General features: G+C 38.7%; 4 protein-coding genes and 1 non-coding gene across 8 annotated transcripts in view; 2 read left to right on the top strand and 3 right to left on the bottom strand.

Annotated features, from left to right (window-relative positions):
• The window catches only part of LOC139744473 (E3 ubiquitin-protein ligase MYCBP2-like), a gene marked incomplete at its 5' end in the record, with an annotated part of 43,516 nt that extends 43,127 nt beyond the window's left edge, over positions 1-389 (top strand). Inside the window, 1 exon segment of the mRNA XM_071654907.1 lies at positions 1-389. This exon segment is cut by the window's left edge and continues 2,821 nt beyond it.
• Positions 390-5,829: 5,440 nt separating this feature from the next.
• Positions 5,830-20,723, bottom strand: LOC139744475 (histidine--tRNA ligase, cytoplasmic-like). The gene is made up of 13 exons (XM_071654911.1): positions 20,610-20,723; positions 17,066-17,152; positions 15,605-15,820; positions 14,181-14,306; positions 13,272-13,379; positions 12,713-12,811; positions 12,077-12,170; positions 10,725-10,852; positions 9,727-9,799; positions 8,909-9,018; positions 8,065-8,247; positions 7,360-7,506; positions 5,830-6,294 (listed from the first exon to the last, which is right to left on the bottom strand). The coding sequence occupies exons 1-13, from the start codon at positions 20,721-20,723 to the stop codon at positions 6,229-6,231; spliced, it is 1,551 nt and encodes a 516-aa protein (XP_071511012.1). The 3' UTR covers positions 5,830-6,228.
• A 17,989-nt stretch (positions 20,724-38,712) lies between these two features.
• Positions 38,713-38,784, bottom strand: Trnaq-cug (transfer RNA glutamine (anticodon CUG)). The gene has a single exon. It is a non-coding gene; the product is annotated as a tRNA-Gln (tRNA).
• Positions 38,785-39,217: 433 nt separating this feature from the next.
• On the top strand, positions 39,218-114,280 carry LOC139744474 (uncharacterized). Of its 2 annotated transcripts, XM_071654909.1 has the most exons (10): positions 39,218-39,367; positions 81,246-81,332; positions 83,160-83,304; positions 102,882-103,016; positions 105,329-105,442; positions 106,751-106,828; positions 107,721-107,891; positions 109,622-109,696; positions 110,096-110,288; positions 112,850-114,280. In XM_071654909.1, the coding sequence occupies exons 2-10, from the start codon at positions 81,267-81,269 to the stop codon at positions 112,950-112,952; spliced, it is 1,080 nt and encodes a 359-aa protein (XP_071511010.1). In that variant the 5' UTR covers positions 39,218-39,367; positions 81,246-81,266; the 3' UTR covers positions 112,953-114,280. The 2 variants fall into 2 exon arrangements, with proteins under 2 accessions (XP_071511010.1, XP_071511011.1); XM_071654910.1 differs by lacking the exons at positions 39,218-39,367; positions 81,246-81,332; positions 83,160-83,304 and adding an exon at positions 87,574-87,759.
• A 14,853-nt stretch (positions 114,281-129,133) lies between these two features.
• The window catches only part of LOC139744471 (nocturnin-like), a 25,874-nt gene continuing 10,828 nt past the window's right edge, over positions 129,134-144,179 (bottom strand). Inside the window, exons 2-4 of one of the 3 annotated variants that reach the window (XM_071654904.1) lie at positions 144,088-144,159; positions 131,493-131,767; positions 129,134-130,410 (exon numbers count right to left, since the gene is read on the bottom strand). In XM_071654904.1, the coding sequence (XP_071511005.1) occupies positions 129,575-130,410; positions 131,493-131,767; positions 144,088-144,152 (1,176 nt within the window). In that variant the 5' untranslated portion in view covers positions 144,153-144,159 and the 3' untranslated portion in view covers positions 129,134-129,574. Of the gene's footprint in view, positions 130,411-131,492; positions 131,768-133,954; positions 134,017-140,813; positions 141,083-144,087; positions 144,160-144,179 lie in introns of those variants that run through there. The other 2 variants (XM_071654905.1, XM_071654906.1) reach the window with 2 other exon arrangements.

The raw sequence follows: 144,179 nt of genomic DNA, 5'->3' as shown, positions 1-144,179 counted from the left end.
GAAATGTTGGATTAGCACATGTAAACCTTTTACAGAGAATTGTTTATCATCTTGAAGTCTGTTTTTTGATGACATATTGTCATACACCCTAGTGGATGTGCTATCACCAGTGAGCTGATTGTAGAAATAGATGAATAGATATAGAATATGAAAAACGTGGACTATAATATACCCAAGTGACTCGTAGGTATTATCGCTATCAGTCAGTCCACGGAGTGGATGCTTCGAGTCAAGTTTACGTAAGAAAAACTAATTGGTATTGACTTCGTTTGTATTGTAACATGTAATGAGCAATTGCTTGGTAGATTGATGAAATACTTGCGATACATTCTCTGGCAGTGATATAGTTGACAGAGATTCACACAGTGCAATCCATGTTTTGTTTGAGTCCCTTCACCCCCAGCCCCCCCCCCCCCCCCCCCCCCACCCCACCCCTAAATGAGGAGTGTGACTTTGGTGGTGAATAGTCAGTGTACACGTTTTGTTTATTCTAGTTGGTTGGTGTAGTTGTAACATGAAATGTGTGTTTGGTAGTAGTCTGGAGTCCAGCAGCATTTTGTGTGGTTAGTAAGTAGACAAACCTCATGACAAAAGAAAATTAGAAGCCAAAGACTTTGTTTATATTTGTCTACATATATCTATTGTAGATGTGAGAGTGTGAGGCAAGATATATCTGTGCTTGTGTGTTTAGTGTCGTTAGTGGTCAACAAAATCAGCGAACAAAGAGGTCTTTCTTTGCTGAGTCAATATGCATGCAGCCATTCAAAAATAATAGAAATTCCATTCTGTTCAAAAGTGAGCTCATATTATGGAAAATGCATCTTTAGCTTAGGTTTTGTAGTAACTCTGGTCTGTGAAATGCTGAGGTTGTAAAAAGGGGAGAGCCCGAAATGTGGAAATGTGCAAACTACTGTAAGCCTGCATTGTATTTGTAGAAGAGAAGCTGTAGCAGAAAAGTTCAAAGGTGAATGTAATGGCCTACATTTTTAAAGGATTGTCACCGAGCTCAATATGGGTTGTTAACTAGACCTAAAGGTTGTAGGTCGCTTGACAATTGGTCTGTTTTCCAGCAGACAACTTTTAATGTATATGTGATCCTTTTTGTCATGTCTATGAGAGTTTCCTTGTAGCGTTCCTAAAACCATGTCCCAAGAATGTATGAGAAACAGCCAAACATGCATACCATACTTTGAATCAACTGCTTTTATTATGATAGCAGAGCAGACTTGAATTGTAGTTTGTTAGGCATATTAGGGCAAGGCTTATTTGACAGCTCAGTTAAAAAGAAAATTATGAATATATACCAGCGTCCTTTGTACCCAGAGTTACGAGTAGTGAGAATTTCATACATTGTATATTGCAATACATAATTTGTGTACTTTACTTTTCATATCATGAAGCTTATAACTCAAAACGAGGTGTGTTTTGCAAGTAATTTGCTGACTTTTACCAGGTCTTGTATTTGTGCTAGTTTTCATTTAGAATGTCATGCTACAACCTAACCTATGATGGTCAAGAGTTCATTCAATACATTGAAAGCGACATTCAGGGATCGGCGTTTTTTATGGGACATTTGATGTTTGCAGCATTTCTCTGTCGCTGCAATGGTGTTTAAAGGGACTCGTCACAAAGGAAGACTGCTAATGGTTTGTGATGTTGCTGCAATATGCCACCTGTTACAGAGAGGCAACCATCTTGTGTGCAAGTTGCTCTCCATTCAGTGAAACTATTGCCATGTATCGGTTGTGTTTGTGTTTTGTTTGTTCTTGGATGGTTTCTCTGCTTCATTTCACCAGTCGCTGGCTGTTTAACAAAAAGAAAGAAGTATGGATGAAGTTTCTGTATTGTAAGCTGAATTCGCCATGGACATTATGTCATGTTTGCTGCATGGTATTGCGTTTGTTGTGACAAACGTCTGAAAAGATCGCCACCAGTCAGCTGTTTTGTCGCCTTTAGCATTGAAGGCACAGATGTTGCCGATGACCGGTTTTGTTTATACGTCTTGTTTCCACATGTCGGGTGTATTTCACGTTTTGTCTTGTGCCCAAGTTCTCCACTGTGCTGTTGCACATGTATCGAACGATTACTCAAAAAGTATGCATACGTACATTATATAGATATATTATATATATATCTGTGCTGTAGCCCATGTACAAACTGAAACATGATTATGGGAATGGAGGACGTACGACGTGAGACAGAGAGAGAGAGAGAGCAGTGAGTGAGAGATTCTTTATATCTGTATCTTGGATACGAAAAGATACAAGAAAATAAATCATTAAAGTCTATCATAAATGCACTTCTGTGATCATATGTCATATGTTTGTGTATGAATAAGTTGAATGATTATGTCATGTAAATCTCAAGTAGAGTATTCTAAACCGGGGATCACCCCCCCCCCCCCCCCCCCCCCCCCCCCCCCCCCCCCCATATTGACAAGGTTATGATGCAAAAGACTACAATGCATTTTTAGTGCAGTCACACCATTCAAACCTCCATTCACTTTCTGGTGAGTAATCCAGTCATATTGTCACTTTAAAGCACAATTTCATGCTAATTCCAACTACGTTCATTGTTTGGCTTCCTACTGGATACCCAATCATACACCCAGAGTGGCTAGGATCCCCCTATTTCACAGTCTTAATAATTGTTCAATGTATTTTGGTGCAGTGACAAAGCTCACACTGAGGACCTCCTCCATGTCTAACTAGGAATACAAGCCACTCACCCAGAAACATCTCTACCCTAATAAAATCTGGGTCTCATTTTATAATAAGATCATCTACTCGCTGCCTGCAGTACACCCTAAACATGCTGGGAACTTACAGCAGTTTGCCAACTAAGTGTGCCAAGTTGGGTGGAAATTGGTTATCACTGGAAAACTGGCAGCCAAACAGAAATCAAAAAGCACTTCTGCAGATAAATATTTTCTATTTTGTTTAAACCTGTGGTAGGTAAATAATCTTCAATGTCCAAAGTTTCACTATTTTGCCAACTGAAAAAAAAAGTATATTGCCACAAATACATTAATGAATATATAACTTAATTGGCAACGGAACTGACTATCTTTTTTCTTTTTTTAAATGAGCGCTCCTTCGCCAATAGAATTACACACAAGCAAACATAGCATTGGAACGATGAATGTACAGATGAATGCATACACACACTTATCCCACACACTTGTATGCTTATACAAAATTAGTACACATGTATTTTACGTGAGTACTGCCTGCCTTACTTTTCTTCACACTTTCTTCATGAGAGAAAAAACAACAACAAACTGTCAAACAAAAATCCACACAAGGGACAATATTGAACTCTTTCACATGTATATGCATAATTTATTATGTTTTACACTTCACAATAAATGTGCAACACTTTTCTGACATTGGCACAACAACATTTATACAGATGGCTACACTCGGCAAATACCATGTAGTAGCCTTCATAACAGGAAACTGGCAAGTGTCTTTCCCACTCGTCTTTTGTAGAATTTGTCACCTTGGGTATCATGTTAAAGGTACAGTCTTCCCTTCTCACAACCTTTTTAACTTATAACTCCCACTGCATTTCATAGCACCTTACCACTGATTCATGAGAAAAAACAAATCATACAACCAGTCTTTGACATGACCGAGTCAATCTCATACATACCATGCTATCCAGCCTGGACTTTTAGGAGATGGTATAGCCTCACGCACTTCGACTTACAGTGTACAAACATACTTTGGGAGTTAGACTTGCCGCTGTGACAGTGATAATGGCATTTTGGAGGAGAATCAAATCTCAAGTGGGCATCAAACCTTAATCATGTCAATCTTGGGATGTAGCTGCAAAAGACTGCCAATGGTACAACACTGCAATGTAGCATAATGGTCTACAGACAGTAAAGCAGTAAAAGAGTTGTCTAATCCTCAGTCGCCGATCTCCTGTGTTCCCAACAAGTGTTTAGTTTTGTTGAGACAGCCATCATGAAACTTGACATTCAACCACCAGTGCAGCGAGGTTATAAACATGCCATCATATTCCAAAACAAGATATTTTTATTGGTTTGAAAACTGAAAGCATGGTGGTTGTAACAACACATTCACTGGACCAACAAGCTCTGTCTGACACAATCTCAGTAAATGCCATTTCCTAACAATGACCAGCATCTACTTTATGATCGTTGGTCTCTCACTTTTGGCAATGTGCTGGTGCTATCACCTTTCTAAATGATGATGCTGGTGTTATTACCTTTCTTTATGATGGCAGCATTTTGAAAACTCTCAGACAAGAATTAAAAATCACCTCTTCTTTCAAGGTTGGGGGGGGGGGGGCAGATACTATGTTGGCATGGAACAATGTTGGCATGGAACAATGTTGGCACTCCCGGTTGTGATCAAGCTTGCTACTCATGGCTATATCATGTTAATATTTGTATAATTGTCCTTATAAAGGAGAAAAGAATAATCTGGAGTGATGAGAAATTATTCCACCTAATGTATTTCGTGAATTCCATACATCTCTTTGACACCATATTTTCTCAAATGCATTATTTCTTACAAGTGCTGCTGTTCTATCCAAGGGTTATCAAGAAGGTCCCTGTGTGTGCACAGAATATGCACGACAGGAAAAACACCATTAAATGATGGCTGTCATCATTCCTGGCTATGAGGACATTTATAACTTTTTTTTTCAATCCACCAATACTTTGAATGGCTGTGGATTATTCCTCACAGCATGCTGTTTGCCCAGTTTAGTTGTCCACACTCAGAGTGCTACCATAAGGAAAGATCATCCTCTTTTTCTCTCAAAAAGTTAGTGTGTGTACTGCGATCACTTTCACATGCGCATATGTAATGCCAAGCTACATACATTGTACCGGCAATGCAATGCGTTTTAAATAAACAAAATACCAATTGTTATTTGCGTTACAAAAGGGAAATGATCGCCTTCAACTCTCACAAAGCAAATTGCACTCTGCTATCAGCAGTGACAGTACATCGATATGAATAATTTATTACACTTAGATCTGGTCAGAGAGATATTTGTGGCTAAATATTCTGGACAAAAAACAATGATTTGGATAAGTTGCAGACTAAGCCAACTTTTAATAGCAAAACAAGGTGTGTACTCTGCAGATAACCCAGAGTAAGAATGGCACTTTTTAGAGGCCTTTGTGCCACCAATACCCAAATGTGATATGGCCTTACAAATTAGATAACATTTCCCCTTACATTTATGACCTAGACACAAGCCAGCCACAGGATCTGTTCATTGCACATGTGCATGTGTTTTTGTTAGTGATGTGCACTAATTCAAAACAAAAGTAGCTTATCTAAAAAGAAAAATCACAATGGATCTCTAGATTTGATCTCTTCCATTATAAATATATTTTTCTTTTCTCAATAAGCTTTCCCCTCTCAATCTCAGGTAGTGATCTTGTTGTAAATGATCAATTTAGAAAGCAGTGACACATTTTCATTATGAAAGAAATTGCTTATGATTTTGAGGTTTTAGACAGCTCTTGATTGAACTGTTGGAATTGAGCTGTATGCAAAGGCAATAAAAGATAAAATCACTGGACAACGTTTTGGCGATTTGCCTAACGGTCCAGCTTTATCGAGGGTTATTACAGTCACTTTAGTTGCTCAACATGAAAGTGACTGACTTAAGTTTTGCAAAACAAAACAGAGCCAAGAGATTTTGACATAGTTGAAGTCATCACCATCTAAGACCTGAAGAGTATGAAAGTCCTTACATGCTCACATCCAGGATCACCGAACAAAAAATGATCACAATGACTCTGATTGGTGGTGTATCAAAAAATCTATGCTGTGAACAATAGTCCAGACCACTGAAGTCACAAGGATAAGATATATCAACCTGATGATTACTTTGCATCCACAATGACTTCAACCATGTGATGCTCCACTGTAACGTTCCGATACACAGCCGATTCTTCAAACTCACGATATGATCCCAAGCCCACAGTTACTCTTGCAAGGTTGTCGAGGAATGAGAGCTTGGTATGAACCGACGATGCAAACGAAACACAAGACACTTAAGTGTGGAAGAGAACTAAAAAAATACAAACAAACAAACACAATAGATGTTGGAAGAGTTAGCGTAACGCCATATGCCTCACAGTGGTCCAGTCTGGTATGAGTCCTTTGAAATATATAGTAGATATGCCACGGTCAACAGAGCTAAGAAAATTATTGGCAGGCCCGCCGTCCTCAAGGGTTACCAGTCTCCTGCAGCACATTTCTCCTTGATGACACGTATAAAATCTGCTCTTGGTATCTGCTCCTGTGGATGGGAGAAGAGCACAAGAGATTGAGGTGAAAGAGGTGAGATGATTCATTGGCTTGGCAGTTTGGCAACTGGGTGAGACGAGAAGCTGGTTCCAGTGGGATCAAGAGTAGTTCAGCGCTTATTTACTAGTCCTACCCTGATTACAATTACCCAATCTTTCTGGGGATGAGAGAAGAGACAAAAGGATGAGGTAAAACAACTGTGAGTTATCATCCAGGCATCTACATGCTACTCTACTGGAAGTGATTATGACTGATTTTAAAGGGTGTGTACAGGTCTGGTTGAGGTGAGGATTAAGCTTTTAACGTTTTGCGAGATATTCAGAAACCACTCTGAGATGTCAAAGAGCATGCAATTCTAATGGGTATTCAAAGTTTATTTGATGGAAATCAGTTTTGAAATGGCTGAGATATCCAAAAACAAGGTGAAACAAAGCGATCCTAATAAAAGGCGTGGCCTGTCGTCTTTTATTATTATCATTTTTTTGAAAACCAATTTTCATCGAATAAACGTTGAATCCTTCTTAAAATTACACGTTCTTTCAGATTTCATATGAGGTTTCTCATTATCTCACTCAGGAATGTCATAAACCTGAATCCCCACCTCAACCAGTACTGTACAGTCCCTTTAACAGAAACAAGACACATTTACTAAATCTACAAATAAAGTGTGGTTTGGGTGTTTATGATTCGTTTCACTACCTTGAATAATATTATACTGCTTTACATATTTCAATGAGTCAGGGGGGCATTTCATGAAGCATTTTGTCTGACAAAGTTGGCAGACAAATTTGCTCTCAACCAATCAGATGCAAGGATTTCAGTAGCTTGTAACAGTTTGTCAGAAAAATATCCGACCGAAACGTTTCATGAAATGCCCCCCAGATGTGCAATAAGGCCTGCATCTTCACTGTCTACTTGTGGATGAAACACACCTACTGTAATGCCACGCATTGACCAACGGGGGATGACCTATTCTTTTTTACCTTTAAAAAAAAAAAGTATTCAGAATGTCATATTTGAGGTTTTTGTCTGTTAGAAGACTTTCAGATGACCTTACCTCCACTCTGGTGGCTGTGTTCCTCAGAGTGACCACACCGTCCTTGAGCTCTTGCTCACCAATGACCGCCAAGAGGGGGATGCCATATCTCTCTGCCTGCTGGTACTGGTCCAGCATCTTGGGGTTCTTCTTGTATGACATTTCAGCCTACAGAGAGATGGAGCAATGTGCAACCAGGAGACCATGTAACTCTTTTGCAAGCATCACAAAAACTAGCCCCCCCCCCCCCCCCTTGATGAAGGAAGAGTCAATTAACTATTCAATTCAATGCAATTCCATACTTTGGAATACTTAGCTAGTATTCATCAGTTCTAGATGTAGAGTCTTGATAGAGAGAGAGACAGAGAAAAATTTCACCTTCAAAAAATTCCTTAAAAATTCATCTTTTTCCCCTGATCATTTCATCCCATTCCTAACACCTTTCCCACCCCAATGGACCACTTTCACCATCTGAACTGAGCTCATTTGACTCAAGATTGATTTTACTCCCACCTGGATCTACACGTATAGCTATTTTGAAGGAGATAGACATGTGACATTGAAGTGTTCACAATTGCTTACTTGAGCTATACCCCTGATAAGCTAACAAAAAACAAACAAACAAAGAAAACAAAGTAGAACAAACGCATCCCCAAACAAACATATGGTAAAGTGGAGGGCACTGCCTCCAGACCACCCCCACACCTCGGTCTCCTCCAATCTCACCTTAATGTCTGCCACCCAGAGGTCATTGCACAGCTTCATCCTTTCCACCAGCATGTTGGGCTGGGCGGAGGCCACCAGCACCTGGGTCTCGATGGTGCGCACCACAGCCTCTGACTGCTGGGCCTTGGCTTCCATGATGGAGAACACCCTCTCGATACCGATACTGACTCCCACACAGGGGACCTTTGAGAGAGAGAGAGACAGACCATCAAGTCATATCTCACGTCAAACTTGACTCCAAGCAATGTAGCATTATTTGTGAATGATTACACACCCAGCACATCATCTAAATCAGCTTGTGCACACTTAGCTCCTTGGGTCATATTTCTGCCACTCACACCATGTTTGGATAACTTTAATAGAGTAAAGTAAGATGAGGAAAATGGTAGAGGTTATAGAATTTTTTAAAGTTTCACATTTACATGAAATAGTGATAATGATAGCAAAACACAAATGGGGAGGTGACGATGCTATCATGTCACCTTTTCCACTGACCGGTACACGAATCTTCACTTTATGACTTCCTTTTTTTTCTTTCTTCTTTCAGTAAATATGGAATTCAACAGTCTAAGTTGTATACTCCTCATGAAACTAGTATCGTCTCTTGGCGGCATTGCAATTACTTTAAAGGAGACAAGGATGTAGTTGCTGAATTGTTGACCTAAAAACATCAAAATATATTTGTGTGCAACCTGTTTGAAAGAGTTTTGAGGTGATGACTTCCAACGCCCCTTGTTATTTGAATTAGAAAAAAACAAATATGATATATGTACGAAACTGTAACGAGAGCAACTCGATTTCATTCAGAGAAATTCCAAATATTTATATGACATTCATATCATACCTTCTTGTTCTTTGCATCAAACATGCCAACAAGGTTGTCATAGCGACCGCCTCCAGCCACTGAGCCCACTCCTACCTGTTCCCCAGTCTTGGTAGGGAGAGTTTCAGCACCTTTGAGAATAATGAACAAAGTAATAAAATATTTTCCTTGCAGCCATGACCCAAATGTCATTCCAAAATAACTGAAAAATACATAAAACACACAAAATTTGAAAGCTAGCTAAATTCTAATTTGCACAGTTGAATGCTACCCAATAAATGTTTCAATACTACCCACATACATGCTACATACTACTCGCAAACGATATTCCATTAGCACGACAAGACAATGCATGCACTGGAATGCAAACATAGTGTGCAACTAGATTGAGGAATTTGAACTAGTCATTCATTCTCTGTGAAGTATTCTGTAGCAGAAAAAGATGTATATTGCTATAGTTTGGGTCTCATTTATTCCAATTCATCAAGACATGCACAATATCACGAGGTCCCTAGTCAAGAGTCTCCCAACTTCATCAGTTGTGTTCCTATGCAAGACATTCTAAATCCACATTGCCTAGTCCCCTAGAGGGGACTTCAAACTGTTGGTCCTGTGGTTGCTTGAATACAAGCATTTATTGCTTTCTTGGTGGCCACATGAAATACACCAAATCAAATGATATGTGATACAGCATATGGACTACAAACAAGACAACACCTGTCAATAACTACTATAAGTTTGAGGTAGTATCTTAGTGTGTGGTGTATTGGAACTACAATTCTTTATTATCAACCCTTCTCATCTGAGTATTTGGTGATTGTGGCTAGAACTAAATTCACCTTTCAACACTGCCTCATAGATGACACCAGTGTAGTAGTCCAGACCTCTTGCTAGACTCATGTCAAATGACACCTGTTAATGAACATTAAGAACTGACATGAGGAATTGATATTTGATCTTTTCCATTACATTGGATGGGATATAAATTGTCACTAAAAACGACACAAATGCTACAATCAACTACTGATGAAATGCTTTACATAATCATGCATTCCAAGACAATTCATGGAGGAATGCTTCAATGGCAAATAGATCATTGAGAAAATTTTACATTGAATGAAATATATGTTTTATTTTGTTTTATAATTGTAGTATTGTTTTACTCTGTTTTATAACCATTTTATAATTGTAGAAAATAATTGTTCTGTAGCTATTTTAAAATTGTACGAAAATACTGTACAACCACTTTCAATCTTAATTCTATTTATCTTGAAAACACTGCATATTTCTTCCCTTGTATTTCACCTTAGGGAAAAAAGATACATGGCACCTTCATGGCATTGCAACATCTGTTAATTCTTCCAGTTTATTTTAACTATTTTGTTTGTTTTTGTTTTTGAATGTGTGTTAGTTTGTGAATGTGCACCTTACGGATTATCATAACAATGTTTTACTCTGAGAAGATAAATGCACACTGCCTGACAGGTGCTAACTATGATTTCATGGAGGCAAAAATCATCATCAGGGTTCCATTAATTTCATTTTTTAAAATTTGTTTCATCTATTCATTCATATGTCAATAAAAAAGAATATCAACCAAGTGGAGATAGTCAGCTAAGATAAAACACATACAGTATAGCGCGTGACCTGAGAAGCAAAAAGAAAAGTAGGCACAAGACTCGTAAGGGAACCATCAAAATATACCACCAATGACTAAAGAAGATACCACGAGCATCATGTCGGACCCCCCTTGTTTTTTTCTTCATTGCAATATTATTTATTATTGGTTGTTAAACAGTCAAATCAAATCAAGATCCAAGCCCTGTCAGAAACCTACCTTATCACTGACACCAAAGATTTCACAGTACTGGAGCAGGAGTTTCATCGCCTCTAGACCCTGCATCGCTGTCTTGCTTTCTTTCAGGGTTGTTTCACTACTCAGTCTGTCGATTAGCTCAACACCACCTGCGAGAAGAAGAAAAAAAATAATCAAAAGTATTCTGACTAGCTCAAATTTAGTTAACAACTACATTTCTATCTTCATTTATGATGCACTAATTCTATAAACACATGAATTTGAATATCGCCGCTGTAATCAAATTAATTACACTTTCTGTGAATCCTAAATGGGTCATCTTTCCAAGAATAAAATAATGAAGCCCTGTTCATCGCAAGCTTGTTGTCGAAATTTTCAAAGGTTCTGTTGTGGTAGCATCAAAGTTGTGCCTTATTTAACTTACTTACAAGCGAATACATGAAATATAAGAAATCCATTGAAAGTCAGGCATTTTCAAAGATTTGAAGCTTTCATTTCAGCATCTAGAGCAAGCTGCAAGAGTGAACCGAGCTTTTGTCTTTTTCATCCTCCTGTCACAGCTGATTATTCTTTGTTTATTACGGGAGAGGAATGGTTGGGAATAAATCACTGGAAACTTAGAATGAGGCTTAGGCACAAATTGTTATGACATAAGAAATTAACACTCCCTGATGCTGCTTTGCTTCTCAGAAGTGATTTTTTCTGCAGTCCCTCCATTTGAACACAAGGTACCCAGCACCTTTATTCCACATATATCATGCATGTCAAACAATGTATCAAATTATATTCAGAGAGACAAGCACAGGATTAACTGTTGCAACTGAAGTGCAATCATATTTCTCTCCCCCCCCCCCCCCCCCCCCCCCCCCAGGTGACAATAATGCTTAGTTTTTCTCAGGCGGCCATGGAAAATTTGGCTTGTGAGTGTGTTCCCCATCAACTGCCTTCACTTCCCTATCATTAACACTGTCAACCCAGCTTTGGTTAAGGGTTGAAGAGAGTAACTTGATTCAGATTCAGAACAGCTACACTTCAAGATGCCTTTAATATGAATGACTTTCCAAGGCTTATACTGTAAAAGCTGTAATTTTCGTGAGGGTTTAATTTTTGCGTATTTTGCCAATTGCTGTTGGGCCGCATGCAAAATAACAGCATGAAAAATTATCACCTCGTAATCCTGATCACATAAAATTTGCAGAGTGAACAAATAGGCATTTGTGCACTATGAAAGCCTCGGTGTCAAATCATGAAAATAACATCTTGGAAGAATGTCTAAGACCTCCTCCCGAGTGAAAATATCTCTGAACATAACAGCTTTTACAGTAGTATGGATCAAATGATCTTTTAAACACTCTACATGATGAATAACTCACCACTCTGCTGTACAAAGACTCCAATCTTGTCAGCAGCCAAGGGGTCAATGCCCTTCTCGTCCACCATCTCTGCTCGCACATCTTCCCAGAAAGTCTGTACGTTTCAGTTGAAGAAAAAACATACACAAGAGCAATTATTAAAACTGACCTACCTTTTCCAGAAATGGAGGGAGAATGAAACAACTATCTCACAGACTTACATACACCTTCTAGCTTCTCACTGTCTCTTGGATTCAACACATGGGGCTTCATGTCAAAAAGAGGCTCGCAATCATCGCAAAGTGCAGAAAAAAATGCAGTTATAACATCACTGACTGACGAGTGTTATGAAACAGAACCATGATTATTTTGGATTGTTCCCAATGAACTGCTGATAGCCCAGCAGCTATGTATCATAGCAGTGCCATTAAGGGTGATCAAATTCTTTCCACGTAAACAATGTAGATGATGAGTTGCATTCTTACGGCTTGCATACTGTGGGATCTGATCAACACAAGGGATGGTGTAGAGAATGTATTGCCTTTCCCTTACTCATTGCAGTCGCTTATCAAAATCAAACACTGGCAACAAAAATGTTATAACTTCCTTCACATAATGCAGTCAGATGAACTATGCCGTAAACTCAGACCAACTTACCTTGTCTAACTTGTCAACAGATGAGCATGCTGTTCTAAATTTGTCCTCCGGGACCCCGCAGACCTCGAACATTCCGTCAAGGATCTGCCGATGGTTAACCTGATGGAAAACAATGCAGCAGAGATGACAAAAGAAATTTTTAATTTGAGGCACATGTATTAGAAAAAAGAAAATCTAAACAAACAAACAAGACTAAGGGTTGCTCAAGGAATTCAACAAAGATCATGGATTTGGTTTCTCAATTACTGTGAGCAACTTCAGAAAATTCTCTGTATGCAACATCCTTTATACATACAGGCACAATCCTAATCACTCTAGTAGAGAAAATATTCACATGAAGTCTTCTGGTAAATTATGACATTTCAGACTTTGACAAGTTTCTTCCTATTAGTGGAAAAGTGAGCAAAGAAAATGGGATTTCTTCCTAACTAGACTAAATAAAATAAAAATACAAAGCATGTTGGAATTTAGTCAGGAAAATGTACAAGGGCTTCTGATTTCATGATCACAAAACTATACCTTGATAGGAAACTAATATCTCAATTAATATTGTACTTACCTTAATGACAAAGTCACCAAGTTCAAGGTTTGTAAGAATTTCATGGACAATCTTGATACATTCTGCATCAGGGATCATTGGGTCATATTGACCTGCAATGTCAAAATCCTGCAAGGGTTGAAATAAAAGAGAAAATATACAAAGGCTGCTGTCAGAGCAACATACACAGAAGGTCCCACACTTGTCATTTGCTTGAACTTGAAATTTCCATTCCATGAAATCCAACACAGAGATTTTATCTCTTTTGCAGCACATCAAGTCATGAAAAATTGTTACCTTTGTGTCGGTAAGTTAAATATGTCAGATGAGCATCACAGTGGATTATCATTGAAATGTTTCATCCTATATTTCACAACCTTTTTCTGAGGAAAAAGCTAGATCCACCCCTGAACAACACTGACAACAACATTGATCATGATGATGTCAATCAGGATGATTATAACAATCAGATGTGCTTCATACTATGCTTCTAAGGCCTGGATGGCAGTACAGTACTAGGAAAGCCACTGTAGATGGCAGGCCAAACATAACATAATAACAAGGTACTTGGAAATAACAAAGCAGGAAGGAAAGATACACACTTAATATGTGTGATACTTCATACATAAACTACCATGTAGTAAGGTTGTGATACATCTACTATTTGTTAATACATTACCTACATTGTGACTGAGTCATTTGTCATCACAAAATCAATTCGCCAAGTATGCAATCTCGTCATGTGTAGAAAATGGCAATGTTTTAACTCAGAAATCCGGTGTGTTTAGATGGCAAGGTCAAGTCACTCTGCCTTGCAACAAGCAGGGGCTTTAAATCCTTGAAATACTGAGAATCAATACATGCTCTCCGCCAGGTATCAAGTTTTATCCAATGGCAACGACGCACGAAATGATTAACGGCATTACTTACACATTGGTAGAACTCCCTATACCGTCCCCTGGTCATCGCTGGGTTGTCTCTCCTGTACACTTTGGCTATGTGGTAGCGCTTGATCTTGGCAATCTTGTTCATGGCTACATAACGTGCAAAGGGGACCTGAGTTACCACAGGAAGTAAAACAATAAGACTGTAGTAGTAAAAAAAATATACTTATTTCCAACAAAACATCTTTCAAGTAGCATACATAAACATGATTCAATATCAGTGATATACACTGATATTCATTCCACTACCACATCAAACCATTTCAAACTTCCATCAATGCTAAAGGCACTCAATCATGGCGAGTGGTTTGTGCGGCACGGAGACGAACGCAACACGCTGCCTCCCCCATTCTGTATAAAATGTAGTGACCCTGAATGAGAATAGCGCTGGCTCAATGGGTCAGCGAACAACATGCTAGACTACAAGAGCTCTGTGCTACAAATCTCCTAACCCAAAATGGCTGTCCGAGCGAGCCACGAGAGCTTTCGAATGGACGCACAATCTCAGTGCGCATGCGCATGAAGAGAGGCCAAAAGAGCCACGCGTCTTCTGGCCTCTCTCCTCCAATCACCGCAGCTCGCGGTGACAATGTTTGTGTATGATGCGTACACACACACGCACACACACACACACGTGTCTCAGTGGCAGCATTGTCCCACACATTTATGGATGTAGCACCGAGTCTGGCATTGCGCAATTGCATGCACAAACTTCGGTCGTTCGGAGTTTACGTACCATAAGGGATGACGATCGTATGCCTTTAATAGTGTCTCATCGACAAGCACTTTTTTTTTTCACAATTAGGCTGATTATCAGAGGAGATGAGTCAATGTGTAATGATGGCATGATACAACATTTGCACGAGAAAATTTCATTAAACTTTGTGACAGTATGGCCTAAAAACATCTGCACCTCATACACACAAGGAAATATCTTAGGGACACCCACTGCAGACTTTAAGACATCACAAGATTAATCATACATAATGATTAATCATAATTAGACACATTTTTCCATCACATACGCAGTTTCCTCCTGATAAATTAACATGATTAATTCATAGAGGGGCATGAAAACTAATCTCTCTCTCATTTTTTTCATGGTAAGATTTATGATGAAATATTTGCTTGCGGGTCCACAAAATTGGTCATGCTCTCCCCTCCCCCCACCCAAAATATACACATAGAGAAAAATGAAGAGCATTCAACTGAATAATCCTATCACCGTATATAAGGACATTACGATGGGAAATCACCAAAAAGAAGCATTGCAAGGACTTTTGTTTTTGCTCTATAACCTTGATGTGAAGTTTTCTTTCTTCAAGATGTTTGCCGTGCCGTGTATGGTTTTGATTTTACTGACTACAAATTTATGAAGTAAATCAAATATATATAGAGAGAGTCACTCACTGTAAGATCATATCTGAGTGAGAGCAACTCTCCGCCCTGGTCCTTGAGGTCGTAGATGAGCTTGGAGTCCTCTCCGTACTTTCCCGTCAACGTCTCTTTCAGCTCGAAGACGGGTGTGTCGATCGTCTCGGCCCCATGGCGCTTGAAGCAGTCAATGATGACTTTGAAGACGCCTTCCCTGATGGCCATCTGCTTTGGGGTGTAGTCTCTAGTACCCTGAACATTGGAAATTACAAATCATTGGCATCAACACCTCTCTCCAAAGGAAACAATCATGACTATTTCTGAAATAATAGAAAGACGAATACATATTACCATCAGGTTTGACTTACTTTATTGAATGATTCAAAACATCTGGCTGTTGTCTGCTTCACTAAAATAATTTCATGCACCTTAAAAAAGCTCTTTCCCCTAGAAAAATTTACCTTGACATATTCCATTTTAAAGCAATACTTACTATACTCTTAAACATTACTCCTCTGAGTGGCACATATCAGTTACACTGTCTTTACAAAACTTTCCTTGACTATAGGTTGTATATTGAATCAGACAATTGTACGTTACACAAAAAGCAGAAATTTTTGTACGCATGAAACTTTCACGAATGTCACGAGGAGCCAAACTGGCAAAAATAAAATGCATGCAAAAGTTTTTGTCTACACAGTATATTGAATGCCAGTGGCAACTGGCAAAAGTTTGATGCCGCGAATGTCTCTGGTTTTAAAGTGTGATGTTTCCACTGAAAACTAATAGGAATGATAAAGTCTTTCAAAGCAAGATGCAATCCAGTATACTTTTCATATCTAATGAGGATATTATTTGTCTCAAGTCATTCACTGTGGATGTAGTGACATAGATCAGATCTTACAGAACTTGTCTAGGACACCAGAGTGTCCTGCCATTTGGGTGATCCCTCTGTACCCACCACAATATCAGTTAGACAGAACCTCTCAAGTGTCACAAAGCCACCGTTCCACATGAACCCATCTGACAATTCAAGGATTAGATGATTATGTAATCTACATCAATCCTGACTTGATTTGTTAACACCTGGGCCCAACAACAACTAGGGCATGTCAGCAGATGACCACAATAGTAAATACTGTAAATACATAATACAGAGCTAAATACAATTTTTTTCCCTCTGGTAGCCCATTCAGGCCACTAAAATCTTTGAATTTGAAATTTGGTGGTTTGAAAATGAAAAGTAGCGTTCTGAAATAAGAGGGAAAAAAATAGTTTTGAATGTTAACAGCCCGACAAGGCCACCAAAAGATAACCTTTTTGGAAGTTTGGTGGCGCGACACAAACTTTTGGTAGCCCCGGCCACCGCTAATGTCGAGCACTGCAAAATGAGCTAACCACAGGTGATGTAAAAAAACAGAACAGAAAAACAAGAAGAAAAAAAACAAACCAACGTAATCATATCATAAAAATTGTGATGGGGCAACAAATGATTACCTTTGCGGTCTTGAGCACATATTTCTGGGTGGGGCCATCTCCAAGCTGGGCCTTTAGGGCAAGGAGCTTACCCACCTCCTCTTTGATCTGAAAAAAAAAATCAAATCAAATCAAACAAACATGTGTTATTGCCAATATATCCTTGCTTTACAGCTTTAATGTCAAAGTACAGTACAGGGGATGATATTTTTATCTTCACAGACAAACTGTGCCTGGTTTTAACAACATTTTTCAGTTTCTAAATGAATCACTCTTGTCATGGACAAATGTCGTGGATTAGGGTTCCTGATTCAACATGAACCTAAATCTCACGCCATCCCATGGGGTCATTACTGTCGTACACCGTACAAATATGTATATGTATATTCAAATGATTTTTATTATTGAATAAATGCCTGAATTGTATTGAATTAAATCTCCACTGAACAGAGAAAAATCAAAGGCAATGACATTATCTTAAATCTTATTTGCACTAATAATTGTGACTAATAACCCATTTTGTAAAAACATGTGCCAATCTCTGTGTAAATTCCATACAGAATATTTCCCATTGTCTGACTTTCATCAAGCTTTCCCAACTTGGATTATGTGAATTGGACTAATCCTTTTTTCTCTTTAAGTAAACTTGATCACGGAATGGGGTTTCCCTTTAACTGTTTTATCGGTCCATACTTGCACTTTGCTCCTTCTTTCCAATACTTAACATATTAAGCGCAATACACGTACCAATTGTTTAATCCTCTACACTCAACTGTTATATCATCACTGCCAAAACAGACACCCCCCCCCCCCCCCAAAAAAAAAAAAAAAAAAACTCACAAGGGCAATCACCTCTACAGTTAAACAAAAGGAAATCACCTGAACAGATAAAGCATCCATGAAGGTAATATTGTTGACAGATGACAGAACTACAGTGTATCAAGGTGATCTTGCTGCAGTGCATTCAGAGGATGACATGAACATAGTGCATACATGCACATCCTTATACACTGTGTATTATACACAACCATACATTAAATACATTTATACACTCATTCCAACACAAAAACACTCAAATGTTAATGATACGCTTATTGTCATACATATCTTCTACACACAAACACAGACACCCATTTCACACACACACATGCACCCCTCAAGGTCAATGGTACCAGTATAGTATTGATCATAACACTTGCATGCACCTTCACTAGACATTGTCCCCATCCTATGTAATATGATACTGGGCCAACCTCTCTCCTTCAAAGTGACGTCAAAAAGAAAATCTATCCCAAAAGAGAGGTACACTGTAAATGAATAGTAAATCTGCATTCGATGATGTATTCCATTACTAGCCTCTTCCTAATGGGTATTCATATTCCATGTGACAGCTCACTTTTTCATGATGCGTACCTTTCACAAATTGTGATACCTACTCTTCTGATGTCATACCTAGTAATAGCAACACCCCTAAGACTTTAGATTTTATCAACACTTTCCATACTCTGTTTTCTTTTGTCTTAATCTTCTCTTTCTTAATGGGAAAAAGTTGGAGAAGTTACATCAGAGATACAAGTAGCACAGTGTACCTGGTCATTTGATGAATCAGACCACAATCCCATTGCGGTTGACAAGCCACGCCATGTCAGGGGAAGCGTGCGACGGTAAAAACAGCACAATTTGGTCCACGTCAGGGCCATTATTCAACAATTATCATAATATCGTTTGTTGTTGTTTCAGAGGGTTTGTGGGGGTTTTTAACAGCACAGAATGGCCCCAGATGAATCAACAACACAGTTTCCAAAACCAGGTATCAGCATTCAAGTATCCAGGCGTCACGTTGGGGTCACATTTAGACGAGCACAGAATCCACATCCGTTTGAGTGGAGGGAGGTGAGACAGTTCCCGATTTTTTTTTTCACCAGGTCAGGCCAGGAAAGATAACAGGGTAGTTTTCAGTTGCAGCGGCAGATCCGTGGTTACCAGGTCGCAGAGTATCCGTTTACCAAGGCCAGTTCCACAGAAGGCAGGTTTGAGCGAGGCAGCGGAAGAGCGCCAGAGGAAAGAGGGAGAACAATTGGAGAGTAATTCCTTGAGAGCTCAGAGTTAACATGGCATGAAATACACAATATTCAGAGAGACAGACTGCTTTGATAGAATATTCCTACTTGATTTTAAGACAATATTCGTGATAAATGTGAGCGATGCAATACTCTCCATTAAAGTCAATTTCTTTCCATTTTGCACACATTAAAATTTCACAACTACAATGTGAGTCAGCATTCTTTTTAGAATAATGAATACCTCATATGTCCTTAAATGCCAGAATTTTTTCTTTCAAATATATCTTGACGTTGTTAAGTCTAAGTGACTACTGGCTTTCAACCACTAGAAATGGCCATTTATCAAAGAAATAATCACGGCGCTCTGCAAGTTAAAGTACCAGGTATGTATCCACTTTATAGCAGAACTGTGCTACTGGTTAAGGCATTATTTGCCTTGGCCTACTTCACTTAATGAGCTTTTCATATGACCTACAGAATCCAGTGATTGCAAGACTTGCTGCAAGCAGAAGTAAAGTAAAACACAGAAAAGGGAAAAATTGTTCCAGAAAACAATTAAACAATGTAATGACTTGGACTATTTTCTTGAAACAAAATACTTAATCAATAAATAATAAAGAACTTTTCACTTTACATTTCAAGTCAGTTTTATACCAGATCGAACTGCGATCATCATGATCAAGAATGAACATGAGTCTCCTGTGTAACTTGCAGAAATAAACATATGACAGAAGTGGTAACAGTAGAATCAGTATAAATATGCCGAATATATATTTCATGTAGATAGAAGAGTGCTAGGAAACAAGTAAAAGAACAAAAGACCTCAGAGGGAAGAAGATGTATCTCATGGACACCCCCCCCCCCCCTCCCCCATTGAATGTAGTGTTGAAATAAAAGTGACAGATCAGTGAAAGCATATTTGAAATGTACCAGAAAAGCCATTACAACTGGAATGTTAGTAAATCATTATCTATTGCTTTTTGCCAGAATACCTCTTGAGCTCTCTTGGTCATGACGCTAACTGGTGCTGGCACTGGAAAATTCTTTCAATGTTATCAATCTAAACCATGATAAATATATATTTTCATTATTTTTTTTTTTCTATTTATTGTATCATTGATGTCAATGGCCAGAGATTCACTGTGAAATTCTATTCTTCCTCATCCTCGCCAACATACAGACAGACTCAACTCGCATAAGATTTAATGAAAAAATCACAACTTAAAATCTTCCAGTACCACTACGTATAAAAATGATACTTCACACAAGCAATATTTGGGTCATCTGACAAATGAAACTTGAATAAATACCCATACTGTAGAACATTATGTCACATGACTTTGTGATATTCAAATTGTTGCTGTTGTTTTTTAACTCATTGCTTCTTGCCCTACATCCCTCACACTTTCACTGAACTCTAGCTTGGACAGCATTGATTATATCTATTAAAAGCACAGTCTATGCAAGCATACGAGTAAGTCCCCTTCCTCCGAATCCCCTACCCGCTGTCTGTAATCAAGCGGTTTGTTCAATTTGAGCTCCTTAATCTCACAGCCGATGATCACAATACTGCGGTACATATTGTACTGGCGCCTCAGAGCATCTTCCGAACTCATTGTGGCACAGTTCACAGAAATTCTATTCCCGTGAGAGGTACGTGAACGTATTCATCAATATTTTGTGTCCTCCCTAGTAGTACGAAAATGTCACAAATCATGGCATGCTCTTCATTTTCGTTGATTCTTGCAGGTGACGTTCAGCCAGAGTGACATTTGGTCTGCTAGTATGAGGGATGGACTTAAAAATAACATTCCAATAGCTGAAGCTCAACCACTGTTTTCACAGCAAAGTAGCGACAAATCAGCTGCTGAATAAGCTTGAATCATGTCTCTCACAAAACATGTTCTGGTCATCTACAAAAATGAGGCATAAGGAGACGTCCATGTTTCTCAGGCTCTGCGGTTCTTGCCGGTCAACTTGTCACACAGGTATCGCTGACCACACGTGTCATACAATCCAAATCATGCTGCAATCAGTGCACAGTGCCATTTCAAAAGAGAGCAGCCAATTACACTGACCACAAACAAAAGACTGCTGACTTCAGTCAAGGACAAACTAACAAGATAATGCACAGATCTTGAAGTCCATTATGAGACATGAAGATGGAAAATTCAGAACTTGGTTGAGAACTGTTCAATACTTGCAAAACCTGAAGTGTTCACTCTACACCTTATATTCTACAAAATGACAGAATCTGCTGCATTTTGAACAGTACTGCCTACCCCAGAATTAGGAATCAAAGTGCATCACCCCATACCAACAGAGAGGAAAGATAACCTTCATTGTTATCATAGACTGCCAGTTGCAGGAACAAAGGCCATTGCAAAACAGGTCCAGGGTCCACCAAGTGACTACACCTGGGTTGACATGACTTTAGGGAGTGCTCAGTACTTTTGGAATTATACCACATATGCTGAACGCATGACAAGCCATTATCAAGCATCACATTAAGTTAAATACTGAACCTATAATGTAACCTGAATACGGGCAATACTATTACCATGTTAAAAAAATTTATTTGGTTATAGTCAAACACTGATATTGAATGAAGTTAAAATAGACAAACAGAAAGGGAAAAAATATCTCAGGAAATACATGACAGTCACATGTGATCTAGACACCATACAGAAAAATTTGGTGACTTAAATTGTATTTGGATACCTTGTAGACTTACATTGTACCTGAATTATTCATGTAAACAATATCAAACTGTGTATGAAACTGTGTTATACTATCAACAGGTTTCCATGAGTTTTCTGAAAATAGTTCATTGACCTTGCTTGACAGACTGATTCTTTTGACAGAACTTTAAACCAAAATCAGAACTTCCAAAAGTGTAAAGACCTTTGGCTGATTTCATTCTAAATTCTTTGATTAGTTACATTTGTACTTGCAATAGCCCATACCGAATGACAAAAATTTGCCTGCAATGCTCACAGCATCACAACATCATACACAGAGTAAACAACTCTGTGTGGCAGTAAATTAATACGCAAGTCTGCACATCAAATTACTGAATACATGGGACTATAAGATTGGCATGGTGCGTCTATGAGTGGTTGCTACGTAAAAGGGCTTTGCAGATTATGACTGCAAAATATGTAGTATCATTTGACTCAGTTCCCAAATCCTTGAGCATGTTGGCAGGTTTTCAATACTCAGGTTTGCCCTCTTTTGAAGTCAGTATGATTTCTTAAAATTCTTTGAAGATTTACCACCGTATGCTCTACTATTTACTACTTACAAATGGAGACTATAAACGCAAAATGTAACACTTAGCAGAGTCACTCCGACTTTGTATCACCTGAGATGTAATTTCTTTGCTTCAAACTTTTACAGTGAATAAGTACCAGAGAACGCAAGCTGTTCTGTGCATCATTCTGATATTCCCATCTTCTGTGACATTAATATTGAGGGAAGGTACATCTTTTTCATGCTTTAGGTATAATTGGCAGAGTACTCAGATGAAAGTCACACTGTCAGTTATCACTTGGTGAGTGTAATTGATGTTGTCTGCCATCCTCGAGCAACATCATGAATAACTTCATACAAAGACAAGGTGAAAGGTAACAAGGTTCATGAAGTATCCTGTTAAATCCAGCTAGCTGATGTACAGTCCATGACTGTTCACATTACTGGCAAGGTCTAGTTCTCTTGAGGTAAACTTCAACACCACGATCAAGTTGATTTTCAACTAATAGCAAAATCAGACGAACAGATATGCATCAGACATGAACTACAAGTAAGAGAGTTACAGCATTTGAATTTTGATACGTTTTAACAGAATACTGTTTTTGGCATACCGGTACATTTTGAGAGTCACTGTGTAATATTTCCCAATTAATAGATTGGGACTTGCCAAGACAATGTCGCTAATAGTTGAATTCCAGATCAAGGCCCACGGTGACAGAAAGAGAGGTAAGATTTATCCTTTTTCAAGAGAAAAGTCAGTGATTTCCCACCCTGGAAACGATATATTAATGTATATAGCGCATTTCTATTATGGGAGGCAATATTTTCACAAGTATACCCATTTTTGTGGATATCAGTTGACTTGCAACTTTGTGAAACTTAAACACTACAAAATATGCATACGGCAGTACTATCTTTCACAATCACATACAGTGGTAATGTATGAAAACTAGAGGAAAAGCAAGGATATCATATCGTACCCTCACAGCTCTTCCACTGGTTTGCACAGAAAATCATCTTTTCGGCTAATAATTTAGCAACTGCAATGCTCTTCTGCCATTCTCTAATGATTTAATGTTTGAACAGGAAATTCAGTGAAGATTTGTTTATAGTTCAATGGAAGACTTGTAAGACGGCACTATTACCTCTGCCAATATGAGTAGTATACAGTAACGTTAGTGGTCGCAACTAACCTCACTTATGATATAATCACTGATTTGTGAAAACATGAAAAACTTTAAAATTACACAACACAAGCATACTAACGCCGCATGTATACGTGTATGATTGACTGCCTGTGTGCGTGCATGCATGGTTGTTTTTGGTTTTTTTCTAAAAACATCCCCCACAAGGCCCCAGTATAGGAGTACCCTATCGATGGGTAAACTCGGCCTAGTTGGTAAAGTCGGCCCCCAGCGCACGCATTACAAGTAGCTGTACTGTGCGCGCTGGGGGCCAACTTTACCCACTAGGCCGAGTTTACCCATAACTATGGTACTCATTGACGTCCGTCTGTTTCTTTGGAGAACCATCAATTGCAAACATCGAAGAAAAAAAAAAGGAAAAAATGTCATTAAACTCATCCGAACAGACAGATTTTTGTGCGTCACAGAGACTCCTACTCTCCCGTTTTCGACGGGAGATAAATCTCCCGCCGAAAACAAATTTTTGCAAAATCTCCTGTTCTCCCGCTTCTGATTTAATTTCTCCCGCCCTGGCTCTGTGTCTCCCATTGGAAAGGACTTCTTACCTATTGCTATCCGCCTATCGTATGTTGAAAAAATAAGCCTTAGATAGCACCAGAGAGCATCTAGAACCCTGGGAATTTCGCGCTTCGCACACATCAACCTGGAATCTCCCGTTTGGTAGACTAGGGGTTTCAGGCGGGAGAATCCCCAGATTTGCTTTGGGTTGGAGTCTCTGGCCTCATCGAGCCTCTCCCGTCGGCGCCCTCCCGTCCATCCAAGTCCAGCCAGAGGCTTTGGCGGCAACAGAAGCAACTAGCATACAGAGCAGAGAGAGTCGAGAGCAAAACTTCACCAAGACCGGCCGGCCGGCCAGCCGGCTGGGCCTCCTGTAACAACGTTTATAGGCTGAGAGCCCCTACACTGCATGATGCATGCAGCATGCCTAGCATGCATGCTATAGCAGCCAGTAGAATCTACTTACAGCACCATCTATCTCCAGCTCCAGTTGTCTACATGCAAGTGGATTATACTTAAAAATCAAACGTACTTCATGCACTCGTTTCATCTGATAGCTACCTTCTCTTTATCTGCATTCTCTGCTTTCAATTTGCGGACAATCTCTCCCTGAGTCCTGATTTTCTCTTGAAGCACCTTCCTGTCTGCAATCTCATTGCCGTCAGCCATGTTTCTCACGCAAGTGTCTCTCTCGATCTTGATCAGTACCTATCGACGGTACGTACGCCACACGTACGTACCATCAACGCACTGTGAGCAATACCTACGACGTATGGCGTCACACAGCTGATGCAATCAAGCTGAGATGCTCCGTAATCCACGTGGGACCTCCAAAGTACAAAGTTTGGTAGAATACTGCACTACTACTACTAGCTGTCTGGTCGTGCTCGTGTAATGCAAAGAAGTCGAGTGTACAATCAATCAATGGCTTGTTTGATATAGAACGATTTGAGCATGATGTTCTTAAGAGAGATTGAAGCTGCAACATTGATGAAATCACTGCCCCAAACGTAAACTGGCACACACGGTTCTGGTTGAGGTGAGGATTTAACTTTTAAAGTTTTGCGAGATATTCAGAAACACTCTATGAGATGTCAAAGAGCATGCAATTCTAAGGGGTATCAAAAATCTATTTGATGAAAATCGGTTTTGAAATGGCCGAGATATCCCAAAACAAGGTGAAACGAAGTGATCCTAATAAAAGGCGTGGCCTGTCACCTTTTATTATTATCGCTTTTTTGGATATCTCAGCCATTTGAAAACCAATTTTCATCAAATAAATGTTGAATCCTTCTTCAAATTACACGCTCTTTCATATTTCATAAGAGGTTTCTCATTATCTCACTTAGAAATGTTATAAACCTGAATCCCCACCTCAACCAGTACTGTGACGTGCGTACAGTCCCCTTCGAAGTGGAAGTGCCCCTGGGAGCCGGGGGTGCTGGGGGTGCTGCGGCACCCCTGACTTTATGGAGAAGGGGGGGGGGGGGGGAGGCATAGCACCCCTATGAAAAATAAACCCCCAACTTATGCGTGCCCATCTATTAACTAGTATCCTAGTACAAGAGTACTGTAGTTGACTATAATCAGGCATGTTCATTTGTATGCTTATGCAATGTCTCTGAAGAAGAAAAAAAAAGATACACTTGGTTCAGTGAAAATTTGGCCAAGTTATTATATCAATTACAATAATGAAAGGAAGGTCTATAGAGAACCTTGACTGAGCCCATTGATTGAAAGATGGTGTGTGTGTGTGTATGTGTGTGTGTGTGTGAGAGAGAGTACAGTTTAAATGCCTGCACCATGAAGCTACAACAAAATTAATGTGTTATAGCTCCATGCCTGCACATAGGCCTACTTTTATATCATAATTATACAAAATTGTATGTGCCTGTTACAGTATGCTGGAGCAAGCCCTAGCTGTTACACCTATCATCCTATCAATTCTTAGCTAGAGAAGAAAAATTTTGTCCTGATATAAGACATTAATACAAGATATAACATAATTGTTTGATTAGTCAATCGTGGTAATAATGGCAAGGGCATGGCCTGGGGTTAGGGGTATCCAAGCAGTATACACTTTATGGCATTCACATATGCTTAGCCGAGGATGCTGCACTCCGGCCAGCATCAGCCAGCCGGGGGTTTGCAAACAAATTATGTTTAATCTTTTTATAGTTTGTCTTCGATCTGTAATTATGAAGGTGCTTATAAATGACAGTTTTGAAAAGTCCCCCGCCCGGAGGAATAAGTGTGATACTTTCAGTAAATGTTCATATAGTGGATGGCTGAAGGTCCCTTTTTTGGTATGACATAAAAAGAATCTGAAAATGTCTTGTTATGATTTGGCGAGCACAAGCCCGTTTGTAAAGGCTATGAAAATTATTTTGTGCCGGAGTTTTTGATGTGCATTTTGGCTGTCCCTTTTACTTTTTACTATTAGTTTTTCAAACTTTTTTCAAAATTCCGCTTTCGTAGACACTCAGCAGATTCTCAGTATACATATTATAGTCTCTCAAAAACAAGGAATCTGATTTCAGGACAATATGACGCATCATAATCATATCCAAAGTATATAGTTACGGCAGACTTGAAGAAATTTTCATAAATTCAGTGAAAAGTTGCCACCCCCTAAAAAAAAAAAAAAAAAAAAAAAAATCAAACCACGTTAAGTTTTCAAATAATTCACGCAACAATTTAAAAGTTAATGTAGTTTTTGTAATTGTTTTGTCTTGTGATTTCCAATTATTTTCTCATTATCCCCGGTGTGAGAATACACATGACAAGATATGTATCGTGATATCCAGGGACGAATCTAGTTTTTTGCTGGGGGGGGGGGGGGGGGGGGTGAAAACCCAATGATGATGGGTCATGACGAGCTAAAAAAAGTCTTTACATTTTTTTGTTGCTATAAACTTCTTTCCCCCAAATCTGCTGATAAGCAAAAAAAAAAAAGCAAAAAAGGGGGGTTATAATTATTAAGCCCACAAAAACAAAAAAAAGCATTAAAAAAGGATCCCAAGGGGGTTAAAACCCCCTACCCCCCCCCCCCCCCCCCCATCCACCACTGATATCTATCACATCTCCATGCATTTACTACCGTTATTTTGTCATAGCTGGTGAGTGGTGTTAAAAATTTCAATAAGTTACACAAAAGGTTCTCTCACGTGGGAGGGGGATACACCCCCTCACCACTCAATCCACATCCATAGACTTAGTACACAGTGAATAGACGCACACGTAGAGAAGAGGTGACAGATTTAGCCATCAACACTGGGCCGTACGCATAAAAAAGTAGCAATAACTTGCAAGCAATAGCTTCAAGCACAAGCACAAGCTTGTCAAGCAAAAGATCAAGCTCAAGCAATTGCTAAAATCCATATGCATAACCTTTTGCTTGTACTCAAACCGTTTGCTTGTCCTGCACAAGCAAAAGGTATATTATAATTATGTTTTATGCATACGTTTTTAAGCAAACATTTGGTCTCAAAACAATATTGCTCGCAGGCAGCAAGCAAAAGCTTTTGCTCGCAACCAATTGCTTATTTTCATGCATACGGATTCAAGCAAAAGGCCAGCAAAAGCAATTGCTACTTTTTATGCATACGGCCCGATGTCCCTGGATACTCTTTTTTTTTTTTTTTTTACTTTTTCGATTGAAAAATTAACACAAAAAGTGTGCACCAAGTCGTTGAATTTCACTAAAAGTTCAGAAGTTCCCTCGTGTGGCAAGGGGCTTCCTCGCTTGAGTGTCGCCCCCTCAACCAGGAAAAATTCCTGCACATGATATGTGACATGCATTTCCGGGTGCCATTTTCCTGTGCGAAGGTATCACTTCGACTTCGGTGTTTCTGTCCCAGACAGGGTTCACACCTGTAAATAAAATGGAATGTCCCAGACCCCTTCACAAAATCGTACCAAAGATACCAAAATAAATGAAGAAAAAAAAATCAATAATGCAGTTTGGCAAAAAAAAAAAAAAATGAATAGCTGGAGATAAATTGAGTATGAATTCCTCTACAAACTGCATTTTGGTTGGAAGATGAAAGTTTTTCTCGTGGAATTTGAAGGGACTATATTTCATTGGGTGCATAATTTGTTATACAGAAAAAAAGTTGATTTTTTGAGTGAAAAGAGCTCGTAGTCTGGATTTGCAGACCCTTGGACAGAGTTTGAGCTGAAGAACTCGCCTTGGAAATTTGATGGATGAAAGGGTATATCTCACTTATCCATCAGGTTAGTGAAGATGAAATACCTCATTTTTTCCAGCTATTTTACAGAATTTTTTTAATTTTGAATTTTAACACACGTCTCTGTGGGGAATTATTTACCCATGTGAGCCCTACAGGCTATATATAGAGTATGCATGTAATGCACACAAGTCAATGGGAAGTATTTATCCCATACAAGCTCTACTGGTTTATGTTGATCTATTCTGTCAAATCCCTCCCCCCCCCCCCCCTCTACATCCCCTTCTCTACCCCCTCTCACTCTGCTTAACTATATACAAATTGTTTTCTTATTATGTTCTTGTGGTGCTAGATCTTTATACGTATAGTCATCATTGTCACACAACTTTGAATGATTGTGGTATTTTCATGTATTTCTTTGTTTTGGCTACCATTGAAACAGCGCAAAATGCATAAAGTTAATCTGTTTGATAAATCAAAGTCTTATACAGCACTTTGTAGGCAATACGGTGATGATGACACCCCCTTAATCAAGGATAACTGCCTGCATCTATGTATTCATCTCATGAAGAACTAACTAAAACACTGCAAGATTTATTTTTGACAAAAAAAACAAAACAAAACAAAGAGCATCATTTTCAAAAGTGTCCCTTTGATAAGCTTTAAAACCCTTCAGTGTGCTATATTTCTCATATGATGTCGGGGCAAATATCATCAAAAACACATTATTTTATGATGTTAAAAACTCAATTAAGAAATAATCGACCTCTACTTTGATAGTATACATGACATGCATGAAATCGCCTAGCTTATGGAACGCCACGTGTTGTAAAAGTCAGAAAACCCCTTATCACAGGTTTTTACTCTGTGCAAACAACAGAAAAACCACTTATCAGAGGTTCAACTTTGCACTATCAATGCAAAACTATACTGACCAGAGGTTTTTAACTCTGCAAGAGCAATTTAAGAAAAATCTCTGATCAGTAGTTTTATCTCTGCACGCACAGCACGAAACCTCTGATCAGTAGTTTCTCTGTGAATGTGTACTAGTTTCTCTGTTTTTCTGTTATAATGATGTGGAGGAACACTTTCAAGATGATTACTGCTATGTATAGGTAGCACTTCAAGTTTTACTGCATTATCGTAGATTGGAGAAAATTAGATGGATCTTTATTGAAAAAAAAAAACTGCAGAAATTCAGAAAGAAAGTATTAGATGGCCAATTTGATCGAGAAACATGAACTTTAATCTTCTGAGATGCATTGCTAAATTTTAAGAATTAGTATGATGAATTCATCGATTAAGAGGCTTTAGAAATTTTTGCAACCAAAATTTAGAATACATTATGTGAACAACGAAAGAAACAGAAAGTTTCCAAAAAGAAAGAAAAACAAATTGGAGGCATAAACCCACCTAATGAAATATCAACAATGATTACCCTGGTGAAATTACAATAAAAAGATACATCACCAAACCACAGAACATTGTTTCATGGGTTTGATTGTGGACACCTGTTGCGTATTGTGAGATCTATAGTTATTTTATTGAGAGTTCAAGGAACGAGTTTGAATGTATGAGTACTAAGAACACAATGACATCACCGAGACATGGCATTGCATGGTGTGCATAATGGGTCCTATATCGCTCGGACCATGCGGTCAAAAGTGAAGACAGTATAAGCTTTCTTTTAGGGTGATACCAAACATGACAACTGTTATTCTAATATTACAAAAATATGGGCTTAATCGATCAAAGTCGAGCTTCCTCACCTTTTATATTTATAAGCATTGTTCAAATTCAGCTTTAAGATGACAATAATATGTCATACATGACGACTATCTATATAGTATTTTAACACTACAGAAATATAATTGATCAAAGTTAAGTATCCTTATATACCATTTGTTCAGCCATTAACATGGTACCAGTCATGGCGACTGTTATTCTGATGTTACAGAAATATAATCGATCAAAGTCGAGCTTCCCTTAAGGACCCTTATATTTTGTAAGAATTGTTCAAGCTATACTTAAGATGATACCAAACATGACGAATACAGCTATTCTAATATTACATAAATATGGGCTTAATTGATCAAAGTCGAGCTTCATCACCTTTTATGTAAGCATTTTCAAGCTTTAAGATGGCAATATATAGCATACATGTCATGATGACCAGCATTCTAACATTACAGAAATATAATTCATCAAAGTGGAGTTTCCTTTATACCATTTGTTCAACCGTTAACATGATACCAGCCATGACGACTGTTATTCTGATGTTACAGAAATATACTCGATCAAAGTCGAGCTTCCTTTGAGGACCCTACCTTTTGTAAGAATTATTCAAGCTTTAAGATGATACCAAGCATGACGAATATTATTCTAATATAGGTTTTCCCGGTCAATTTCATACTTTCGTCATTCAAGTTCGTATTCCGAGCATTCGATTTCATGCATTCCACGCTCGCAGCACTGAATCAGTAATCAAATTCAAAATCCGGTCATTCGTATTATCGGAGCATTCAAATTCATTATCGGAGCATTCAAATTCACTGTCGGAGCATTCAAATTCACTATCGGAGCATTCAAATTTAGAAGAGGAGCACACATTTCAGCAATGAGCATGTAAATTCATGTCAAGCTGGCGACGGAATCTCGTCGGTCATTCAAATTTTGTGAATAGGCAACCATGTTCCAAATATTAACTGCATTCAATTGAAAAGAAGTCCTGAATTTAGTTAGTTTGGGGCTGTATATTGTGTGTATTTTTTCATTTAGCTTTGAATATATTGGAATTTATGATGAAGATAATTTATTTTGCAGTATAGGTCCACCTTTATCATTGAAAAATTTGAACTCGAGCTTCACGAAAAGGAATATACAGGCACATGACCCTCGGATAAGGACATAAAATGGAGGTCCCGTGCATGCATGAGAGAGTCACAAGTCCACGCAAAAGATCCCACTTCATTTTATTCATCGCAAAGAGGAGGGTGTTTAACCCGGTGAAGTGGTCCCACCTTACATCCAACTGGACCCCATGGAAGACCAGCTATTGTAGCTGAATATGAGCTATTCAGTCATCTTCTTGATGGAAAATGAAACAAACAAACAAACAAACAAACAAACAAACAAACAAACAAACATTTCCAGGCACTGTATAGGCCTATACAGACGAGCATGATAATACGGAAGGTTGGTTGACACCTTCGGGGGAAAAAGCAATTTCGACTATTAAACTGATAACATGAACATACGTCTTGCTTGTTGTTTCTTGCTATCTTATTGGTTTACTTTTGCGGGACTATGTGAGATCATTGTGTGTCAGTTTGTCTTTAAATTGATGCATTGTCATTATGTGGTTAGTGTTGGGGCGTTGTCAGCATGCAGTATCATCAAGAAATATGATTAGATTGTATTTGTGTTGTTCGGATGCACTGCTGATTGGACCTTGCAATGAAATTTATTGAGATGAAAAACAAAGAATACATGTACAGAGAACAATGTAGAACCTTTTAAACAATAATAATTACACTATGCAAGCCTTCATTGGTAGTGTATGCCCTTCTCCTTTCTTAAAAAAGTCTACTCCATTTTCCTCGTTAAAGGGACTGTACAGTACTGGTTGGGGTAGGGATTCATGTTTTGAACATTCCTAAGTGAGATAATGAAAAGCCTCTTATGAAATATGAAAGAGCATGTAATTCTAAGAAGGATTCAACGTTTATTTGATGAAAATTGGTCTTCAAATGGCTGAGATATCCAAAAATATGCTAATAATAAAAGGCGACATGCCACAACTTTATTAGGATCTCTTTGTTTCACCTTGTTTTGGGATATCTCAGCCATTTCAAAACTGATTTTCATCGAATAAACTTTTGATACCCCTTAGAACTGCATGCATGCTCTTTGACATCTCATAGAGTGGTTTCTGAATATCTCGCAAAACGTTAAACGCTAAATCTTCACCTCGACCAGAACTGTACACACCCTTTAAATTGATTGCACGAAGTATAGGAACATGATCGCCTGAAAATGAAATTGAACGCTCCAAACAAGCTCATCGGAACTATCACATGACTATCGCGTAAATTTGAATGCACGAATAGGAAATGAAATGCTCGCTTTTGGAAATTGAACGCCCAAGCGTGAATTTAGATTTTCACGAACACGAAATAGAACTCCCGTAAATGAAATTGATCGCTCGGATTCTGAATTTGAATGCCCGAATATTTTCGCATGCGTGCTCTCTAAAAAAAAATCGAGTGAAAATTTTCACTCTAAAAAGAGTGAATACAAAAACGAGTGAATTTCGAGTGAAATTGGAGTGAATTTTGAGTGAAAATGCTCATTTTCACTCATTTCGGAGTGACGTCAGGGATCACTCGAAGATTTTGGAGTGATCCCTGACGTCACTCCAAAATGAGTGAAAATGAACATTTTCACTCAAAATTCACTCCAATTTCACTCGAAATTCACTCTTTTTTGTATTCACTCTTTTTAGAGTGAATATTTTCACTCGATTTTTTTTAGAGAGTGCCCTGCATGTGTGAATTTGAATGCACATTAATGACTTGGAATGACAAAGTATGAAATTGAACGGGAAAACATATATTACAGAAATATAATTGATCAAAGTCGAGTTTCCAAACTTATGCTGGGTAATGGGTATAGCAGAGAGGAGTATCTGCAGCCGTGATATCTATGGGTTATACACGAATAAATTGCATACTAAAATCTCTTTGTTTATAGCAATTCTTCATGCGCACCCGTGGATTCTATACCATAGTGGATAATAAACGCATGTGTTTACCGCGCACACGATGCTGATTGGTGCATCCCTTTGATGAGCCGCTTGAGACATCACACGAAGTCAGTTATACATGTACCATTATAAGTATGCCTACTCATAGCGCAACGATGGCATGGACGCCGATAGCTTCGTTGATTTTGCCCATTGTATTATTAAGCATATACATAGATTGTGGTACTGTTGAACAACAACAAAAAATTCAAGCTTTAAGATGATATCAAACATGACGACTATTACTCTCATAATTATACAGAAATACAATATTGATCAAAGTCGAGTCGAGTCAGTTTTTGTGCAGGGTATAGCTAAAGCTGTGTGTGTGGAATTGTATCCGCAGGGGCTGCTGAACCGTGGGGTGCAGCTTTCCCCACCCCCATCCCCCCCCCCTCAAAAAAAAAAGATCACGACAAAACCCATGCCTTTCCGAGGGTTCCTTGTAGAGACAATTTCCGTGGGAGCAATGGAGAGGGGGGGGGGGGGCGAGGATATACCATTAACCTTTGACCCAATCACGAGCACTACCCTTGCCCCCCCCCCCCCCCCCCACACACACACACACACTGAAAAAAAGGTTCCGCAGCCACCTGATCCAACTCGGAATCATGATCTTCAAAATGGGGCCGAATGCTGTGCTACAGGGACGACAAGAAAGAAAAGTGTCCGCTTTGTGTTACTGTCTTCCGATGACTTTGAATGTTTGACAACCTTCCCCCATCAAATAATAATAATAATAATAATAATAAAACATATGAAAGATCAGTTCTGTGTTTGCGATATCCAGATGTCATTTGAAAGTTCTGGCTTACATAGCGAATGATCATGAAATTGAATTCAAATCATTAAATTGTCCGAACATCATCAGGTATACTCAAAGTCAAAATATCGCTCATTCACCAACATTTTGTTTTTGATCCTTCCACACAATAATTACGCAGCCTGCACACTCCCCATTCAACAAATCATCAAGTATATGGTACTGTCGCATAGAGAATTGTTCAAGCTGTAAGACGATACCAAAACAAGATGCCTATTATTCTAATTTTACAGAAATATAACAGATCAAAATGGAGTTTCCTCACTTTTTGCGTTGTTTATAGTTGTACCGATAGTCTTCAATCCCTCGATTTGAGAAGGCAGCGGAATTGAATTTTTCCCATTGATTGTGCCAGAGTGGAGATCAGAATCGAAGTCGAGCAATTGCTTATTTTCAAATGAGCATAATATCTTTATACATAGACCCCTGTATGTATATCATATTGCAATTGTACGGCCAAATAAATAATAATAATAATTACTATTATTATTATGATAATGATAAAGGCATATTTCTTTATTCAATTTTTTTATTATAGGTTTTCCCGGTCAATTTCATACTTTTGTCACTCAAATTCATTAATGTGCATTCAAATTCACGTAGCGCACGCACGCGAAAATATTCGGGCATTCAAATTCAGAATCCGAGCGATCAATTTCATTCATGTGCGTTCTATTTCGTTTTCGTGAAATCAAATTCACGATTGGGCATTCAATTTCAAAATGCGAGCACCGACTTTCCTACTCGTGCATTCAAATTCATGCGATAGTCACATGATAGTCCCAATGAGCGTTCAAATTCATTTTTAGGCTATCAAGTTCCTACTTCGTGCAATCAACTTAACGAGGAAAATGGAGTAGACTTTTAAGAAAGGGAAAAGGGCCAACACAACCAATAAAGGCTTGCATATAGTGTAATTATGGTTACTTACAGGTTCTACATTGTTCTCTGTTCATGTATTCTTTGTTTTTCATCTCACTAAATTTCAAATTGCAATGTCCAATCAGTAGTGCATCCAAGCAACACAACGACTAGTAATCATATTTCTTGGTGATACTGCATGCTGATAACGTCCCAACACCAATCACATAATCATGATAACGACAATTCATAAATTTAAAGACAAACTGACACACAATGATCTCACATAGTCCCGCAAAAGTAAATCAATAAGACAGCAATACACAACAAACAACACGTATAAAATGTTTAAGTATCAGTTTCAATATAGTCGAAATTGTTTTTTTTTTCTCGAAAGTGTCAACCAACCCTCCGTATTATGCTCGTCTGTAGGCCTATACAGTGCCTTTTGCTTGTTTGTTTCGTTTTCCATCAAAGAAGATGGCTGGATATAAACCAATATTCAGCTGAAAAAGCTGGTCTTCCATAATATGGGGTCCAGTTTGATGTTCTACTCTTTGCGATGAATAAATGAAGTGGGATCTTTTACGTGCATGAGTTGTGACTCTCTTACACATGGGACCTCCATTTTAGGTCCAATCCGAGGGACATGTGCCTGTATATTCCTATTTGCTAAGCGCGAGTTCAAAATTGTCAATGATCAGGTGGACCTCTACTGCAAAATAAATAATCATCGTAAATCCCAATATATTCAAAGCCAAATGAGAAACACATGCATTACACGACCCCAAACCTACTAAATTCAGGACTTCTTTTAAATTGAATGCAGTTATTTGGAACATGGTTGCCTATTCACGAATTTGAATGACCGACGAGATTCCGTCGCCAGCTTGACATGAATTTAACTGCTCATTGATGAAATGCGTGCTCCTCTCTTAAATTTGAATGCTCCGATAGTGAATTTGAATGTTCCGATAGTGTGCTCCGATAGTGAATTTGAATGCTCCGACAGTGAATTTGAATGCTCGGATAGTGAATTCGAATGACCGGATTTTGAATTTGATTGCTGATTCAGTGCTGCGAGCGTGGAATGCGTGAAATCGAATGCTCGGAATAGGAACTTGAATGACAAAAGTATGAAATTGACCGGGAAAACCTATATTACTTAGGCACCCACTCAATTATTTTGTTTGAGAGGTGCTAATATCAGCGTGAGAGTGTAAGGATTTGGTGAAATACATCCTCCCCTCATAATGACACGCTTCTTATGGTCCGGCAACCTGTCGGGGGGCTCAGGGGTTCAGCACCCCTATGAAAAAAAAAAGTTGTTCCCAGGGGCCTGGGATATTAACGATTATCCGGTATTTTCATCGTGCACTCCTTCGCGTTCGTTCCGATTTGACTGCCGGATGGTATCATAACACATTCACATCGCAAACATAATATTAAAAACAAGTCGCTATTTACGAACTTATGACTTCATGAACATAGGAAAGAATTATAGAATTTATATTTTCTGCTTACTTTCCTTGATCTCTTTCTTTCTAACTTCCCCCAGTCAACTTAATCACTTGTCATGTAATATTTCTTCACTACGGATATACGTCCACTCTGATACCAAAAAGATCTGCCAGAGGGCCTATACAATTACAACAGGTAGCCTTTTGCTACTTTTTCTTGTCTTTTCTCGCCATCCTATTTCGTTCTATTAATATCTTTCCTGGGTATCAACCGTAGGCCTATAAGTGCATTCACAGTTTTTGAAGATGGCGTTGTCATAGCGATATTTGTCGGCTGTGAAACTCACCTCCCTGGTGAAACACTGCACGCAACAAACAGCGAAAAACCTCGGATAACACGTGACTCGGACGGTTACAGGTATAGGAACCTATACTCGTTCGATAAGATCATCCACTGTTGCAGGCCTATGTTCTACAAATTAGGCAATTGGAAGTAACTTCTCAAACCTAAACAATTTGTGAACTTTATATTTTGTTTTGTGTTCTTTCGCTTGTCAGCTGATCTTTTTTTCTTGTTTTTTTTTTAAACCCGGAAGTGGCACCAGAAATATAAACTGCTTTGCGCCCCCCCCCCCCCATGAAATTCCTGGATCCTCTCCTCCTATGGAATACTCTCAATCTGCCGTTTCCCTTTTCTTACCAGAAGACTCACATCACTCGTTCTATTATCCCTCATGATCACTAAATAAACGGGTGAACAATGAAGTACATGTAGTCATAGCTAGGCCTATTGTTTGAATCATGGATTGTGATATAATTTTATGCAATTATTCCTAACAAACACATTGAATGTGATTTTGCAATTTCTCAACGCTCAGACCAGGCTACTTTTAGTGGTGGTGAATCTGCTTGAGTAAATCGAATTCCTGGGATGGGACTCCTATATTGATGAACTCTTATAGACGTCTAAATTATTATCAAACTATATATCTCATGATCTCAGTGAATAGGTTTGAAATACGAGCATTCTAAACAATTTAAATCAAACAAGCCTTAAATGTATTTCCCTATATAGAGCTGCCGACATCATCAAAATAAGAATATCTATATGATTGTTTTTTCCATGAGGCATAGACCTATACAACGTTCGTTGTAGGTCCATGCTATGCTTAATCATAGCGTGGAGAATTTGTACCAATGCCCGATAATCGGATAAGCTCTCACAATGTGCAAGGGACTGTTGCAAAACGACATGTGCAGAAATTAAGTCTTTTTCTTACACGTAGAGTTCTGAACGTGAGGTACATGTATTAACTTGCTTGTATAATAACGTCTGAATACGGAAAAAAAAAGTATCCCGAAAGAATGGCTTGCAGTATTTCAAACCATGTTTAAAAAAATAAATAAATATATTGATTAATTTATCCTATCGCATGCCTTTACATTCGGCAGATGACTTTCTATTGCTATAATCACCTTCCACATATAATTTCTTTCGGCGAACTGTCCTTGAAAAGAAAACAATAAAGTTCACAGGATCCAAGTTTCAGGAAAATTTTTCTTCCGAAAATACCTCAGAAGACAGAAATATGCTTTTAACGCAAGTTAGAATTGTCTCTAAACGAATATGCAGCAGACTAAATTTGTATATATAGTTTGGATAAGTTTGGATAAAGAGGTTATACGACAGTCGATGTTAATTGTGTAGAATCAGATAAACGTTAAAATCTAAAAGGAAGTCCTCATAGTAATCTTTTCTTACATAAAGAAAGAGCGATATCATCATCGCCTTCAAAAGGCAGGGGAATATCCGTAATTATAATACACTTTTATTTTGTAACAAGACGAAAGTATGTAAATTTTTCATTATTTTTTTATATCTATCATGCTCATATTTTTCTTGATATCACAAGCTATAATAGTTTAGTCCAGAGATTAAGGTACGTGGATTTGACCCCCCCCCCCCCGAAAAAAAGCAAAACAAAACAAAACAAAACAAAACAAAACAAAACAAAACAAAGCAAAACATAACACAACAAAACAAAAACAACCATTCCAATTCGAACAATGATTCAAAGCTTTGGAACAGATTTCTCGACTTTCCTCAAACTTCACTGATGTGTCCTATACTCATCATATCGGTATATTTCCCTTTAAATGGAAATAACGTTTCCGCCAATTACCGGGAATGTGGTCTCTTTTCCATCCCTGTTGTAATTAATAAAGGGATCCTGGAATGCCCTCACATGTTATAAAGTACCTAACTCCAAATCTCCACTCCCTTTGCCTGGATCTTGCCAGATAATATTATGTCTGACTAATATTAACAAGGCATACACGTAGGCCCCTATGAACTACACTATGAACGTTAGATGCACACACACCGTACCCATTATACATAATATATATAAATAACACGAAATATTTAATAAACTCAAGCAAAATGATAAAGTCAAAGTAAATGAAAAATTGAATACAACAGAGGACTAAAGGAAAAAAAGAAAAAAAATTAAGGTCTTGCCGAGATTCGAACTCGGATCACAGGATTCAGAGTCCTGGGTGCTAACCGTTACACCACAAGACCTGCTCTGCACAGTTGGGCAATTTAGTATTTATATAGAATAGATTAATGCATTTCATTCAGCCAGGACACATTCGACGTTTCAAAATCATCACGTTCCAAACCGAATTTGTATAAAGCATGGATCATAATTGCATGATGAATTTTTCATGATAGTTTGCCTGTTTCGTATTTTCATTCAAAGACAAAGCCTTCTTCGCGACACTATATTAGGCGTTCCTTATATGGGTATACAGACCGAGCCGCACGCTTACTTGTCGACCAATTACATTACCCAGCTGTGATTCACTCATGAATATTCATCTATGGGTGCTTCCACACATGACATCATGGAGCAGGCACGAAAGTTCTGTATTGTTGTCAGAGTACATGTATTATGCTTGAGCAGATCTTGCGCGACTCCGCTCTCTATGTACTAAACTGTATCTCCCGTTGACCGACCGAGTGGCTATATTCGAAGAGCGCAGACGGCAGATCGGTATAACTTTATAAGTGATTACGTTCTCGGTCCCGAATTGAAGGAATAAGTTACGAAGTTTTGGATTACATCTATTGACCATCCTTCTACGGATTTCTCGAAAAGTTGGTAAGTGTGTTTTCACTTCTGTGGCGTTAACCTTGATTTTTCTTGGACATACTCGTCATTACAATCGCTGCATAGCATGTATAGTCAATAGTGTAAGTAAGGCCCAGCAGCGATCGGCTGGCTACCACTTGTTCGAAAACAATTTTGTTTACTTTTTCGATGGCACAAGAATGGGGTGTGTCCCGACGGTCTGTGGCGGCGATCTGGAAAACTGTAACCATACCTCTATGCACCGAAAATGCATCCTCAACGCAGAATATCGTATGTTTTACCCTCGTTTGACAACTGCAAATGTATTCTATCAAGAAATGACTCATTCATTCTGTGTTCGAACGTGCGCTCTGGCTCAATACACCCCATGGAGACAGCACATAGCGCGATAGCGCTGGTTTATAGGCACGAACTATACGTATAACACATATCATGGAGCTATAATCCCATGCATATAACTCATCAAGAAGCACATGCACTAATATATTATGTTCAAGCTAACTGCGTCGACCAATGATATTGCGGCGGACTAACATTGGTTATCCATAAATGAAATCAAATTCTGTCTTCTCGCTGATTCATTCAAACACCATCAAACCAACATGAACCCCCCTTGAAAAAGTAGACGCGATCCATATCTCCAAATCGCATCAGCATGTGATTAATCTATTTGGCAACGTGAATATATTCACATCAGATAAAATTAATAGTAAGTCCATGACGCACCGAGGTACTCTGTCATTTCAGTTACAGTTCACTTTGTAGGCCTTACGTGTCTCCCTATTGACACAGATACATAGTACAATGTATACTAAGTACATTGCATGGCACTCGATATTCATGACCTGTATGTTTTAATTGTGTGACAACACCGCGACTCTTACCTCGCCTCGAATATATTAATATTGTAATACGTCACTATGATTGACATTTTTATCTCTTCTTCTCTCTCTTTCTCTGTGTCTCTCTCTCTTTGGCCATATCGTGCGTGTTTTGAGCGCCTGCGTGTTAGCGTCTGTCTGTCTTTCTGTGTGTGTGTGTGTGTGTTACCACATCGTCTTCTGCAATAATCTAAAAACAGCTACAGTTTGCTTGGCGTAAAAGAGAGCACATGTCGCAGCTAGATCAGACGTAGGCCCTATCATATTGGATGAGCATTAAAAAAGCATGATCCATACTATATGGTAAAAAAGTTTGTACGAGATTTGTAGCGATTTTGTTACAAAAAAATGAAAAAAATAAACACGCTGATATCGCAAGTGTCGACTGGCCGGCATGGGTTCTGTAAAAGTAAAGTTTGTGTGTGTGTGTTTTTTTTTTTTTTACTTTGTTTGTTTTTGTAACGAGATATGCTATCAAAAAGTTGAGCTCTATATGTCACTGAAGTCCCATATGATCTTATATAGTTTTCCTCCTGGTCCGAAAATCATCATTTATGATACTTTACCACCAAATAAATTTTGAATAAATGAACTACTCACAAACGATTTTTTATTTTTTATTTTCACGACTGAGAGGGGCAGCGGAATGTTTGTGTGTGTGTGTGTGTGTGTGTGTTCTCGTACAATGGTAGGTCAATGGTACCTCCCACGCCCCTTCGACGGGAAAAACTTAGGGCGAAATCCTTGGGAAATCGGTTTTGTTTTGTTTTGTTGTACGACTTTCTTGGTATTTTTTGTAGTTGATTTCTAGGTAGCCTTCTTACATTTACGTTATGTGATAGAAATCATACCAACTGATTTTATGTGATATTCAATCTCGGAAAAGAACGACTTGAAGATGTACTAGTAGGCCTTGATTTGCCGAAGGATACTGAGTAGCCCCCGTACGTCGGTCTCCCGCTGCGCTGTGCTCGCTTGCGCCAATTCTTCAATGCCCCTGATAATTTCGATGTATTTTCGCACAGTCGGTCAAGGTTTGGTGCGTCTGCTTATACAAGAATAGAAAAACAGAAGGACAAATAAGCTAAATAAAGGAAAATATATCTCGATTTTTCATAACGGCAATTAGGCTAAGTCGTACACTAATAATCTAAATGTGTGTAACTCATATAACTTCGTTGAATTTACTTTTTACTCTGCCGTCTCAACTCGAGGGGCGAGTGGGGTGCGCTACAAAAGAAGCCATTCTTCAGCATTAATAATAATAGTAATAAAAAGGTCTTCTTTATCCAGGGTAGCCTCTTCAGTGTTGTCGCACTGCTCGAACAGAGGGTTCTGCCATTATTACTGTGGATATCCTAGCGTTGACAGATACCCATTTATACACCGGGATCGAGAACAAGGACGTAAGCATTGGGCGCGAATCGAACTCGGGTCCTCCGATTGGGAGCGGCGGAAGTCTTATCCACTAGACCACAAATTATGAAAGTCGAAGAGACACGTTTACTGCTGGAGCCCGACTCCAGGCGCTTTTCACCAGGGGCGGATCTTATGGGAGGGAAATTAACCGTATTATGAAGGACCGGCAATTATTAGCAGAAATCTCTTCAATTTCATTTCTCTTCGGGCAATTACATAGTACTGCGTTGCCAGGTCCCAACAGAGCAAAATCACCAAAAGGCTTGTAAAAAATCACCAAAAGCCATCAAAAATCACCAAATTTGGAAAAGCGTAGGTAAGGCTTCAATTTCAAGACAAGATTATGTCAATAAACCTTTATCAAACACTCTGAGCGAGTCTCGGTGCAATTTTCGGCGCGCCGTAGTCACACATACTAAATGCAAAATGTGTACGATGTGTATGGATATGTGAGTGTTTGTGTGTGTCGAGTGACAAAAAAGGGGCACATGTTATGTTTCTAAAGGAAATAAGGGGAAAACTTTGGGCAAAATGCATTTTCGTTTTCAATTAGTATGATTATTTTTCATTGGTCTAAAAATCACCAAAAAGTTACCAAAAATCACCAAATTTTGATTTGGTTACCAGGCTAAAATTTTGTCACCAAACAACTTCAAAAATCACCAAATTTCACCCTTTTTGGTTCCCGAAATCACCATCTGGCAACACTGACTGCTACCCGGGGGTTTCGAGAAACGGCAACACAAGTGCCGACTTTACTGCCCATCCCGGGAGCCCAGTCAAGCGTATCACAATAGCCTACACTTAGGCCCACTGGTTTAGCATAATAGTAAATGCGTATACTAGCACGAAATTACTAAAAGTACATAGCAGGTATGCAGACACAGGATACGTGCACAAGGGGAAAACACTATCCTTTACATACACACAATCTAAGTCCCAAAAGGTTGTGGGGCGCCGTCAGGAGTTTGCTGTGCGAAAGAAGGGCGTGGTCATTATGCAGTCAAAGGGCTTGACGGTCATATTGCACCAAAATCATTCGTGACATCAATAGGCCTATTAGCTTCCTCATAATAATATCCCTTACCTTTGTATCCTTTTTAGGTACTTTTGTAAATGCTTCAGTGTCTTATCTCTAAAATCATGAGCTTATTACTACTATCTAATCTCATACTTTTTTGCTCGTTTGGTTTTTATTTTCATGTCTCACACACATGTTGTAAATGTGGAATACTTCATGGTGTGAAAATTTCATGGACTTTTGCTCTATGTATACACTAAACCATCACGATATTAAGCCATATTTTAGAGATATCAAATTCAAATTTCAATACAAACATATCTGCCCTCATTCCTATCATTATAAACAACAAATTCTCGGTAATGGTCCAGTACTAACAAAGCATTAAAAAAAAATCAGCTTATTTGGAGTATACCCTTAAATGTCTCCACAAGTGGACTTTAGGACTATACCATCCCTTTATAGCCAGATAAGAAAAAGGAAACACGACCATGAAGCAAAGAAACTTGTTGACTCACGGAGTTAGGCCTAATTATGAATGTATCCATTCATTACATAAATATGTATATATATATATATATATATATATATATATATATATACACACACACACACACAAACACACACACAGGGCTAGCTTGACATTAGCAGTGAATGGCCCAGTGGCCTTGGACAACAAAAATTTTATGTGAGGCCACCCAACTTCAAAAAGGGCTATCTATTTGTGGACAAATAAAAATTACAATGGAATGTTATGTTTCCTTTATTTCGGGCCCCTACATTTCTTTTTCAGGCCAACCTAACCAGCCAACAGAGAAAAAAAAAGTTAGTGTTGAGACTCAATATACATATAATTATAAATGTATAGTGTCAATGAATTTGAAAAACAATCTAGTTTTCATGTTTAAACTTAATATATAATGCCTTTTGTTCACACAACAGGAAAAGGAAACAAAGTTTTGCTGTTTAATACCCTATTCATATATAAGGAATTTAGAACATTCCAAAGAGTGATTCTGAAGCACACTAAACTCTGTGTGAACAAAGTGGCTCTGAAGTGCTCTAAAGTTGTGCCCTTCTCAAAGGTAGGTTCAGTAATGCTCCTAAGGCACTCTGACTCTTGCATAAAATGGTCATCATTATTATTATCTAAGAGTGCTCCAAAAGTGGTGTATGCTGCAACTGACAAACATATTTATGTGCTCTGCATATGTTTGAGGTTACCATGACAATAATTATGCCTCTTTCAACCAATTCAAATGTGGCATGGTGGGTGGTTGATGAACCAACTGATAAGTTGAAAAGCCTCAGAAGCACTCCTGTGCCCCCCGACTTTTAAATGGGGAGTGTGTATGTGTATAAGATAGCTTCTTGTGAGAACTAAACTCTGCTTGATCTGCCTTCCATGATATCAAGGTTAAATGATAAATGAAACAAGCATATAACATCAATCAATTAACAGACAGTAAACCATCCATTTAATTATGTATACATTTTCAAACAGTGCATGACTGGCCTATTTGTTACTGCAAAGCAACCAGGAGGTCAGTAACTCAGTCTCTAGAGAAAGCATAACTGTCATGACAAACAATCAAGTTGTTTAAAATACTATACTGGAAAAGTATGACATTCGATTTGAGGACTTTGGCATTTAAAAAAAAATTAAATAAAATACTCAAAAGAATCATTAATGTACCCATATTGGTGTTGTGTGTCATGATATTAACTCCTAAGAGGTTGAAACAAATGACTAGATTATAATTCATCTGCTCATAATAATAGTGACTTTATTTATGCACAAATAACAAAGTGCCCTTTGTACAGCAATAAACCAACCCATCAAAAGACTACCATCTTTGTTGAGCCAAAAGTCAAGCTAAGACTCAATTCAAAGAATCACCGATACATCACACAAAGGAGGTGGAGACACAGGGTACCACAATATTGCAGGTGGAGCCAAATTGACTTTGTTTCAATGTTTATTGTCACCATGGTAACGTTTTTCCTGCCATATTATATTGGGCAAGTCTGTTCTATAATCATGTCAGTCATCTTCATCCATTGTGTGTATATCCTCTCACCCCATGTGGGAGGTTTGGGACAAACTAACCTTAATTTATGACTCACTGAAAGATGCAAGCAGAGCTTTGATCATCATTTCCACGTACACCATGTTGAATTTTATGACTATTCATCACTAATTTACTTTCATTAATCATAAAAACACAGAAATCTCTCAGGTTAGGGTAATAATTGCCCCATTGTGAAGACACATGACAAGTAAGAAAGCTGATAAAAGTAACATATATATTTATGACAAACATATTTGATATGATTTGGTGTGGTGAAAATGAGATATCCCACTCATGAGACACTGACTGTAAAAGAAACACAGTGCCTCGAATGTTTTGACCCTACATTGTTCCTTCGCACTTCAAATGTCAAATGTAATGTGGGGACATCCCTCTTAATTGCTTAATTATCATTATCCTTTGTCTGCATGCTACACTCCCCTAGTGACTCACTGTAGAACTTCACACAACTTTCACAGCTTAGTTTGAGTTCCAGGCTGTTTGGCATATTTACTTCTAATGTAATATTCACGTAATATCAGGCCAGAACATGTTGTACGTGGATAAAATACCTATTTTACCTCTCAAACCAGAAAGTATCACTTTGTGTCTTGAAAAAGAGCTACTGGCGGTGACATCATTACGTGTCTGCGTTATATACCCTACGTCATTGTATCAGTTGCTGCTATGGAAAAGATCGGGAAATAATGACAAACAACTCTGCCTGAGTCTAAGACTTGGAAAGAGTTGCGAATTGTGTGCGAACGCCAACGCAAGAGGAGAGATTTTGCGGCCTCGCTGCCTTCTGAGCGTCTCGCAGGATTAGCTCACAACTGTTACCACACAAGTATGTACATGTAATACCCACGGCAGCTCGATGTGTCCCTTTGAACAGCTGTAGCGACTATTATCTTGTGGCAGCCCATTACACAACATACATACAGGAGAGCACAAAAACAAGCGGAACACTCAAGATTTTAGACAAGGAGAGCCAAGAAACGTGTGCCACTCAATGAACAACTCAGATAGAATGGGAAGTGGAAAACACCATTTTATTTTTATTTTTTACATGAGGACAAGACATCAGTGGACACTGAAATTTGTGACCATGGTTCTTTGTCATATTATTTTGTTTTTGGGAAAAATGAAACTCTCCTCTTTTTGCCAAGAAAAAGCAAGAGAGTGACCATATTGAAACATCTAATTACATTAATTGTGGTAATCTTGCTGGAATCTATTTCAAACAATTTATTACACTATACAAAGAACAATTTTTCTGATAATGTCATATTTTCCATTTAACATCAATACTAATCTCCTAGACAGTATCTATGGAAGTGATTGCTCCATCATTGATTGACATTAATATCATTTTGGAACTGGAAACATTTCACTTTTACTGCTTGCCAGGTCTTATTACATGCATTCATGAAAAAAAAAAAAAACATACACTTTTTAGGTTTGCAAGAGAGGTAATAAAACAAGATGCTTTCATTAATTCATGACTTGTTGATTCAACACTTACACCTCTGGCATTAATCATGAAATACTAATATGCTTTTTGTGTTGGTCAATCAGTTGCAATAAAGACGGCTCAATGTGAGAATTCATCAACTTGAACAAACAGTATACCATGTATTAAATGCATTTGGTAGTAATTAGCATCTCTTTGCCCCACATAATTCTTGATAAAATCGATCATCTGCAGTTTTTATTTAATTTTTTATTATTATTATTTTTGCATTACTGCAAAGTACATCTTACACATAACATTCTTGATTGTATGGCAGGTCTTGTGTGAGAAATTATTTAAATTTAAATGAAGGTATACCTGTTACTGCACTAGAATTAACGATGATAAGGCCAAATATGATAATGGCTATATTATTCATGTGGAGCAAAGACTAATAGACCTCTATGAGTAAGCTTTTTATAGTTACAACATAGTAATATATCAAATCAGCATGAAACCAGACACTTTAAAAAGTAATTGTGGATTGTTTGTTCCACAAACTTTTTCCATACTATTTCATATAATTTGGATCTTCAAACAAGCATAATAACTAACATTATCAAATCAATCGTCACGGCAGTATGTCTTTAAAAATGACTGATTTGAATAGTACAGATAGAGTAGGTAGGACCTACACATGCTCTTCCTTTTCTTCCCAGATTACAAATATCAGTGACTCAAATGTCCACAATCTATGATCTCATGGATGTCAGTATCAACCCTACAGTACGTCATGGAGTCAGTCAACTCATCACCAATCCTGCATAATACTTGTCAATGTACCTCTTGACTTTGATATGAAGAAAAAAAAATCAGGAGTTGGTCTTGACAGTACCACTATCACACATGGGTGTGGTACTATTTCTAAGAAAAGTACACATATTTTGCAATTCAATTCAATTCAGTTCAACTCAATTTAATTCATTTGATGCACCACAGGCAATTCCTCTTATAATGAAGTCCTTGGGACCAGCAGTTATTTTTTTTTTCCCCATCATACCAAAATTTCATTGCATCCACACAAATTCAATGTAAAGTGCATCAAAGAAATCTAGCTGATAATTATGGGCCCTGAATTTTACTTCATTTTATCAAAACTTTTGTTATAACCGTGTTAATTACAATGGGAGTGCACAGTGCTGATCTACATCTGTGCTATTTAAACTGAGTTACAACACCAGGCAAGCATTGATTTTCTTTTTGTCCTCTTTTGTGTGCAACTCACTTCCAATAACAACAAAAGATTTCAAAATCCATAAATGCCACCACACATTATATACACCGTACCTGGATACAGCAAGCCACCATGAATGATGACTGATCAAGACAAGTTCCAACATTTGCACTAAAATATAATGACTCTGCTGCAGTGCTTATAGTCCCAAAGCTGTGCAATTTAAACTGTGTATCATTGCATATACCTCCTGTATACTTTTTGACCTGGACATGTTAGCCCATTGAGGATGGGCTGATTTTGCTACAACATGCATTTCCCATAGACACTTGCCCGAGAATACTCTGGACTCGTCCTCAACGGATTAAATAGACAAACAAATCATGAAACCATCAAGAAATCAATGCAAATTAGGCAAAGCTGCTTCTACAGATTTTAACGGTAGGAATCAAATTTGGCAAGTGCTCCTAAAACTTTTACATGACCTTAATAATAACATGGAATTTGATAAATAGATAAGGATGAATCATGTTCTGCAAAAAAAAAACAACAACAACACACACATATTGGGGGAAAAAATTATTGATAAAAGGGTGTGTCAGTGTGAAATGACACAAAAACTATAGCACTGTATTTTATTGGTAAGTTGGCAATCAAAGTAAAGGTAAAACAAGGTGCAAAATGCATAAGAGTCCAATTTGACAGTAAAGTTTAGATTGTATGTATTATCTACCCAAATGTTGCAATTCTTAGATTGTAAAGTCAAAAATATTGATAAGACTTGGATAATCACGTATCTCTGTTAACCCTTTGTGTGCTTTGAGTCCTGACAGACACAGAAAACCCTGTATATACATTATACACACTGTCTAAAGGCCCTGGCACAGGGAGGATTAAAATGAGTGAGCCAAGCATCTGGAAGAAATGTCAATCTCAATTCCTTGGCGAATGATATTGGAAGAGCCTTATGTGTAATTTTGTCATTTAGACGGATGTTAGCTTTGAATTCATTTTTTCTTTTCTGCATATTACGGTATACGTGGTATACTTCATTGTGTTTTTATTTGAACAAATTTCGTGAGTCAACCAATATTTGCAAAAACGAACAACTTGAGAAAATATCGCCTCCTGTAACACAAATATATTATGTACTGCATATTGTCTTCAAGGTTAGAAATCACAAAGTTTTCTCCTGAAAAGGGATATATTTTTCACATGCCATCATTGTAGTTTTTCATCACAAATTTAACTACATGCAAAATTGGCTTACAAGTCCTGTTTGCAAAATATATGGCCTATACAGTATCACCTCATACTGCGGTGTGGCAGATACTATGAACAGTGAGGTGGCACATATGGCTCAAAAATTAAATCAAACTCAATCAATGTTCTTTATCTATATGAATATGAAACCTAGAGCAGATCCATTGCTGTGGCTTTGTTTTGTTTACGTGCCTCCCTTAACAGATACTTGTATACAACATTCATACTTTGCTCTTTCTGTCTAACTGAAACAGGAACTTAGCTTGTGAGGGAGCAAACTAAACAATTACACATCATTTCCATGAATAACTGTGTGAAAATACTGATAAAGTGAACTTTGACCACAAAGCTCATCATGTCTAGAGAAAATATGTCATAACAGCTTGCACAGTACACAACAGTCAGCTACATTTGTACATAATACTATATGCATCTGTACAAGACACTCACACATCTTTTAATACCCTTATGAGTCTCACAGGGCACACAAATAATTTGTTAGCCTCAACAGGCAAATGACCAGTACTTTTACACCCTTATCTCTTAGTTTTATTTTTAATGTAACTTTTGTTCTCAAGGATTCCTTCCTACTTGCTTCGTCAAAATGATAAACTACATGATCTTACATGTCCAGTCATTCTTCTTCCATGTAATCGTCATCTACATAACCTCTAGTTATTTGGCCAGGACGTGGCACATTGCACACAGCCTTCTCATTTGCAGCCATCAGGTCTTCTTGGCTATGTACTGTTCCTCATTGGAACAGGGCATTGAAGAAGGTGCGGCATTGTTTGCGGTATGACAGAGTCACAATTGATGTTCTTATCATTTGTGTAATCCCCACTTTTTTATGATGACTTTACACCACCCATCTCTCTGTACCAGTCATTAAAGAAAAATATACATAACGCATTGATAAAGGACTGCATGCTTACATTTTGTAGTGTGCATACATCGTCCGACATTAATTGCAATCCCTAAGTGTATTAACCCATGGAGGACTGGCTGATTTTGCTACAACAAGCATTTCCCATAGACACTTGCCCAAGTATACTTGGGACTCGTCTTCAACAGGTTAATGTGCATGTGATCCTCTATTTTTTGAATAGGCAAGGGAACCTGATATAGCTTATCTGAGGTTGTCAATAGTTACGTTCAGACGGGAGCCCTTAACCTCGAAGTTAGGAAACTTCGAGGTTAGAGCTTGTAGTTAGGGACCGTGAAGACGCACTCGTAGTTAGCAAACCTCGAGGTTTGCTCGATGTTTGGAGCCACGAGAAATCTTATGGTTAGCGCTCTAACCACGAGCCGCGGGGGGTCCCCACTCGTAGTTAAGCACCGTGTGGACACAAAAAACAACGAACTCGAAGTTAAGAGTGACCTCGCCGTAAACTCCAGCCCCCGCAATTTCTCTCTGCTTCCGGGTCAACCTCCCAAACGTACACCACAAATACACTACACGTGAAAAACCTATGACGCACGACACAACAACATCATCTTTTCTTCCCATGCGCTTGATCTCTGAAACTGAAAACGTCGAACTCGCTACTGTATTCTATGTTCTTCTCCGACGCTAAAAAAAATGTTTTCGACGAATATCTTCATAAAGGCATAAAGTCATCAGTGCAGTGCTATCTCTGCATACCATGAGAAAAAGAGTACCTGTAAGCGAGTCCGACAGGGTTGGACTAAAGAATAGATAGACGCCTTGTTAGCAGTGTGGGCTGAAACTTCCGGTTTTGTGGTTTTAACATCGAGTGGGACCCACTCGTAGTTACGGGGGGCAGAAGCGTAACCTCGAGGTTTCGTAACCTCGAGGTTAAGATTCGTCGTGTGGACACACATCGTAGTTAGGGGGCAAGAGCTAAACCTCGAGGTTTCCTAACCTCGAGGTTAGGGCCTGCCGTCTGAACATAACTATAGCCATGGACCGCTTGATCACTTATCAGTGATTGTCCTTCAAGTGCAATGGAACATATATATCAGTATATATACACACTCATAGAAATATGGCATATTAAAACCACCATTACTCCAGTGGAGTAAGATGTGATATGAACTTCAATAACCATAAATGGATGCATCATTGCTTTATATAGAATGCAAACAAAATCGAGACTGACGGCATAAAGCTGATCAAGGTCCAGAACTTTCACATTTCTTCATTTCATAATAATTTTGCAGTATACAAGATTTGTTTGCGGATAGAGCAGCCATATAAGGATGGCCTTTAATGACTGAGACCTGTCAAACACTCAAGAAATAATCAAGAATCTATCCAGTGGAGGCCAGATGGGATGAGGATTTTTTCACAGACGATTACTGTTACAACTGTGTGTGCATCATCCAGATCGTGTTTGTACATATTTCCCCCTTTTCTACCTGTATAAAGGATGTCACACACCAAATTTTACCTATCCATCCAATTCATAAAAAATCTTCCTATCAAAATTATCATCATTACAATGTGCCCAGTTAATTTCCTCCCTGTGCTTCTGAAGGATCTTTATGAGTAGGATATGTTTTGCACTGGTCATATTACAGTTTTTCTAAGTAGGGCCTACTGGTAACATTGTCACTCTTTTGTTGACTTTCAGTAAATACTGTAGGTTATTTCCCAGTCTATTTCAGAGAAGCATGCCCAGGCAAACATACTCACAAAAATCATGACAACAGACTGAAATACTAAAACATGCATTGCAGTAGTCATCATTATTTGATAGATCACAGAGCTGCTTGTATTTGCACGGGATTTCCCCTCCCCTCCTCCCCGCCTCCCCCATCCCCTCCCCCCCCCCCCACCCCCCTTTAAGGGAAGATGTAGCACCTTGACAATGAGGTTTGAAACTTCAAAACACCAAATCCACAGCCAGAGCGAAGGAGGGGTGACAGAGAGAAAGATGTGGGCGAACACTCCTCCCTGTCAGGTGCAAGGAACTATGAGGAGTGGTGACTTTGACCTCCTCCTTCACAGATGACTCGCATTCTTCTAGGATGAGTGATGTACCACCGATCCTCCAGCTAGTCTCACACCCAGGCAGACAGTTCATTCATAGTTGAGGTCAGTGTGAGCACAAGCTGGCAGGTGCGAGGGGCACACTTTTCTCCCATATTCTTCATCAGCATCTGCTACGGTAGGTCTCTTGTACGTAATGTTGATGCCCTCCTGCAGAAATGTGAAAGTCTAATGATACAGTTGTGTACTTGAGCACTTATACCCTTGGAGAGGATCAATGCAGGAATTTCCTGGTCATTGCGGAAATTTCTGCAGCCTCTGTAGTATCACACTGGAGTGGTGGTAACGGCAGTTATGATGCTTACAATTTCCATTTTATAACTACTGCTTTAGCAATAAAAAAATATACTGCTCTGAACACATAATCTCAAAAAAGAACTTCATTCACGGCTGCCTCACTGATGTAGGCAAACTTCATGAATCATCCGCTGATGGGGCACTTGGATGGGTGAGTGTCCCTTTAAAAGGCTCCCCCATCACACGCCATTAACACCAAGTTTTCAAACACTTTTGATTAATAGTCTGCTCTCATTCTCATGTCATACAAATTGTAGTTTCCCACACAATCAAAGTGTAGGTTATTCCATCAATATGTCATAAGTGCACACAAGCTAGAAATTCATGTTCATTCTGCTCTGCATTTCACCAAACAGCAATGTATTCACATACATTTAATACGGGTCTAGGGCAATTACCCCCTGGGCAATTACCCCGGCCCTCCCCATGGCCCTAATCCTAATCCTAATCCCGAACCTAATCGAAAACCCAGACTCCTAACCCTAATCTTTACTCTAACCTTACCATTAATAAGTATTTAGCGGGGGAGGGGGGGGGGGGTAATTGGCTAGATACGATTTAATACAAGTCATGTTCTGCAGACTATCAGTTCCACAAATATGTACTGTTAACAGAAATTTGTTTTTGCCTGTATCAAACATTTGTGAATTTCGCAAGGAGCAACTATTCGTGAAGTAAAATGCACACCCTAGGTTTTATCTACACAATGCATTGAATGCCATTGGCAATTCATGAAAGTCTCATGCCATGAATGTTTCTGGTTGTAAAGTAAGTTGAGTGGACACTAATGGCATGACCATGATGTCAGCTCACCCGATAAAAGACTTGCAGGCAGAAACCGAAAACAGACGAGTAGATGCCTTAAAACACTACAGAATGAAACCCTACACTTCACGCGCACTCACATTTTAGTAGAAATTTTATTGGATTGATTTCAGTGTCAAACCAGCATGTGTCAAAGTGTATGTATGATGCGAAGTGAGAATGCACCCACATTTGTGACTGAACAATTACTTGATTGAGTGATATTGTCACATTTATAATTTGTCCCATACAGGAACAGGCATTAACAGTTGAAGATAAATATTTATGATATTGACAACTCATGTCATTATACATCAAGTGTGACATCAAAACAGAAGAAATTGGAAGCACAGCATTTTCTTTCTTGATACATGTATGTGTTACCAAAGAGTTGGTGAACTAAGTTACTGAAAGGCTTGAAGTGTGCTTGTTGCATGCCCCTCAAGATGAAGAAAATCTAATGGTCTTGTCACATCTTCAATGGGAAAATACCTTTTGACACAATGAAACAGAAAATATATATTTTCTATACATAAAAAGATACAAACAAGGAGGCTAAGAGGCTTATGATGGAAATAATACTCTCATGAGCAGAGGAAAATTTCACCTTTTTCATACCACTATCTTGAGATGCCATACACCATATAAATTCAATTAAATTCCATTCAAATGGTTTTATTTCCATATAAAGTAATACCAAGCAATATACATAACACTTCTCACATGAGTACATTATATTCTAAGTGAAGCACAAATGCATACAGGTTGCCAATGGCAGTGAGGAGGTTAACCCGTTGAGGACGAGTCCAGAGTATTCTCAGCCAGGTGTCAATGGGAAATGCGTGTTGTAGCAAAATCAGCCCGACCTCAAAGGGTTAAGGGGAGAAATGCAGGGACCAAGAGACATAACTTGATATAGTAGGAGGGAAATTTAATCGCTAAATTTTATGAGGTATCACCTCACTTTTGCAAGGACACTGCATGAAAAACACACATGTGGAAGTTTAATTCTTTCTCATTTATTCATTCAAATGTAATCACCAGAAAGAAGTGTCAATCAGTACCTCAAGTCATTACTTCATGCTTGCCTCCCCCCTCCCAACAAAAGGAAAGAAAAACCAACCACAAAATCAAATAATTACCTCATCTGGTTTACACATCATCAGCTCAACTAACATCAGATTGTGCATCAATTTTATCAGCCTCCCATACGGTTCAAAATAAATGGGGAAAAACACACACACACACAAATTTGTGCAAATGCTTTTTTTTTTTTGTGGTCAAGTATACTCTAGCTTGCCTGGTGGGGTGTTTTTGTTGACTGGTATACTGCGTGGGTTGTAGGTGGAATGCAGATATCATCTTTGACTCCAGCACACCCAATAATAATGAATGTCAGTCTGTCGGCTCATTGGAATTTCAAATTAAATCAGGTATATTTGGAAGTTACTGTTTATTTATTTGTTTGTTTGTTTTTTCTGTTTTCTCCAATTTGGCCCCTACAAAATTTGAGAAAAGTTTCAAAACAATTTTGTTCAGTCCCACTCGTAAGGAAGTGTTGAATCCTTTGCCAGATATTAATCATCTTTGTAATTTTCTCAATTCTCTTTATTGTGTAACTGCCCCCAATAAAGTCATAAATGTTATAATCGAGAGGAGTTTATGATCTAGTGCACTGAATTTGCATATTCTGCTTACTGCACAAGAAAATGTTGCACTCTGCCAAAACAACCAAAAGTAGCAGATAACACTAAACAGAATGGCTTTGTTTCAAAAACAACATTTTCAACACACAATGGGGTCAAGTATAACAATCATCACCTTGCTGTGTTAACATTATACCACATGTTTAACGAAGTGAAGCTGGAATGTATTCTCTGTTTGTTTTTCAAACGGATGTCATTATGTCACACTGTTTGCTTCATTTCCTTTCCCCTCTTCCATCATAACCATTGTGGCCAGCTAGATATGATTTTTTTTAAATGATGAGAAAACCTTGAGCCCGTTGGATGTGGCAGTCTTTGCTGCGTGCTTATGTGCTGTGACTGAGTCCTCGGGCATATTTTTAGGCAATTAGAATTTGATGCATTGTGAATTTACGATTGTGTTTCACTATGTGTGACATCACACAATTTGATCTAGATGCAGTATACAAACTTGAACTTATTTTGGGGTTGTTTTTGTTTTTATATGTGTGTGTTTGTGTGGGTTTTTTTTGTGGGAGGAGGAGTTGGAATGTGAACTCTACTGCTATTACTCTCAAGCAGTAATTTCAAAGTCCAACTCTTTTACAGAGAGTGGACTGTAATGAAATGTTGATAGAACATATACTTGGCACACAAGAAAAGGCTGAACACAATTAAACAGGTACCATCAGCACTTGTTGCCCCTTCTGTTCATCATTAGAGCTAAAGTGATCACTTTGAAGACTGTACTTCCATTCAAAAGATAGAGGTGTTTTGTTCTAGAAATTCAACAAAATATATAAAAAAGTATGTCAGTCATATGCTCCATATCTTCATTCCCTCTATCACCCATTCAAATGCAACCATCCCTATATTAAAATCATCCCTGGCAAGGAAAACAAACAAAAACAAAATTAGGATCATAAAACTTCAGTTTAACTCGGATGAGTGATGTGAGGACTACACATGCAGCCACAATGCATAGGGCCTACTCATGCATCAGGCAGCTCTGGACACGCAGCCAGCTCAGTTTATGTCTTCGGTTAATCATTCACTCGGACACCAATAACTTGGCTTTGAGTAATAGCCTGCTAGCTTGCCTGCATTCGTGAGCCATGCTGATATCATCTGTGCACTAATAAATTTGAAAAAAAAAAGGAATCACGATATGACATTCCACGAGTAGAACGTAACCATTGACTTCTTCATGGAAAGACGGGAATATGTGACACACACAAGTTGATACTATCTGGTTTAAAGTCATCTGTTTTGATTGCAGGTCTTTTACCACAATGTGGCACACAATTCCCCACTTTTACAATTTCATCCACAGAAAGCACAAAACACAAGTTCACAATTGCATACTATTCCCCAAACATTGTATCTGCTAAGAGAGAGATAATTAATCCACATGAACATTAAATGCATCCTATGAAAAAGTGAATTAATAAAGATGCCTGTCCTCTTTGTATTTTACATGTTTGATTTGCTGATGTGCACTTGATGGTATAATCAGCACACGGTCAATAGAGCAGTTTTTTTTTCACATAATATCTAAGACATCTATGCACCTTTAGGAAACATGACATAATGCATGTGAAGTGACAGCCATAAAAAAATATACTGCTCTGAACGCATAATCTCAAAAAAGAACTTCATTCACGGCTGCCTCACTGATGGAGGCAAACTTCATGAATCATCCGCTGATGGGGCACTTGGATGGGTGAGTGTCCCTTTAAAAGGCTTCCCCGATCACACGCCATTTGTGACTCATCTCCATGGTACTGAGCCACGTGAACACACTCCGAGACATGGCTTGCCCTGCCCCCCTGTTTCCAGGAGGCGAGACGGTTTCTCCGACTTGATCGTGCCGGGGATGCCGGGGAGGAAGCCCGAATAGGTCAGGGAACGAATGCGTGGAGACTGATGGCAGAGGGGGGGAGGAGGACGTTGGGGGAGGGGTAGCTATGGAAGAAAGAGAGAAGAGAACCGTGTCAGTGCCAAAATTCGTCTCACGCTGAGCAGGTTATAAGGAGGATTGGAATTTTACCTTCGAGCCATTCAATGAGTATTTCTTTCGGATATCTGAATGAGTGGGCAATCATAATCAATCACATCTTGTGGACTGGCAGCGAAAAGAGTCTGTTTCAACATACATTTCACATTGATACCATGGGCACAGTGAAGGAAAGTTGGACAATTTAATATCCCTGGCTAATTCATGCCAAGTTATACTTGTGCATATTCACCATGATACAGATCAATATTATACATTAGCATTAAGGCCAGATTTTGCCTAAGAAACGATGAAAGTGCACAGTAACGGGTATTCTAGACATGAACTCTGTAAAAGAAATCACAAGCTTGAAATCCACGGCAACCAGATGTTCTTAAACCTGAACAGCTGAGTGAACATCAGCTGGTCTGTGGGGCTAATCAGAAGCAGGCTGGGGCCTCCTCACAGACTGAAGTTACATTACATCTCGATTAAAAAAAGAAAAAAATGGTGCCAGTGAAAACACATGGCTAGCAACATCCTACAACTATTCATATTTTTGCGACGACATGCCCCACGTTGTTCCCTTAATGTATGACTTTTGGGACCAATACTCTCTATCTCTCTCCTAATACCCCTCCCCCCCCCCCCTATTCCCTCTCTTTCAGTGAGTCACAAGTCATTAGATCAGCCGTCTGTGAATCATGAATACATCTCCACAATCACTGACACATGCTTGGTTTAATAAGACTGTCTCGAAATTCGCAGAAGGAAGACCAAGGACAAAGGGGCACATTTCACTGTTTGCCGAAGAACTCCTTCGTTGATTTTGGCACTGTTTACTAGTTCAGTTTGCATTTTGTTCAGTTTTTTTTTTCCCCTCTCTCGTGCTGGAGGGATCCCTGTAGGGGGTAGCCTGGATTTCAGGTACAGATTGAGAGGCAGAGTGCGGGATTTGTTTCACAAGAGGTGCAAATTTGTGCTGGGAATGCTCACTGTAAATGTACCTGAAGTCAAGATGAGGAGGTACACTGTAAGGGGTGATGTCACATGTGACTTCCCTGGCTTTTACCGAAAGGGTGGGTAGCGTCACGCCGCGCCATGTTGACTCGAGTCTCACTATTCATCCAAAGTCTCCCGGTTTTGCTGAAAGGGTGCGTTTGCCAGGAGAGTGCCAATGTTCAAATACTTTTTCTTGTTCATAACAATAGTAATGAACAAATGGGATAAATAATTTTCTTTAAGAGAGATTCACCACCAGATCATAACTTATTTGCCTCCGCTGTTTTCACTTTTTTCTGCTAATTAATGACACAAAATCCTTATCCAAATCTTATTGTTTTGGGCCAATGTTTTGAAAGTCTTCCATGGAGCAGTGCATAAAAACAAACAGACAAAAAAAAGAAATCATTTTGCTGCTTCCCTTAGTTAGTTCCTACCGCATATAAAAAGGATTGCAGTGGATTGCAGCAACAAAATGGAAAATACTTGTAATTTATATACATTTTATTGATTTGTCCATCACTTCATAGGTGACAGTATGTCAGATAGAAGCCTTGAAGTCTGATCCTAACCACAGAATTTCATTTTCTTAGCCTTCTAATTCTGCAAAATAATTTTTTGGGGGGGTTTAAAATCTGAGAATATGATTTATTTGACGATAGGTAATTGGAAGTTGTACACAGATCTCATACTGTGCATGATATTCTTTTTGGGCCACTCTGTGTAGGAACTTTATTAAAATGAATAGCCCACTATTATATGTATTTCATATCATATATTATGTATTTTGCATATTTGCAGCAAGAACTTTTTTTTCAGATGGTTCCATTGCATTCAAACATTATTGAAAATCTCTAATTTGCAGACTTGCAGTGAAAAATCACAAATCTGCAGGTGTTCTGAAATTTTTTTTAACTGCTATAAGATCATACAAGCACATTTTACTCACAAGAAAGAAAGTTCTAAAACAATAGTTAAAACTCGTTTTGTGCCCCTTATCAAACCCTGACTGAGTATCTTGCATGAAGGTTATTATTTAGAGTTGATTTGTGTTCCTGAATTCATACATTCATGCTCATTTGTTGACTGTTTAAAATCGCACTTTGATTGTGACGTAGTGTGCAAAACTACAGAGACCGATCTGACCTGGCAACATATGCGCCATTACTGTGGTGTCCCATGTGCATACATGTAGAGATATTGTGGCTGGCACAAGCCAGTCACATTTTCAGATCTCTGACAGTGAATGCAGTGGCAATACTCATAGGATGACTCAGAATTTGAAATGATCATAGTTCTATGAACATTATGCAGAAGATGATTAAAATATATCTATTGCACAACCATTATCATCAGTGAAGATAGTAGTTACTTCAACTGATTTTCTCTTTCATATAATGGTAAAACTAAACATGGTAATGACAAAAATTATAATATTCACTACGATATTAGTGAACTTCAAACTCTCGTTCTGTATTTGTAACTGGAGCCCATATATAGTTGTACGTAAAGAAGAGAAAAATATAAACCTTGGTATAAATTATATATATCAATCAGAATATCTCCTGGATAAATCTAACAAGTGGTGAAAAGAATTTGGTGAGCAAAGTCATTTAATTAAGGATATGCTTCTTCTTGCTTATGAGGCAGCAGCAGCTAAGTAATGTCCCTCAATTGTTGTAGCCAAGTTACAGTCTGTGGAGTAGGGTGTGTCAGGTCCATGTTGTCAGGAGGGCGGAGATCAGGGCACTCACTCAAGATGTGTTGAGCAGTCTAAAGGATATGCTGAGAATTGCAGGCACACTGTTATTATACCTGGACCCAACAGAATTCCCGAAGCATTCAGAGTTAGGGGTTGTCCATTAATTTGTCCATCTGTCCAGCCATGGCAGATCTCACTATCATGAGTAAAGAAAAAAAAGACTTTGTTGTTGTTGTTGCTGTTGTTGTGTTTTGTTTTGCTACATGGCACAGGTAGTATGCTACAAAAGGTAAATACCCCGTTTATACTGCGAGCGGGTTTTCGAGCCGCCTTGAGGAGGTTCGAAAACCCGCTACGAAAAGCGGGCTCTTGTCTGTTTATACTGCGCGAGCGAAAGCAGGCCCGAGAGGGTCTTATCAGGGTCACGGCTTCCGTTCCTATGGTAACCGAATTCCCCTCCGAAAACCGGCGCGCGCTTTCGTGGCATCACTTTTGCGCGGAAACGTGACTGCTGAGCGCGAATTTAGAACAACGTGGGTTCACGATCCGGTGCAGTTGCTTGTTTACATCATGAACGCGCGATGACCTCCAGTGATAACTTCCGGGTCGGCAAAAAAGCGGCTTTTCGAACCCCCTAGCGTTTATACTGCTGTCGAGCCTCCTCGAGCCTGCTATAGCGGGTTCTGAAACCTCCCCCCGTAGGAGGTTTCAGAACCCGACCGGACCCGACCCGACCGGATCGCCTTTTCTGAATTCTGTCTGTTTATACTGAGCTGAAAGCCTACTCGAAGCGGCTACAGGGGGTTTCAGAACCCGCTTTTTCCTTAGTATAAACGGGGTAATAGATGCAATGATTACTTCTACATTTCCTATCCACACCAGCTTCAATATTAGTGTATTGCATTCACTTCCAGTGTGCCAATCTTGCTCTGCAATGAAGTGATACTTTTTGCTGATGTTACATTGCAGTTAATATGCATCCCATGAGATTTATGTAGAAATCTGACAATGGCTCTTTCTCCCATGAAAGGAAACCCCAACAAGCTTGACGGCTAAACTGGCGTCAATTTAAAAGTTATAGTCTTGGTTTCGGGACAGCACTAGATAGCTATTTGTCAGGTACAGCCACATCATGAACAGCCAGCTATGGAGTGTGTGTACTCAGTACTCCTATAGGCCTAGCCACAATGACCACAATCTTGGTGTTACAATCTTCTTTGTCAAAGCCAGCAATGAAATTAAGAAAAAAACCTGAAGTAAGTTTAAAGATGTTAAACATCAAGAAGAACTTTATATCCAGAGTTCCACTAATAAGTAGAAAAATAGAAAATAGCACAATACACTTATGTTAAAATTGGACACATGGATTGTTTTAAAAGGACATCAGAAAGTCATGAAGTATTGGGTATTGGGGATTTAAAAAGAAATCACAAATTTGTCTCTGTTAGATGTAATTCTTGAGATTGCTTTTATATTGGACGGGGGAATTAACCTACCCTACTTACCTTGCTTTAGTATGACAATACCGGATCAAATTTCTCATACTGCTCCATATAAAGATACTGCTCATGATCAAAAGTATTAATCATCACTCAGACATATCAGCTGAATACAATGAGGGTATTATTTCTTGGCTGTAAATGCCCTACTGATCCAAATTGCGTGTACCTACATCTCGTTTAATTCCTGCCTGTAACCTCTGACCAAAAAATAGGTAAATAAAAGTATGCATTCCTTGTTACGATTCAGTTGGTTTTTGAGCTTTTAACAGCCCCCATAAACAGTCGCCACAAGGCCCTGTTTGAACAATGGGAATGAGGCCGCCATAAACACGTACAACTTGTAAACAGATGTCGGGGCTTCAACAAAGCCCAGCTGAGTAGGCATGATAATAGTGAGCTGTATCCAAAGCTAGCTCATACAAGAATCATACAACAGAACATTCTTCTAATCACTGTATATGACAAAAATTAGTGGCTTCCAACATTGTCAGTAACTTGATAGATGGCGAGAGCTTTCTGTTGTTCATCACTTCTTCAACACATAATTATAATTTAGGTTTAAAGGTTTCCTAATTCCTCTAAATTTTGTAACCAAAAGAGGTATCACACCTAGGAGGTATAAGGTATCTCCTTGGTCACACTGAACAAAGTCTAACTATGTGAGTGTGGTGCTCTTGGGATTCCAAAGGTCAAAACCTTTCCTTTGGAATACAGTCTGTGAAATTAATACAAGAAGGAAGAATGCTTCCTTTTAATCCTGAAGAGAGTCTTACCATTAATGCAGTTCAAACTGAAGTGATACATTTACACCACATGCAAATTTATGCTTAATTCCCCATGGGGTGGGGTGTGGGCAGAGCCAAATATATCACAATCAGATTTAATTCAGATTACATGAAATGTTGATGTAGTGAAGATATCTTCTGTTAACATGATAATTATCTATCATTCTTAACCATAATACATAATAACAATGGCGATACAATGTAGTAAATTCATGTCTGCCACCTGAACTCACTGTTTCTCTAAATTTAGTAAGAGTGCAGTTTTTGTTTTGTTTAGGTTTTTTTTTTTTTTTTTTTTTTTTTTTTTTTTTTTTTTTTTTTTGGGGGGGGGGGTATTTTGCTGTTGTTTTAGTTTTCGCACATTGCTGAAGTCATAGAGGGAGGCACAACTGCAGCCTATCGGGGCACAACATTCGTTTGAAAGCAACCCATGGCTAGCTGGCTAGCATTTGCATCAGCTCTAAAATCTTCTTCAACCCACATCCAACCAATATCAAACTAATAGTAACACAAAGCTCAGAGCTACATGAATGTACATGCAGGTATTACCAAACACTCACTCAAGCAATTCTGCATCTTATTTTCTTTCTTTTTTTTTGGGGGGGGGGGGGGAGGGGATGGACAGAATTGCTTGCAGTATGACAAAGGGACGGAATAGTTTTGTGTAGCTCCAAAAAGACATTCACGCATGGCCAAATCAACAGAGTCTGTATTCAGACCCCAAAACTGAAACAAAGTTTGAAAACCTTCCATGAAACTGTCCATTAACCAGTTGAGAATGGACTGATTTTGCTAATACACGCATTTCCCATACACACCTGCCCAAGAATTCTCGAGACTCCTTTTCAAGGGGTTTAAAAAAAAACAAGAAACACATATATCTAGTTTGTGGGACAAGGTACTACGAGAAAAACTTTGCACTTACAATTAATACCATAAACATCACAAATCTTCAAGTTGCGTAACTTCTTAACAAACTGAAACAAAGAAAATATGATCACTCTAAAACAACCAACCATCTGTAGTCCCACAACTAGACACAAATCATTTACCCCCAGACATCACCGTCAATCACAGAATTTCCTCGATGGATTAAAGGGATGGTATAGTTTTGGTTGAGATTTGGGGTTCAGATTTTAACTTTTTTGGGAAATAACTAGAAATCACTTACAAAATATCAAAGAGCATACATTTTTAAGAGATATTCACAGTTTATTTGATGAAAATTGGATTTGAAATGACTGAAATGACTGAGATATCCAGAAACAAAAGTATCTATAACAAAGTGGTCCTGATAAAAGGTGCATCCCACCTTTTATCAGGACCTCTTTATTTTTAAACATCTCAGCCATTTCAAAACTGATTTTCATCAAGTAAACTTTGTATTCCTCTTGGGATTGTATGCTCTTTCATATTTCACATGAGGTTTCTCTTCACCTCACAAAAAAAAAAGTTGGAAACCTGAAGCCCCATCTGAACTAAAACTATACCACCCCTTTAAACAAAAAGATTAAAAAGAGAGAAAGAGGAAGCCAAGCCTTAAATCACATTAATGTGCATTAAAAAGAGAGAGAGAGAGGGAGAGATAGACTTGGTCTGATGAAACCATTTCAGAGCTACTCTGCCGATGTCTCGCGCATTGTCTGCTGACCCAAGATATGCTGAAAACTTTCCAGGGCTGGAGGAAACTCCGCTCTTCCTCTCCATGCAAGGATATCCTGCAGGATTTCTGCTTGCAAGGGGACTGAGATGACATAATAATCACCATGTAGCAGAAAGCGCTGCGTAAATTTCCTCAGGAAGTCGCCTGCTCTTGGTATCGGTGAACATTTTTCAGTTGAGTGTTTGCGCATACGCACCTGTGGAGTGGCCTGAAATCTAAAGAGCTGTTTCTTTTGCAGATAACAACCTGCCTTGCTTTTCTTCTGTAGGCAGGGGATGCATAATTCATGCAAAGTTAGGCCATGGGGCATACAAAGATATTCATAACATCAAAGAACCTTGCTGAGAGAAAAAAATAATACTGAGTCATCACCATAGAAGGACAGTGTCCATTTTTGTTGTTGGGTTGTTGTTGGGTTGTTGGGTTGTTGGATTGTTGTTGTTGTTGTTGTTGTTGTTGTTGTTGTTGTTGTTGTTGCTGTTGTTGTTGTTGTTGTTGTTGTTGTTGTTGTTGTTGTTGTTGTTGTTGCTGCTGCTGTTGTGTGTGTATGTGTTTTGCTTTTTGTTTGTTTTGTTTTGTGTTTAAAAAGATACAAATGGGGAGAAGGATACCCAATACTTTTTTTTTTTTCTGGTAAGAGGAAAACTTAACATGAACTGTGCTGGTATAGTACTGACTCCCTCGACAGTGAGAATATGCATAGCTCTAAAATCTAATTTGAAGTGTCACATCATATCACATTTATGCCCAAGCTATCAAGTGAATGGTATTGACAAAACAAATGATAATGTGCAGTACTGGAATATGAGAGTCATAATTATTTGATTTCTGACAGCACTTTGGCAAACTACAGAAAAGGTCGTTTTCCAATGCTTGTTTTAGCCTCTCACCTCCCTGGTCATACAGAGGTTTGTGTATTTGCAGAGATATGAAGAAGGTAACAGCAAATGGCTATTGTTGCAAGATGTACTGGTATTCAAATGAAACATTGCTATTTGGAACCACAAAAGGATCTTCAGTCCCATATTCCTCGTAATATTTTTCTGTCTCCAGACTGGTGAAGTGAGCAATTGCCAGAGGCATTGTATCACAGTGTTTATAACAATCAGCAGCTCTTCAGTGTAAAGGCTAGCCCATTCCGATGAATGATTGGACAGTTTTGAATGCTCCCGTTCCAAAAGTAATGATTTACAGCAGGAATTCACCCTAACATGTAGCGACACAAGTAAGCGCACATACCAGATCCTACCCTTTGTAAATCACATCAGTACATTGGACTCTGATATCAATAGCCAATCAATGTACACTCACTCTATTGTCAGGAAAAGAAGAAGATAATTGTCATCATTTCATAACTGCATTTGGTTCCATCAGGATATAATTGTCTCTGCTGCACAAACATCTACACAAATCTGTAAAGTTTTATCAAAAAGAGTCTACTGAAGTGAAGTCCATTGCATACTAGAATGCTTGGCTGACAAGCACCGACTTCTTTCCACGAAAACATGAGCACTGGACCGAGACAGAAATGGGATCGGAGGTTTTAGTCGCATGCAAATGGAGACACTTCATACAAGCGGATAAGTCTAATCCCTTTAAGGATTTCCCTTTGGTGGCTCGTCAGGGGGTCATGGAATCCTGACACAAGGACTCTACAATCACTGTCAGAAATCAGTCTGCTGAGAGCTTACAATTGGCACTCGTGTGCAAGAGAGGACAAGTGAATGACACAGATGGTATGTGACCAGCAATAAGAGGCAAAACAACAATTTGGATGTCAACATAACTCTGATATACATGTACATAAAGAGACAAACACATGCAACACAAAAACACACCATAATTAATGTTTAACCCTGATCAATTAGTAACTTGAGGATTTGAGGGGTTGGGGTGTGGTAAGGGGGACAATCATCAAATGCTCACCTGATATTAACCTGTTGAGGACTAGTCCCGAGTACTACAACTGTAGTATGCTCGGGCAGGTGTCTGTGGGAAATGCGTGTTGTAGCAAAATCAGTCTGTCCTCAACGGGTTAAAAAACCTACAGTCTCGTGTCTGACAGCTACTGACAACTGTGGTTAACTTATAGTGACTTTGGGATTAGGGTTGCAGAGCTACCAAGTCTCACGCATTCTGCATGAGACTCAAGCATTTAGGGGCCATCTCACGATCTCACGCATGGCACCCATTTTTCTCATGCATCGGGTGAAGTCTGCAACTTGGGCCTATGATAATGAACATAGCTCAAAAGATTAAAGTGATAGCTGCACTTGAAGGTATATTTCCCTTTTGTCTTTCAAAATAAGTAAAAAATAGCCACTTAAGTATGCACCGATCGCACCATTAGGAGCTAAAAATTGAAAAAGCTCCCTACCGTGGGAGGCCACAGGGGGGAAAAACCCCTCCCACACCCTCGCTCACGCACACATTCGCATGCCGAGATGCCAAGTCATGAAAATCTCACTCATAAAATTGTTTTGAACTTGGCATCCTGGGGTTTTGGAGGGGGTGAAGGCAATATATCAAGAGTAATTCCTCCCACAGAAGACAACAGTGTTGGCCCACCCTGACTGATGCATATATATATGGGCCATGACGCGAGAAAAGGGCCCTTAGCACCGCTGCGCGCAAACGCCAGAAAACTGCGCGGAAGTTTGACAAAGCAATGTCAACTGGCTGTAACTACGCGCACACGCATTATCAAAAAGTGACAGGATTTGGGCAAAACATGCTTTTTTGAATGTCGTAATGGGGTCATTTAGGATTGGAATTTCAGAAAAAGGTTTGCATATCTAAATGCGTCAGAGTTTCTTCTACAATGTGGAGCTGAAACCTCATTTTCAGTATTTAATGCCCTAAGGGCCCTTTTCTCGCGTCACGGCCCATATATATATGTTGCTTTAAATGTACTGACAATTGTACAGGCTTGCCAGCATGGTTCATGGGGACAAAAATTAATTACTATATCAGATATCAACTAGAGGAGCACTCTGAAAAAGCAGACCTCTGCCAAGCAGTCATAATTAAAATATCGCCATTTCGTAGACAGCTGATATCTTCCACACAAACATAGAGGTATGGGGACATCTACAAAATACATCAGGTGAAAATCTCATCATTCATTGTTGGGTTATTGGGAGATTAAGGTTATTTCATGTCCTTTATGAGAAATTATGACCCCAGTGACCTCTGACCTCATGACCCTCAATTTTTTTTTCTTACTTGAAAATAAACAGACCTTCTAGTTTGATGAAGATCCAATTATCCATTTTTCAGTTTTTTTTCAAGTCCTTTATGGCCTGTATGACCTTTGACCTTTGACCTCATGACCCCAAAAATTTGATTGTAGCTTTCTTACCTCATTATGAACACGACCTGCAAATTTTGTGAAAATTCATTCATCCATTTTCAAGTTATGTCGTACACAAACAGACAGACAAACCTGAAACTGAAAGAATAACCTCTGCCAGCTGTACAGGTTTCACCTACTGGTGGAGGTACACGTAGAATCTTAGCTCCAGGGTCCTGCTGCATCATACAGTATACAACTAAAAGCCAAACCCATTTTCCAAAACTGGCCATAGCACGGATACTAAGCCAACATACAACCATATCCTTGAGAATTCAGCTTGGATATGATTCCCAGCCCTATAGCATAGCATATCGATTACAGCTCCAGCGAAATTTACAAAGCAAAAAAGAAAAAAATATATATATATACTGTATCTTTCTCTCTCTCACTGTCCCTAAAATATAATGTATGAGCTTTGTTGGTGATACCTATATATCATGCAAATCAGCACAGAACCAAAGGAATCATCTTTGTTTAAATTGCTGTAGGAAATGAAAAATATTTTAAAAAAAAAGGTGGAATGTCTGACTATACAGTGTACTACTGTTCTTTTTTTCCCTCTTGTCTTCAAAATAATGATCTCCATCATAAAACTGCCCAATTTTTGGTTTTTCTGTGATTCTTCATAACCTACTTGCCATTATATTACTTTGAAACATGTCTACTTTGATTTGTCATGAACTGTGAAACTATGCCATGAACTGAATACACAATATATTTAACAAGTCTAATTTTTCATGAGTCATGTGATCGCCTAGTACAGCAATGGATGGAGAAGGGTACATGTGCACACCACATTCACATTAGGATCAGACTTAATAACTTTGCATATTTTACAGTTTGTAAATAGCACCAGACTCAATAAAATTCATGAATATAAGAACCTCACAATGGAATATATGGAGTATACAGTAGTTTTGCCAAAGTTAGACTGATTTAAGTCAATTGTTAGTCATTTGGTTGTTGACCCAAACACCGTAAACATCAGTCTAACCTCCTCAATCATCATCGTGGACTACTTGGGTAATGGACAATACAGCTATCTGTCCACATCCACAGTGTCAGCATGAAGAAAATTATCTCCTGGAAGAGATATGGAGTGAATCCTGAATTTTAACCAGGAAAAAAAAAAAAAAAAAACTCTGGCCAAACTTCCAGCCAGATTTCCGCCTATAGAGTCCTAAGATGGTTTTCCTGCCTAGCCAAATTGGCACACAACGACTAACAAGGGAAATGTGTGATCTGAGATCATTTGCAGTTGAACTGTATCTCACAGCTCATCCACCCGCTGAGCTTCAGTTTCTATAATCTTCAGTTTCTAAGGTTTGGAACTTCATGGGATCTTCGATAGGGAAGAGAACTGAAGCTTCTGCTTTGGAGACAAAGCAAATATCTACCTTAATTTCTCTGCATTGGTGAGTGATGTATTACAATTTTCTGCAATATTGAATGATCTAGAGGAGTAGAAAGAAGTTGTCATGGGTGGGAAACTTTCTCCATGGCAAAAATCTCTGTGTGATTACTTAACTTTCTAAAGTCTGGAAATAAAAATCCACAGAGAATCATCTTACAGATGGTTTGACACATTCAGCATCAACACAGCTCTTCTTTGAACCCATTGACGACAAGTACCGAGTATACTTTGGCAAGTGTCTATGGGAAAGAATCAAACCACAGCAAAATCAAACTGTCCTCAATGGGTTAAGATCTGTTCTGCTTCAAGATTTCACTTGTAAGTGTTTCCTGCGTTCCTCGCACACAAACGACCTGCCTGTGAAAGGGAGATAGTGGGTTGCTACATAGAGCTAGGGAGCCCGTAACTGCCTTATTGCTGGCAAACTAATTCTTTGGAGTCACCCAAGCCTGACTCCACCAACCCTTCACCGCAGCCTCGCCATTGTCATTCTGATTCAAGCAGAAATAAACACAAAATGATATTGTGTTATTCAGTGCTACCAAAGTTGAATCATCACACGCTCCAGTCTTTCAGACACAGTCTCTCTCACCATGTTTTATATTCCTTTATATACAACTGCATGGGTGTATGCAAGGGGGGGTCAGGAGGGTCGTACGACCCCCCAAATTTTCAAAAGGTCCACTTTTTGTAAAAGACATTTTTGTTTTTTGAGGGCTTTTTACCCTATATACAACAGGAAAAAAAGTGATCAGGTGGTGTTCCAGCAAATTGTCAAAAACCTCGTAAAGTTCGTAACTTAGTTTTAATATGCCATACCTTATTTCTAAGCCGCACTGCCATGCCGAAAAGATCACTTTTGTATGCACCAAATGGTCCCATTTTAAGATATAAAATTCAAAAACTCCCTACCGTGGGAGGGGGGACACCCCCCTCCCACACCCTCCCCCGCTTGGCCGCTCCACTCCCTCGCAAAGGTAAAGGTCCAAAAATTTTGATTACAACCCCCCCCCCCCCCAGAAAAAATCCTGGATACACCCCTGAACTGCTTTGAACTTGAATTGCACTGACAATATAAAAACTGTGTGCAACTACAATGTAGTTTTCTTTTTTTATAGTTTGTTTTGTTCTGCTCTCAAGAAAAAAGAGGTGGTGGGAGTTGACATGCAAGTTGTGTTTACATATCTAGTGTAAGTGGAATATGGTGTTGGATGATTTCGATTTTTAGAAGAGCTAAACTCTCTCCACATCACTTCAAAAGATGCACTTGAAAGTTTGGAGATTTAATTTGTAAGGAGAAGAGCATTTCTGGCCCTAAAGATTATATAGCAATCATGTGAAACATGATGTATAAAAGTTTCAATTTCATATTGGGCCATGATTTTGATGAAATGTAGAAAGGGAAAGAACCATACAAACTTCATTTCACATGTCAATCAATTAATCAATCAGTTCAACTTGAACTCATGTAAAAGGAATTGACCAAGTCTCAAACTGACACCAGTAGACTACATCTTTGAATTACAACTTGTGTTTACTGTCTCTTCATGTCTTGATTCTTTTCTGTCTCTCTCTCTCTTTACCAACTACATCTTTCATAAATTGATCTGAAATTCAACTGCAGATCAATGAACCACCTTCGTATGCTTAGTTGAACTTGGGAGGTCTACAATGAGATAAATGGGAAAAAGTTGTACAACCCTACAACAAATAGTAGCTTGCAACAGTACTCTGAGTACAATGGCCACAAAGTTGCTACTTTACTGAACTTTTTTATTTTCTGCTCTTTGAGACTACTGTGGGCAAAATGGACATTTGAATGCCCCAAAGGCTATCCATCCTACCAGACTGCCAGGTAATTTTGTCATTATTGGTACCTCGATCCGTTGCACCCGCAATAGTGGTAAACAAAACTGTTGAAGTTGAGCATTGAAACTAGCCACCCCCATCTCTTAGTTTTTCTTTGTCTTTATTTTTAGCCTGCTTTTATGTGTGTGTGTGTGTGTGTGTGTGTGTGTGTGTGTGTGTGTGTGTTTCATAAGGCAACACCATTGGTATTTATTTCACTGTGAAAGATACTACCAATACTGTACTACAACAATGTAGGTAGCTACAAGTATGTGCGTGTATGTGTGTGTATATGTGTGTGTGTATGTGTGTGTGTGTGTGTGTGTGTGTGTGTGTGTGTGTGTTTGCATAAAGGAGAAGACAGAGGACTGACTGACTGTATCAGGGTAGATAATCCTCAACATCATCAAACTGGTAGTACAGCGTACTTCAATCAGAATGTACCTTTTCTATACTTTTTCACATAATTAAAACAAGAGACAAATACATGTACACACCAGCTTTAACCAGATGCTCACCCACCAGAGCAGGATATACCCAACTTCCCCTAAAAACCGCAGGTAGAACAAACTACAAAGATTGTGTGTACAAGTGCTTCATGCTTCTTTATTTGGGGGGGGGGAGTATTTTTTTAAACATAGTGTGCAAATAAACAATTCCTGCCAGTTTTAGTATGACTAAAATGTGCACTCTTGCTAGAAGACATTAATGATCAATGCTACTTTTGTTTTGATGTGATTAAAGTTAATCCTCAGATGTACTAGGGAACTGAAAAAAATACAGCTTGTAATGTAATTGACATCTATAAGAATGCAGTGAGAAAAAAAAAAAAGATCCATTCCACGACTGTGAATTTAAATCAATGTCAACAGATAAATATGATTTGTGCATTTCTACATATGAGAGATAATGGCATTTAGTGCAACTACTACCCTGTAAACAGGAAAATTATTGAATATTGACCACACAATACTTTTATTAGAAAAAAAAATTATATGGCATGTAAGTGTCACATTAAAGGAACTGTACAGTACTGGTTGAGGTAGGGATTCATGTTTTGAACATTCCTAAGCGAGATAATGAAAAGCCTCTTAATATGAAATATGAAAGAGCATGTAATTTTAAGAAGGACTCAACGTTTATTTGATGAAAATTGGTTTTCAAATGGCTGAGATATCCAAAAAGTGCTAATAATAAAAGGCGACATGACCCAACTTTATTAGTATCTCTTTGTTTCACCTTGTTTTTGGATATCTCAGCCATTTCAAAACCGATTTTCATCGAAAAAACTTTGAATACCCCTTAAAACTGCATGCTCTTCGACATCTCATAGAGTGGTTTCTGAATATCTCACAAAACGTTAAAAGCTAAATATTCACCTCGACCAGAACTATACACCCCTTTAATGAACAAGCTAATATTTGATGACATATGTTAACACATCAGTTCCCGACTCACTGTATGACACATTTTGTCATACGACATTGAGACGACCTAATCTCACATTTGGATCGAGCCATTAAAGCAAGACATTGATGGTTTAATGAAAGGCCAAACATTACCAGAATACTGCAATTTCTTCACAGCAGGGGACAATCACAAGTTCATACTTTAATCTAACAACAATGAGTTGATTGGTCCAACCAAATCTGTCTGGGTTCAGGGTTCATGAAAGTGAACAACTGCACAACAACAGCATTTTTAGTCATTAAAGTTCTGAAAATCACAATGATATGCTGAGAGTGGAAGCACATGTAGTGTTGACCAAGATGCCAGCAAGCATGATCAGAGGCAGGGAATTGAATAACGGTGCTATTATTTAGCATTTGGCAACAGGAGATGATCTCCATGAATTGCCACCGTGAGATACAGAAATGGCTGACCAGCAAGTCTGCATCGCCAGGTTTCACAGGGCATGGCAGATTTCACTCAGATCTTTATGTACTGCTAGAGCAAAAACAGAACAAAACAAAACAAGAACTGAACTGATATGTGAGACATTGTGTTATGTGCATGTGACATAAACTTTGGCCTCTATTAATTTGTGTCCATGTGTGTGTATGTGTGTATGTGTGTGTGCATATGTGTGTATGGAAGGGGAGGGGGGGGGGTGTTTCTAATCCTTGCCTTTTAAGTTTTGAGGTGCTATTTTCCCTTTGTCCACAGAAAGCAATAGTCCATCTGAATCACATGTACTTGTGCTATTCGTGGCATGCTTACAGACTGGTCTAAGTCATGAATTGAAATCGACAAAAGGGATATCTGTGAGGTTTTTTTTTTTTTTTTTTTCCCAGTACATGACTGCCAATTACTAATGTACATACAATGTATCATGCTTAGATGAACTTATGATCATAGCACACTACATACAACCCACTCTATTGACATATTGGAGTAGTTCTTGCTGAAATACATTAACTTTGTATGGACATCTCCTAGGGTGGTTTAGTTTTGTATTCCAGTCCAAATAGTTACCACGCAAATCAGCGCACCCTTGCACTGATCAAACATGACAAATGGCTTCCAAATTGAGCAACGCTCCCAATGACGATTAATTAAAAATTGCAAGGAGTTGATCTTTGGACCCCAAAGCGTACCACCTCTGGGCACGCTGGGTGTAAATCTATTTTCCAGCCCCAATGAAAAGCAAAGGCAGTACTGGACTGGTTACTCCATACAGTACTTGTGGATGATTATACTGTATTCATGACTTTCTAATTGGATTATACAGTAAGTAAGCAACATTAATCATGGACAGGCAAGGACGTCTACACACAGTCCACCTCAATATGTGCTCACTGTAACGAAATCTTCTTATTAGCAGTCATTTTCTCATGGTACCTTTGCTTTCTGCACCTTAAAGTTCAATTCAACTGGAGGTTCTTCTTTATTCTTTTTTCTTTTGCCACTGTGATCAGGCCATGAAGGCATGTAACAAACAGCATTCAAAATCTTTGCGTTTGATGTGCATATTCTAAATGCATTAAACAAGAAACGGAACAAATGCACAGGAATGGATAAGTTGGAAGGTCTCATGGGCCGACCCTGTCCTAGGCAAAGTTCAGAAAATTGGCCCTGGAAGACATTGTTACCACTTTTATTACTCTCTAGAGTCAAGATCACAAAGTCACAGTGGATAAGCTAAAAAAAAAAAAAGAAAAAGAAAGGGGGAAAAAAGGATTAAACACAAGATCGCCAAGAGCCTGCTATGAACAAAATCAGGTTGCATACAATGCAGTGTGAAACATTCACACACAAGAGTTATCAGGTTTTTGATCACTTTGCAAAATGATTTTTACAAACCATCGTTTTTGGGATGTTTGTGTGACACTGGCGTAGCCAGGGGGGGGGGGGGGGGGCGATGGGGGCGGTCGCCCCCCCTAAGATTTGGACCGGGGATTTGGGAGGCGGAAAAAAAATGCGTGTATACTGTATGCATGCACATAAAACGGGTCTCCTTTGCAACCTTTCATCAAATAAGATGTATATATTTTTTTTAATATTTCACTCAAAGTGTGCACCAGATCGTTGAATTTCAATTCAAAATATGCAAAATCTCTCGTGCTTGGGACGGGGTATCCCCCTCCCAAACCCTCCCCCTCTGTGCCTATTTCCCTAGCTAAGTACACTTGTTAGATTTTTTTTTTAAATTCTGCATAATTCTGAGTGCACAAGACTTATCACTTATATTCCGAAAACTGAAGGTTCCCTCATGTATCTTAAGGGGAATTTCCCCTTTTAATAGACCCTTTCCTCCCTCAGCCCCCCCCCCAAAAAAAATCAGGTTTTGTTTTGTTTTGTTTTTGTTTTTTTTGTTTTTTTTTTGGGGGGGGGGTGATTTCCCAAATGTTGATTCCATCAAATATGCATATACGAGATATCTCAATTTCAACCTTAAAAAGATAAAAGCTCCATCGGAAGGGAAGGGTGGAGATAACACTCGCCCACGCCTTCTCCCTGCTCGCCCCCCCCCCCCCCTCGCCATGCAAAGAAGTAGACTGTGGCTATACCCAGATCGCTTTATTTCAATTCTAAAAACGCAAAAGCTCCGCGAGCGGGAGGGAGAATCCCCCTTTCCCTAAGCTCTACCTCACTAGACTTTATACATACGCACAGATGGTGCACATTAGGAATAAGAGCTAAATTCCGTGATTTAACACTTCGATGAAAAAGTATTGCACCAAAAATTTGCACCAGATCGCTGAATTTCAGGTCTGAAAATGCAAAATCACCTTCGTGTGGGAGGGGATATGCCCCTATCTACACCCTCGTGTGCATGCTTTTTCTGTTTGATTGCTGAACAGACAGCGTTGATGATATTCAGTGTAAGAATTAATACAAGAAGACTAGGGTATTTAAATTATACCATTTTATAGGCAAATTGTTCAATAATAATCTACACTAAGATATACTGCAACCTTAAACAAGTGGGACTTTTTCAACTCGTTAAAACGCGCAAAAACATGCATCAAATTGCACCATTTGCAACATCAAAATGCAAAAAGTTCTCACCGTGGGAGGGGGGACACCCCCCTCGCACACCCTCCCCTACCCCCTCGCTCGCTCCGCTCGCTCGGGTTCAGTCGCGTTCATGATATTCAGTGAAGTGTATGTAAATTATACCATTTTATAGGCAAATTGTTCAATAATAATCTACACTAAAATATACTGCTACCTTTAACAAGTGGGACTGTTTCACGTCGATAAAACGCGCAAAAACATGCATCAAATTGCACCATTTACAACATCCAAATGCAAAAAGTTCTTACCGTGGGAGGGGGGACACCCCCCTCCCACACCCTCCCCCCCCCCCTCGCTCGCTCTGCTCGCTCGGGCTCGGTCGCGTTCATGATATTCAGTGAAAAGAATCAATATAAGAAGTGTATCTAAATTATACCATTTTATAGGCAAATTGTTCAATAATAATCTACACTACAATATACTGCTACCTTAAACAAGTGGGACTGTTTCACGTCGATAAAACGCGCAAAAACATGCATTAAATTGCACCATTTGCAAAATCAAAATGCAAAAAGTTCTTACCGTGGGAGGGGGACACCCCCCTCCCACACCCTCCCCTCCCCCCACGTTCGCTCCGCTCGCTCGGGTTCAGTCGCGTTCATGTTATTCAGTGAAAAGAATTAATACAAGAAGTGTATATTTGAATTACACCATTTTATAGGCAAATTGTTCAATAATAATCTACACTAAAATATACTGCTACCTTTAACAAGTGGGACTGTTCACGTCGATAAAACGCGCAAAAACATGCATCAAATTGCACCATTTATAACATCCAAATGCAAAAAGTTCTTACCGTGGGAGGGGGGACACCCCCCTCCCACACTCTCCCCCCCTCGCTCGCTCCGCTCGCTCGGGCTCGGTCGCGTTCATGATATTCAGTGAAAAGAATCAATATAAGAAGTGTATCTAAATTATACCATTTTATAGGCAAATTGTTCAATAATAATCTACACTACAATATACTGCTACCTTAAACAAGTGGGACTGTTTCACGTCGATAAAACGCGCAAAAACATGCATTAAATTGCACCATTCGCAAAATCAAAATGCAAAAAGTTCTTACCGTGGGAGGGGGACACCCCCCTCCCACACCCTCCCCTCCCCCCACGTTCGCTCCGCTCGCTCGGGTTCAGTCGCGTTCATGTTATTCAGTGAAAAGAATTAATACAAGAAGTGTATATTTGAATTACACCATTTTATAGGCAAATTGTTCAATAATAATCTACACTAAAATATACTGCTACCTTTAACAAGTGGGACTGTTTCACGTCGATAAAACGCGCAAAAACATGCATCAAATTGCACCATTTACAACATCCAAATGCAAAAAGTTCTTACCGTGGGAGGGGGGACACCCCCCTCCCACACCCTCCCCCCCCCCTCGCTCGCTCTGCTCGCTCGGGCTCGGTCGCGTTCATGATATTCAGTGAAAAGAATCAATATAAGAAGTGTATCTAAATTATACCATTTTATAGGCAAATTGTTCAATAATAATCTACACTACAATATACTGCTACCTTAAACAAGTGGGACTGTTTCACGTCGATAAAACGCGCAAAAACATGCATTAAATTGCACCATTTGCAAAATCAAAATGCAAAAAGTTCTTACCGTGGGAGGGGGACACCCCCCTCCCACACCCTCCCCTCCCCCCACGTTCGCTCCGCTCGCTCGGGTTCAGTCGCGTTCATGTTATTCAGTGAAAAGAATTAATACAAGAAGTGTATATTTGAATTACACCATTTTATAGGCAAATTGTTCAATAATAATCTACACTAAAATATACTGCTACCTTTAACAAGTGGGACTGTTTCACGTCGATAAAACGCGCAAAAACATGCATCAAATTGCACCATTTATAACATCCAAATGCAAAAAGTTCTTACCGTGGGAGGGGGGACACCCCCCTCCCACACTCTCCCCCCCTCGCTCGCTCCGCTCGCTCGGGCTCGGTCGCGTTCATGATATTCAGTGAAAAGAATCAATATAAGAAGTGTATCTAAATTATACCATTTTATAGGCAAATTGTTCAATAATAATCTACACTACAATATACTGCTACCTTAAACAAGTGGGACTGTTTCACGTCGATAAAACGCGCAAAAACATGCATTAAATTGCACCATTCGCAAAATCAAAATGCAAAAAGTTCTTACCGTGGGAGGGGGACACCCCCCTCCCACACCCTCCCCTCCCCCCACGTTCGCTCCGCTCGCTCGGGTTCAGTCGCGTTCATGTTATTCAGTGAAAAGAATTAATACAAGAAGTGTATATTTGAATTACACCATTTTATAGGCAAATTGTTCAATAATAATCTACACTAAAATATACTGCTACCTTTAACAAGTGGGACTGTTTCACGTCGATAAAACGCGCAAAAACATGCATCAAATTGCACCATTTACAACATCCAAATGCAAAAAGTTCTTACCGTGGGAGGGGGGACACACCCTCCCCCCCTCGCTCGCTCCGCTCGCTCGGGCTCGGTCGCGTTCATGATATTCAGTGAAAAGAATCAATATAAGAAGTGTATCTAAATTATACCATTTTATAGGCAAATTGTTCAATAATAATCTACACTACAATATACTGCTACCTTAAACAAGTGGGACTGTTTCAACTCGATAAAACGCGCAAAAACATGCATCAAATTGCACCATTTGCAACATCAAAATGCAAAAAGTTCTTACTGTGGGAGGGGGAAACCCCCCTCCCACACCCTCCCCTACCCCCTCGCTCGCTCCGCTCGCTCGGGTTCAGTCGCGTTCATGATATTCAGTGTAAAGAATTAATACAAGAAGTGTATCTAAATTATACCATTTCATATACCCTCCCCTACCCCCCTCGCTCGCTCCGCTCGCTCGGGTTCAGTCGCGTTCATGTTATTCAGTGAAAAGAATTAATACAAGAAGTGTATCTAAATTATACCATTTCATAGGCAAATTGTTCAATAATAATTTACATCAAAATAAACTGCTACCATAAACAAGTGGGACTGTTTCACGTCGATAAAACGCGCAAAAACATGCATCAAATTGCACCATTTACAACATCCAAATGCAAAAAGTTCTTACCGTGGGAGGGGGGAAACCCCCCTCCCACACCCTCCCCCCCTCGCTCGCTCCGCTCGCTCGGGCTCAGTCGCTTCGCTCCCTCGCACACTAACCGCCCCCCCTAAGATGAAATCCTGGCTACGCCGTTGTTGTGTGAACAGGCCTATACTCATCAGCAGAGAAAGTGCTATCAACCTTTTCTACAAACAGAGTGATGTCTTTTGACCTCCACTTTAAGTGGTGCTAAACTTAAACTGAAACTAATGAGTGTGAGAGGATCAAATCACCACCAGGAGCTAAAAGCAACTTTCTTTTCTTGCTCGTCATGTCAGGCAAGGAGATTAAATAACTTGGTTGCCCCCAAGAAAGAATCACTTGTCCAAAGAATTGGGATGGAAGACTTAAGGCTAGAAATGAGCCATTGGTGGCATTTTCTGTACCTGCAATAGGCAGATGTGGCTCCATAACACTCTATTATTCCACCTAGAATGACTCCTGTTATTTATCTATAAATTAGATGCATGCAAATCAAACCAACAAAATATTTTTCATCCCTTTCTCCTGTTCCACCCTTTGTGTTCCCTGTTTATTGAATTTGCTGTTATCAGAATATAATAAAAATGAGAAAGAAAAAAAGTAGCCAGATATTCACTTGCCCATGGATATGTTTTTAGTTACTATTTTTTAAAGGACAAGTCCACCTTCATACACATGTGGATTAAGTGAATGCAACAATATCAGTAGAACACATCAGTGAAAGTTTGGGGGAAATCGGACAAGCCGTTCAAAAGTTATGAATTTTTAAGGTATCTGCGCAGTTACTGCTGGATGAGAAGACTACTCTAGTGTATGATGTCATATGCGTACAACGACATAAGGAAAATAAAAAGAAAATTTCACAAAAATTTACCTTTTGAAAAAAATGTACATTTCCTCAACTTGTCACGGACGTATGTTAAGGGTAATATTATTCCCCTTGCCTTCTGAAAGAGGGAAGTCAAAAGACCTTTTATTACGCAAGGAAAGTGAAAATATGTTGAATTTTCTTTATATTTTCTTTATATCGTTGTACTCATGTGACATCACAAGCTATAGTAGTCTTCTCATCCAGCCTTCAGTGAGTAGAAACTTCAAAAGTTCATAACTCCAGAACAGATTGTCTGATTTTCCTCAAACTTTCACTGATGTGTTTTACTAATATTGCTGCATTTACTTAACCCACATGTCTGTGAAGGTGAACTTGTCCTTTAAAGAGAGAGAGAGAGAGATGTGGAGAAAACAAAAACAACCGCTTCGATGCTTGTGCAGGTAATGATTGTGTGCTTGTGTTTTATCATTTACCTTGGACAAAGGGGGAGACGGGTTGTGGTTCCACCCTGTGCAATTTTCCTCTGCCAAGACTGTAGCTCTTTAACCACAAAGACAGTCAGAAAAGCAAGTTCATCATCTGCACAGACCAAGAGAAACTGAAAAGAAATTGGAAAGCATTATGAGATACATAATTTGAACAGCAAAAATGAAAACGAACTTGAAATCTGGCCAGTTTGCATGCACTTAAAAGCACTGGCTTTTAGCCAACTGAGTGTTTAGTGTTGCACTCAAAAATTTCTCTCACTTTTGAATATATCAAATGACATTTATGGTATGATACACCTCCGAGTAAAAACCCCACGGAGCAGAACAGAATCTACAACATACAGAGACTTGCACTGTACTAGGGGACATAATGATGATGTATTCTTAACTCTTTGAATGTCAGTATATCTTGTGATGTGTTGGCAAAAGTTATCAAAAATTAATGCTCATCCTTCCATTGTGTATTACATTACAATTGTGAACAGTGACTCATTCTTCTGTTTATTCATCATTGTAGGTGTTCAACTTATGACAAAGCAAATATCATGTATATAGGGAGTATAGAACTACTGTAAAATCAAAATGCACACAAAAGTTGTCTACACTATATGCATTGAATGCCAGTGACAATTTGCAAAAATTTCATGCCACAAAAATATCTTGCTTTACTGTGTAATACATATCATGCCTTATGACTTGGTGAAAAAAGCAATGTTACAAATTTGGAATATTTTGCAATGTGGAAATTTTTGTGCATTTGGTACCTTTTGATACCAGCAAAAAATTGAAAAAATAATAACACATACATATATTCTGTTTGTTTGAATTTGCAATATCACAGGTAAAGTGTCTAGAGGAAGAGGCACCGAAAAACTGCTCGAAACATTCCACTGTCAGAGTAGTTGTCAAACTTCAGTGTCATAGTCTGTACAAGACAATTATGCTTATTGCTTTTTGACAACAGTTTATGACACTACAGTTGTAGATAGTGTCTCTTCTTTGACAAAAACAAACTAACAAACAAAAATCAAGAACTCTATTCAAGTAGCTTTTGGATGTAATTTATGTATTAAATACATCAGAAATCAGCAAAAGTAATACTGTAAAAGTGGAAATTTTCGCGCCACCAGAAACTAGCGCGAAAATAAAAGCACACGAATATTTTTGCTTGCTGTATGTGCCTGTGCGCGATGTCTTGATTCCGCGGAATTAAAAATATGCGAAACTCTTCTTACCCGACCAAGTGTGAAAAATTGGTCGCGCGAAAATATCCACTTTTACAGTACCTCCCTCTCCTCTCCCCCTCTCCTTTCTACCTCCCCCCCCCCCCAAAAACAAAAAAAAATCACAAATACAGAGAGAAAAACAAACACAGTGCAGAAGTGCAGAGCACAGTAGCTCCTGTTGCACGACTAATGTTTTTTAAAAAAAAACTTCTGACACCTTTGGATGTGGAGCGTGTGTAAATGAGGTTTGCTCTAGTTTATGAATGTCTCCCTCTATAGTGGTGTTGTGGTTAGCTTGGTCTCAGAATGCTTCATTGACCTTTGTCCACACTTATCTCTTTGTTCCCTTTGCCAGGAAATGGGGAAAATTGCAGTGGCATTGCCAGCGCTGATCTACATAGAGAATACTAATATCTCTCTACAGATCAGTGATTGCCAGTGATGTTGCAGAATGTCGCCCTCTTTGGCCACTGATTGATAGTGTTCTTTGATTTGGAGAGAAATCTCTCTGATGATTTTCACAGAAAAGCACCAGAGTGTTTTTGAAAGCTTCCCCAAATTTAGCTAACTGCTATATCCCATGTGAGATTACAATGAAAAACATCCACATATATATGTGTCAACTTTCATACATAGCATTCAAAACAAGATGAAAAATCTTTCACAAAAATTGATTACTGATCACAACAGTGTAAAACATATCTGAAATATTTTTTTAAAAGTCATGTTTTAATTAAGTTTCTGTACAACAGGGGTGCCTTGTGTTACACTTTGTGTAGTGCTGTTGTGGTGAAACACTGTATTACAGTCAATCTTCAGGTTAACTACAGTATTTGGTGAAGAGTAACGAGAATCAATTACACATTGTATACATGTCTGGACCAGGATTTAAAACATGGCAAATCATCAACGCAATCTTATACATTCTGGGACAAATATTACAACCGTACCGGTAGTTCCCTTGCATTGCATATACCAATTCATATTCAGGTAAAAATTAATGGGAAACCAAACACTCCTCAATTTCTATTCAAAAGCAGTGGCGGATCCAGGGGGAGCGCACGGAGCGTCCCCTTTATTTTTTATTTTTTAAAACAAAAGAAAAAGAAAAAAAATAATTTTGTAAGGTGCCCTCCTCCCCCCCCCCTTTATGGAATTCCTGGATCTGTCCCTGAAATGTGAACTCCACACTGTGAACACTGTAAGAATATTTACTCTATGATTATGTATTTCATGTTCAAAAAAGGAAACTACATTTCAGAGTACATTGGCATGAGCTAAATGTCCCTCTATGTTTCTTCTTCGTTCTGCCATAGGTCAGCGACTAGACCCCGGGGATGGCTGCAGTGATGGACGGGCAGTTCTTTGGCTTCAGCGTAGGTCCATCAGACAAACCATTCCAGGTGACTATTTGATATCCCTTTCAGATGGAGGCAGGGAAAGTAGAAGCACTTCTAGAGACACTTTGTTTTATTCTGCCTTCAAGACACTCCAGTTCACTTTGTTTTGCTTTCAGACCAAAGCTAATATCTCTGTTGTAACCCACAAACTCCTTGGCTTAGTTTGTGGCAGAAATTCTCATCTTGTTCTCATTAAATTGTCAACACTTAAAGGACACATTCACCTTCGTAAACATGTGGATTGAGTGAATGCAGCAATATTAATAGAACGCATCAGTGAGATTTTGAGGAAAATCTGACAATCCGTGCAAAGTTATGAATTTTTTAAGTTTCTTCACAGTCACTGCAGGATGAGAAGACTACTACAGCTTGTGATGTCACATGTGTAGAATGATACAAAGATAATATAAAGAAAATTCAACATATTTTCACTTCTACACGTGACATCATACACTGTAGTAGTCTTCTCATCCAGCAGTGACTGCGCAGATACTTTAAAAATTCATAACTTTTTAACCGATTGTCTGATTTTCCCCAAACTTTCATTGATGTGTTCTACTAATATTGCTGCATACACTCAATCCACTTATGTATGATGTCATGTGTAGAACAATATAAGGGAAATATAAAAAGAATTTCATAGAATTTTATTTTAGATATTGATAAAAATGCACATTTCCTTGACTTGTCACTGACATAATGTGCTAAGGGTAATGTTATTCCCCCTGTCTTCTAAAAGAGGCAAGTCAAGTGTTCTTTTATCATGCCAGAAAAGTAAAAATATGTTGAATTTTCTTTATATTTTCTTTGCATCATTTCACATGGGACATCACAAGCTGTAATAGTCTTCTCATCCTGCGGTGACTGCGAAGAAACTTAAAAAATTCATAACTTTTGAACAGATTGTCCAAATTTCCTCAAACTTTCACTGATACATGTATGTTCTACTAATATTGCTGCATACACTCAATCCACAAGTATATGAAGATGAACTTGTCCTTTAATTTGACTGTGTATCCATGTAGGAAAATGATTAGATGAAATTGGTTCAATTCATTAAATGGCACAAAATAAGAAAAAAAAAGTACAACATACAATATCAGAGAGAGAGAGAGGGACAAGAACTTCAATCTTCTAAATTTGCCAATTTAAAGATCAGTAGTGAAATAGGGAATTTAGAGACTGTTGACAATTCTGCAACTGTAACAAACACACTGGCAGGCAGGAGATCCCCAATGTTTTATGGTGGATGTCACATGACCAAAGACTAAATAAAACTATTTGAGCCAGGCAGTGAGCATTTAAACTGCCAAAAAAAACTTGGATCAAATGTAAAGTTTACACACACACAAAATCATTTCTGAGGAGAGTTGGAATGTACAAAAATATATATTTTTTTATTATTATTTTTTTTTTGTGGCAGTGTAAACGCCCCATGTTTGTGTGTATGTGGCCGGGATTACGAAGAAATCAGCAAATTACTGCTGACCACAGAAACAACAGCAGTTCACAAGCAAGCTAGAGGAGCTCTGTGTTGATTTTCTATGTATATTATATATTTATATTTTTCATTAATGTAGTAATTGCAGAGCCACAAGAAAACGCCAATGAAAACATATAAGAATCAATTGTTGTTTGTTTTCTTCATGACTTTGGTTGAAGTCATGTGACCAATATCAGAAGAATGATAGGCAGACACGGTTGTAACTTTCTTAATTCATCTGCCTTTGCTCGAATATCTCATCAATCTGTGGCCTCATTCGCTACCTCCGTGGAAAAACACATTCCTCCCGTTTAATCAGCCTCGATCAACCCCGTTCCATTTACCAGCAAAGTAGCCCTGCAGTCATCGTCCAGATCAACGACGTGCTCCTGACGCCGAGCGAACTCCTCACACCCTCAGCGCTGGATTACTACGGGGAAGAGGTAGAAATCAAGACCCTTGACGAGCTGGCCGGCATCACAGAAAAACAAGGTCAGTAGATCTCTCTTCATCTCATCAAAGACAATGCATCATGCATAGGATTAATTACCAAGTCGAATGATTAAGATTATGTCACATGCAGAATTCTAGAGACTCCAATTCTCCCGTTTTCGACAGGAGATCTACGGCCGAAAGTCCATTTTCACAAAATCCACCGTTCTCCCGATTGAGATTTAATTTCTCCCACCCTGGCTCTGTGTCTCCCTCTTGAAATGTAATTGTATGTTGAAAAATAAGCCTTAGATAACACAAGAGAGCATCTGGAACCCTAGAGCTTCCAGGGTCCTTGAGCAGGCCCTGGAGCCCAGCCGCAAGGAACTTAGCGCACATCAAATTGGAGTCTCCTGTTTGCTAGGGGTCTCAGGAGGGAGAATCTCCAGATCAGAGGGTGCTTTGGGTTGGAGTCTCTGGAATTCATTATATTCAAAATGTTGAACTCAGCTATTTCAAATTTTGATGTGCATACATGCTGTATATGGACAGATATGTGTAAATCTGCTTGTGTTGCTGTGTGCCGTTTCTTACTTGCCAATGAACTTTCAGACCCTCTGAGAAATGAAAAAGTTCAAAATCTAGACTCATTGTCAGATTACTACCGGGTACCAGGTATCTAATTTCATCATGGTCCTACTCAATTGAGAGATTTATCTTTGTATTACTTTGTTTTTGTTGTTGTTGGATTCCAATTGCACTCAAGTCAAAATCAATAACTCTAAGCAGTAAAATATTCCAGAATTACTACGGTATATCAATATTTATTTAAGGAGCCTTTATACTACTTCAAGGTGCTCAAAGTACCTCAAATGAACTCTGGACTGACCTCTACATTTTTTTTTAAATCTAATCGTGATCCTTCTCTCATATGGCTTGTCTTCCTGCCACTGTAAACTAAATAACTGTTGGCAAACCCCTTGATAATACAAAATGGTCATAATCAATTTTGGTTTTTGTGATGTAGCACCTGACAAAATTTCATTTTGGCTTTAGAAGGTCAGTAGGCCTCTACGAGGATGCTATCTCTTGGTACAGATAATTGGTGCTGATCACAAAACTTTGAAGTGCTCAGTTAGATACCCATCAATTTGGGGTTTTGTCATGCTGAATATGCATATATCACCATTATTCGTGCAGCATTTTCCTGTTAACAAAACACAAGCATGGTACAAGAGTATAAAAAATCAGGCTTCCCTGATATGCTTCCGAAGTGTCGGGCCAGAAAAAAAAATAATAATGCATGCATACAACAACAACAAAATCAGGAATATGGAATAGTGGAATTGTCAGTAATTGCCCAAGGACAGGAGTATATGATCATTGGGAGTTTAAACTGTCATCATGTCATAAATGTACTCATTTCAAATCTTCAAAATGTGTGTGGAATGTGTGTGTGTGTGTCACTTGTGCGTGTGTGTGTGTGTGGGGGGGGGGAGGGGGTTTGCTGGTAAACAATCTGAAGTCATACTATGATGTGTTCACAGTCAAGAATATGTTATGACATTAAAAAAAAACCACACAATTATCCAAGACAAGAGGGGAAAAAGAAACATTGCTAAAGATTGCAAAGGGATATTATGAAGAGGTTGCAGCAGTTTATGCATGCAAGAAAGAGTTTAAAGTCATACATGTCTTGATCGCTTCCCTAATTTAAAGATGTCAGCACCGACTGTCAAAATTTAGCCTAAAATGTGATTTCGTAGTCATAATGCTGTAATTGCTTTGCACACCACTTCTCCTTCCATATATCTGTAACAGAAAAAAATGTTTTTGTATAGATCTGGTTGAGACCTAACTTCAGGTTTCTTGTACATTTTTGGTGAGATGAGAAACCTCCTAGGAAATATGAAAGAGCATGTAATTCCAAGAGAGATTTAACATTCATTTGTTGAAAATTGTTTTTGATATGGCCGAGATATCCAAAACAGAGAGATCATGATAAAAGGTGGGACCCACCATCATTAAGATTTAGGATTGTTTTGTTCTCCTTTGTTTTTGGATGTCTCAGCCATTCCAAAACCGATTTTCATTTAATCAACTTTTAATTCCTCTTAGAATAGTAAGCTCTGTATAATTTCATAATTAAGTGTAACTGTGAAACACAGCCCGAACACCAAACACGAAGCTCCCACAGTATAATGTAACTGCATGTACAAGGAGCGCCCCAGAGTAAAATAGTTTCTTGGGGGAAATTACGCTCTTTTCAGAGCGATTTGCGCCCTCCGTGATTGGCTGCCGGTATTCTGTAATTTACCCCAAACTCTCGATTTCTTGACACTGATTGGTTTGATTCCTAAAAATAAATGCACTGTGGACCGATCGCATAATCAAATCATATAGAGAAAACAACCAACCCTGTTTACAGCAGGTTTTGTACAGGGCGCCTATTTGCGGCCGGGGACATTTCATTCATTGATGAAATGGCTTTATCAGGTCATTCAGGTGTCACTTCCCACAACACTTGTGAGTAACTCCTGCCATGTCTGCTTGTGTTCTCAAAGTGGAACAAAGCCCACATGATGCTCATTAGCTGTTCTATTGATGAAAGAAAATGCATCTGCCAGAAATAGGCACCCAACAGAGTTGTAACTAAAGAATTAACGTAATAAATGCTAAATAGTCTAGACTTACTAGTAGTCTACTTCTTACTTCTGACTAAAGATTAGACTTCACTTTTTCAGCCATCAGTCAGCAATCAGCCATGGCCAGTGGGCAGTGATGGGCCCATAAACAAAATGACGTGTCGTAGTTCCCAGATCAAGTTCGGGTGAACATTGCCCCAGTGGATGTTGCACAAATGATTAAAAAAAGAAGAAACAAACTGTGCCATGCCACACGTTAACGTTGAAAGTTTATGTCTATTCTTGAGCGAACCAATGCTGCAGCGCTGCGTTTGCACCAGCAGCAACTTCCCATTATCGGACATCGATCGGCTCGCTCCCTCCCCGCAGTTTAGCCGAGCACCGCCACGACGGTCCACCGTACCGCGACGGTAGCTCGATGCGATGCGATGGTAGTTTGCAGGCACAAACCCTTGTTGGTCGTAAAGGAGTCTGCGCCAAGACTACTACATGCACCACTTTGGCACTGTCCCATAGGCCCTGTGTTGAAGCTTCTGCCAGTTGGGAGAGGCTGCTGTGTAGTGGTGCGTGTATTAGTCTTGGCGCATGCAGACTTCTATACGACCAACAAGGGTTTGTGCCTGCAAACTAATGCGATGGTGTGTGTCTAGCTCCACACATGTTCACAAACAAACGCACACGACCCCTGGCCCTACACACGCGTGGACATACAGCTCGAACTCAGTGAACGTACATGTAACGTAAGTGCGTGAAAATGTAAACACGTTTCAATCAATCTCACGTGTGAATCGGCGATCGCACATTGTGTATGTCCGCTCAAAAAATATAGTTTGCAACCAATTCTGCGTTTGCAGCAAGCTTCTTCCCTATTTTGGTTTTGCCGTATTTACTTTCATGTAGAAAGATGATTTTATGACTAGTTGTACTGAAAAAATAAAGTTCTTTGGTGCAAATTTAATTGGGGGGATTTTTCTATACTTTGTGCGTGATATGTGCAATCAAAGCAAACAAAAATAATATCTCATTATTTATTCAATTTCAATATCAGCGCGTGCTCTCATATTTTCTTGATCTTGATCTTGATGTCGTTGATGTACAAACGCCTGGTGTGGCTAGCATTATCAAGAATAGTTTTTCTTTTTTTTTTTGGCTAAAGTACTGAAGAATAGGAACAGGCGGTAAACATAACTAATGAGCTTATGTAGCCTTTACTGTTTCAGCAGCTGTTATTGCCAGATTTTGCTTTGTTGTGCATTGAATTCATCAAGGCTTTAGTTGACTCAAAATAATTTTGCAGCGGGTTGATCGGATTGATGAACATGCCTTTGGAAATGTAGATGATTGATTTGCGTTGTTAATGACAATGTCATCTGTAACAAAAATGGATAAATAACTGACGCAAATATTACCAGATGTTAAGCCTTTTTTTTTTTAATCGTCTGGATGTATGGGGGGATATAATATAATAAGACCCCACGGACTGTCACTTTCAGTCCCAGGTTTTAGTCTCAGCGCACGTAAAGTTCCCTGCAAACAATAATCATTTATTATGCAAATCACTTCCGGCATCTTGCTCGCGGATTGATCTCAGCTATGTCGTCAAGCAGGCTTATATTTTTTAACGGGTACACACGAGAGGGGGGTACCCGCGGTCACTGCGGCCCTAACCTGCTGCCTGCGCGACTTTTGATCAAGGATCTGACTGTGTAGTGCGTGTATTGGCAGTGTGCACCTTTTGTATAGGGCACTTTTGTGCATGCACGCGACTGAATCGTTTGTCAGCAGACTGCAACTGGTGAATGACAACTGGATATTACGATGGCAGAAAAAAGAGATGGGAAGACGAATATGGAGCTGTTATTAGCAGCAGGTATGTTTCTTTCGATAATGTTGTATTCTAAGGCATTTGGTAATGTTCAGTTTCCGGGAAAAATGTGCGAAAAACTGAAAATAATCTTGCGAACATAAACACGGAAGTGGTGCCTACGCAACGCTATGTAAGATCAACACAACGTGGTCATTCACACGAAATCGCTTCCGGTATTTACGAAATCCGTTTTCTCTCAGGTTTTAACCACTTGCGCCGTTATTTCCTAACATTATGCATCATCATGTTATGGTTGATTATACCGTGCCTCAATGTGAGGGTAAAATGGCGATTTGGGTACGTAATTTGTAGCATTTTGCTTCGCTTCGGTTTGTCTTCGTATTTGTTTTGGATATCTCGCGCGCTCTACTCACATGCATGCATGTGCACCAGGAAGTGCCATTCGATTACTACACAAGGTCCGGGAGTCGTCTGGAACATGCTGGCTGGCTGGCCTCAGTCAGCGCTCCACCGCGGAAAATTGCTACTACAATGACTGTTTCTACTTCTTGTTAATCGACTGTTTATTTCGTTAATAGCGTTTTCGAAATACCATTGTTTAGTGACCACTGGATAGTGATAGTCTTAATCACATTGAGCAATAGAGTTGATTTCTTTTTTGGATGGAAATGCAGCAGATGGAGCTAACAAATGTAGAGACCTAGAGGCCAGCTGTAGAGGCAATGAAGTGGAAACAAAATTCCAGATTCACAACTTAATGTTGGAACATGCAGGTTTCAACACCCCACCACAAAATATTGCTACCTCATACTGCCCGTTCGTCTTGTAAATTGAGTGTGTACTTGGTTAATAACGTTATCAAAATGCTTTTGTTTAGTGACCACTTGATAGTGGGGTCGGGCTAACTCGGCCCACGGGACATCTCGTCCCACCCGTCGAGGGTGGGCCGAGTTGTCCCACTCGTTGGTATCGAAAGTGATCATGAGCGCTCGTCTTTGTTTGAGTTTATTTCGTCTTTATGACGTCTTTTCTAACCGTAATATTTATGGAATTGTGCTCAGTGGTTTCTGTAAAGAATATTTGCCAACTTTGGGGGGATACAACGACGTAAAAATGAAATTTCAGACGTTTTTATCGCGGTTCGCGATCCCCATAGGTTCACGTTCATTTCGCGCGGTGGGCTAACTCGGCCCAGCTAAGTTTTAGCTGTTGTTTTGTCAGTAAATCTCCGTAAAACTATCAATTTTATCATGTATAAAGGTGTATTCAGGGTACCTTCAACTAATTTCATCTTCGAGGGAATTTAATTTTGCGCATGTTTGGGGAAATGTTGGATATTTGTTCGCATGATTTCATCTTTGCCGTGTCCGCACCGCACTGGTCTCGCCACTGCAGCTCGCTCACACACACAGTGGCAGAGCTGAGCTGGCAGCGCCATGCCCACTCGGGGAGGCGCGGCGGCGGGGCTCGGAGCGTGGGGCGCGAGCGGCAGAGGGAGCAGCCGGCCACTCCGTATCCCCAGTAGAGAAGAAATCAAATTATGTAGCAGATCATTCAATGTGAACTACATGAAGGTCATTATATGCATTTGATTTTAACTGTTAAATGTTTTGTTGTTGCTGCTGTTGTTGTTGCTGATTTTTTGTATAGATCTGCGTTCTACTCAAAAGTTATTTCTGTCCAATAAATGTTACCTTTTTTCTTAATAAAAACAAACAAGCAAAAGTCAAAGGGGTGAGTCTGTTTATGGGCATTGCCGTGGAAATTAATAAATTGTTTGATATCCAGTGGTCAGTTATTTGACCTGTAGATATGGATGGTTTGGTTGAATGGTTGAGACCATGAAACCGCTAATGAAATGTAGTGCTAGCTAGATTGGCCTTGTTTATGATTGTAGGGCCTACCTTTTGTGTGTACTTTCAAAAATAAAAAGGAATTGTTTTTGTTTTGATGACATTGCCATTTTTGCCATGGGAATCCTTACCCTAATTTAAGAGAAAAATCCTCTGCCACCTGTACCTGCACGATAATGGCCAACCGTCAAGTTCTTTTTCTTTTTCTTTTTTGTAATTTTCTTTTTATATATGTACTGTATATACAGAGTATATCTCTCTCTACCTGGTACTTTCATTTTCAATTATCACATTACCAAGTATCATCTGTGTACAAAGCTTTCTTTCCACAACTGCATTGTAAAGTTCTGTATTTTTTTTATGATTCTTCGTCTGGCTCTATAGATCGCCTACTGCCAATATTTCCGCTTCCTTTCCCCGTCTCTCTTTCACTCTTCCATCAACCCATTCTTTTCTTATGTGCGATCAATGTGTTTGTCAAGTGTCAAATGAGATTTGATTTGAAACACTGCATACTAGTACTTCATGTGAATTGCACACCAGTATTTTTTTTTCCGAATTCATATTTACATAGAACAACTAGTGTGTGCGTATCTACACTGATGTTCAATGTAGACAAATTTGATATCTTTAATTCAAAAAAGGTCTCAAGTAGCGCTGTACTATGGATTAAATAATGCCTCCGGCACCACTTCGTGGCGGAGGCATAAAAACGTATGTGACAAAAACATATTTTTTTTAGAGTCATCACACTTCATCATCAGTGAATAGTGTGCATTCATAAAATGTGAATTTAATTCCACCACATTTTATAGTGTGTTATAACGGTAATACAACATTTGTTCCTGTGACCTTGTAACAATTGCTCTGGTGTATTATTTTCTCCAAGGACTTGGGATCAAGGTTAGGATTGTGATAGGAGTAGGGTTAGAGTAATGCTCCTTTGTAGAATTTATGTTTGGTTTAGCATGCAGAATTTCAAGTGAACAATTGTTGCAGGAGCAAATGTCATGGAACCATTACGACACTGACTTCAGTCCTACTTCAGTTAATAGGCCTACTTCAGTCGATAGTTTGCTTTCTTCTAGATTTTCACCTCTTGACCTACCTGTAAAACATACATGCAGTTTACCAGGTAGTTGCCAATTGATGAACTCTGCCCCAGGTGAGGTGCATTGCAGGAAATGAGATTATTGTACATATGTCAATCCAGATACACTTCATGAAATGTTGCATTATTGTAACACTCATTTCGGTGTCCAACATTATGCTCAGTCACTCCGCAAAACCAGACAATTTCCTCTCAAAACTGAATATTCACTATAGCTGTAGGGGCTGAAGAAAGCAGATCTGTTCTCGGTCAGTTCCTGTGGTAGACTCTTTCTTAATGCTACCCACTTACTTTTTCCAGGGTAGTTAATTTACATATTAAAATCATAAGATAGACAAATCAACCAAAACGAAAGGAGGAAAGTAGTTTCACCCGAGGACCGAAGGAACCGATGGAAAATAAAGGTAGGGCCTACAGGTGATCACAAGGTGAAGTTGAACATGAATGGAAACAGATCAAAAGATTTTGAGGACGTAGGTGTGGAGGTGAGTGGAGAGAATTAGGTTGTGTGGAAAACTAAATGTGGATAATTCATTAGGGGTATGTCTGAAAAGTAAACTACAAATATGGAAAGCTACACAAAACAACAACAACAACAAACCAAAGCTACACAAAAAATTAGTTTCTGGTCACATTAATGCTCTGACATTATTGTTAGGTGTTTTGTAGATCTTTTTTGTATTTATTGGTTTTCCACTGATTGCAATACAGTATAAGACAAATAACCATAAATGAGGGCGATAAAAAGAAACAGCATACAGGTCAATGAGAATGTGTGTCAACCTATGAACCTATACAATTACAAACTGAACAACATAATGATCTGAGATTGAAAAGAATGAAATAGCCAAGAAGCTCAACAAATTCAAGTTTGCTGTCTTACCGTGGGCCTACAGGCCATCATAATACAATTTTAGGCGCAGGTAAGAAAAAATGTGAAATATTAGCAATGTTAAGCTTTGTCGAAAGTTCTAGGTGTTACAAAAAAAAAAATCCCACTTTTGATCTTTAATGCCATGTAGTTCCAAAACTAGTATTACAGTACAATCTATAGTACATTGAATAAATATCACTTTGAAAACAGACTTCACCATAGTACTAGTAAATCATTTCAGACACAAAAAGGTGACATTTTCACATATTAAATCTTGTACTATTTCACAAATGTTACATATTCGTAAATTAAGGAGCAGTGTCCCAACATTGCGAATAGTGTCATCCGAGTCACGTGATAATTGCCAACAATACAGCATGCATCCAAATCGTTATTTTATGTGTGTGTTGTGTGTGTGTGTTTTTTTTTTAATTCAGTATCAATCATTAATAATAATAACGTTGATGCTGGGGGATAGACAGAAAAACAGCAAAATGACAACTGCAAACTGCATGAGGTTGGAATACATATACCATGTGTATTGAGTCATCCTGGAAAAAAAAAATATCAGAAAAAAATAAAAGACAAAAAAAAAATCAGAAAAAAAGAAAAGACAAAAAAAAAAAATCAGAAAAAAAAAGAGTCAAGCAACCCCCTATATGCCCAGCCTTTAGCAGAAACCCTTGCCCTTTCACCTTGGCATTGGCTGGCGGTATAGGTAGCACACCAGCTCAGCCCAATTCACGCGATGTTGCAGCAAACACAGTTGAGTTGAAACAAGTTGCTCCCTCTCTAGCTCTCAGCTCAAAGTTCAAGACAATGGATAGGAAAATGCCAACTGACTACTGCATAGAATTTAATACTCACGCGAGAAAATTGGAAGTGCAGCAAATGACGCCTTTTCCTCCAATTTCAACCACCGCCCGTATCCGTAGCTACGTTTACGGAGTGGCTGGCTGCTCCCTCTGTGCCGTTCGCGCGGGTGCCCCGCGGCGCCCCTTGCCTCGCCGAGAGTGGGCATGGGCATGGCGCTGCTCAGCTCTGCCACAGAGATGTGTGAGCGAGCTGCTGGTGGCGAGACCGGTGCGGTGCGGATACGGCAAAGATGAAACCATGCGAACAAATATCCAACATTTCCCCAAACATGCGCAAAATTAAAATACCTCGAAGATGAAATTAGTTGAAGGTACCCTGAATACACCTTTATACATGATAAAATTGATAGTTTTACGGAGATTTACTGACAAAACAACAGCTAAAACTTAGCTGGGCCGAGTTAGTCCACCGCGCGAAATGAACGTGAACCTATGGGGATCGCGAACCGCGATAAACACGTCTGAAATTTCATTTTTACGTCGTTGTATCCCCCAAAAGTTGGCAAATATTCTTTACAGAAACCACTGAGCACAATTCCATAAAAGTTACGGTTAAAAAAGACGTCACAAAGACAAAATAACCTCAAACACAGACAAGCGCTCACGATCACTATCGATACCAACGGGTGGGACAACTCGGCCCACCCTCGACGGGTGGGACGAGTTGTCCCGTGGGCCGAGTTAGCCCGGATCCTTGATAGTGATAGTATCAAAAAGCTATAACCGTTGGAGATTACTTTCGGATAGAAATGCAGCAGATAAAGAGGCAAGCAAGTGTGAATAAAACTTCAAATTTGCAACTAAAATTCATACATTTACAGCTCACAGCTAACAATTATTGTGTGGTGCAGTGAAATGAATGATGAACTGTCATGTCATGACAGAGTCAGGAATGTCAATGAGCCCTGACCCTATCCTCAGGTGAAGAAAACAAACTAAAGACGTCTTTTGCACCTGTTACAGGTATAATCGTGATATCAGTTCGGGAAACCCACTCACAAGGGGGGCCCCTCCTTATAAGTAACTCGTCCCCCTTATAAGTAACCCCGTCCCCCTTATAAGTAACCCCCGGGGCACCCCTTATAAGGAGTCTCCACGCTTTTTTGCAATGCAACGCGAAAATGAAAGGACTGCGGCAATTTGCTTGATTATGTCCATAAAGCTTCACAAGTTTCCTAGTTACTCACGAAATTTGAGCAAAATCGGTTCGAGGCATCATATCTAAAATCATGGATTTAAATGCGATGTCAAACGACCCATGCGAATGCTGAAATGCGAGCGATTACTGGCGTGAGTGTCACCAGGTGCGGCGGCGCGGCAATGCTTGAGTGCAGACGTGGCGACTGAGTACGGAGACTTTCGTTCATTCAGGTGGCTTTAAATGAAGGAAAAATAACAAAAGTAACGAAATAGTCAACCACCTACCTTTGCAATTGGTATGCATATATACAAAAGGATACGTTCCCATAGGGTTGTCCAGTTGAAGTCGTCCCTAAACAAAAATTTTAAGTTGAAACTTGGTCAATTCCACCGAAAGGTTGCATTTTATGAAAATCAAACTATTGAGTATAGATGATTAATGAAGCTTAATTAGATGATCTGGTATTGTTTACTCAAAGCAGCCTTTCACAACGGATATTTTGATACCTCATTTGTGAACATCGGTGAACGTGGAGTGGAGTTATGTCCGAAAAACCTTCATTTTTCATGAAAATTGCCAATTTTTGCAGAATTTATATATCATTTCTGATACACTATTATCACCATAATACAGCTTGTGTAATTCTCAGATGGCTTTTTTTCTGAATGTTCTTTGGTCATAGATTGGTTTTATGATGTTCTAGAACTTGTTCCGGCATGAGTAAATATTATTCTGTCAATCTCAAAATGTGGTAGTTGATAGCGTCCCATAAGTCACATTTTTGTGTCCCATCAGTCACACTGGTTTTCCCTATCCTGCTACTGTACCAATGAGTAGATATTCATACCACTTGGCTCAGGGTAAGCACCAACCCTTTGCTACATTCAGGAAAGAAAATATCTTTCCAGAGACTCTGTGTGTAAGAATATTTCAGAACTTACTTTCCCATGTGAAAAACGGTGGTCCTCAGATGTCCCATAAGTCACGACAGCAATTTTTCGTTGCTGTACGTAATGCAATGATACTTTTCAAACTAAGTATGGTGTTTTCATAAACTGTGATATGATGGATCTAACCATGAACTGAGAAAAATGCATTTGATGCAACTATTTTCTCAAAATACTGGTTTGAAATTGCTAAAAATTGTCACTTTGTCCCATAAGTCACAATGGAATTGACCACTTGCAAGTTTCACCGATGAAGCTTGAAATTTCCAACAGCTCCCAGCTGCGCTGAACAACTTGCTGAATGCAGTCGCCACGTCTGCACTCAAGCATTGCCGCGCCGCCGCGCCTGGCGACACTCACGCCAGTAATCGCTCGCATTTCAGCATTCGCATGGGTCGTTTGACATCGCATTTAAATCCATGATTTTAGATATGATGCCTCAAACCGATTTTGCTCAAATTTCGTGAGTAACTAGGAAACTTGTGAAGCTTTATGGACATAATCAAGCGAATTGCCGCAGTCCTTTCATTTTCGTGTTGCATTGCAAAAAAGCGTGGAGACTCCTCATAAGGGGTGCCCCGGGGGTTACTTATAAGGGGGACGGGGTTACTTATAAGGGGGACGGGTTACTTATAAGGAGGGGCCCCCTTGTGAGTGGGTTTCCCGAACTGATATAGTCCCTACCATAGGCCCCACCACAGTGTGCGTGCACCCGCGGACTAGGGTTGGGGTATAGGGTTAGGTAGGGTTGTATTTAGTACGGACACGCAGCGGTGGGGACTATATCATGATTATGCCCTGTTACATTAGACAGAAAAATCTGTCTGTCCAGAGGAGTTTTTTATCTTTTCTTCTTCTTCTTCTTCTTCTTTTTTTACTTTTACGGCTCTCCTGCATATTGGATAGGATTCTGTGAAACCAAATGTATCTCAGGTTAGAGGAACATACCCCATCAACAAGATACAGACCGATCTTTCAGTCAACCATGGGCATTTACATTTTACTGTACATGTGCTTGCAGCTTGTATACTGTGTATGGAACACACTAACTTACATGTTACATGTGTATATTTACTGCTTCACCAGAATGTAGAAAACACTTCCAAGATGATGTAAGTTGATGAGTCTTGTGTCGAGTTGTTTTTACATTGTATATCGCAACTGATCGACAGATTACCCTACATTGACGTTTAAACACCGATTATTCAGTGTTCTAGTGGAAGCCATGATAAAAAAATCATGGGCATACATTATTTATGCATATAAATTTGCATTTGACTCAAACCAACAACCTCCTAATTGCTAGACAGGCATCATATCCTTCAGGCATTTGCTTCTCACTTGGTGGGCCACGATCTCAGCTAAAAATAAAATCAAACAAGATTTGTACAACAATCTAACTGGGCCTTTAAAAAAATTTAAAAAAATATATATATTTTTTTAATTACGTAGGAGCCGAAGTGGGCCTCGGCTGAAATAAAGTAGAAAATCATGGCACTGTGCTTCCAAAGTTCCCCCATTCTGATCTCTTGTAGCAGCAGTTACCGGATACAAATCTATTCGAATGAACGATTCTAAATGTATTGTTTTGAAGGAACCAGTACTTCTGTTGCTTGAGAGCTAGAATCATTCCGTACTGTATTTCATATATGTAATATGTTAGGAGAATTTGTTCATGAATGTAAATTTTATAGTTTTGAATTGAAGGAGAGGAAAAAAGTTTATTTTAATTTTGCAACAATTTGAGCAAAATTACATTTAAATGTCAGGCCGGAAAATGTAAAAGGGTTAATATGTTAGCCAAGACTACATTTGTAAGCTATTGTTTTGCAGTGCTTTTGAGGGAATGTTCTGTGCAAGCTTCTGAACATGGTTCATTATTTAAGCTTTCCTAGTGTAATGGAAGAGTAAAGCATACAATCTTAGATATCTGATTGACAATGACATGTACACACTGGTAGAAGATTTGTATGCCTGAAATATGATTTTTTTTTTTTTTTTTTGGGGGGGGGGAGAATAAATTGTGTTAAGAAATACAAGACATTCAAAGGTTATAGCAAATTCAGAGTTTGAAATATGCACTCCGTGACATTGTGCAACATATGCGAAAGAATGAATGTTATAAGCAGACAAACCTTGTAAGAATCAATCCTGCTTTTGAAACTCAACTCTGTTATTGCATCATGCGGAAGAAAAGATGGTGTGTGTGACTGGGTGTGTTTGGTAATAGACAAAACTACAATTCAGCCTCCATACACGTTGTATGTTCTCATTATGTAAGCTTTATTAACGATAAGTCACACTCTTTCCATGGCTTTTGCATGTGCTACTTTTGCCAGGTTAGGCAAGCCATTGCCAATGAAGATGTTTGTCTCATAAACATGTGCAATCTTTTTTTTCTTCATTCAGAAAATTGCGGTTTGTTGAGGCATGAAATCAGTATTTTTGCATTCTGATCTGCCTTCTTCAAGCTACTTGATTAATGTGAAGAAGCATAAATGTGATAATGTACAGTTTTTCACCATGTTCCATGTGCAAACTTTACTCACAATTTATTCAAATCTTTTGTACATACACACTGCACCATTATAAAGAAGGTTACTCACTGACAAGCAGAAAATTTGTTTGAGCATGCCTTATGTAGCAAAGCTATACAAGCTGAATTCAACAGTAATCACTAAAGTTTTACATTCAGTAGAAATCTGAGATTAATGAAAGTAGTTATACAACTCATGTGCTCAATTTTTACTCATTGATATCAATTGATACATGCTCATGTATTTCTGCAGTAGCTTGGTCTTAATGACCAAAAAGCTTGTATGTGGCTGCCTGACATAGCAATAACTAAATGCATGCACACTAGATCCCATGTAATGTGACGTATTTGGGATTTTTGGAAAAACAAAAATTTTTAACAACAGTAAGTACCATGGAAATGGGAGGCAAAGTAGAGAGATATTGAAAAGTGTGAGTATTTTATAGAATTGAATCACCCTTTTGGGGAAGGACTATCTCCATAAGAGAGAAGGGGAAAAAAAGATCTCCACCAATGTTAAATATCTTTTTAAGGTGTGCTTTTATTTCTATACAAGCAATGTGCCATGCATTCTTGTATCAAGCTACGTATGCCCAGTGCAGTGTACATCTGCCGCCAAGAAGGGCAGCTGACTTTAGGAACAAAGGATTTGGGGGTCAAATACATACAGGTGTTCATTTTTTCTTTCCCCTGCATTTAGCCAGTGCTTTGTGTTGTAGGCAGTGTGTAAACAGCGGGAAGCATGCGTGGTCCCGTTTTGTGAATACATTTTTTCTTTTCTTTTCTTTTTTTTTTAAAACAGGAACCATTTAATTCAAACTCAGTCTGTTGTGGATGATAACCTCATGTGGTTCAGATTAGAATTGGTATAAGATTTTATGGCAATGTGTTAATCATACTTCTCACAAAGTCGAGCACTTCTTTTTACCCTTTCTCGTGCCCTTCCATTCTCTCCTGTCCCGTGGTCATTTTCTCTCTCTCACCCTCTTTCTGCTCTCTGTTACTGTACATAGTGTTTGTCATTGTCTTTTCCTCTCATTCTTTCCTATGTATTCTTGTCTGTCTAGAATACACAGTATCCCTTCCCTGGGCAAGTCCAAGATAATGCGCGCGTTACGTATGGGACATTCAGAGACTTTTATGACCTGAAAAATAGTGTTAACGGCCTTTGATCATATTGAACTTCATCATGGTGATTGATATCTAGGAGAAGTATAAACATATAAAAAATTTAGAAAAAAGACCTTGACAATTATATTCTAGAAGGGAAAATATGTGCCGTTACGTATGGGACCAGAAAACTTTTGTTTTTTTGAACATTTTTTTCAACCTCAAAACTCTCTGAAAGTATTTCATTCCACAACTTGTAACTCACTGTGATGAAAGTCACAACACTCAAGATTATCACAGGTAAGTTTCATGTCATTAGGCAAAAAGCTCTAATTACAGCTTCTAATTAAAGACAGACACGACGTGTTACGTATGGGACAGTTACGTATGGGACAGTTTGTCCCCCATTCATTTAGTGTGTGAAGAACCATGTTTATGGGTATTTTGCATAATTATTGTAGTAAAATCAGTTGAAACTACTCAAATACTGATCCAGATTGTCAAGGAAACATTATTCCCCAAATATTCACCATCATTATCATATTCAATCATATCTTTATATTTTTATGATCAACCGTAGTATGCATGCCCTTTGTCCCCCATTCGTTTAGTGTGTGGAGAACCAAGTTTATATGGGTATTTTGCAAAATAATTTTGCAAAATACCCATAAACAAATTTTTGCATAATCATTGAGGTAGAATCAGTTGAAATTACTCAAATGCTGTTCCAGATTGACAAGAGAACAACATTCCCCATATATTTACCATCATAATCATATTGAATCATATTCTATATTTTTTTTTTAATGAACAACCTGAGTATGTAAGCCCTATTTTTATCAGGATAGTTACTATTGAAAAAATGAATAGTTTAAAGTGTTTACACTTGTACTTCCATTGATGAAGGGCAGTTTGCCATTTAGTTTTGATAAAAAATGACTTGACACAAGAAATATTAATTTTAATACATAAGCAATACCTGCTGCGTGGAACCCCAGTGATCGAGTAGATATATGATGTCTGTCTAGCAGTCAGGTCATCGATTCGAGTCACACCTCAGTATGTATACCCATGAATTTTGTCGTGGCTACTATTGAAACTGAATAAGGACAATTTGTGTATCACTTGCAATAAAAAGGAATCACTTTACTTTATATATTTTTTTGTATAATATCACAAGTGACAACCATTTCAAATTGGATCTCCATCACATAAACTTTGAATTCCTCTAGTCTTAGGATTGTATGCTCTTTAGTAATTCATATAATTGGCTTCCAATCATCTCATTAAATGTTGAAAACTGAATCCCCATTTCTACAAAAACTATACCATCCCTTTAATGCCGATTTTTCATTTTGTATTTTGCCATTTTCCCCTCCCCCTTTCTGAAAATTGTTCAGTCAAGTGCATGCATTGTTTCAAGTATCTAAAACTCAAAAAGTAGCTACAATGTTGGGATGCTTTCTTTATAGGATGATTGACCATTTGTGTACTGAGAGACCTTCCCAGCTAGCTACATGCATTCACATGCAATATGTATGAGGATGTCCCATACGTAACGCATTTGTCCCATACGTAACATTATTTCAATGCCTAATAGAAAATATTTCTTTTACTTTTTTTTTCTTTTTTCTATGGTTTTTAATTTCTCTAAACAATAAATTAGAACTTTCCAAAAGGGCATTCAAATCACCCTAGCAATTTCAGAAAAAACCTAAAAAAATGACCTCAATTTGTTACGTATGGGACATCTCATGATAGGACACGAGCTAATTTGCATAATCATTTGCATAATCCCTAAATTTTCATACCAAGTTAAACTATTTGATGAACTTCTTATGTCCACATATTAATCAAATATCATTTGCTTTCCTTTGAATAAATATGAATTTTTATAAATGTCCCATACGTAACGCTGTGTTTTACATTTATGCAAATGAAGCCCTTGAAATTTGCATGAATTTACATAATATCATTTTTTCCTCCATGGAAATCAAAACTTCAACTCATAAGCTTCAAAATGATACCAAATATGTCAATATTGAGCAAAGATGAAATTTTGCCTTCTGAGGGGACCTTATCTTGGACTTGCCCCCCTGTATTTTATAGGGTATAGTTTGTCCTGAGCTGCCCTTTCCTATTTCACCCCGCTGAAGTCTACTGATAATCAGTGTTTATTTTGAGTGTGTAAATTTGACCCTTGTCAAGTTGGACTCATTGTCTCTGTAATCTTTGTGTCCTGTAGTGCTCACAAAGTTCAGAGCCCAACAAGAATTGTTCAACTTCAGGTTATTTTCATATACTAGATCAAACTTTTCAACAAAGCAGACACACAGTGTGGAAACTCACTGCGCAGATGTGCAATATACTCTATATCCATACAAAAGGTGCAGTACGTGAAAGCTGCTCCTCAGAACAGCCTGAATCATGGAATGTTATTCTCTAATCCTCTATATTAAACTTTTAATCACTACAGCTTGTACATTTGTATATAGTATAAACAATCCTCATAATAGAGGTGCAGTGATGTGTCAAAGATTGAGCAATTCTTCCTTACAGGGCAAGTCCACCCTCATACATGTGGATTGAATGAATGCAGCAATATTTGTAGAGCACATCAGTGAAAGTTTGGGGAAAATCGGACAATCCGTTCAAAAGTAATGTATTTTTTAAAGTATCTGCACAGTTACTGCTGGATGAGAAGACTACTAGAGTGTATGATGTCACATGCGTACAATGATATAAGGAAAATATACCGGTAAAGAGAATTTCACAAAATTTTACTTTTTGAAAAAGGTGCCCATTTCTTCGACTTGTCACTGACGTACACATGTATGTTAAGGGTAATATTTTGGCATTGCATTCTGAAAGAGTGAAGTCAAGCGTTCTTTTATTATGCAAGAAAAGTGAAAATACCTTGAATTTTCCTTAAATATTTTCTTTACATCGTTGTACACATGTGACATCACAAGCTGTAGTAGTCTTCCCATCCAGCAGTGACTAGGCAGAAACTTCAAAAATTCATAACTTTTAAACGGATTGTCCGATTTTCCTCAAACTATTGATGATGTATTCTATTGATATTGCTGCATTCACTCAATCCACATGTCTCTGAAGGTAAACTTGTCCTTTAAATCACCACTTGTAGGAGGCATCAAAAAAGTACCCAGTGCTACTGCCATTGAAATGGATGTGAGTGGCAGTTCAGATAGATTCCTGAGTTTTAGAGAGAATAATATAGAATTTTGAGGAAACCATATTTATTTTAGTAGCACATTTTGTCTTCTTGGTTTTAGGAGGGTACCATACTGTAAAAGTGGTTTCTTTCGCGGTGGTCGTATTTTCGCGCTTTTCGCGTTTTGAACTTGAACCGCGAATTTAACATCACGCAAAAATGTTTTGAACTCGCACGTGCACACACAAAGATTCCGCGCATTGAGTGTATTGATGGTCAACACACACACAGCGATACTGCGCAATGTATAGGAACAGGCATGTTATAAAGTACTCGAGAGACAGGATTTCAGGTATGCCTGCCTTTAATTTTAATTTCTATTTAATAAAAGAATTTTAATTGGATTATACAATGTAGTTTGGGTTTTCATATGCAAAATAAAACAGTTTTTGCCGACTGTAAATTCACAGATTTTCCTGACCGCGAAAAAGTCGCCACCGATGGAAACCGCGAAAGAAACTACTTTTACAGTAGTACTTAGCAATGTTTTATGGTGTCGTCAAGCACTACTGTACTCCAGCTCATGTTTATGTGTTGCTCCATGATCTTAAAATATAAAGTTTTGGTACACTGTACCTCAAACGTTTACCTGAATTTCCTTGTCTTAGTTTGTGTTTCAGGTTAAAGTACCTTTCATACTGTATAACTAACACTGTGAGACTTACTCGCCCCAAAGTTCAGACAAAAACTCCCTTGAGATTCACTAGCTATAAATCTGTATGGTCCATTCTCACCTGCTATAATACCATAACAATGAAGTTCACCCATGCACACTCAAAATGAGTTTTTCTCTTATCACTCTAATACAAAATACAACAATAGTAATGTGTGCCTCAAAATCAGGTGGTATTTTGGACATTTACACGTACAACTGTACGCTTGTTCAAGTGACTTGGTCTGCACATTCCCGTTTCATGCAAATTTTCTGCCATCAGGAACTTCTGAGTAGGAGATGCTAAATAAAAAGCAACAAGAGGAGCCTACATGTACATGCACCTTGAGATACAATGTGCAGATTATACTGGTCTTAAGATAGAATGGACAGCTGTCGTGCATCAGACTTCATGTTGGCAATTTTCAAAGTTTCAAAGTTAGATAATGGTGGCCCAACATCAACTTTTGGTGGCCCCAGGGCACTGGGCGGCACAGCTAATGTCATGCCTTGTGAATGCAGCATTACATCTAAATATACATCTCCCATGTCCACTGAAAATAATCTAAGGAGAACTTCAAGAAGTTTGATGTCTTGCCATATTTCACATTGAGTTGGATTAACCTATAATTTTCCAGGTAATACAACAATAAGTGTGAAAATATATGATTGTGGAGTACAGTTATTACTCATTTTGTATGATAAATGTACTGACCATTCACAGTTAAACGTACATTTTGTGCTATGTGACAAGAATAAAATACAGAATACATCACTAAATTTCTTTTCTCTCTTTTTACCTTCCTCTCTGTCTTATGACCTCGCTACAGTGAATGCTTGTTCCAACTCTGGAGATACAGTCAAACCACCCGAGACCATCATGGCTGCCCAGGCCTTGTTGGACATTTCTCCCACAACCAATGGTGATGAGAAGCAGTTTCCTGTAGAAGGACCTGTTACAGATGGTAATCCACTGTGTTTCTCTTCTCTTTTCATCAGTTCAGTAATTTATATTATCTTTTAAAGTATTTGAAGCTAAATGTTGCCCCTCAGGCTCTGTATAGTGCCTGAATCATATTCAGGATTTACAGATCATATTATGAGTGTTGACTTGGGGAATGAGGGAAGGATATGTGAAAAGAAACTCTGAAGGACATGAATATCAAAATCAGCCGCAGTTATGGAAAGCTCATCACTAATTATTGCTGTACATAATGCCATGCAGGGTGCCACATAACTTTTTTTTTTTTAAATCACTTGCCTAACTGGGTAAGCAGATTTTCAGATTGTTGCAGAACACTCGCCTGAACATGAAAGTCCAAAAATCACTCGTAAGTCAAGGGTTTGATAAAACACAATTAATGATTTGAATAGATAGCACATGTTGATATGCACACTTAAATGCACTGGGGTAACAAACTTGGTTCAATCGGGTGTTGCTGTTGCATTGCATCACTAAACAGTCATTATCTTTAGGCTTCTGTATGGTTGACTTTGTTGGTTGTAGGGGAGAGAAAGTGAAAAAAAAAAAAGTGGCTTCAAAACTTTTTGCTTACCCATGTTGGGCAAGCATCTTTTTCTCATTGCCCCAAAACACTTGCCGGACTTCGGTTTTAACTTGCCCCAGGCAATCAAGAAGGTGCTTTATGTAGCACCTTGCCATGTCATTGTCATGACCTTTGAAATGATCAAAGCCATTTTGAGCACAAAGAAACGTATCAGATAGAACACCATATGTTTGTTGTCGGCTTATCTTCCTACCATTGTGCATTATGCATTGTGTTTCTATTGGTAATTTTTGGGGAAGTTTGTCTGTGAATTATTTCCTGGGTAAGGTATCAATGAGGGAGCAAGGTCTTTAATTATTGCCATGCCAGCATCATCTGGTATTTTACAACGTTGATTTCAGAACACAGATTGTTTGAAATGCGCACAGTCTAATGGCTGGAATTGATACACACTGCCCGTTGAATAAAAGTCAGTTTGCATCGTTTGTAAGGAAAGTAATCATTTGTTTCAGAAGTTACAACATGTCAACTATGGTCCCATCCTTTAAGAGTGCTTTGTGGTCTACTGTAAACGTGGAAATTTTCGCGGTACATTAATTTTCGCGGATTTTGCGCTACGCTCGGCTAGCGCGAATTCAAAAATGCGCGAATATATCTTCACAATTTTCTACGCACATTTTGAACGGGATGAATTGTGTGCGCTATATCGATGATACTGCTACGTAGTACAATGTACAGGCATGTTTACGCTACTAGTACTGTGCGAAGAGATGATACCCTAGATTGCTGTGTACTGTAGCATGCATGTGTGCACCGCACACATCGATGCTACAGTCCCCCGTGACTACGGTACTAGAGTCACAGCTGTACTACGTATTTGAGTGCTTGTACAACTCGCAGTCGAGCCGCTCGCTACGTCGCTTGTCGTACGCTGGCATAGCAAGCTAGGTAGCAGAGGCTTTGGATGAAAGCAGTGAATGTGTACTACAGTAAAGTAACCTGCTGCGGAGCGCGAATTTAAGAACCCGCGAATACGTTTTCGAGCCGCTCAGCGTGAAAAATTAATCGCGCGAAAATATTGACGTTTACAGTATATCGAAAATAATAGCATCAACTTTGTAACAGCTTTATCGTGGAAAAGACATTCATTGTTAGGCGGGTTTCAGCCATTTGAAACATAATATTGATGCTCTATTAAAGTAAAGAGCAGTGTGGAAAAGTAATACACTATGTTCTCTGTTTGTTTTACGTACCTTGGTACTTAAAACATGGGATTTTTTAATGAATTTCACAGAACTATTGCAAAAATGATGGCAAATGAATGTTTTCAGAATATGACGTTTTATTCAAACATACTCTAAGCCTCAAATTCAAAAATATGCGAGATTCACTGACATTGACCAAGTGCAAAAAGTTTCCAATTTTATGGTACAACGTTTGTAGTTGCCATCTTGGCAGACCATTCTGAGATGATGCTTTTTGAAATGCTTTCTTACAAGAAAAAGAAAATCAAATTTATTGTACAACATACTTGAATTGCTTAATTGAAGGAAAAGAAATGCATCAAAGCAGCATACCGATGGCACTTAAAACATTTGTCATCACTATGGCAGTAGGTGCACAACAAATAATTGGCTGTGAGCACTTTTGTTGTTGCTATGGTATCTGAAAGTATTGTGACGTATGACTGCCCTCTCATTGTGAAATGGGATAAATTGTATCATGAGTCGTATTTGATGTCCATTCCCTCCATCCTTGCTTCTCTTTAGTGTCGCCTCCATCGAGCCCAGCAGAAAGAGGGGCGTTGGACCCGGATGACGATGATGACGACATACTAAAATCCAGGGTATCGCACATCCAATTAGATGAAGAGACGATGAGAGGTACGTCCAAGATCAATCGTGACCCATCAACACCAGAGCCAGTGAAAGTCATAGACCATCAATCTTCTGTTTGTGGTGCTTTCTGAATTCTCTGGATGCTAAGCTTCCTGAGATAGAAGATTAATTCTGTCTTATTTTCTAAAAACCTGCCACAAAAGTGTCAAGGAAGCCAGTCTTCAGAAGAAACTTTTTTTTTTCCTTAAAGAAAATTAGCTTTAAAGTTTAGATGCAGTCAAGCTGATTATGCATCAAAATGGTGTAAGTCATTTCCATACAGTCTGGTAACATGCTTCGTAAAGTGTGAAGAGTTTCCCATTTCAAATGTTGCTCAGGCTCTGATCTGGTAATGCACAGGAGGTAGTGAAGACATCAAATGTTCAAGTTTTATTGATAATAAGTCTAACATTCTGTTTTGTAATTCAGCCAGATCACTTTTTTTAATAGTTTTCTTAGTCTTAATGTCTGCCGCTTTCTTGGGGTAAATGATGATGGGTCACAAGTGAGATCACTTTACATGCTTTGAGGCAAATCCTGTATATAGTTCATTAGTTATTGTAAATGTAAGATGTTAGGGTTTTTTGTTGGTGTGTGTTTCTTGTTTATAGACAGAGAATTATGGTGTTCAGTAAATTGTCTATTAGTGTTTGTATGAAAGTTTGTGATAAGTAAAACATTTCAGGGATAGTGCCAGATTATGCTTCAGAATGGCTGAGTATTCAAATTTCTTCCACACATCCCTGATTGTTTGGACTTGCAAAATTGAAGAGGATGTAAACAAAACTTTCCAAAGAACATTTTTGCCAAGAAGTATGAATGTGGAAATAAGCAAATGGGATGCAGTTATTCATGCAGTTATTTTTCATTATGTATGAAGTCTTTGAAACCACAATTCAGTTGTAAAAGTTTGTATCTCAAGTGATTATTAGATCTATGCTTACAACTGTACTTAACACACTCTTCAGACCATGTCATCTTTATGTAATTGCCAATGAAGAGCAAGGCTTTGTTCATAATTAGTTGATGATACAAAACGAAAACAGGGAAATGTTTTACTTGGGCTGTGGCCTTCAATCGGACTGTGTTATTTGACATCACATGTTGTCATGGCATGTCATGTGCTTCTTGTGAACTTTGTATGTGCTTTGTAATGAGTTTCAATATGCACAATTGTACAGAGATGTTCATACAACTGTATGCCAGTGGAGACGCAGAAGGATATTATTACAGTGCCAGTTCTTTGGAGTTACTACCCTCTTGCTTCTCATTAGTCGCTGCTATTGTTTTCTCTTTGTTCTTTGTGATTCACAGAGTTGGCTTCCAAAGGAATCACAAGTGCACCATCTGCTGAAACGCTCAACACACTCATGCAAGCGACACTCAAGCAAGGTGGGTGTGATCAGAAGGATATCAGGTTCTATCCCAACTCTGTAAAGCCTTAAAATACTTTAATTGGTTTCCAAGCAACTGTAAGACTTATATCTGTCATCATCCACTGCCTTGATTACCATGTGTAGAGCATTTCTGCAATAAATCACAACTTTATTTATTTATTATTTTATTATTTATTTATTATTCTTCTATTAAGGGGTCCAGGGGAGCATTTCATGAAGCGTTTTGTCAGATATTTTTCTGACAAAATGTTACAAGCTACTGATATCCTTGCATCTGATTGGCTGAGAGGAAATTAGTCTGACACATTTGTCAGACAAAAGACTAAATGCATTCCACAGAGATTTCTTCTCATCAGTCGCTCATCTGAAGCAAAGATTGTTGCTTCTGGCAACCCACCAATGTGTATCAGGTCACAGTCTGATAAATCCAACGTGTGTTGGTCGACTATCGGGTCAGTGTCAGACATGTTACGCGTGATCCTCATCAGACGGTCTTTCCTCAACAGATCACTCCAGGCATGTCCAACACTGAACTGATGGTCGACCAACACAAGTCGGATTCAAGAGACTGCCATTTGATACACTTCATTGGGTGGCAGGGAGCAACAGGCTTTACTTTTTAGGAGTGACCAATGAGAAAAAATCTGTGGAATGGCAGTAATACAGCTACTCCCCTTCAAGCAGCAAGCCATGATTTTTTGTTTTATTTGTTTCTCTTAGACGTAACAACTCTCTGTCATTTTGAGTTAAAGAATAACATTTGATGTTTCCTCACAGAATAAAGCCATTGAATTAATCATAACAGGTTTACACAACTGCTGTGGATCTGATTTTGATGAGAGAAATGACTGTAGTACTTTGATTGCTTTCTATGTTTTACATCACAGCTGATTCCAACCAAGTACTTTCAATTCCGTCACCTCAATTTATCTTCGAGCCACCTACTGAGGGTAACATGGACCTCAGCTATGAGCTCTCAATGTCGGCCGCAAATCACCACCTTCATCTTAACCGCCATGAAATCAAAGAGCACAAAAGGCATAAAAAGTCCAAGAAAAGTAAGTAAACCACTGTACAGAGGTCTGCCTTCTTCATGCCCACCCATTTCCTTTCTCTTCTTTTCATTATTCTTATTTAGCTCTTCTTTAAGGGACTGTACAGTACTGGTTGAGATGGGGATTCAGGTTTATTACATTAATAAGTGAGATAATGAGAAACCTCTTATAAAATATGAAAGAGCATGTAATTTTAAGAAGGATTCAACATTTATTTGATGAAAATTGGTTTTCAGATGGCTGAAATATCCAAAAAAGTGATAATGATAAAAGGCGACAGGCCACGCCTTTTATTAGAATCTCTTTGTTTCACCTTGTTTTTGGATATCTCAGCCATTTCAAAACCGATTTTCATCAAATAAACTTTTGATACCCCTTAGAATTGCATGCTCTTTGTCATCTCATAGGGTGGTTTCTGAATATCTTGTAAAACGTTAAAAGCTAAATGCTCACCTCAACCAGAACTGTACACACCCATTAATACTGGCACTGATATTTCTCCTCCTTACATCTTCGTATCCTTTGCCTCTTTCTCCTGTGTACCTTCTATTTCTTCCCCTCCTCCATCTTCTGACCCTATTTGCCCTCTCTCTTCTCTGCCCCCTTCCTCCTCACCCTCCCCCTCCCTCACCTCTTCCACACAGCCACAGCCACGTCCTCCCCCTCTCACACAGCCACCTGCTACTACTCCTCTCCCTCCCACACTTCCTCCTCCTTCTCCTCCCCCTCCCACACTTCCTCCTCCTTCTCCTCCCCCTTACACACAGCCACCTCCTCCCTATCCCACACCACTACATCATCATCCTCTCCCTCCCACACAGCCACCTTTCCCCCTCCCCCTTCAAGACTACAACCCCCTCCTTCTCCCCCTTCCACACCACCACCTTCTCCCCCTCCAACACAGCCACCTCTTCCCCTCCCACACAGCCACCTCCCCCTCCCCCTCTCACAGCAACCTCTTCCCCCTCCTCCTCCCACACAGCCTCCTCCTCCCCTCACACTACCACCTCCTCCTTTTCCCCCTCTGACACATCCATCTCCTCCCCTTCCCACACAGCCACCTGCCCCCCTCCACCCCCCCCCCCCACACACACACACCCTCTACCTTCTTACTCTTCTCCTTGATCTCCTCTTATTCCTCTTTCCTTCTCCTACTCCACTACCTTCTTCCTTACCTTCTATTCATATCCTTCTCAGCTGGCAACTCATATATGCGTCTGTATCAGCCCAAGCCTTTTTAGGGTTTTTTTATCGATTCACTCTATGTTACAGATTGCACTGCTCTTGTTTGAATAATTTTTTCTGTTAAGTATATTCTCTGTGTTGAAGGTTTTCTTGAGGAAAATGAAATAAACCAAAATAAAATTCTCTACCAGTGTAAATAAATTCAACATGTTTTACCACAAAGTGTTTTTTTTTTTCAGTCTTAAAACTCAGTCACTGTATTGCATACGTTGTATTTCTATCAGATTGTCAGAAGAAATCGGCCACTAGCAATGCCAGTACTTCAAAAGGAATTGCAAACCATAATATTAGTGTACCTCAGATTCAATAAGTGCCATTTGAAATGGCGCAAATCAAGTTATCTGTAGAATAGAGGAAACATTCAGTGCTTTAAAATGATTCAGAAATATTTATGTATGGTTGCATGATGACAACAAGACTTCTCTTCAGGGCAATAGCATCAATTTCTACATGTCATTACATTGTCTGTATATTGATATGTTGTGCAGGTCGGAAGCCCAAAATCAAGTCGGAATCTCCCCTTCAACTGTCAAATGGAGGAATAAGAAAGAAGCCCAAAGACAGTGAGTAATCTGAGGGGAAAGGGGGGGGGGGGGGCAAAACAGAGTATAAGCAAAGGATCCTTCAAAGAGGAAATCCACCACAAAAATAATCAAACTTCAAAAGAAGGAGAAAAATATTCCCTACTAAAGGATACAAAAATGACAAAAATCGGATAAGAAATAAGGAAGATCTGACATTTTGAAATTTCACATTTTCGCGGAAAACATTTCTTGATCACATGATCAGTCCACATGATCAATTCACATGACCAGAGTCCAGTGAGGAATTTACTTCTTCCTTTTGGAAATTAAGGTTGACAATGCAATAAACCTCGAAACCCTGAAGGATTCAGAGGGTAAACCTCTACCTCAATATTGATGTTGCCCTTTCACTGCCACTCATACCCTTATTTTGCACAGCACATACGACGTACCTATGGGAGTTCCTCCTGGAGTTGCTGCAGAACTCGGAGACGTGTCCACGCTACATCAAGTGGACAAGCCGTGAGCAGGGCATCTTCAAACTCGTCGACTCCAAGGCCGTGTCCAAGTTATGGGGTCAGCACAAGAACAAGCCGGACATGAATTACGAGACAATGGGCAGAGCCCTGAGGTGAGAGTCGAGCAATGTCCATAAATTGTGAAATAGACACAGTGTGTGGCTAATAAAAACTTAGCCACTGATATCTGAAGCTCCAGAGGTGAAATTGCTGGAGAACTTGTACAAGATGGCGATCACTAAATAGGACTACCATGAAAGTTGATTACTTTTTTCACTGCTCCAGTTTTTAGTAAATTTTGCTTATTTGTAAATTTCACAAATGAAAGTAGTTTGCGCAAACTTTAACGTCTCCAAAATGATTGCCTGTTACTATTTTCATAACACTTCAGTCAAGCTCAAGATGGTCACAAAGTTCCACATCCTCAAATGCTGCTGGTTTTCAATGCTGATGATACCATAAGCGGCAATAACTTCAGTCCACCGAAATCAAAATCGATATGTCTGCACCACAGACAATGTGTCATAGTGTCACTAAGATCACTTTTCACCTTATCCATGCAGATTTCAGAAGTTTGCGTCTTCCAAAGTAGGTTTGTTTGTTTTTTTCTGGGTGTTACCATTTTTCTGAGATTTGGCAAACCATGTATCTGCCTGCCTGGACCATGATATCACTGACTGAAAATGTTTGTTCTTGAATTTCGAAAATTTTAGAAAAAATCGTTTATAAAAGATTAATATTTCATTTGGACAAACACCAACTACTAAATAATTCCCAATATGGTTTCAGGGCACGTCATTCATGCGAGCATGCGTTAATAGACCTTCATGATAGACTGCTGAATAATATCAATAACAATAATCACTCTTTCGGAATTTTTCTTGATCTAACCAAAGCTTTTGATCTGATTAATCATGATATTCTTTTGTACAAATTATCTTACTTTGGAATTAGGGGTACAGTGTGGGACTGGTTCCACAGCTATTTAGATGAAAGATACCAATTTATTTTCTACAATAACTGTAGTTCATCATATTCAAGGGTCCAGTGTGGAGTCCCCCAGGGATCCATACTGGGCCCTCTCCTGTTTCTTTTATATATCAATGATTTATGTTATGTATCCTCCTTCTTTAATTTTGTGTTATTTGCTGATGATACCAATATTATTTCCTCTCACAGTGATTTTAAGTACCTTGTCTCTAAAACAAATACTGAGCTTGATTAAGTGTCTGAGTGGTTTGATGCTAATAAATTAATTGTTAATTACGAAAAGACAAGCGTTATGTATTTTCGTAAACCCACAATATCTCATGTCTTCGATGAAGTTAATATCAAGATGAATAATGTTCAATTATGTATATCAACATCAGTTAAATTTCTAGGTATTATACTTGATGAAAAATTAAAATTTAACGAACACCGTTTTTTGATTTGTAACAAAGTTTCCAAAAATATTGGTATATTATGCAAGTTACGTACTACGCTCCCTGAAAAGCAGCTATTTATGTTGTATAATTCTCTTGTCCTCCCATATTTACAGTATTGCACCATTACATGGGCAAATGCAGGTGTTACTCATTTAGATCCCATACACAAATTGCAAAAGAAAGCTCTACGTATATGCTCTAATTCTGCTTATTTTGCCCCTTCTCAGCCTCTATTTTTTCGTTTAAAAACCTTAACAATATATCATACATATTTATAGATTCAAAATCGCTAATTTAATGTTCTATGTTAATAATAATTTGGCACCAGTTAATATTTCTAATTTATTTCGCCACAATAAAGATGTTCACCAATATAATACTTGCTCACGTCTTAAATTCAATTATCCTGCAGCCAATAGTCACTCCATATTAAAATCTGTTAAGCATACCGGTCCCCGTATCTGGAACAACCTTTCAAATGACATCGCTTCTTGTTCAACCATAACTTCTTTCAAATTTAAATTGAAGAATCTTTTGATTCATACATATAAAGAAAATAACCAAGTTCAATCATTTTATTTGATTTGAATTCCAAAAGAATTTACAATAGTTATAATATATACTCATGAATTTTATTACCAAGAGGAATATATATGCATCATGTATGTGACTGTATTTATGGGGGGGGGGGGGGAGGAGGCGTCGAACTTCACTGGGCTAAGACCTCCTTACTTATTTTTTTCCATTTCAATGTATAGTATCTTCTGTGTTTTATGTACAATTTCAAACAGTTTATTATTTTACTTCATTTAAAAATTATGTTCACTTCGTCATGTACATGTACATGCATTCTATTTATCATTGTAATCTGGGGGCTTTACGCCTTTTCAAGCAATCGCTTTTTGTAGTCCCCGTTCTCCTCATCAATACTTCTTTTTTTGTTTGCTATGTTGATCTCACAATGTATTTGTTTTATGATGATTGAGATGAATAAACGAATTGAATTGAATTGAAAATTGAATTGAATTTATTTTGGTATTCCACAATAATGAAACAGTTATCTCCAGACTGCAAAGACCACAATGTTTGCATATTTCTTGTTTGCATTATTTAAATACTCCACTTGAAGCTGACAAGATATGTGTTATTTTTTGTTGTTGTTGCAACTACTCATAGCATTAACGAGTACGATGATTTCCCTACAAAATATATTTTTTAAATCATTCCTGGTACTTTTGTCATTGCAGATACTACTACCAAAGGGGGATTCTATCCAAGGTGGATGGACAACGACTGGTGTACAAATTCTGTGAAATCCCAAAAAACATTCGTGAAATTGACTGCAGTTGAGAACAGCACAACGCTATCAACCTGGACTAATAGCACGGGCTCCTCTTCCATTTCTGCCTGACCGATCTGACATTGCTTCTCCAGAGATTCCAGATTATATGTATATATATACGTATATATGATTATATACATATAGATATATATAGAAAGATATATGTCTATGAAATATACTTGACAGAGCTTTCATGGTCTATTGCCAAGTTTCAGGACAAAGTTGTGTCGTGGATGAGTATGTTTTGCGAACATTCGACTGGAATCAAGCCCCGCCCTGGTGCTGTCGTGGATTCCTTGGCGGGGGAAACCGCTGCCCGTATGTATGCCTGAATTGGCTGTGGATTGCTTGAAAAGTGTTGTGCTGGTGTGGCCATGCCAGAAAAAGGGCAGCCTCAGGTTCGGTCTGTAACAGAGGTTGGGTTGTGCTCGACGTGGCAAGCCTCCGATTTGGCGGGGACTGGTGCACCCCCCGCGACAGTCGCACAAGAATTGGCATGCAGTCGGGCTCAGAATTTCACTGTTTTACACACGACAGGATGGCGCTGCTATTCATTCCCACATTAATGAAATACGATTGACTTGACTGAAGTACTGTATGTTGCAGCACAACACCAGAGTGAGGCCTGTTCATGGACAATATTTGTTGTGAATACATTCAAAGTTGAAAGATATTTGTAAATGGCTATTTTTGTTGTTTTGTTGTGTTTTGTCAATCATTATTTTTTAGTTTACAGTCACCCCAAATGGCATGGGGAGAACAAGGAAAGGACACGCCAGTGGAGCCAACTTGGGTAGAGAATTAAGGATTTAGGTTCGACCATTTTATCTAAGTTTCTCAGTCCCCCAAATTGTCTGCCAACCTGTGTTAAATCTCACCTCTGAGAGAACCCAAAGTGGGAAACAGTGAACACGGCTTTTTCCCCAATTTGCGACCGTTCAATGCAATTGGCAGCACAGGGCAAAGACATGGGGTGAGTGGCAGCCACTACTGGCATCTGGCCCCTCCTTGATCATGTGACTTCATGGTCACATGACCAAGCACAGATTTAGATAACAATACATGTTAGTTCAGCGCTTGGATGATCAGGTGCATGACACAATACAGTGTCAGTTTACCATTATGAGGGTATAGGATGCATTACTCTCTGCTTGACGAATGTATGTTATCCTTAGGGGGGAAAAAAAGTACTGAAATACAGACATTTTACAGCTGTGAAAGATGTGCACGTTAGTAGTTTTTTTTAAATGGTCTTGACCAAGCTCTGTTCATGTTGATGATCAAAATTACATACCCTCATGGGGAGAATGCTTTTAGAGTCATGTGAAATAGGGGAAAAGAGGGTGTAGACTTACCTTTTTGGATTGTAGAAAACAAAAGAAAAAATTTTGTATATATGTTTTCATTGGTTATTTATTATGTTTTATGTTGTTTGCTTAAAAGAACAGAACATTAAGTGATATCGAGTCTCAAAAAGTAGAAATACAATGGATGGATCCGACAAATGCAATTGAAAAACTTTCAAAAGATTTCCATCTTGTGTGTGTTCTTACCATTCCATGTGAGACTTACTTTGTTAGTTTTCTGGTTATTCCATTTCCAAAGCAGTAATCCCTATAGTGTGTCAAGTTGAGAAGCCCAAGCACTTTGTTGTCATTGACTTAGTTAAGAGTTCAGCGTTCATTGGACACATCTGGTGAATGTTTGATGTGAATTATTCATCTCTTTACTCTGTAGATACACACTTGTTTGACTTGCAGTAGACCTGGCGTGTTTCACGTTTATTGGTGTATGGACAGGGGCTGAAATTACGCCAAATGTGCTGCTCAGTGTCCGACGAGAATTTCTATGTGCATCAGAAATTCATGCACATTTGTTGTGTCATAAAATGTACCAAATTGTGTGAACTCATTCAGGGAGAATTCAAAAACAACTCTCTCTTTGGATCAGGAAGATGTGGGAAGATAATGTTAGTTTTCTCACAGATGGTTTATGTTTGCTATGCACATATTTGATGATTTTACCAATGTTCTTGTGGTCCACATGGTGTACTGGAAAGACCCTAATTTCAACCTTATTATGGAATTTGCTATGCTGGTAATTTTAGCATTTGGATTGACTTAAAACTGAGTGTGGGGTGTTTTTTTTTTCATCAAAGTACACATGTTGAAATACATTTTTAGCTAAAAACAGTTAGAAACAGCTATGAGGTGATAGCACTTCAAGTTCTTTAAAAAGAATTGTATGCTATGCAAAATGAAAAATTATTTTCTGACAATGAATCATGGACATGGGTAGCACAATGAAATTTTTGTTATTGTTTGTGACATGCGCATGTGACAAAGATTGTCGGGGTATGTAGCTTGGCTGTTCGGCTTTTGATTTTTTTGGGAAAAAAAAACATGAGGAAGGTCTTTTAATGATGTGTGTGTCATGTTTTAAATCTGTTTTAAACCTGTTTAACACTTTTTAGACTTTTTCCCCCCAGATTGAGGACAGCAAAGTTAAAAAAAAGTGTCCTATTTTGGGGTGACTTTTAGTGAGAGAATTCATAGAGAGTTTTAGCACAGTAAGTTTTGTGGTGACTTGTTGAAGTTAACTGCCTTTGTCCATCACCGCATGTTACATCGTTACCCTTGTGGCTTGTCATGCATGCATTGGCATTGTGCTATAGGTAGTTGTGTGTTTGTGTGTGTACCACACATTTTTTAGGGGAATGAGGATGGGGGGTTGTTGTAAATGTTCACTTCACTGCCATGTTGAATAATGTAGTCTGAACAGTTATTCTAAATCATAAATTCCTGCCTCACTCAGGGATGTACCATAATATGAGTTGAAGCCTCCCATGTCATTCCTTGGTCTGGACTTACGCATGAGCAGGATGTCATAAAAACATGAGATTTTGTCTGTCTGTTTGTATGTTTCTTTCCTTTTTGTAGGGGGGTGGGGTAGGGAGGGAGATGATGATTTACTTTGTCTGATTATGAACATTTGATGCACAAGATGGTGACTTAGATCCTGGGGTTAATATCTTAATTCTGGCCTTTGATATGCTTTGTTAAGATTTCCATTCCATCGTGATATGTGAATGTAATTTTGTGTGGGAAATTTGAGCACTTTCCCCAACAAATGTATGATCTCTGTTCTGAAAGTATATGTCTGTGAATTCAGGCCCAGTTCAAACAGTGTTTTTTTGATGGGCAGAAGGGATAGATTGCGCTTTAGCAGAGTAAAAAGCACTGTCATTTGAACTTTGTCCGAACTTCACAGACACTAGCTCATCTGTGTGTAGCACATTGCTCAATTTTCTTTCCTGGACTCAAACGATGTATACATTTGCATCCCTGCACGGAAGGATTGTGACCATTGCGAAGTGATAGTATGGTAGACAAAGTGTTTTCAGGGGGCATTGCGTTATTCCAACTCATTTCTTGCCAACATACTGAAAAAGAGACAGAAAAAAAAAAAAGGTTACCTTGAATATCATGTACAAAATGTAGATGCTGTATGTAGTATGAGCAATGTACACTGTATATTGACAGATTTATTTTCATAACTTGATGTCAATGATTCAACCAGTCAGTCAGATAGGATGATCCCCTTTGGAGAAGTATTTGTCCTTGAACTTGAAGCTATGAGGAATGATCATATCAGTTGTTTTGATAATATGTATCTGATTTGAACTCACAATGTGCTCATTATTTGAAATAGATACATACAGCCATATCTTTGATTGGTGACTTGGTTCATCACAGAAACATGCATGACGTAGGCGTACTGCATAAGAGAAATGTTGATCAGATAAATTTTGCTGGATCTGTTGACAAGAGGCAAGTAGTATGCATGGCCAATGTCCAGGTACTAACTGTAAAAGTGGATATTTTCACCGCGAGTAATTTTTCGCACTCGGTGGGGTAAGATGGATTTCGCATGTTTTTAATTCCGCAGAATCAGGACATTAAATACTGGATTATATGGCATGCAAAAATATTCGCATGCTTTTATTTTTGCGCTAGCGTCTGGTTGCGCCAAATGCGCAAAAATTTCCACACTGCGAAAATTTCCACGTTTACAGTATTCTTCACTCTTGCTAAGTGATCATGATTGGATTTTTTTTTTTTTTTAGCATTAGAGTGGAGGTAATGGATGTTACAGTGTGATGCAATGTATCTTGAGAAGCACATGTGTACAATTGTAGTAAGTTCTGATGTTTTAAATGGAGTTGGTACTGTCTATTAAGTCTTGTCACAAAGAAACTTTCTCTGTAAATATGATGTGCACACGACAAAGAAGTGACTACATTATTTTTGATGCAATGAAATTTATATGTACATTTTGTTTTACCGTTTTGTGTTCATGTTTGAAAATATGACTTTGAATATGAGCAAGTGTTCCAAAGAGGAAAAGGCTCATACTGGCATAAGTAAAGAAAGTTGTCCCTGGCTGAAGTTACACTTGTAGTACACCAATCCTGGCGTTCCTTTGTTCATTGCCCACATTCCTTCCATATGTAACATAATCATCCACAAACACAAGACCACTCTTTTAGGTTTTCAGCCAGTGTACTTAATGCGGGCAGTAGTGTGGTATACTGCATAAGATATCTGACTATAGTGCATGGTCCTTTAAGGGCAAATTGCACAAGTATTATCTCATGACACTTTCCAAATTACCCACCTAACAGAAATTCTTCATGCTACCTTTTCTTAGCTGCTGTTAGCTACAGTGGCCCATGCAGATATTTCTACTGTACGTAGTGCCTCGTAGCCTATATTAAACACTGATTTTCATCCCCACTTGTGGGCCATTGACGAGTGCAGCACATTACTAAAGAGACAATGCATTACACTGCCACAAATACAAACAAAACATATGCAGTGAGTATAACTGTAGTAGATCAAGAGGAATTTTGATTTTTTTTTTTTTAATACCTTGAGCTCATCAGCAGATTGGCACTGTCAAACCTGCATGTTTTTGGTTACTTTGATCAGCGGGCAACATTTTGTCAAATTGATAGTCCATTTTGCCATGGCAAAGGTTTCAACAACAGTTAGCCATGCAGGAATTGTATTTTTGGCATTTGCAATGGCTTCCTTTTTGATACATAGACAATCCATGCTTCTACCGAAGATGGGAGCTGCTCCCAAACACAAATTTCCTGAACGAATTAACATTTCTGGCTGCTTCAGGTGTACCTTTATTGCTCTTGTATGCTTGACTTGTTTTGTGTGCAAGATGCATGGTTTTAATACAAATTCAAGTAGACATCATTTGGATTTCATTGTGTTTTAATTCTACAATTGTATAATTTACATTGAACAGGTCACCGAGTTCACTACAAAAATGAAATGTGTATTTGTTACTAAAGTTTTGTGATGAGGTCAGATTGAACAGTTCGATCCACTCTTTCTGGTCTGTTCTACATCCATTCCTTTGTGGATCATTGTTAGGGAGCATCTCTTCACAGCAACAGGAATGCCCTGCATTATATGTGTTTCCAAATATTGCTTCCCTGATAGAGGCCATGCATTATTTGTGTTTTCCAAATACTGCTTCACCGACAAAGTGTGTTTGTCAATTGTTTTTAGTTCATCCTCGGTATCTTGAGGTGAGACTAGTGTGACCAATACTGGTATGATGTACAGTGTTCAGATGATATTTGTTGATTAAAAAAAAAAAAAGAGAGAAAATACAAGAAATTTATACATATGAAATTTTGCAGCTCTTGTCTTGTCTTTGGTTTCCATGAACATTAGAGTCCCTCCCTCCTCCCCCAAAAAAGAAGTTATTGCATTTGGATGATTGTTTTCAAAACAAAATTGAGACAAAATCTGTGTACAAATGCATGTGAATGCAAGTTCACAGCAGAATGGAATGTGAAAATAGGAGGGGTGGGTAGTGCTACCAATATACCAGTACTGCTTCAGCAGTGAATGCACAAATTAACAATTGGTACATTCCTACATGTGTGTATACCGTGGTATGTGTTTGTAAATACCACTGGTATGTTTGTGTTTATTATGTGTGGCCACTAAGGAAGTGTTGTAAGTGGTCAAGAGCAAGCTACTACAAGAGCCACAATCCCATCTGGAGGATTACATGTAGGCCAATAAAAGTGAGTCCCTTGCTAATAAGGGCACAACCACTGCTGATTGATCCAGGGACCGTATCTTTGAGAAACCATGGTTTTATCCATTGAACCATAAGGTCTGGTCCTTTGGTTCACTCATTGGCAGTAAGGACACATTATACTGAAAGAGTCCATGCTATGGAGGAAGGTCCTAATAAGCATGATGTGTAACAAAAGGTGTATGTACACATCAAGAAGTGTATGCCTAAGCCAAGGGTATGTGTATATGTGCGTGCATATGTGTGTGTGTGTGTGTTTGTATGTGTTTTACATAAATCATCATCATCATTGTAATCATCATTGTAATCATCACTGTCATCATTCTTGTGAGCATGCTATGACCTTTCACAAAGTCAAACCAAGCTAGCACACACGCACATTATATACACACACCCACAAACATCCAGCACTCAGCTTTCTAAATTGCTGGTCCTCACAAGTACTCCACAGTCGTTGTTACAACAACAACAACAACAAAGTAAAAACACACAAACACACGATATGATTTCAGTGTGAGGTAATGTATTATAATATGGCCATGAAGGATATGCATAGGTAATGGTAAGGTTTTTTCCTGGTCCCTGGACCTTGTTGTATTCATTCTGAGAACATATGTACACAGACTCCAACCCAAAGCACCTTCTGATCTGGAGATTCTCCCGCCTGAAACCCCTAGCAAACAGGAGACTCCAACTTGATGTGTGCGAAGCGCGAAGTTCCTGGGGTTCTAGATGCTCTCTGGTGCTATCTAAGGCTTATTTTTTCAACATACAATTGCAATAAGTAAGAAATCCTTTCCAACGGGAGACACAGAGCCAGGGCGGGAGAAATTAAATCTCAAGCGGGAGAACGGGAGATTTTGCAAAAATGGGTTTTCGGCAGGAGATCTCCCGTCGAAAACGGGAGAGTTGGAGTCTCTGTATGTGAGACAAATTGGATTCTGCATACTGGTACTCTCTCCATATGGGGCATATTACTTACTGTCTATATGGATAACATAAAATTGCTTTTCATAATGCCCTCCCCATTACCTATCTTCATCAGCATATGATATGATTTCTGCCTCACATTTGGTGCAGGGAATTTGTCACATTTTTACACAGAATTGGCGATGCATACCTTGCATGAAATCCCAGCATACAAGTCCTTGAGCAAATGAAAGAGTCTTCAATGATTTTGGCATGAAGCTCTTTTAACGAAAACGTCTCTACAGTCTTCTGGATTTCAATAAATTAAGCTAATCATGTCACAATTTTCCAAATAAATCACAATTATAACTGCTATAAAAATGTACAACATTTCATCTCTGTCTCATTCGGTTTTGTGCTTTCATATATTACAAACATGCAAGAAGACATCCATAGGGTTGCTTATGTACACATGTGTTATTTACAACAATTCATGTACATGACAGCTTCTACTTGTGCAACAAGGGTATACCACCATGGTACACCCAGAGCAGCACATTTGATAATGATATTAAAAACAAATGATTGTTACTGCCACACAACATAAATCTACAATGTTAAAAACCCCTTTGTTTCTACCAGTATGTGATCATAGGATTACACACAATGCATACATACAGCTGCAATACGTGGCAGACTACGTCCTCAGCTATCTTTGTGACTTACTATAACAGCTGGGTCCTGTATACGCCATACTGTATTGCGAGGTGTGTGTGTGTGTGTTTTTTGTTTTTTTTTTTTTGTCTTGTTTTTTGCGAGTCGGGTACTTTTCACAAATTTTTAAAAATGCAAAAAATATTCATTTTGATCCAGCCATGAATTTGATGTGCACATGAATATCTTTCCATCCATTGCTGTACTCCACGTTCACAGATTTAAACACTCGCGATATTGTCGAGAAGTCCAAACTTGCGAAAAATTAGACTTGCTAAATATGTGTCAGATACAATATTTTGCAAGGGCACAGGAAAGACATTTAAAGCCAAGAGCAGACTGCTCCACTTCAATCACAGATTGTTTTGTTTTTCCTTCAAATATCAGTAATCATCACCGGATAAATCCATTTCTTTGTTTCCTCCATGATCTTATTGTGTGTGTGTGTGTGTGTGTGTCTGTGTGCTGCTTTTCTGTTCATACATTGACATTGACCCTCTGCGTAGGTATAACACAACTACACCAAAATGTTAAAACTGACCAGATACGTGAATTCAAAATCCATCTTTGCACATATTTCTTGCATAAAATATACTTGCATACATGCATATATACAAATACTGGCCGATAAATATAGTCCTCTTGCATGAATCTTTTCCAAGATGCAAATGGACATGTATCGTGAATTCTCAGGGATACTGAAAATGTCCCATGATGCATCTTGTTTCTTTTGAATGATGCTTCTGCAACAGAATATATGAATATATACCACAGAGGATACATCATATGCAAATCTCTCTCTGAGCTTCTCTGATTGGCTGAAAATTAATATAGTCTTTGTGATCAGACTGTCTTTTGATCACACGTTTTCGTGATGGTGTAACACTCCCTGCACAAATGTAACAATGACAGCGTTTGAAGTCATTCTTGTGAAATAAAACCACATTGTTTCTGGTGGAGACCATCAGGTTTGAGGGTGCAAAGGCACAATTACTGACATCACAGTGTAAAAATGCATCGCCTTGAGTGTGCAGACATAGTTGACAATCTTACAGGTAAAGAGCACAGTAAACAGTTACCCAAACTTTGTGCAAATGTACAGCCTCTTACAGATACACAGCACACTATATTCCAACAACACACCAAACAGAGGAGGTTTTTTTTTTAATTCACTGCACCGATCAACTTCTATGAAGCAGCTAGCTCTGTGAGAGTGAGTATACAGGAGCAGAACGAAACACCACAACAAGAGAGAATTTGAGGTAGCCTCATCAGCCAAAAGGAGGTACAGTGTAAATGTGTGCTGGTGGTTGTCTACATTGAAATGCAGCTGTGTAATCGAATCACAAGCTTTGAACCTTACTGTGGTCTACAGCAAAAGCAGTGATACAAAGTTATTTCTTTTTCTTTTTACTTCCTCCACTTTGGATCATTCCACTATGCCACAGCTAGGTCACAATCATGGCTTTCTTAGTTAAAAAAAAAAAAAAAAAAAAAAAAAAAAAAAGATAGTCACCACTACCTCTGGGATAATTTGATTAACATTAAGTTTGCGCCTATTCAGATAAAGATAGCCACCAGAAACCAGGATGAGTTTATACACACTGAAGTCCATAACTTACTGTGGTTGGCTTATTTGAAAACAAGCCCTGGATTCGAAGTCCATAACTTACTGTGGTTTGCTTATTTGAAAACAAGCCCTGGATTCCTTGTGGCTGTGCCCACCGCAGTGTAGCACCAAGCACTTGCATCTTCACAATACATAAACACTTGCTTTGCAGATGACAAAAAAGAATGAACAAACAAACAAACAACATTCTATCTGGTGGGCTACTTTGTCATTGCACAAGAGTCATGGGTACCTTTTAGCAGCACACCAGGGAAGAGCCACATACTAAAAAGTATTTAGACATTTGCAATTCTCAAGAAAGTCTGGGTCCATGCATGGAGGTAGAAACTCTCTTTTCTACCTCCATGGTCAATGTAAGCATAAATCCAGCAGGTATAATCAGAATCCAGACTACCCTAACGAATTTTATCCAGCAACATGTTTGTCATCAGAATGAATGTGCAGAAAGATACCGATAGATTAATGTCATGCTGTACTAAACTCTAAAAAAAAAATAAATAATAATAATAATAATTAGGACTGATACGAGAAGTGAAGTTTGTGCACTGGAATAATACTCAACCTTGTCATTCACATCAAAAATATCTTCCAACTCCCAGCATTCCTACATAATGTGTCATTATATTTTCAAGTGACACGCCTGAAATTCAAACTGGAGCCTTGTTTGTTTGCCGACACATTTTCTCTCAACCCACTATTGTGTGCAATGTGTAATCAAAAAGAGCACAACTGCTAAACACCATTAAACCCCTGACATTTTTATCTAGCAATAAAGTGATAGCCACAGTTGTGTGACATTATCATCAAATGTGTAGTATTCATTCTTCATACAGTAAAAAAAAAAATAAATAAATAAAACCTACAGTCCAGAGAAATGTTATTTTTCACTGCTCTCTTCCAACAGAAGTCAGATACATAACAGTCTTAGGTGGCCTCTGAAACTGCAGTAATTATTTACACTGGATAGGTTTGAGCCGTTGGAGAGAAATATAAAACAAAACAAAGTACACACATTCTGTTCTCATGCTGCACTTTTCCCTTGACCAAACTGGGCTGCCTGCTGGGGAGGTAAGTCATCATATTTCATGACCGATACCTGGCTTACTGTCTGACCTCACCACAAAGATTCTGCAGGATCCAAGAGATAAGCATCTATTCAAATGCCATGGGATTACACCCACTACCTTCTTACACTGATGAGACGAGCTGGATTATTTCACCAGGCTGCAAAGAATTAATTGAAGGGCCATTTTTGTCTTTCTCCCTCTACCGATGCATTACCATTGCGGCATGAAAGCCAATCCTCTTTCATGTCGGGTTTGTGTTCTTCCCAACCCCAAACCCTCCCCCATCAATATCACGCTAAGGTCAGAGCACAGCCCTTGGACTGATTCCTTTTCGATTGCAATGGAAGCACACGCTGAGGCATTACTTAGTAATCTACGAAAACATGATATTAAAAATTACATAAAAATGGATAAAACAACTGCCATAGCAACCATAGACACACACATACAAAATCTTACTATTTCACACACATACCAAGAGAGAAAGAGCCATGTTCTGCTATATGGATTACAAAAAAAATAAATATTGTGTGCAGTAACACACATTCAGACAACTTTCCAATTGATTATATCTTCCGTCTTATCCATCACAAAGACATGTTATTACATATTTTATGTCAAGCTCTTACCAAATGGTAGAAGCTGTTACTGGTACACTCACACATTCTCTCCGTATGAGCTTTATAAATGGCTTGATTCCCCGCCCCATCAACAACTTAAAAAAAGATCAAATAAACAAACACAAAAGAAAGTAAAGGGACAATTACTTCTTTAGGTAAGTCCAAAGAGATTGAATATATTTTTTCCAATCGTGTTAGTCACTAAGTCCATCCAAAACTACACTGACCTGTAGAGCTCTGCTCCAAGCACATTTACTGCAAGAACTCTCACTAAATCATCATCATCATCATCATCATCATCATCATCATCATCATCATCATCACCATCATCATCATTATCATCACACACACAAAAAAAATCATCATCAACAAATGTGCCTTCCAAAAATCACAATTGCTTGAAACAACGCCTTAAATAAATATGTCACAATTTGTCGTACTGTCGTAAAGACTGATTTTGACCTACATAATGTAGGAACAAGTTGACCTCCAAAAGTACAGAGATGTTGTCTTTTTCTATTGGGATAGTTGCTATGGCAACAATGGAGAACACAGATCCCTGCCATGACCCCCATGAAAGCTCCGAGGCAATTGCTCACACCTTAGAATAGCTCGGACAGGTGAACCACTCGATTGTGACAAGGACTCGAATGAACACCTTTTATTGATGGTACATCCTTTCGATGCAGTAACCCATTCAATATCTTATCACCCTTAAAGGCCCCCTGACATCCATTACATGTAGACATATTAACTCCAGAACTATTTCACCAAAATATGTGTTGTAGATTTGTAGAATTTTACTTTTCCTTTTTCTCATCTGCACCCCTAAGCGCCCCGGCAGTTAAAAACAAAAAACAAAAACAAAACAAAACAAAAAACCACATAGACACAAACAACTCTCTTTCATTTCACAATGTTATCAAGAGGAAATTCAGCTGAAATAAGCATCACAATGCTCTTAAATGGTATGTTATCAATCTTGCCTTGATTTATGCACAAACTCACAATAGCAAGCAGGATAGGTGTCACGGAATTAAGCATCAGATAGTATGATAGCATAATAGTCATTTCTACATGTATGTGGCAAATGCACTATGACTGTGAGCAAAGGTATGGCAAGTGTAGAATCATATTGTACCATCCCGGTCTCAGTAATGGAAGCAGGTGCAACCAGTTTTGGTTAGGTGCACAAGAGGTATTTTTGTCCTCATTTCAGCTGAACTCACTGCTGAAGATATCACAAAAGGCAGAGCTTAGTGGGTGACAAATAATGAAAAAAAAGAAACAATCTAAAACACTTAATACATTTTTTCAAGCAAATAATTACTGAATTTGTGACCTGAATACCTATTCACTTCAGCAGAAGTTATCAACACACAACTAGGATTGATTGGATGTCAGTGGGCCTTTAATGGCACCAAGGGGGGGGGGGGGGGGGGGGGGGGGAGTAGTTGAGTGGGAAGGATAAAAGTGGGTGGGCCGAAGGTACCATTTATTAAAAAGGAAACAAAAAACATTATCACTCCAACTCATACAAGCAGCGACATCACACGCGCGACATTGAGGCAGGCAATCCCAAAATAGAGTGAAGATAATAAATTTCCAATTCAGGTAATCCCTCCATGCTTGAGGTTTCAAGGATTCCAATTGCTCATGTTGTTGTGCTATAAAGGACTGCAATTATTCTCAGGCGAAACCAAACGCCATGTCAGCATGAATCGCACGATGCAGGGGATACAGCCTACTCACCAATTCATAGAGATAAGGAGAAGACCATACAAGAAATGTAGTAAAATAAAAGGCTCCACACTGCTCTCTTTGAGTTTGTTGACTGTAAACAAAAATCACAGGAGAGATTAAATCTAATACATTTCTCAGTCCATTACTCGCTATACTGTATAAGCTGTTATTTTTGCAAGGGTTTAATTCTTGTGAATTTCGCGAATCACAGGTAGACCGCGAAATTTGACAACACGCGAAAACGTCACCATGCGTTAAGGTAATAGTGCGCTTATGAAGGTCTCTGTGTCAATTCGCAAAACCAGCATCTCGCGAAAATGTCTATGACCTCCTCATTTGCGAAAATATCGGTACGCAAAAATAACAGCATATACAGTACTAGCACCCTGGAGCCACAAACTAGTATCCCTGTGGCAACAACGTCTCATTGTACAGCAAGGCTCAACACACACACACACACACTTGTTTGACAAATGCAATGCCATATCATCATGTCAGATTCATAAACAGAGTAGAATCCAACAAAGAAGGAATGGTGAAAGCTTCGTCAAAATCAAGCATAAAATACAGTTCTACGCTCCAGGATTTAAAAGTTTCAAAGAGGCTTCCACAGAACAGTGACATTGGTTAAGACCAAATATGCAAATTAGCTGAGATGATGACGTCATCACCTCATACTGTCTCATTGACCTACATGCCAAGTTTCACTGAATTCCATTATTTCACAGGAAATCATAAAGAAAAGCATGAATTTGTCACATCAAAATATTGTTTTAAAAGAGCAATAATGCCTTTTACGGGTCAAACAAAAATGAATTTGCTAAATAATTGGACAACACAATATTTTTATAACATGCTTTTTGTGAACAAAACAATGGGAGAACACAGAGCCCATCAAAGGAGACACAATATGCCTTTTTTTAGCCATTCTTCAGTAGTTTGTTATAAAAGTTATAAGCAATGTCTACATTGCAATAATCAATATGAATTTGTAAGCACTTAAACTTTAATACCCCCTTTTTCCACAAACACAACAGAGAGCTTTAGCAGATTAATCAATACCATTACACACACACACACACACATACACACCCACACACACAACATAGAAGCTTTACCAATGTAATGTAGTCTACACTGCTTGTTACACACTACTACCGTATTCCATCTGGAGAGAATACTGTTTCAGTTTGAGTTACAAATAGTAACTTCCTTAGATTCTTACATCCGGTGTCCTACAAGTAAACATCATTGCACTCTTCGATGATATCGTAACAAGTTTTCCACAAGAAAACAAGGAAGAAAGCTAAGTGGAGAATAATAATAATATCAATTTCTGGAGTGTCATCTAAGGTCAAATGAAAAGACAAAACAAAGCAGAACAAATACAATTCTTTCTCTCTACTGTTATGTTACTGCTACATGTATTGCTGCTACAGGTGTAGCCAGAATATCAACCCATTTTCTAAAGCATGACATAAAATCCCACATAAATAAGGTATAGGCATTGAAAGTGTACTGTAAAACGAGAAATGTTCACATGCATTTTAATTTCGCAAATTTCTCGAGAGCCAAGATTCGCTAAATTACAATAGTGCACACGAAAGTTCTTGTCTACACTATATGCATTCAATGTTAGAAGCAACTTGTAAAAATTTCATGCCACGAAAAAGGCTGTCTGCTCCAGTTCGCGAAAATTTCATGTAGCGAAAATATCTTGTTCTACAGTATCAAGTCAGTTTCACAAACTAGAACAAGAAAAAGAAACGGCACCCTCACTCAGTCATTCACCCTGTACAGCTCCCTGAGTTTTACCCTCAATGTGCCAATGTTACAAACTTCCATTGGCATTGTGTACATACAGGCTACCAGCAGAGATGTCACGACGTAACCATGTGGTCTAAAACATCTAAAAAAATAGAATAAGCCTCTGAAAGAATGAAGTCTCAAGGTAATGAAAGAACAAATTTAGTTAATGATGATGAAACACATGAAAAATGATTTTTTCAAATGTAATTTCCATTACAAATGTGCAGTTCTCTGACAGAGAAGAACACTACATGTTGCACTGCAGCAAAGCGTATTATTTTCGTAGGAAAGAAAAAAAGTATCAAAATGGGGTCTTTTATGAGTGAAAATTGTGTGCATTTGGCACAGATAAACTGACACAAATATTTCATTAATTTGATTTTTTTACACTTTTAAAGAACTCACTGTTTTATTATGCTGTTATCTACAATTTGTACTTCTTTTTATTTTATTTTCTTTCTTTTTTTTGCACTGGTATTATACAGTACAAAGTGCTGGTGTTAATGTATTTACTGTATGCTTTGCTGCACTGCAACACGTAGACTACTCCAGCGCATGAGTTACATCAGAAATTTTATCTCGCATAATTGGGGGCTAAATGCTATACAATATTTGGTGATACTGTGACTATCACCTAATGTGACTATCATGCAAAAATTCACCTTACTCAGAAAAGGAAAAAATACACATGTATGTTGATTGTGGAAATATCGCCACTTTTAAGGTACCTTAAACAAGTTTCACCTCATTGCCTGACGAATATACTGGAAATCTCCATCTCACCACAGAAGTCAGCAAGTCACATCCACTTATAATAATTATGTCTGACACACACATATCTCCACTTTCTCTTAAATATAAATGATGCTATTCAGTGGGCATACAGTCTATTCGGGGAAGAAAACAGGCCCTGCATATACAACACTTTTCCATATTTACATATTTTCACACATGTGTTGAATACTATATGAAGTACAAACTACAGTGTAACTACACACCTGATTTCACGGTTTGTTGTTGTCTTTTGTCATTTAGACACACGACATTATTGGTAGAAGACGATTGTAATTTGCATTGACATGAACGATGATGGTCTTTCTACACGAAATATATCAATTTGACACATTATTGGACAGAGGTAAATATGCAATGATTGTGAATCTTTCAGAGAACAAACACACAGTCATGCATAGTGTAGTCCCATCTATGCAAACACTAAATAACATTCCACCAATTACAGACTGCCAAATCACTTCAGAGCTAGAGTTATTGTCAATTTGCAATTACATACTGCCCTCTATGCCTCAAACCTGAAGCTTTTTGAAAATGTTCTAGAGTATATCCTGGCTAACATCCCAGCAGAAAACCACATGAAAGCTGATTACCCTGGATCTCAAGCTTTCCTCACTGCTCCAGAATGTAGAGTACTGCACGAGAGTTAACATAATTTCTTGGAGGCTGCGTGCATTGGACCACTCATCACTTAGTCCATCTTTAGAATATCTCAACTATAACTCTGTAGTTACACACCTATTAAAACAACTGCTGCGGCTGAATGCAGTTGTGCACACACACACACAACAAACACACACATACACAAGCACATCAAGATTTTTGTGTGTAGCCATTGGACCTGAATCCAAGCCCCAAACTAGTCACAGCACACCTTTCAGTCTTCATCAGATAAACCATGATATAGAACAATCATATGACTGACACATGGCTGGATGGACGGACAACACCAAGCCAGATTATAAGTGACCCGACTGAGCAAGTAAATGTCCATGACATGATTCTGTAAACGACAGACCACTACAAAATAAAAATAATAATAAAAAACATGATAAAATAAAAGATTGGTGGACAGCTTGGACGCAAGTGTTGTGATTTTCAAACCAGAGTGGAATGATGCAGACGGCTATCTTTGAAGGCAAGACAACACACAGTCGCGTCTTTTTGTGTAGGTGGATATCAGAGTGAATATAACTGCACAATCAACCAAACTTTTCTCATGACTGCTTGAAGACAAAGTCACAAACAAGCGAGAGGTGGTCAGAGGGATAGCTCCACGAGGGCAGCCTCCCGGAGCCGATTTCCTGCTCTCCAGGGAAGCGCAGCAGTGCCACCGGTGCAAGGTGTTCTCGTGTGTACCACAGATAATCAATGGTGTGGCACTCCTCCCTCCGCGAGCGAATCTTCCAGGTCGTGTACGGGGGTTCCGAGTTGCCGTCGTCGCTGAGCTTGGTGTAGGCGCTGGTGAGGTTGAGATCGGAGCCCTCGAATAGGGCGTAGACGTCCTCAGTAGGCTCGGCGTTGAAGTCTCCCCCGATGATAAGGGGGAGCTTCTCCGAGCTCCTCCTCAGGACCTCAATAAGGTGCTGGCCCTGCTTGGAACGCATCACCTCATAGCCACGCTTGGCCTTCAGGTGAGTCGTTGCTATGCAAAATTCAGTGTCCGGGAGTTCGCTGGACATGCACTTCAGCCGGTGTAGGACGGCCACCTGGTTGGACACGTACCTCCGCCCATTGCTCTCTACTTCGAGGTTTGGCAATGCGCTGTGCATCAGCTTGAACTTATTCGTCTTGTAAAAGACCACACATCCATCGGGGCCATTGTTGTACAGGCAGTCCAAGCAGGGCGAGTCCGGCTTGGGATTGAAAGCACCGCAGTAACCCACTTGTTGCAAGACCGGAAGGAAGAAATCCTTGTAGTGATCAACCTCCTGGAGACACACAACGTCGGGGTCATAGGTCAAAATCTCCTCCAAGATGGCGTATTTCCTGTTCTCCCACAGCAGGGATTCCTTTGGGCATTTGATGAAGTTGTCTTTGCCTTGGCTTAGCGCTTGAGAAAAAGAAGGATTTAGAAGCAGGAGTTACTGGAGATTCATGTGATGTAAACTTTCTTTTAGGCCATATTCATAGCCTGAGGAAAACACAACAATTCTAGGATGAAACTCAGGAAGTGACAAGCAACAGTATACCCTTAGACACAATCTCATATTTTTTGTGAAAACTTCCAGATTTTTCATACAAACTTTGAAATACTGCTCAATAACTGCATGATCTGATCACTGCTCTTTGACCTAAAGTTATCATATAACTACGGTGTCTCATCTTTGAAAGATTATCAACTTCAAGCATGCTATCTCATTGCAAGATTATGCTTAATCTCCCTAAGGTGCACTGTAAATGCTGGGATGAGTAAAGCTTACATACAATATATGCTTCCAGCATCGCAACATAGTGGAGACATGCCGGAATGAGTGCTCATGATTTATAAGAGGGCATAGCCATCCGAAGACTCATCTTCCTATTAAACATTTCTTACAATGACAAATATCTGCATGAATGCCACTTTATTACTGGGAGGTATCAGGGAGGCAGATGGATGACTTGTTTGTATCATAAAGGCATTATGGGGATCAAAAGCTTTAGGCTGTACCAAAGGTATTACGTTTGATGGATTTGTGCGATATTCAATCAGACAAAACTGTTGCAGCATGGCATTTCTGTGCCAACTTGAGTGTACCACCCCCACCCCCACCACTTGATCCACAAAGGGGACAACAATGAAGGAAACAGACAAACAGTTAAAAATGGCAAAGTTTTCCCTTCATATACCAATCATGTCAAAGGAAGTATCACACTAGGGACAGTAGTTACACGCTAATTACGTCTAAAATGCTCCATACATGACGATGGCTTTTTTTATTCCACATGGTCTCCACAAATTGTTCCTTTGAAATGACAGTGTACAGCTGCATTAATATTGTAATACATGAAAGATATTTACATCTACCTTAATATCGACAAATATGAGCAATGTGGGAATATTTCTTGCCAAACAGCAGTCTCTTTCACTTCTTCTCATCACACTGTGTCTGAATGCTAAAAAGTGCAGTGTGCATCCACAGGAAAACTCACCATCTGCCAACACATTCCACACCATGACCCTGACTCTTGAGTCCCTGGACGGCATCACCGCATCCTCCCCACCGGCCCCGTTGCCACGGCTACCACTGTCCATCTCATCCCCGCAGCTATCTGGTGTTGCCGGTGGCAACCATTTAAACTGTCGCCTTAGGAGGGGCACTTTCCTCACGGGGGCCTCCTGGCACTGATGAAGGAGCTGCTCACGGGTGGATGCCTCCAGGCGAGTGCCGGAGAGCTGGATGCAAGACATTTGGTCGCTCACTAGCCTGTAATTTGGCGGATGGGGGGGGGGGGGGAGGGGGGGGGGGGGAAAGAGGGGGAGGGGGCATTAGAAACAAATAGAACAAGATAGGTCAATTGCAGCACTGGACAGACATTTACATAGAAGTTTAATACCCTATATTTCTAGTCACTCGGAGAATTACCCAGAAGATTCACCGGGGTATCAAACGTGGGATACTCCGGAAGAATTTCTTTCAAACTAGTGAATGAGCTTCACAATGAATTTCTCTCATCTGCTCTTCTACAGTGGAAATAATGTAGTGACACACGGTATACCACATGTGTGACACAGCCTGCAAGATGTTGTTGGCATACTGGGCTTTGCATTTCATCTGGGAATTTTAACCGCACCTTGATACCATTCTTGATTCACACTACAGCTTCATCTGGGAGTTCCAAGAGACAGTTTGTGGGGAAAATTGTAGAAAGTCACCTGCAATTTTACTTGGGATTTCACTCATGAGACCTTTCCTACTATAAGATCACCCAGGTTCATTTGTGTGCACCCGAGTGATATTTGCTAAATGTGAAAGAGGCATACTAAGATCAATTGCAGTTTTAAGAAGTCAAACTTTGCAGTTCTGAAGCATTCTTTTTACATTCATCCAACACAGCTTGCTCTTTCATTTCTGGACCCTTATCAAAACTACAATCTACTTGTAACAAGGAACAACAATATCAACTACAACATACTGTACATGTAGGTCACAGTTCCTCCCTGCACTTTAAGCCATGAAATATTCAGTTCCAGAACAGGTGCAATTTTGCTCCCTAAATAACAATTTACCCTTAGTGCTCTTAGTTCAATAACAACCTGTCGCTAAAGATTTATGAGCCCAGCATTTATACACTGTGTACATCTCTCTGTGCTGCCATAAAGGGAATGAAACCCAATATAAATACAATGTTCATGCATTTAGTGAATGCAGCAATAGTAGTAGAACACATCAGCGAAGTTTGACGAAAATCAGATACTCCGTTGAAAAGTTATGAATTTTTAAAGTTCTGGTGAAGTCATGGCTGAATGGGAAGACTACTTAGAAATGTTTGTGACATCACGTATGGACAACCGCAATATAAATATAAAAAGAATTCCACAATTTTTTTCTAGACAAAGTATACACTTCCTTGACTTATTACTAACATACATCAGGGCTGCACACTAACCGATTTTTTTTCTACTGGTCTGACCTGTCTGTCGGACCAGTAGGTACCCGGTACCCAGTTTTTCAATTTTTTACTGGTCCATTACTGAAAAAGTTACTGGTTCGACAGTGATTTTTACTGGTCAGGGACCATCGGACCAGTGCCAGTGTGCAGCATTGCATACATATGTTAAGAGCTGGTACCTTGATATTAAATATTCTCCTGCTTTCTGAAAGAGGTAAATCAAATGCTCTTTCATTATGATAGAAGTGAAAATATGTTGCATTTTCTTTATATTTTCCTTACATCGTTGTCCATACACAACCTCGCAAAATGTTATAGTCTTCTCATCCTGCTATGGCAGCACAAAGACTTTAAAAATTAATAACCTTCAAACAGATTGAGCAATTTTCCTCACACTCTGCTGATGTGTTCTACTGATATTGCTGCACTCCCTCAATTCTAATTGGTTGTAATTTTTGAATAATCATCACTTTTACAGATTCTTGTCATTTCATATTGTTTCAATAATTACTTTTCCCCATAGGCATAGGCCTACATGTTTTGCAGAAAATGGCGCAATGCCGTCCTCTCCCATATACGATGGTTTGGATGATCGCAAGCACAGTGCGCACGGTCAACCAGACTTTGCATGTAACGTTTGTATGTACATATGTATATGGGTCTGTGTCCGCAAGTACTGTGCACGCAGTCCACAAAAATGTCACATATGGTAAAAGACAACAGTCTTTCTCAAACCGAAACAACATACATATAGCTCTCTTGCAATTTCTCGCATAATTCCTTCAAATACAATTCGATTAAAACATCACACATTAGAGTAAGAATTGAAGTCTGACATATTACAAAAATAAGAGGAAATGCGAACCATAATAGTGTAGCATTGATGATTGAAAAATGGGTTCAATTCAAATGCTATTATCATCTCGAAATATCATTCTAGTACAAAAATTGCATATAAGGCAGTTCAGAAGGCTGCCGACATATCGATGTGCATCACTTACAGATTATTTCTGCACAATCCACAATCCCAAATTAGTCTGTTCCGACTGAACACTGCAATGGCATCGATTGCTGAAATGTCTGGAAAGCCCTATATATATCCTACTACGGTAAATTATAATGGTATGGGCAAACACACACACACACACATTATACACACATACTGTGTATACTGTGTACACATGGCAGATAATATGACACTTTCAGAATACAATACATCCAGATGCACATACTTTAATATCAGCCTTCCCTATCATTTTTCTCATCCCTGAGTGCATACATGTTATTACTCATACAGTGACGATGGTAGAAACTAAAATTTCTCACAATGTACACTGTATCAAGTATCATTACATAAACATTGCAGGTAACAAAGGAATACAGGTACAGGAAGAAACCAGGACAAAGAGCCTAGTGGATCTTGAATGACAGGCATGCACATTTATCTACAGGAACACAATCTACATCGCAAGTCAAGTACAAGAGCCATCCTACAAATTTGTATGGATGATCTTGATTGATCTCAGTATATTCAGAAGCCCTGTGGCCCATGTGCAGGGGAGACAAGCTGCATCTTGATAATGAATAATGAGGCTTCAGTTCATGCTACAGGTACAACTTCTACGTGTAGCTACAATTGTATTTGTGCTGATACCACTTGGCATACAACTGTATCTTTGTGCAACAGTTTTATAAGGACTTGTACTGTAAATATTCACAGGCGAAATGTCAAAATGCTACAAATGTCAAAATGTAATCTGAATGGGAAGGTCATTGATACAGATTTATGTAGACACTCAATTCAATGCCTTATTCCTACATGTAGCTCCAATACTGATGACTAAGGAAGAATGACCAATTTTAAAGGGTGTGTACAGTTCTGGTCGAGGTGAGGATTTAGCTTAATTAACGTTTTGCGAGATATTCAGAAACCACTCTATGAGATGTCAAAGAGTATGCAATTCTAAGGGGTATCAAAAGTTTATTTGACGACAATCGGTTTTGAAATGGCTGAGATATCCAAAAACATGGTGAAACAAAGAGATCCTAATAAAAGGCGTGGCCTGTAGTCTTTTACTATTATCACTTTTTTGGATATCTCAGCCATTTGAAAACCAATTTTCATCAAATAAGACTTTGAATCCTTCTTGAAATTACACGCTCTTTCATATTTCATAAGAGGTTTCTCATTATCTCCCTTAGAAATGTCCAAAACATGAATCCCCACCTAAACCAGTACTGTACAGTCCCTTTAAGCTTCCAAGGCAGAAGTTTAAGTATCAATCTTAGAATTTTGAAGCATTGCAGGCGAGAGCACTGTGATTTGCAGTCAGTATGTACATGTATGTTCAGTACTGTATATGATTACCATACCAACAGATTTGAAAGGACCCAAAAATTCTGTATGAGATTCACAGATCAGGGCCTCATTTTTGTATACAATTTCTTGCACTTTTTTTCATATTTTGTAAACACACATTTTTTTAGTAGACAAAAATAATCAACATTTCATATTCTCAGACACAACTAAGTGAAATTATCATCAAAATGAATTTGGCCTTTCCCTTTTGAATCAGCTGAATATCATAAAATCATAGCAGAAGTTAAATACTGGCTAGTGAGTACATGTTAGCCATGCATGTCATGATGCTTTGTCATGTAGGATATGACACAAGCTGCTTTGGCAGTCATACAATGTACACAATTACAAGCATACCCCCAAACCCAAATTACTCATCGAGTGCAAAACCAACAGGATGACAGTACATAATGAGTACAGAAATGTCTAATTATTATATTGCTGTCATCATATTCAATGACATGTGCAGAGGATGACTGCTAATACCAGGGGGAATTAGAAAAGAAAATGTAACCAATTCCATTTTTGGTAATCTCCCAACATATTCATGAGTTTCCAAATACAGCAGTATGTTTAATACAGGCTACTCCCATTACAACAAAGTCCTTGGGACCAAGCAATCTTCTTCCATTTTTATCGAAATTTCGTTACAGCCAAATAATAATATAACAGACATGCAGATGACAATTTGGAGACCTGAATATTTACTTCGCTGTATTGAGATTTTCATTATAACTATGTTCGCTATACCCCGACTGCACTTTATGTAACTAACCTAGGCTCATCTAAAAAATGTAAATGTGTAGCTGTCATGGCTGTGGTGCATTGTTATGCAGTACAAATCAAACTGAATGTTCCTTCATTCAGAGCATATTGTACACGATGTACAATTGTATGTGAAGTTTCCATGACTTGTTTGAAAGGTTGTTTATTACCTATAGCTACATTTTGCGCAAAGTTTAATGAATTTCCTTTCTTCAGTCAGAATATCAGAATATGAATGAATATCCGATAAACAAAAATAATATGTCCTATTTTAGCTATGTAAAATAAAACTCATGCATCACTGAAATGCTGAGCTCTTTCCATTATTAGTACAAACTACATTTATACTGTATATCAATCCTGTTTAAACAAGTCTTGAATAAACGGTGGTGACTCTGTTGTACTACACTAGGTGTTACAAAAAACATTTCCCACTTTTGATCCTTAATAGTTCAAAAACTATAGTACATCAGATAACACTGTCATTGATATGAGTAATAGCTGAATAGTGTACAATTTAGTGGGAGGTGATTTGAATATGAGAGCATGAATCAGTTTTATCATATCCATGATTAATTTTAAAGTTAAGTTCCAGATTTTGGTCAAATTTGAACCCACTAATATACAAAATTGAACCTTACACAAAAACCAATGATGTGTATGTGAGTGTGTGCTTACAATGACCCTGAACAATAGACATGAATACCACGAATACCACCTTTTCAGAGTTCTACTGACTAGGCTTCTGGACTCTTGCTCCAAAGCACATGAATGCTTTATTAATAATTCATGATGGATTGCCCTGGGCGCTGCCAGTCTAAATTCATGGTAAAGGGTAAAATGCATGCACATGAAAAAAATAAGCATATTTTCTTATGTACACGAAAAAATAAGCATATTTTCTTATGTACACTGTATGTTTTCATGTGCTTGCATACCCTTCATTTCAGGATGAATAAAGACTAGCTGTGATTGTGGAATTTTAATGAATATGTAATAGAGCATTCCAATCCTGGCCATTGTTCAGGACCATTGTAAGGGTGTTAACCACACACTCCTTTACACACCACTTGACCCCTGTGTAAAATTAAAATTTTGTAAAGGGTTGAAAACAGAGCAAAATCTGAAACCTACTTTAAAAATAAATCTTGAATCTAATGAAACTGATTTAGGCTATCATCTTTAAATTACCTCCAACAAAATTGTACACTTTTCAGCAGGAAGAGGGCAGCTGTATGCATAATAAGACCAAAATTAATTCTACAACAAACTACATGGTGTCCTACATTCGATGAGTTTAACCTGGGTGGTTCTAATTCATGTCTAGATCAGATAAAATTTGGTAACAGTTGAGAGTGTAATATATAAGAGGCTTCCACATTTGTACAGACTGTAGGTATATTTAAAAAGCACTGGTTAAAACTACATACCTCACGATAGTCCCAAACATCCTGAAGAAAAAGGTAGAGGCCATAATGTAAACTTTTTGATCCAAACAGAGCATCGACATGAAAATTAAAATGTATCTCACACCAACGAGTTAATGGTTAAAAAACTCCAGCCATTCACAAACGCATCATTTGCAGTATAGCAGGCTTGATCCACACAAGGCTTTTGGGAAGTCTAGCAGTGATGCAAACAGCTGATTCATACAAGATCAGTCCTATTTGAACACCATCAATACCAGCACCTGTCTCTATTCAGGAAGAAACTAGGGTTGGGATGCTGGTAACATTGCTACCTACCAGCAACCACAAAACCAAAATAAAAAACAAAAACAATAGTAACAAGTAACTATTGTAGACATTTCAACCTTTTCAGAAGAGATAAATTCTATTTCCCCCGTAGGTGATGTGTCATACCAGATCAAAACAATTAAGTTGCAGTACATCATGTTTTGATATAAATTTTTGGCACAGCTTGCATGTCAGTCACAAAGCCCATTACCTGCTGCTGTGCAATTTGCACCTAAACGTTGTAGCAATCTAGAGAGATCTTGCCAGAGTCAGTTGGAGTGATCCCCTCTGATCTGTGGAAAGTCTCGTAGTAGGCACCAAACGGTCACACCCATCATTGGAACTTGCAGCTACACGTACAGGGGTGGTGGTGGCAGCATTTGCTGGGTTTAAGACATATTCAAAAACTTGCCGACCTCCAGCTTCAGTTAGGGGAAACTCATGAGCAGAATCACACAGTGAGCATGCCAAATTGGGCTGACTTGTGTCAAACCGGGGATATTCACACAGATCTGAGGTTGCTATCAATTTGTGCTATTGAAATTCACAGGGTACAAAAATTGCACAGTGGGCATTCAGCTTGAAGGATGCCGAAATCATTGAGAAAAATTGTTTCATTGACACACAGGTGGTTATATAGGGCTCACACCTGTAAATAAAATGGAATGTCCCAGACCTCTTCACAAATTCGTACCACAGATACCAAAATAAATGAAGAAAAAATTAATTAAAAATCAATGATGTAGTTTGGCAAAAAACTGAATAGCTGTAGATATTGAGTATGAATTCCTCTACAAACTGCATTTTGGTTGGAAGATGAAAGCTTTTCTGATGGAATTTGAGGGGACTATATTTCATTGGGTACGTGTACGGAAAATAGGTGATTTTTTGAGTGACAAGAACTCATAGTCTGGCTTTGCGGACCCCTGGACAGAATTAGAGCAGAACAACCCACCCTGGAAATCTGATGGATGAAAGGTAATATCTCACTTATTCAGGTTAGTGAAGATGAAACACCTCATTTCTCCCAGCTATTTTACAGAATTTTTTGAAATTTGAATTTTAACACACGTCTCTATGGGGCATTATTTACCCATGTGAGCCCTATAGAGTTTGTACATTAATTTTGCATCAGATGGGCTATCACTGCAATATGTATTGTGTACATACATGTATGAGTTCATAAGTGCATGTATCAGGAATGTAACGGGGGGGGGGGGGGGGGGGCTTGCAGTCCAGTCGATAGGCCTAGTATGTTTTCAACCTTTGAGAGTGTCCAAGTTTCAAGTTCTGCCTAATAAAGTGACTTGCGTATTGTACATACTGTAAAACAAGGAATTTTCGCGTGCACTTTAATTTCGCGAATTTCGCGAGCGCCAGGATTCGCGAAATTAAAATGCACGCGAAAGTCCATGTTTACATTATATGCATTCAGACGCCAGTGGCACTTCGCGAAAATTTCATGCCACGAAAAAGGCTGTCGGCTCCAATTCGCGAAAAATTCACGCCGCGAATATATCATGTTTTACAGTAGTATCCTTGAGCAAGGCATACAATTACAGGGCTTACACATGTGTACCATCATCCATACAAATATTCCCGTTTTCTACGTGTACAGGTTTACCCATGTATCCGATATTCGTGTACAGTATATTTGGGTATTATTCTTTTTGCAATAGCCCGCACAGATATTGTCTACAGTGACAAAAATGCCTTGCATACCTGCTGTATGCAATACACTTACAATGTAGCAAGTTGAAATTTTTGCAAATCAGGACTTCCTGACAATTTCACATGTGGTTAAATTCGCAATTGCAGAGTACAGTCATGAATGGAGAAATGTATGCGAGTACATCACATTTATGTCAGGATCACAGTTCATATTTTTGCATGTTGTTACTGTATCAACACAAATAGCACCTAACCTGCAAAATTCACAAAAATAAAAACCCATGAAATATACCAGTATGGTGTGCACTGTATTGTCTAAGAGGTGGAAAATTGCCAACTTTTCTCTTGACAAGGGAAAGTGCATTACTTCTTATTCTGTCAATGTGGTTCTCAATCACAACCACTCGTGTTATTGTCTTTACAGACTTGCGAAATATATGCCGTATCCACTGTACAGTATACACTTATATAGATACAGTAGGCACTGGATAGGAAGTTCCATTTTATCACAGAAGGAATTGGCATAAATACACTAATTAAGCAGTAAGAAGAAATATAGCTGAGCTGGAATATGCCCCAGGGATTACAGACAACAATCTGTGCTTATTCCCAGACTGGAAAAAAAAAGAAGATAAACCTCTCCCCCCTTGTGATGCTCTAAAACATATTCTAAATGTGTTTAGAATTACAGACTGCTATAAAAGCACTGAAATGAATCTTTCTTGCAGACTACAAACACTAAGTTGGCCCTAAAATTTGGCTTTAATTCTACAGTATGTACAATATTTGCAAACACAAAGGCTTAACTATTATTAGAAATAGAGAGAATAATAATCAATCTTGATCCCTAAATATACACTTCAAGAGATGACTACATCTGCTCTCACAATATTCCATCCCATGTACACAAATATCAATGTATGCAGCTCTTGAAAATTACATTGTTCCTGGGGTGTCAGAGTGTGCTTATGTTAAATTTATTCTTTGTATTACAAATTCTGCTGGTATTCTACACTAGGGTTTGCAGTTACTGCATATCAAGAAAAGAAAACGTCCATGATGTAAACTTAATCTGTACTTACAGTGTAAATGATGCAAATCATGAAACTGCATGATAGACATTCACCTACAGACATAACACAGATTCATGCATTTTAATTTCTCACTTGCTTGGTAACTAAGAATGATTGTGATTATTTATTAAAAGATTGAACAATTTTATGATTGAACTATATAATTCTTGACAATATATGATGTGATAACTTCTTAAAAAATGACAATGACACAGACATCATGGTTATACAATATATCCCTGACAGACATTCTTACCTTAATACAGCATTCAATAAAATCGTATCTAGCAGAAAACCCCAGGTTCAGGCAAAGTACAACTTCATTCACAGACAAGGAATATGCTCAGGCATAATATGTGCCAGCCGTCTCCTGGAGTGGCCTGAGATCTTTTATCCAGAGCGGGCAAGAACAAGTGTATTTATACCAGCTAGGAGCACATCACTTATAACGCCTAGATAAAAGGTGCTCCTTAGTCTCAACTCCCCAGAACCCTTTCATCCAGCTGAGCTCTTCTTGCCTCTTCCATCAAAGGCTTTCCTCATCACAACTTCCCATAATTAACACCTGAGTGACGCATGAATGGTATCAAACTTGTGTGCAGTCAAACGTGGATATTATTGGAGTATCAAAACAAAGAAGAAAAACCTTAATAGTTTGTTAAACTAGATCAACATGGAAAAGAATTGGCTATTTCCTCTGCCCAAGAGCCATCCATTGTTTATTCCCATCACACAGGAAGTACCTTCTCACCATACACGTATGATGCACGTGTACCTTCTTCCTGAGCTGCATGAGGTAACAATACACCTTTAACAAAGCTCTGAAGATAACATTCAGAGCTCTGAGATCACCACAAATTCTGTTATCTACAGCAGTAATTCATCACATCTTCCAAGTCTGTATAGATGGTATAGTGGCACTCAACATCTATAGATGTCATCCATAATGCAGTCTGCACTCGTAGACTACACGTACATGTACTTGCACTTTGATGTGCAGTGGCCAGGGACAGATTTAGCAAAGCTAATGATGTGCTGTAATGAGGACAGCTACACCACAACTTTCCTCCTCAATATTTGCATGATTTATTGTGTTCACTGAATGGGCCACATGTGGAAGTGGGTGGAGTGTCTGAGCATAGACCTACACTGTATAGTATGTGTACAAAATGTAGGTCCACGGTCTGAGTGAACGAAAACAATGTACATTTTGTACGTTCATAGTTGTGTGGGTGTGGGTATGTGTGCATATATGTATGTGACAACAGTTTCTCAGGAAGTGTGTCAATCATGCATCCAGCAATTAGTGGAAGACTACTGGTATATGTACAGTCGATGTACTAGTGTATGATGGCATGAGGGTGTAGATGGGAAGGGCATACAGCAAATCAAGAACTACACTGTATCTTCCAAGTCTAATAAACATGCATTATAGCAATTTACACCCACAATTGCTCCTCCAACAAATAAAAAGACCTCAGAAATTTCTCATGTCCAAGTAAACTACTACATGAACTGAGAGTAGAAGTGATACAAATCCAGGAAGTTGGCTACATGTATTCATGATTCCAACCATATAGAGCCTTCACATCCCCCCTCATAACAGAAAAGAACAGAAATACAGACATGGATACAGATACACAAATACAAACAAACACACACACTCACACACACACACAAGTATTTAAAAAAGATCACTAAAGGCATCAGTGGAAAATGTCATCCGTTGATCTTCTTTTTTTCTCGTCTTTTCTTTTCATTCTTTCTTTCTTTTGTCTTTTCTTTTTTTTGTGAAGATAACACAAGACTGATCAGGCTGTAAAAACAAACAGCCAGGTAGAGTTTCTGGGCAAAGCAGCAGGAACTGACACCTACACTGGTATGACGTTGCTGTACATCGAGGGAGTTTTCACAAAGCTTGACATGAAACACACACACAGGACAGACCACAGCAAATTTTACACTACTTCACTCCTCAATCTTGACATACCGTGTAAGCTGTTATTTTCCCCATGGGTTGAATTTTCGCGAATTTCACGAATCACAGTTAGATCGTGAATTTACACGCAAAAAAGTCGCCACACACTTTAACAATAGCACATTTACGATAGCGTCAGTGTCACTTTGCAAAAATGTTTGTGATCACATCATTCGCGAAAATATCTTTATGTGAAAATGACAGCTTACAGTACATAATTAATATGTGCTTTACCATGATAGCTTACTTTGTGTGTTTACATATTTGCCCGATGAATACCCCTACACACATGTACATGTATTCTCTGAAGTAAAAGTTTGCATGTTTTATTGCAACCGAGACGAAATCACTCTTCATTGGTGTACATACTTGTAACACAATTACTACTCATTGTTTTAATTATGGCCGAGAGAAAAACTACGGGTACCCATACAACTGTACTTGGGCTATACTGTATTCCCATGATTTTTACCATGCCTACAGTGTACTACTGACACTGAATAATCAGTGTATATTTATGATGATAAAGAGCAATTCATCAGTCATTTGCAATAAAAAACAACAACTTGGTGCAAGAATCATCAATGCTGAACATTATAAGTGTCATCCTAAACACTGTTGCTATCAATGCCATAATGTAAATATGTGCTGATACCCAGGGAGAGTATTAAAGCAGGAGAGACTGTACAATGCATAATCGCAGTGAAAGAAAGCCGACAGAAGTGTGAAAATCTGGCAAATCAGAAAATATAAAGATGAAATGACCATTCCAGTAAGGATTGCTACATGTACCTCATCTGCCATTCTGCCTAATGGGTTCCATTAGTGCAATACACATCAAATGACCATATCATTGCTAGCATGTCACTCATCACAACTTGGACCAGGCACAAAGTCAAACTATTTTGATTAAAAAACAAACAAACAAACAAGCAAACAAACAAACAAAAGAAAACAAAATAAAAATAAAAACAAAAAACAAAAAACAAAATCCAAAAGTCAAATCATGTTTCCAACTCATCAGATTGTGATATAATCACAAACAAGTAAAAAATTGATAGTTCTCTAAACAAGGCAAATTCCATAAGAAATCAGATGGCTCCGCTGGTTTGCATACAGATCAAATCCCACCCAAGCAAGTTTGTGTGTTGTGGTCATATGGACACACACAGCTTCTTTGTGGTCTGGATAGGAAGCCTTTGAATAGCCAATGACTGCATGTATTGTACCTGACACTCAAGTTCTGTCAAATATTCTTAAACCTCACAGATTTAGTGCTCTAAAATTTTCACTGACTGATTGATCTGACTTCAGCTCTTCTATCTAAACAATTTTTCTATTCTTCCACTGTAAAATTTACCCTCTACCTACCGTACTTTGTTTCTCTAAGCCATGAATATTGAATGCACCAAAGTACGCTGTGAGTGTTGTGTATTCCCTGCATGGACATGCAATTCTGGAGATAATCTGACATACGTTGTACTCAAATCCTGCTGACATGTAAACACTGACTATTACATGAACAGAGTCAAGATTTTTTTTTTCAACTTACCACCCGACAGCACGAATGAGTGGAAAAATCAGTCCTCGTATGATGGCTTTGATGATGTATTCCATAGACAATCTGAATAGTATCAAAATACG

This window comes from Diadema antillarum, unplaced genomic scaffold, assembly GCF_040938485.1.
Source record: "Diadema antillarum isolate AM-2024a unplaced genomic scaffold, OU_Dant_1.0 seq00001182_RagTag, whole genome shotgun sequence".
In the NCBI taxonomy this organism is placed as follows: domain Eukaryota; kingdom Metazoa; phylum Echinodermata; class Echinoidea; order Diadematoida; family Diadematidae; genus Diadema; species Diadema antillarum.
This window is presented reverse-complemented; position numbering and strand designations above follow the sequence as displayed.

What these genes read in the sequence shown, in the direction of transcription:
- LOC139744475 (XM_071654911.1), bottom strand. Translation starts at nt 20,723, where the DNA reads ATGAGTTCGGAAGATGCTCTGAGGCGCCAGTACAATATGTACCGCAGT. An exon ending in ATGTGCTCAAGACCGCAAAG is followed by an intron (nt 15,821 to 17,065) that starts GTAATCATTTGT and finishes TCCAATGTTCAG; the next exon opens with GGTACTAGAGACTACACCCC. An exon ending in ACACAGCCACCAGAGTGGAG is followed by an intron (nt 6,295 to 7,359) that starts GTAAGGTCATCT and finishes TCCCATCCACAG; the next exon opens with GAGCAGATACCAAGAGCAGA.
- LOC139744474 (XM_071654909.1), top strand. Translation starts at nt 81,267, where the DNA reads ATGGCTGCAGTGATGGACGGGCAGTTCTTTGGCTTCAGCGTAGGTCCA. An exon ending in CATCAGACAAACCATTCCAG is followed by an intron (nt 81,333 to 83,159) that starts GTGACTATTTGA and finishes TCCATTTACCAG; the next exon opens with CAAAGTAGCCCTGCAGTCAT. An exon ending in CGGCATCACAGAAAAACAAG is followed by an intron (nt 83,305 to 102,881) that starts GTCAGTAGATCT and finishes ACCTCGCTACAG; the next exon opens with TGAATGCTTGTTCCAACTCT.